The sequence below is a fragment of the Astatotilapia calliptera genome, chromosome 23, assembly GCF_964374335.1.
Source record: "Astatotilapia calliptera chromosome 23, fAstCal68.1, whole genome shotgun sequence".
In the NCBI taxonomy this organism is placed as follows: domain Eukaryota; kingdom Metazoa; phylum Chordata; class Actinopteri; order Cichliformes; family Cichlidae; genus Astatotilapia; species Astatotilapia calliptera.
In genome coordinates, this window is record NC_137443.1 from 28,566,264 (window position 1) to 28,668,448 (window position 102,185).

The 102,185-nt window shown below is 40.9% G+C and overlaps 1 protein-coding gene and 1 long non-coding RNA gene across 3 annotated transcripts; one reads left to right on the top strand and one right to left on the bottom strand.

Moving 5' to 3' along the window:
- Nucleotides 1-16,355: 16,355 nt before the first annotated feature.
- On the bottom strand, nucleotides 16,356-58,362 carry prox1a (prospero homeobox 1a). 2 transcript variants are annotated; one of them, XM_080296998.1, is made up of 8 exons: nucleotides 57,960-58,344; nucleotides 55,980-56,076; nucleotides 54,595-55,016; nucleotides 53,781-54,404; nucleotides 52,197-53,423; nucleotides 47,982-48,089; nucleotides 35,566-35,760; nucleotides 16,356-16,692 (listed from the first exon to the last, which is right to left on the bottom strand). In XM_080296998.1, exons 3-8 carry the CDS (start codon nucleotides 54,943-54,945, stop codon nucleotides 16,507-16,509), a joined length of 2,691 nt encoding a protein of 896 aa, XP_080153124.1. In that variant the 5' UTR covers nucleotides 54,946-55,016; nucleotides 55,980-56,076; nucleotides 57,960-58,344; the 3' UTR covers nucleotides 16,356-16,506. The 2 variants fall into 2 exon arrangements, with proteins under 2 accessions (XP_080153124.1, XP_026014095.1); XM_026158310.2 differs by lacking the exon at nucleotides 55,980-56,076 and having other exon boundaries at nucleotides 57,960-58,362.
- Nucleotides 56,749-58,791, top strand: LOC145424116 (uncharacterized). Its single transcript, XR_013905085.1, has 2 exons — nucleotides 56,749-56,940; nucleotides 57,780-58,791. It is a non-coding gene; the product is annotated as an uncharacterized LOC145424116 (long non-coding RNA).
- The last annotated feature ends 43,394 nt before the right edge of the window (nucleotides 58,792-102,185 follow it).

A 102,185-nucleotide genomic window follows, 5' to 3' on the forward strand; every position in this document is an offset into this window, starting at 1 on the left:
CTTTTGGCAGAGTATCGTGGCCCAGAGAAGGTTTTGCTGACTAGCAGGAGAAACAAGAGCTCCTGGAGAAGTGACTACACTGGCATGAGGAGAATATGCACCTGCTTTGAGGCACTAACCACTGAGCCATGTCAAAAATTCAACTCTGGAGTTTGACATTACCTTTTGAACACATACAGTACTTAAAAGGGTTGACCTAACGTCCCTTCTCTGACCTGTGGCAGCAGGGGTGGGGTGATGTAGATTTAAATGGAACAGCCCCGTGCATGTCCTCCACTTGTCTGGTTAGAGGACAAATATGAAGATAAAGTTAGTCTTTGTGGGTGTGCAGATGAAAAATATTTCATCTGTGTGTCAGTTGGTAGAACCCCTGGTATTCTTGAAAGGCTCTTATTGACAGACTTAATGCCTGTATTGGACATGAGACACGTGGCTGACACACTCCCTCAAGCAAATACTGGAAGTGTGTTTATGTATGAGCATGTATTAATGTGTGTGCGAGCTCCCGTATGCGCTCTGTGGGAGCCTTTATTGATTTCCCCACCAGATGTCTCTTTTCTCTGCTCGGATGAATTTTACCATCACAGGGTGTCCAGTCGCTGCTCTCACACTGACTGATAACAGGCAGTCAAAATAAAAAAATATCTTTCGATCAACTGAAAGTTTAAAAGCTTTGATCTTTTATAGCCAACTTTCATCATGTTATAACCTCTAAAAGCTATTATCTAAAAGCATTACTTCCTCTCATTGAATCTTTGAAGTGGTCTGCAATGACAAAATTGTTTTATAGCCAGTTTTTTTTTTTTGCTTCAGTGTTATTTTTGACAATGTGACATTGTTTTAATGACTTTACACACCTATGGAGCACAGCTTATCAGGTATAGCATTAATTAAAAAGCACTAAAAGTAAAAAAAGACGCAGGTGTCCTCGAAATATCATTTTTAATTAATTAATTAAGTCATTCTTTGAAGAAAAAAACAACTGGGATGCTTTGAATGGTCATCTTTTTTGAGGGGCTCTGACCATTCATTAAATTAGATAGGTACAAAAATCTGAGTGGCTGCATAATGGTAAAAGTTTGCAGCTAGTTTTTACCAGCCAACTATCCATCTATCTAGATATGAATTTCTTTGTAAGCACAATATACTGCATTGCACAAAAGTGTTGAGTCACTCCTCATTTCTCGATATTTTACTAACAAAGGGTCAGACATTTTTGTTTGTTAAGCCACTCAACAGTGAACTATGAATCATTGAAAGTTTTTTCTTTAGCTGAATCTGTGAAAAAATGAATCAGTTTGACAGACATAAAATCATATTTTTGTACCAACTAGGTGATTTCCAAAGAGGTATTAGCTAAAAACTTGGCATATCAGCGTGGTGTGCAGTGTGTCCTTATAAAATTGAGAAAACTGGACAAATGGAGGACTAAAAACAATCTACAGCATATTAATAGTATCTGAAAGTCCTGTCCTGAAGAAATTTCAGCAAAGACTTGGCACAGGACCTGAGAGATGCATCTAATGTTCACTGAAGCCTCATCAGAAATTGTCTCAGTGCAGCGGTGAGCGTTAAGAAGCTTTTTTTAAGAGAGGCAAACTGGGAGAAAAGTCTGAGGAGTGACAATTACACAAGAACTGGACAAAAAATCAGTGACAGCAGACCTGACGAATCCAGATATGGGGTTAAAATCATTGTCAGCATGTATGGAGGAGGTCAGGAGAGACGTACAACAGTGAGTGTCTACAGCCATCTGTAAGACACAGTAGAGGCTCTGTCATGATTTGGGGCTGCACAATTACACACATTAACACAGAATGCAGATGAAGCATCTGACTGGCAACCACTTCATCTCTCAGCATGACAATGATCCCAAACACACTCCCAGTCCAGTAAAATCATACCTGGATAGAAAAACACACAGTGGAACACTATCAGTCATGGATTGGCCTCCCCAGAGCCTGGACCTCAACATTATTGAAGCAGTGTGGGATCATGTTGACAGAGAACAGAACAAAAGGAAGAAACATCCAAAGAAGAGCTTTGAATGTCCTTCAAGAATCCTGGAGAACTATTCCTGAAGACTACTTGACAAGAAAGCTGACTAAGAGAGTCCAGAGTGTGTTAAAGAATAAAGATGGCCGCACCAAATATTGACTTTCAAGCTTGTTAGAATGATCTAACCTTATATATGTCTATGTACTGTATATATTGTGGTATATACGTACAGTACATATACATATATACAGTACAGTACATATACACATTATGAGAGACAAAGCAGCAAAGGTATAGAGGACACAGGAAAATGTCTTCAAAATGTACTTTTTAAATTTAATCCCCCCAAAACGTTCAAAAAGACACAGTTCAAAATTTCATTAGTGGGCCCATAAAACAGGTCAGCTAAATATAACTACTCAAAAAGTAACTTCCAGAAACTTAATTGAACAAAGCAGACACAACTCACAAACTGACCTAAGCACAAAGACACAGTGGTTGAGCCAAATCAGTTACACACAGTAGGGGGAAACAAAAACAAACACCAATACTAAGTAAATACAACATAATATAACTAAACCTAAAACACTCCCGTTTCTGACAAGCATTTGGTTGGTCCTGCTGAGCAGGTATGTCCAATAGATATGTCCCAATTCTTAGGCCGCATCCTTCAGAGGCCACATTTGAAGGCCGATTACGTCACAGCCAGGCGACAAAGGCTGTCCCAATTCAAAGGCTGCCGACAAATGCATCCTTCATTTCCCCAAATTTGAATCAGGTCTATCATTCATAGCCCAACCAATCCCAGAATTCAGTCTCCAATAATGGCGGCAGCTAATTTGTTTTAATATTAGAGAGACTTTAACTGATCAAGCACACACATATGCAATAATACTAAGTGCAATAATCCTTTCTGTCATCGTTGTATTTTTACTCAGTTGTATATAGTATTTGTATTTGTATTCTATTTTTATCTTATTGTATATTTATTTTATTTTATTCTACTGTATATAGTATTTTATTTTATTCTATTCTGTACAGTTGTGTACTGTATTTATTCTTATTGTATTCTAATTTTTGCCTCATAACTTTTGCACTGTCCACTTCCTGCTGTGACAAAACAAATTTCCCACGTGTGGGACTAATAAAGGTTATCTTATTACTCTTTCTGGGTGACAAAATAAACTTTTAAGATATTTTCAGGTGAGAATGTAGCTGTGTAAACTTCAAATATCTGCTTGATTTATCAAGACATCACATATTTGCAAAAGTGCTCCGATGTTTTCGAAGACGTGTGTTACTCACCAGCTCAAAGCTGACCGAGAGGTCTATGCTCACTAGAGCTGGTGAGAACACCGGACTCGTTTTCAGACCTCCCGCAGTCTTTCACTACTCAGGTTAAACATGATATATAAGTCACTTCGATAACTTAAAAATGTTAATGTTCGGCTTTTTTCAGTGTTTTATTTGTTCATGAATCAATCTGTTTGGCTGAGAATTAAAGTTTAGTTTTCATACAGCTGAATAAATGTCAAACAGAAAACTGATTAAACAGAAGTGTGAAATGGTAGAGAATTCACTCCAATGTTGTGTTATTTATTAGCAAGCAAGGAGTGGATGGCTAAGTTTGTTAAACTCCACCGAGACAGCTGGTGAAGCAAATCTCAAGGCTAGACAGTCCTATTTCACAGCCTCGCACTTCTGGCACTTTCGGTCTTCGAAGGACCCAGGCCACATAGACGGCAAAGGCCAGGTCCTCTGAAGGATGCGGCCTATGAATTGGGGCATAGCTATTGTGTTTTCAAAGTCCACAGCCCTTGGCCATGCCTTTTGCCCAGACAGAAAACAGCCACCTCCCTAAACCAAGTAACCCAAAGAAAGAGAAAGATAATGAGTCTGCACATTCTTCAGTATATCGCTGCACCTGTATCCCTATGAGGGGTGGCTCAGTGCTTGTGCACAGTACTACAGATAAGTGATTTTAGTATTATTTCAAAAGCACAGTCCATGTAAGTGTGAGCATGGACTAGGGCTGAACGATATATCGCATTTGCGATAATATCGCGACATGATCAAGTGCAATTTTCTAACCGCAAAGGCTGCGATTATACTGCGATTATATTATACAATTCATGGGCTGCATCCTCCTGAGGCCGCATTTGTAGACCGATTACGTCACAGCGACGCGCCGAAGGCTGTCCAAATTACTACCATATCCCAGAATTCATAGCAGCCAAACTCCAGTTTCCAGCAATGGCGGCCGCTACTAAGTTTTAAAATTACTCATACTAATCTTTCTGGGTCACAAAATAAACTTTTAACATATTTTCAGGCGAGAAAGTAGTTGTGTAAACATCAAATATCTGCTCGGTTTATCAAGATATCCCATATTTGCAAAAGTGCTTCGACGTTTTCAGAGGCGTCTGCTACCCACCAGCTCGACAGCTAGCCGGGAGCTCGAGGGTTACTGATGCGGCCGAGAACGGCACAACTCCCGGCACATCATTTTCAGATCACCGCGGAGTTTCGCTGCTCGGGTTAAACGTAATATATAAGTCACTTAGACAACCTAAAAATGTTATTGTTGGGCTTTTTTCAGTGTTTTGTTTGTTCGTGAGTAAATCGGTTTGGCTGAGATTAAAGTTATTAGATTAGATAAAATAAAACTTTATTAATCCCCCGGGTGGGTTCCTCCTTGGTTTTCACACAGCTGACTAAACGTCAAACAGAAAACTGATTAAACAGAAGTATGAGACAGTCGAGAATTTACACCAGTGTCTGGTTATATTTTAGATAGCAAGAAGCAGACGGCCGAGTTTATTAAACTCCACCGAGACAGCGGTGACGCTAATCAGAAGGCTAGACCGTCCAATTTCACGCCTTTAAACTTTAAAGGCGTGTTTGTGTGTGTGTTTATACAATTGCTATTATGTTTGCACTTTATGTGTAATGTTACTGACTGCAAAGATCAGTAAGATGTGTGTATTTTTTATTTATTAGTTTTATTTATTTAATATTATTTTTTAATTGAATGACTGTCTAGTAGTTCACAGATGTCGAAAAACTGAGTGTGGTAAAGCCACTGATTTTTTTTATGTATATTTCTGCAATCTGCACATTGTACTGACTTTCATTTTAATGTTTACACCAGGGTTCCTTGTCAGCACTTTATGCTCAGATGTTTGTAAGCTAAAAATAAACTATTGTGTATGTTCAAATATACTGTTGTGATTGAAGAAGTTAAATAAAAATGTCAGTCATCAATTCATGCATCACCTCATGTCATCATAACAGAGGTCTGTCTTCCAGGAAAGAACAGTTTAAAATTAATGTAATATAGTATTGGCCATACTATATGATGTATTGCTTGTCTTTGTTTAATAATACAGAAGACAAATACCTTAAAAAATAATCGCATATCGCATCGCAATCGCAATATTGGGGCAAAAAATCGCAATTAGATTATTTTCCATAATCGTTCAGCCCTAGCATGGACAGTCAAATTCAATATGCTCGTAATTATATGAAAAACTTTTATGTGTACAGTTTAATAGTAGAACCTTTGTCTGGTCAAGACTGTGTCTGCAAGTGCAGCGATTCAGTAATACTGAGTGTAAAGAGAACTTCAGTCAAAGGAAGGGTTCAAAGTAAAAGAAGTGAAGTCACTGTAATGGATCATTCAGCTGTTCATCATTCAACTGTTATAGATGTCATAAAATTCTTGGAATAAAAAAAAAATCAAGGTCCAAAAACTTCACAGCAAAATACTTTTACAGATGTGTACAATACAACGAAATACAAAAGAATAAAATAAGTAATATAATACCTGACAAAACCAGCAATAAAAAATTCAAACTTTGCAATAATATAACCAAAAGACTTGCGATAGATTACCTGGGAGAAGTGATTTCAGAGATGTTGGATGAAAAATTAAATTAACTCAGTTAATAGGCAGTGCTCTGAGTTGCATCTTGGATGGCACTAGAGTGAAACATACTTCACTAACATCTTTTTAGTCTCTTTTAACCGACTTTACATCTGAATAGTGCTGAAGCAGTTTTACATACTCTATGTGGACAAAGGTATTACTGCACACCTCTTCATTTTAGGACAGGTGTTATCAGTCCCAGTGCTACATGTGTATAAAATCAAGCACCTACTGTAGCCATGCTGTCCACCTTTACAAACATACTGTAGCCCAATGTTTCCCAATCTTTTGGAGGCACGGCACATATTTGACATTAGAAAAAACACACAAACAAAAAGCATATAGAGAATATGCACCGCGCACCAGATATTGCAGAATTGGTTCGGTTTGTCCCCAGTATACCTATTTTACTTTCTTCCGACCACTACTCATGCTAGGGCCTTCATTTGGGTTGGAATTTTCTCCAGGACCCATGTCAGACTGACTACTTTTTCTTTTCAGATATTTATCTATTGCTATTACTTGCTGCGTCGTCTCACAGCATGACTATTTCTTCTTCGTCTTCTTGTGTTATATTGGCAGTTGGCAACCCATTTCATTAGAGCAGGAAGATGCACTCCCCTCTAGTGGAAGAGAATGTAATTGTTCTGCCTGCTACTCACGCCGATTAGAGTACTAATCAGGTGGAACCAGATAATCTTCCACTGCACACCTGATCATTTCTCAGGGCACACCTATATGCCACGGCACAGTGGTTGGGAAACACTGCTGTAACCATATTTGGATGGATATATGTATTTAGAATGAGTTGAAATGAAAATATAGGGATAGGTTTAATGTGTATGTGGCCCATATTCTGATTCAATGTAGTCCAGTTCCATACAAACAACCTCAGTTGGGTTTAGTTGAAGTGAATGTGGAGGCCAGGTAATCAGATACCAATGTTTCACTAAAACACCACACTACCTCTTTGCTTTACTGTGAGAGATACCGGAAATTCCACATGAAAACATGATTTAGTCTTTTTTTTTCTTTACTTGAGCCATAGCGAGTGTCTCAGGGGAAATTATATCAAGAATTTCTGTTATTTCAATCATACTCTTGGTGATGGTGGACACTTTGGAAATCTGCACCTTCTGTGGCTTCCTCTTGGGCACGATTGTTTCAGTTTCTTCAGTCAGACTTTCTCCTGGTTTCTCGCCTTAGTGGTGCTGACTTCCCTCTTACAACACCTTACAACATCACCACTTTTTGCCCTTTGAATACGTGTTTCCTTCGAGAAATATTTTAGTACACAAAATGTTTATGTACCTATTAATCAGAATGATTGTGATTAGGGGTGGGTTTTGATTATCGATTTATCGATTAAAATCGATTCTAGCTTGGATAATGTGATATTAGTTTAGAACATAGTAAAGATCAGATTTTTTAAAAACTTATATCCTGAAATGTAAAACTTTAGAATTGAAAGATGGTGTACTTCTTTTTCCACTGGGGTTGTGAAAATGTGGGGGTGTTGTTAAAATGATGGCTCATTCAGGGAAGGCTATTAAACGTAGAACATTTTGTCAGAGTAACATCAGCGATTTTCATCACAATGAGAATTTCAGATGATGAGAACTTATTGCAATCGATCTGGAGACCTTTTCAATTTCGTAACTTCATTTCATTTCATGTCTTCAGTTTTGTACAACAATGCAGAAAATATTAAAAATACAGAAAAAAAACCTTTAACGAGTAGGTATGTCCAAACCTTTGATTGGTACGGTTCACTGTAATCATTAACAGCTATGAGGCTGTACATGAACTTTCCTTCTTGGTGGTATGGAAAGGTATTAGCACCTACCTGAACGCCCCACAAAAACCACTGCATCCGTACTTACTAGTAGGAATCTTTTTCTCTTAATCCTTTCTGCCTTTGACTTCTGTTTCTTAGACTTCTATTCACGACTATCTCTTAAGGTTTTCTTTCGTCTGTCCTATTGTTGCCTCCTATTTTTCTCCCCTTAAACCCATTTTTCTCTTCCCTTTATGCAATGAAAAAGTGCAGCCTTGGCGTTTCAGTTTCATTTCAAAAGCTCGTATGCGTAAAGGGAGACAGACAAAGAAGCCAGCGAATGTTACGCTGTGTATAAATGCATGCGAGTGCCAGGAGAACATTGCATTGAAGCACCAGTGAACATCTGGCCTATGTGCCAATGATTGGTTGGGGAAGTTCCTCAGGATATAACACTTGAAAATGTCTTGGCATGTTCACGACAACAGCAGTGCAGTTTGTGCAGCGTGTGTGCGTGTCTGTGTGTGTGTGTGTGTGTGTGTGTGTTCTGGGTGAACATGTATTGTTAATTATATTCAAGATGTGTGTGTTTGTGAGGGATGATTGAATTGTTTGCGCAACAAGACGTGTTTGTGAGTTTAAGCTAATTGCGTTCTTATGCCGGTGCGTGAGTGGTGATTGTACAGTATTTGTGTGTGAAATTGTATTCTTGTGTGTGAGTGCTGGGAGCTTTTACTTCCCACCATTAGCTCTAAACTCTTTTTTTTTGAGCAGGCGGCTGATTCTTCCCTTGATTACTATTTGGACTTGCACTCGTTTACTGAGCACCATCTCTCTTTGGTTTTATCTGTCCTTTATTCCTCTTTCTCTGCAATTTTATTTTCTTTGCTCGTGCTTCATAATCATCTCACTTAGGTTCAATTAGAGGTCAGTAGGACTGATTCTTTGTTCACCTTTTCATTCACCTCCTTTTTATTCTGCTTAATAACTGCTTCTCTCCTCTGCGAGTCTCACACCCTGATCTCTTAATAGGTTACACATGCGTGGTTTCGCACACCACCGATCCTGTCGTTTGCGGTCGCGTGCGCCCGTAAAGGAGGCGGTGGCCCTCGCTGGCGACGTCTGCCTGGTCGAGGTGGCGGGCGGCGGGCTGTGGAAGATGCGGCAGGGTTGTTAAAAGTGTTGTTAAGAGAGCGGCTGGCAGCTGTTCCTGACAGGTTGGGGATGGAAGGACAGATGGTGTTTGATTAGCGAACAGACCACTGATGGAAGGAGGGATGGAGGAAAGAATGAGGGAGGGGGAAATGGATTCCGGTTTGTAAGGAAAGGGGGAAAAAAGGATGGATCGCATGACTCAAGTATGGATGGGTGGATTACGATAAGCGTTAGGCCCGTTGATGTAGAGATGCATGCTTTCAACTTAAAGTTTTTCCTCTAAGTTTATGATAGACTAGGGTTGTTCAGACACAATTCACGTTTGACAAAAAAAATGCTACAGGAAAGGTGTACAAAGGAAAAGAGACTCAATCTGGGGTTAAAGGGAGTCCAACCTAATGGAGAAACACAGGGATGCGGTGCGTGTTGGGAGAAGTCAAAGTGCTTTACAGCAGCTGTTCCAAACAACAATTAGCTCCATTCACCTGGGTGCCATCTTAAAGAACTGATGCAAATAAACCTGCAGAGCTGGCTGATTAAAGTCTGTTCAACAAGCTAACAGTGATTGTTGTATGCTGTGATGGTCCGATTAAGTCAGCCGTTTATTTGAGTGATGCTTTCATGTCAGTTTGTTAAAGTAATAATTAGAGTCTGATTTTGGCTTTCCAACAGGTCAGACTGAGGTCAGACGGTGCCAAGGTTCTACCTGAGTTGCCTGAAAAGACAATGAAACGAGTATCAAACAGCGATGGGAGAGCCACCTCTGTTCTGCAATGGTGCAGCAGAGACAGTTTACACAAAGAAATACACTTGTCAGTTTCCAACTACATCATCTTTATTGGCAGCCGTGATCACAGTTTAAAGGGGCTGAGAGCTGAAGTGTTGTTCTCCATGCTTATGATCTATTTTCAAAGTTCACTAGACTGTGGGGGTCCAACTAATAACCGGATTCATTATTTATGCTACAGAAGTTACATTTTTTGTTATTATATACTGAAAAAATGAACACAATTATGTAATCAAGAAAGTGACTGTATGAACACTTGTAAAAGTCATTATTGGGTAATTTTACTCAGGCTAAAGAGAAAAGAAGAGCTGTATATTGTTTATTTCTAAAGGTAAAAAAGATTCTCTGTCATTAGATTTTCTGATTTTTCAAATCAAGTCACTTTATTTTGAAAGGTAAAGACCCTAAAACGATACAGAGAAAACTCCAACAATCCGACAACATCTTATAAGCAAGCACTTGGCGACAGTAGGAAGGAAAAACTCCTTTTTAACAGGAAGAAACGTGCAGCAGACCAAGGCTCAGGGAGGGGCGGCCATCTGCCAGTTCGAGGTTGAGGGGATTGTGTTGTCTCTGAGATGCTGGTCTTTCGTTACTGCTCGTGTGTCTGTCTTGGTTGGTTGGGGTGATTCAGCGGTGGTGGTGCTTCTTTATCTGATCTGAAAATATAAGGACAAACATTTTAGGTCCCTCACCAGCTGTATAACATGGTAATGAAATGTCTGTGCTTTTTATGTTGTCTCCTAGAGCACTTCTCAAGCAGCTGCTGTTTGTAAATCCCTCCTTGGAAGCCCTCTTCTGCATGTGTGCACTCGATCTGTTCCATCGTGTCAAAACTGCAGCCTCTTTGCTTATGAGATAAATGTGGACAGTAAGGTGGTGATGAGCAAAGACTTTTTAGTTATGTAGAGTTTTAGTTATGGCAAGATTGCAGCCCTCATCGAGGTGGTTTGTGCCACATTTTCTCCCTCAGACACCTCAGAGTCGAACTCCACACTCACAGTCAGAACATGGGGGGACATTCATGGTCCACAACGCTGTGATTTTGGAAACCAAAAGCAATGAGCTTGTTCCTGGTAAATGGACTGGTACTTATACAGCACTTTTCTACTCTAACAGAGCACTCAAAGTGCTTTTTACTACAAGCCTCATTAATCCATTCATACAAGTGCTTTTTTCTATACTTAAGCTCCTTGTCTAGCATGTGTACACACCCCCACACACACATCAGAGACAACTCAGGGCTTGCTCATGGATACTTTGACTAGTTCTATCCTTGTCCTCCAGTTGGTAGATGGCCTCCTCTACTTCCTGAGCCGCAGCTACCAAAGACCTCAAAGCTTGCACTCTTCAGACTCTTCCAGTGAAAACGGCTGTTTGGCCTCTGGGTTCCGGCTGCAGAAACAGCTTTTGTTACCAGTGATGATCCTCGGCATGAAGGTTACGTGAGTTTGACACATACACACACGTGAAAGTGGTCAGCAGAGCACAACCAGGGACCGACATAAACATGAATGAGCAGTGGGAGCATTTTATTGCTGCTCCTTGAAGGTGGAGTCAAAACGTTTTGATCATAATTCAGATACCCACATATAAAATCTGGTATTTGATCATTGTTAAGCTGAATTTGGGTTTTTCGTTTTTTTGGAGTGTAAAAAATCTATCTTCAACTGCAACTTCAATCTAAGTGTTGCACTTTTTATTCCTCTTACATCCCAGACTAGTGCATCCATCTCCCAGTATTGCAGTGGATGTGAATAAACACACACACGCACACACACTGCAGTCCACTTTAATAGCAGTTAACATAGAGAAGATGCAGCTATTAGAATAATGTTGAGGAGAGATTTTCTTCATAATAAACTGTCTCCCTACTCCATAACAGCAGCTATTACCCAAGATGAATCACTGTCATGCCATCTCTGTGGACAGTAAGTGTGTTTGTGTCTGCGTAAGTGTGTTTGTGCTTATGATGGGGTGATTGAGAATGAAACAATCATCAGGCCAATACAAACACAGCTGTTTTATTGTTGCGCTGCTCAGATGTGCTTTCACAGGCAGACGGCATGTGTGCGCGTACATGATCATATAGAAGAAAGAGTGACCCCACCTCCTGTTCAGCTCCTCCTGTTCAAATGAAAAGCTTTGGCAGAGTAAGCTAATGCACAAGATACCCTTCGCCTTCTTGCGCGTGTATCTGTGTTGTGCTCTTTTTAAGCTGAAATCTGCAAGTTTCTGTTTAATGTGTCTTTATTAACCCCATCTGCGGTGCAGATGCTGCAAAAGCTAAAAGAAACTCGTTTGCATGACACCAACCTCTTAGCATTGCTAAGGTTTGAATGTGCTCAAAATATTAGGATGTCAAATGTTTATGTTGTATTTGCTTTGAAGCTCTTTTTGCCCTCAACAGCCAGGATGGAGGGTAGCTGGACAACCTTCCAAGATGTCCTAGCAAGTTGGTTTACCAACATTTTAATAAACCTACTAACAGATTTTTTTTTTGTTGTTGCAAATTTCAGCAATAAAATGAAGAAAAAACATCCCCTGCAAAGTGGAATCAAACTTTTAATCTCATCTCTTTAAACAGCACATGTTGTACTGAGCAAACCAGCCATTGTGCACAGTGATAGTGCAGGGGGATGTGATGGGTATAACTGACATGTTAACATGACATATAAATGACAAATGTGTTTGATTTTTTTTTGTTTAGTATTTAAAAAGATGTCATCCAACCATTCATTCATACATCTATTTTCTGCCATTTATGTGGGTCCGGGTGGCAAGGGTAGCAGTCTAAGGGTGTTTTTATGCTCTCTGAATGTTACACCATCATGTGGCATGCACCACAGTATTTGAGGTGCTTTGGCTGGTCGTGCACCTCTCGATATTTGGAACCTAGCCATCGCACGACACGAGTGTACGATTGTGTCAGTTTTTATTGCCATTTTAAAAATATTGCAGCACAAAAGCTCAGAGACATACAGATATTCAGAGGAGGATGTTGCAAGAGTTCGAAAACTTGAGACTTTGAGGGAAAAGAACACACTCGGTAAAGTCTTTTCTTGGCTTCTTCTCTTCCTTCATCAGCGCTCATGTGGTGGTATTGTCTGCGTGGCGACACCTGTTGTTCAGGAGAATACTGCAGCGGCTTATGATGTATGATGTCATACTGGCACTTTAAGCAGAGACCTCTACCTGGACCCTCCTTCTCATTCTTTCTTTTTGTAGGACTGTAGCTAAACAGATGTGCTTTCACACTCAACTCTCTCTTCACCACAACATACTGGTACATTGTCTGCATCATTGATGATGCCCCACTCATCCTTCTGCCAATCTCATACTCTACTTATGAGCAAAGCCCCTAGATATTTAGGCTTCTACACTTGGAGCAGTAACTCCTCGCTGACCCAGAAATGGCACTCCACCCTTCCATTAGGACCTCAGACTTGGTCTCATTCCCGCCCCTTTGACATTCAGCTGCAACCTGGAGGTCATCACCTGATTAAGCCAAGAGAACCACATCATCTGCAAACAGCAATGAGGTGATCCTGCAACCACCGAAGTAGAAACCCTCTGACACTTCCTGAGGAACCTGGTCAAATGCCCTGCCCAAGTCCACTAAAGAATGTGTAGACTGGTTGGTCCAACTCCCACAAAACCTTGAATATCCTTGAAAGGATTAAAAAAATGATCTGGTAGTTCTAGTTTGTGTTTAATGTGGCTGTCTGATCAGATGTTTCACAACCAAATTGTCAATCAAACGCTGTGCTAAAAAAACAAAGACACGATTGTAGAAATGACGTTCCCTGCGGCTGAAGTCTCTGTTGTCGAGCAAGCGGCCATTTTTTGGCGAAGGACACAGCGTCCCCGTCACAGTGGCGTTTGATGGCCTTGTTTTGTGGCTATTCAGCCTCTTCTTGAAGGTACTTTTGGTTTTGCTGAATGCAAAGCAGTCACATTAAAGCCAGCGACAGCCACCTCCATCTTTGTGGTTTCAGATTTTCGTGCTTGGCAAATGTTCCTGTGAATTTTTGTTTTGTTTAATTTAATCCCCTCTGACTTCTACATAGAGGCAAAAAATGTTAATTGAGACTGGATTATTACAGGAGACATAGCTTTACAGAATTATAAACTGTTTTATTATGCAGGAAGTCTGGCAGTATTTATTTGTTGCGTGTGTGCGTCGGTGAGAGAAAGAAAGGGGGGGAAAAAAAGAAGCACATTGAGTGCTGGCACTTAATCCCATGCTGGTGATGGTGGTTGGCATTGTGTGATGCCAGTTAGTGTTTGGCGCCAACACACAGAGGGCATGGTGTGTGTTTGTGTGTGTTAGGGAGGTAAGTGGCGTTAGAGGAGGGTAGATGAAATAAAATCTGTGCGATAGGAAGCGAAGAGGAGACAGTAGAGGTATAAAAGAGGGGAGGAGGAGAGTAATATCAGCGATGGAGTGATGGAGGGGTGTGAGAGGATGAACGGAGGAGAGAACAAGGGAGTGAGAAGCAGCGTAGGGCAACGAGGGCCTCGTCCCCGTGTTTTTGTGTGCGCAACTGAGAGCCTGTACCTATGTCTTTTTGTGTGTTGTGCGTGTGTGTCCCTGCGTCTTTGTACTGCCTAATCTAGGCGTCAGCAGCTTTTTGAGGCTTTTGTGCTGACAATAATCACACAGCGCTCCTCTTTTCAATTCATCAGCAACAACAACAAGGGATCACATGTCCCCCCCCCCCCCCCCCCCCCCCCCCATACAGGATCCAGAGAGAGAGAGAGGGAGGGAGGGGACGAGGGCATGGACCGAGTTAAAGTGGCCATCGCGTTGCCTAGTTACTGCTTGGGTTGACGGCGAGCTGGTGCGTTCAAGCGGTCAACGCCCTCCGCACCTCAGCCGAGCGCAAACAGAGCAGGGAGAAAGTGGCGACGAGCTTACAAACGACCTCCGACTGATTTTTGTTCAAAGAATAATTTATTTCATGTTGCAGTTTGATGGATAAACATGATTAAACCACTGGTCAAATCTGTAGCAAGCATTAATAATCATCATCATCATCAGAATAACATTAAAAGGAATAATTATTTCAGTTATAAATAATAACAATATCAGAGTGATCAGAGTATTTATTACATCTATACAAGCTACAAATATCAGCATTTGTTGTCTTTTTTTTTTCTTTTTTGCTTTGTTTCTTTTTTTTCTTCTTCAGCTGTTAAAACCTTAAACACTTCACACATGACCCGGCCGGTGCAGCTGCCCCCTCTCAGCTGTCCAGAGCAGAGAGGAAGTACCTGGGGAACTGGTTTGGTGCTTATCAGGACATTTAATGATTACTTAAAAAAAAAATCATGATTGTGTAACACAGATTTCAATTTTTTCCAAAGATTAGTCTGTGGCCAAAGCACCATCTGAGACATACCGTTGTTTTGTTTGCATCTATGAACATCTTCAACACTTTTAATTAAAAAGAAATGTGACACAGTGGTTTAAAGTGAAGGCCTTAAGGGGGGCATCATGGACAAAACCAAGCCTCAAACATATCACAAGAATTTGTTTCATGAATCAGTGCCACGTTTTTTAAGTATTGTAAAGAAAACAGTGACTCATCTTATCGTTTTGACATTGGTGCGTATGTAACAGCAGATTAGGAAACGTGCATTATATCATTTGTCCCCCAGAGGGAACTAAAATGATTATTTGCCTGTTCAGTACAGATCATGTACAGATCAAATAAAGACAATTTAAGGAACGCCTGCGCAAACAGCATATGGAGATACAGGGTTGGTCCAAACAAACAAATAAAACATTTTTAAAAAGCAGCAACATTTCAGTCTGCTGACATTAGGACCTAAATGCAGCTGCTGAATTAATGCATTAGAACAGATTTTTACTTTTTTTTTAGTTACTGTGGATTTTCATCTGAAATGTTTGCAGCTGTCAATTCTAGCATCTGCTAAAAAACCCAGTACTGATGAATCTCTGATGCTCTGGATATGTGAAGAGAAGGGGGCAGCCAGAGAGCGATGGGGCAGGGAGAGAGCCACACAGTCAATATAGACACTCAGTAAGTCTCAGTACAATAAGAGGAGGCTTAAGTAAAAACAGGAGGGGAAATGAATCAGATAAACAACAACTAAGTGGGTTTTTTGCCCAGTTTGTCTGGATTCAGGTGAGGATTTGGGAATGCTACTGTGCTTTCCTATGAGGGGTGTATCTGTGTGCATGTCGTAGAAGAGAGGATGTAAGCTTATACAAAGGAAAGAAAAAAATACACAAACCACTTTTTTGTCTCAAAAATGTCCATGTAACTTAAAAACATCCACAATAAAAAGATCTTTTTTTCATATATTATCTTCTTTAATTTTTAGTCTGCCCCCTGACTCGAAGTCACAGGTCAAATCGTCATCTTCATCGCACCTTTGTACCTCCGGAGAAGGATGGAAAAGTTTAAACAAGGCGGAGGAAAAAGAGAAGACGAGGGTTTTCAAGGACGAGGAGCTTCTCTGCCAGTTCGATGGGATTCTGTTTCTCACCATTTTGCTTTTTCATTTCCCCAACAAAATATGTTAATTTGAGCATAACCGCACTCTGGGTCGCAGCCCGGCACCTCATGTAAGAGGAAAAGCTTTTTTTCTTCATAGAACATCTTGTTTTTAAAAGACGGGCTGACCAAATGATAACCATAAGCGAAGCTCTCTGGCAGCCTCCGAACAGAACTGCCTGTTCATATCTTTATGAACGTCACAAACCTTCAATCGCATTTCATCACAGACCTCCGACTAGTCTAACTCTGAGCATTTGGCGGCATTTTCCTACAGTCTTCTCACTGTCCTCGGAGGTCTGTCTAGCTTGCTTTGCTTCTTCCCTTGGCCTAGTCAGTCATGGAGGAGCTCTTGTAGACAGTTGGGGGATTTGAAGACCTCAGGAACCTCGCTGTCCAGTTTGCAGATCACTTTGTAGATGGCCTTCTTCCAGGATGGGTCCGCATCCTTTCCAGCCACGATGGCGTTGAAGAACTCACGAAGGGTCACCTGGGCCACCTCCAGGAATCGATCAGGAACCTGAAAGGAGAAAAAAATAAATCATGGGTGATATCACCAATTTGATCTTTGAAGGAAAAACTTCCCACTTGTGTTTCTGCATTTCTTTCTGCACAAGCACAGCATATTTCCACCTCAGAAAACCTGGAGTGCAAGAGGGAAAGTAACTGAAAAATGATGTGGACATTAGAACATTGCAGCCAGATGTGACTGTAGTATCCAGTGCCAAAACTATGGATATTAATCTGCCGCTGTAACAGTTCTCACCAGATGTTGGCGCTCTGCTGCAGCAACAGCTACAGGAGAATCAGGGGCGTTAATATTGTAGCTGATCTTAAATTCATATTAAATCCTGTTACATCACAGGACAACTTGAGACGTGTCTTTATGTAAAAAATACAGCAGCACAAAAGGAGGATCGTGAACTTGAACTTGAAATGTGCTCAGAGATTCAGAGTAAACACGTACATGTTGGCGATTATTGCAAATTATTTATTTAATGTTTTTATTCAGTTTAAGTCGTGCGCATACTTTATAGTTAATCAACTAATTTTATTTTTGCTTTATAAATGAGATCATTTTATTTCTGTGGCCATAAAAGTCCATAAAATAAATGAAGAAGAACTCAAAATAAAAAAAGACACATTCTTGCGTAACTGTTTGAACAGGTTGGTTTATGCCATATGACATGATACACATGTGCCGTGACTAATACTAAACAATACGCTGTCAAAAAAGGGAGAACTGAAATAGAGAAAAACAACACACAACTGAGATGTATAAATCTTTAAATAGTGAGCAGGCCGGCTTCCAGAATGCTGATGACGCAAAATGATGAAGAATTAAGCGTGCGGCTGTTTCAGGTGACCAAATATTACTATTCCTGTCAGTAAACTGTTCTTCAGAACTTCCCTTCCCTGTACTTCCCCATTCTTAACAACTCCCAGATGTATGTGTGTGTGTGTGTGTGTGTGTGTGTGTGTGTGTGTGTGTGTGTGTGTGTGTGTGTGTGTGTGTGCGTGCATGCTCCTTGTGGACACGCACACACTCTCACATAATGGCAGATCACAAACACGCAGTCTTTGACGATGACAGGTGAGCAGTGGTGTGTGATCCGTCAGACTGTGTGTGTTTGTGTGTGTGTAGATTTTAATGCTGTGTGTGTGTCATTGTAACTCTGACAACAGAACAATGGCACACAGAGAGGTACACACACACACACACACACATTTTTCAGTCTTTTTTTCCTGCTCTTTCTCCCGGGGGCAAGATCATACAAAGACACTAAACAACCTGACTGGGATACTCCCCCTCCTCCCTCCTCCCTGTCTCCTTTTATTCTTCTTTTTTGGCTCTTTTTCTTGTATGCAGATGCAAACACACACACACCCAAACACACACACACCCAAACACACACACACCCAAACACACACAGCTGACTCTTCAAGGCAAGGTACACCCACCTATACACCCCAACAAGCTCACACACACGTGGAGGACGGCACAGAGCTGTCTGGGTGTAACCCCCGTCACGCGTGGCAGGACATGCCAAGGTTAGCTGCCACCAGAACGGATGAATCACTCCACGCACACACACGCATACACAGTCACACACACTCGCAGTCTAAATGATTCCCTGGACTCTCATATACTCTGTCTACCCTAACCTACCCTCTCTCTTTTTTAGCTGGCCCCCTGAGACCACAGTTATTTCAATGAGGCCCTCTGTCATTGTCTTAGTGTAGACGCTACTGTACACACACACACACACACACACACACACACACACACACACACACACACACACACACGCGCACACACACACACACACACACACGACATACAAGCTTACTCTCACACACATATAAAAGTTAAAACTTTCCAGGATGGTCTCAAAAGTTTGGACACACCTACTCAGTAAAGAGTCTTCAGTAGATTAAAGCTTGGGTAGTCAAAACTCTACTGAGGTCTTTTTCAGGCTTTAGAAAATGTAGCATATAGGTGAGACTTTAGCCAATCACAGGTCACTTAAGACCATATCAAGTAATATAAAGAGCAGAGAGAGAGAGAGTCTGTGTGGGAACTACGGCCTCAGTCACACAGGCCTTGAGACTGTTTGCTATGGAATAATGCTGATATTTGGCTTCACAAATTATTCCAACTATGCTCTTCTGGACGATGGCCATTTTTTTTCAACCTTTTGAATTACTACAACTTAGGCCACAGTAACAGAGGTCAGAGACCACCTGTCAACCAACCATTCCCCAACTGGTTTGCAAGTGGTTGCAAGTTGTTACCTACACAGAGAGTCTGCACTGAAAAATTTGGTCTCCCGTAGTTTGCATAGAAGAAGCTAACTTGTCTGCAGACACTAACCAATTACTGAGTGTGACATTCAACACGAACCATAAATGAGGAAGATTCACCTTTACATTTTCACTTTGAAGGCAGACAGTCTCTGTTTCTGATTTGTGTCTAACTTGACTATTTAGCTTGGAGACCTTCGCAACTTGCTAGCTTTCATCGCATAGAGGTCTGCGGGTATGTTACGATATTTATCTTTCAGACCAGTTTTACTTCCCTGCTGCCATTAATCTCCAGGAGTCAGTCAGGGAATACACATTTTTCCCTAGCGACCAGAGGTTGCCTGGTCTGTTAGGCCTGTGTGATTGGGGCCCAAGTTGTAGTGATGCTATTGGTTGAACAAAAGACTTTGGCACAGTTGGCACAAGCCAAATATCAGCATTACCTGTTTAAGAAGCATCTACCAGTCCTTACAACACAGTGAAGGAGTCTACTTCTAAAATCAGATCTGCTTTTTCTTTTTTGATTCTGGTCTCCTACCACCTCACTGTGGAAGAAATAAAAAGTGGCATAATGCACAGAATTTTCTAGGAAGCAAAGTTTTTAGGCAAAATATGCTTTACATCTTATTCTTCATAGTAGCTGCCTCCATGTTGATAACTCTTGGCATCCACTCAGAGCTTCATGAGGTCATCACCTGGAATGCTTTCCTTACACTCTTAAAGGAACGTCCACATGTGTGGTGCACTTGCGTTGGATGCTTTTCCCCTCACTCTGCAGTGGAGGCCAGATGCAGTGCACAGTCACTCTCTGTGGTTAAACTGTCCTTCAATTCAGTGCTTAATTCATAAGTTAGAAAGCCCTGTAGCTTAGGGAGGGTGAAAACGTCTTGAGACCCATAAAAACACACAGTACACTGGACAGCTGGAGGTGTGTCCTGTTGGAAAAAGAAATGATGGCTCCGCTTAGTGCAAACCTAATGAGACGATGTGTTTTTGCACAGTGCTGTTGTGACCAGTTTGGATGAGAGCCTATTGAATTCTTAATCAGTCCCCAGCAGTGTCACCTGCAAAACAGCCCAAAACATCCCACCTCCTCCCAAATTCATGATGCATCGCATGCAGAGATGGAACAAACTCTCACTCTTGCTTTCCTGACGTGGTTCCATCAGGCTCATCAACAACTGTTTAAAAACTACGCTTGGATAAACTTTGGAAATCCTTGACATTTTCCAGCTTGAATGAAAGTCAGCGCTGTGCGATAGCACAGATTTTGATATCGATCCAATATCAAGCAAATACAAAGCCAGTATTGCCGATACCGGTACCGATACCTTTAACCAGGAAGCTTATGTAGGTGAGAGCAGTGGGTCATGGTTTATGAGCTGAATCATAATCAATCTGCAAATTCTGAAAACATTTTAATAACCACTTAGTGACTGGGTTTTCCACATTAATTAGTCAACACAAGAAAACACTTTCAGCTTTTCTTGAAACAGTTTTTTTCCTAGTTCTGGTTTGACTTTAACTGCATTTTATTGGCTTTGTAGCAATACTTTTATTAGCTGACTCTAATCTAATCTGCACTAAAAAGAAAAGAAAAGTTTCTCCATCTTCAATAAACATGTACAATTTGAACAAAATGCAACTGAAAGATATAAAATCAAAGTTGTTTTTTTTTATTTAATAATGAGTCAAATATGTTATTAATGTGCTTGTATAAACAGAATGGATACCAATCAAGTAAATTTCATTTGACTAGATTCTGTTAAATCTCACATTTCACATTACTTACATTACTATGTATATAAGTATAACAGAAATACATGGAAACTTTAATCTAAATTGTTAAAGCCAGCATTTTGGGAATAATATATTTATTATTTTCTGTTATTTTTAGTGGAAACTGTAACTGGGTAAAAGCAGTTCATTAAAAATATTATTAACACACTCTTAGCAGAACTTTGTGTCTGCATTTCTTAAAAAAGGGCAGTAGATCAAACTTTCTGGACTGTTTAAAACTATTTTTGTTATACTTTAAATTTGCTTTTACAGCTCCTGTACAGGCTTAGCCTCACAGGTCTAAAACCATCACATCATCTTGGATTTCTTAGTCTTTTTAGCCACATTAATACAGACAGAAGCTATAACCATGACATCATTTATAAAGAATACAATATAATTCCCTTTCATAGCAAAAACTAGATTATACCATCAAACCTCGGGAGGTGCTACAACTACATACTTGCTTTTTAGCTCTGCAGGAAATCAGAGAAAACCACTAAGTCAAGATGCTGGTTAATGGTTGCTGTGAAACTGCCCGTGGGACAAATAAAAGTTGAAACCTGAGCTTGATCTTTAAGATGAATGTGCCTTTGAGGCGTCCTCTCCCTCCCAGAGCACATCCCTTCATCCTTTAGTTGTTAAAATCGGCTCTTATCTTAAACCAACACAGATCCCCTCCGTTTCAACATCTCCTTGCATAAATTGCATTTCCGCACTGACATTTATATTCTCTGCATGTATGTTAGTGGTGTAGAGCCTGTCGTAGTCTCCGATGCACCTTTAGCACCTAATGAAATATTTTCCCACGTCTGCTGTTTGTGACTGATGATCTGAAATCGCAAAAACTGTCGAGTTGCACACTTGCACTGCGAGACATTCGCTGACCTTGACCTATAAGTGCCCTGCTGCGGGCGCCTCTTCAGCGTGATGATCACCGTGTGTTTTTCGGGATGACGCGTGTCATCGCGGCAGCGGCGAGAGAACTCAAAGTGCTGAAGCAAGACGACAAAAAGGACACCGCTGACTCAAAGAGAGGCAGGGGGAGAAACGCAGGAAGAAAAGAAGGGAACAAAGAAGGGAGGATATTGTGTGTCCGGTTTGGTGTCGGCTTAACTGGACAGCCCTGCGCGCACGCATGCACGCACGCACGCACGCACGCACACACACATATACAAACACACACACACACAGACACATACTTCGGTCCAGATGCCCAGATTTGTCTGGCCATCGTAAATCAGTCCAATAAAGAGATCTAAATTAGGCCATCATCAATACAGATGGGCATGTTTTCCCTGTGTGTGTGCGTGTGTGTTTGTGATTTACTCCTGGCTAGGATCTTGATTTGGTATCTAGTTGCCAGGAGAGAGAGAGAGACGGCGGAGGATTGGGGGAAAGTGGGAAGGAGAAAGAAAGCTAAAGAGGAAGAAAGACACTTCGTTCCCAGTAAACATAATTCGCATGATTGCTCCGGTTTGGTGGGTAAATATTGGATGAAGGGAGGCTCAATTACTCTCTCTTCACACACACAGACACAGATGTGCACACACACACACACACACACACACACACACACACACACACACACACACACACACACACACACACAGAAGGACAAGAGCCTGTAAATCTCTAAATCGCTGCCCAACAAAGAGGCCTACTGGGACGCCCTCGCTCCTGCTTTTTCTCTTTTTTTTGTCTCCTTCCTTTTTCTCTCATCCACTCGCTCTATCCCTTCATCATCCGCCTCACAGGCTCATCCTTTCCTGATCTCTTCCTGGAAGTTTATTCTTATGAGAAATCAGAGTGTTTATCGTCAGGCAAATTCATCACCCTCGCTTATAGAGACTAGTGAATATCTGAACTGCTGTTTTTCTTTTGTTGACACATTTAATCGCAGTCCATCTATTCTCTTCTTTCATTTGTACATTTCTATACTAGTTTAAAAGTAGGGATTTCCCAAAAAAATTTGAATTTTTTTTCTCCTAAATCTGATGCGTTTTGTGTTTCTAGTAGCGGTAAAAGCAATACTAATTTACATCAGTATCGGACCGATACCGATACGTAATATCGATACGTAATATCGGATCGGTCCGATACTGATGTAAATTACTGGATCAGATATCGGAGAGAAATAAAAAAATGTAATCGATCCATTAAATATCAAAAAAGCACCTCACAAAACTTGCAACATGGCGTAACTCGGCTCATAACCGTAGCATGTCAGAGCAGTGTGCTCACGTGATAGAGCGGCTGTGTGTATTTGTAGCCTCGCTACCAAACCAGCTTAAACTTGATAATCTGTTGTTAGAATTTATTTAATATTACTTTCTACACCAGGATCTTTTTCTACGTAGCTGACGGCTGGTAACTGTGCAGGGGCGGATCTAGCAAAGTTTAGCCAGGGGGGCCGATAGGGCATTAACAGGGAAAAGGGGGCACAAAGACATACTTTTCTTTCTTATTCTCGTTTAAAATGTCTAGCTTTTAATAAATAATTGTCTGAATCTTACACCCAAAGTTTTAATCTTATGTAAAATATATAGAAGTCCATTACTATATATAGTAACTGTTAAGTCTAATATACCCTGGTAAGCTATACTACTTTTTCCTTTGGGAAGGTATGATCTGTGCAGTCTGCAATTCTGTAGAAGAAAGATGTTGAATCTATTTAATTATTCTTGAAAAATAATTTATTTCTGTGCATTTTTTTTTCACACTGCATCAAGTTGCAGTTGAAAAAATTAAAATTGATTACGTCGATTAAGCATCATGAGGTGGAGGGTGGGGGGTGGTTCCCTATTTTTTTTTTTTGCTGGAAGTTTGTAACCCTATTAGTTAGGTTGCTTACTCTTTAAAATACCAGAATAGGAAGGATGGAGTAGGTTTAAGTTCATTAGATTGATCAGTTTTGCTGAACTATGAAATATTTTGGGTGCAGTGTATTTTTTACATACAGGTATAACAGAATAGCTTTAGTGTTGTTGTTTTTTTAAACTTGAGTATGAACTTATACAATATGCAGCAAGATATTAAAAAAAACAGTTTTATTGATTAAAAAACACTATATCGGATTCATATCGGTATCGGCAGATATCTAAATTTATGGTATCGGTATCGGACATAAAAAAGTGGTATTGTGCCATCTCTAGTTCAGATTGGGATAACTGTGCTGTTGGCAAACATAGTGGAGTCTGCTGTGGCTGAAAACACAAAGGAAAGATCACCAGCGAAAGAAAATGTCAGCACCCCGGCCTGAAAACACGAACACGACCGGTAACCACTTAGCAACAGTTACGCCTGTTTACTAATTTAGTCTTTTTTAACAGTGCGGGCCACGAGCACAAAAGGGCAAGGTTGCATTCAAATATTTTTAGAATAAAGGAGAGCCCTTCATAAGTGGGTTACTTTTTTATGTTTATTTTGTCCCATTTTAACACATTCAAAACATGAAAGCTTCAGGGTCACCTGGTCCAGCCCCAACTATATGCTTTATTAAGTCTTAAGCCTAAGCTTAAAAGTAGAGAGGGTGTCTGTCTCCTGAATCTAAACTGGGAGCTGGATCCACAGCGGAGTGGCCTGAAAGCTGAAGGCTATGCCTCCCATTTTACTTTAAATACTCTAGGAACCACAAGTAACCCTAACCCACAGTTTGAGAGTGAAATGCTCTAATGGGGCGATATGGTACTATGAGGTCTTTAAGATAAGGTGAGGCCTGATGTGACCTTGTGCTTTCAACAAGTGGAGAAAATCAATTTAACACAAATTATGAATCAAAACTCCGACATCCAGGCCTCTACAGGCCATTTTTGTGTTAAGATGCTACATTTGCACCTAGTACACCTACTTTAGGGCTCCTAAAAGAAGTTTCGGGGATGCTGTTGAACAGGAAGACCTTTGGTAACAACTGTTCCTGCATTTGCTTGGTGACGGGTGGCCACAGTGACAGCATCAGAACAACGAGAGCGTCACGCCATTGTCGTTCCAAAGAAAGAAGTCTTTGGCGTATTTTACCAGCTCTAGCCCTCTGCTTCCTGTTTTTTTTTTTCTTTTTTCTTTTATGGTCTGCCATCCTTGTCATCTACAATGTGATGCCGATGTTTATCCATATTTGGCAAAATCCACCGACCTCCGCTGACACAAAAGGATGTGATCCTTGTTTCGAGGGTGTGCTTTTAAAAACAGGCAGTACTTAGTCTTTAGCATAAAAACTAAGCAAGATAACATCTAACTGAGGTAACAAATAGGCAGTTGTTCAGAAAATTATGAATTTAGGTCACTGATTTGATATCACTGATGTTGTGACAGTACTGGGACATCAGAGTCACTCAGCAGCACTGATGGCACCGCCTCCCTCCATCCTTTTATGCTTTCCTCTGCATCGCTCATCACCTGCTCACCTTCTTTTCTCTCCTTTTCCCTCCCTCTTCCTCTGAATTTAAGCCACTCCTCTTCCTCTGACTCCCCGTATCCTCCCAGAAGGATTAATGCCTTTTCTCTTCATGTTGTCACCATGAGACCCAGAGTGATGCATATGCTCTGTGTGTGTGTGTGTCTGTGTCTTCATGTCCTCAGCTGCCTCTGCTTTCCATGTCTTCTGCTCGTCTATCTATGTTGTTTTTTCCTTTCCATCCTCACTCGCCGTCTTGCACAGAAAGAGGAAACAGACAGATTGTGCTCTTAAGAAATCACTATACAAACACCATATGTTTGACTATGAAGGTGTGCAAACAGAGACTGTGTGTGTGTGTGTGTGTGTTGTTCCTTCTGTTTTCTGTAAGTCTGTCTGCTTCGCTCCGTCAGTGAAGGAGATGTCTGTATTTGATTCAAGATTCGCTTGAATGCTTTCACTTGCGTGCTTTGCTTGATCATTGATCATTTTTGACCTTGCTTGTCTTTTTCAAACCTCCTCCTTAGTCTCTTTAATTTCACATCAAACACACAAACACACACTCACGGTCTTTTTCTTCTTTGCTATTAATTCGCTCTGTGGCCTTGAGGTCCACTGTGCTGTCGGTCAGTGGAGTATTTCTCTATCATGGAGACAATACTGGAACTCTTTCATGTGCTGCTCCTTCTGTGGACTGAGCAAATGCTGTTATATGAGTGTGTGTGTGTGTGAGGCACTGAGTGGACGTATCTTTTTTTGTGCCAACACACAGGCATCTGCTTCCTTTTTCCTTCTCTCTCACTCTCTCGCTTTCACTGCTATCAGACCTGGCTCTTGTCACACACACCCTGGCAGGAAAATACAAACACACACACACACACACACGTGCAGGCACACACACACAAACACACAGCCAGCAAAGAGAGTCCATTCTCCCTCTACATCTTTTTCCTGTCACCCTTTCTCCTTCGACAGGAACATTCTGTATTTTAGCTCAGTGCAATTTTCTGTTGATTAGAGGTCTAAGAGACATCCAAATGACACAGAGCTGCCCTGTTTTTGTTGTTGTTGTTGTTGTTGTTTTTTTTAAAGCGTTTGAATCTAGTTTAAAAGTAAAAGTTTGGTAGATGTATGCATCACCGCTAGCCATTGTTTCAGCATTTCAGCAGTTGTATGCTGAGGGGAGAAAGAAAAAAGTCCAAACCAAAGCAGGTAAGCTTTAAAGAGGAAGTGGTAAGACGCCTGGGAGCCCAACACATCACAAAGTTATGTTACTTAATGTTAGACAATGTGACTGTCCAGAGCTCTGACCATGTTATGCATGAGTAGAATCTCCTTTTCTTCTACATATAGAAAAAGATCTAACGGCATTTTTAAATTGGAAAAATGGGCACTTGGTAAGTCTGAGTGTCAATCCATTGCAATAGAGAATAAATCTCCTGTTCCTGATGAGCTCCACTGGTGCCCCCTTCTCTATCAGGACCCACTCGTCAACTAATCAACATCTGGAAGGAAACGTGAATGCAGACGGACACATTTGCTGGTGGGTATTCCTGAATCTTACCTGTTAACTCTGGCTCAGTCTTAAAAAAATCTTTTTTATTTCATATTTTCCTGTGGTGGATCTCACAGCGGTCTAGATTTAGCTTGTGGTGCTTAGTGTTACAGCGTTCAGCATAGTTGTAAGACTAACGTTTGGTTAAACGCTGAGTCAGAGATATTGGCTGGAAGATAAACTTTTTGACCGAACTGTGCAGAGAGTGAAACAAAGGGAACCACAACCATAGTAAAGGGTCCCAGCCAGGCTTGAATCTGAGCCTACTGACATATGGGTCACCTGCACTACCTAGTGAGCTATATGTGCCCTAAGATGTTGACTTTTTATCCCATCTGTGTCTGCATTCCTTTGTTTTCCTACATTTAAACTCATCCGTTCATCATTAAGAAAGAAGCCTCCTAAAGCTCACCTGCGTCTGTATCTTGCCCTCTGGTTGCATAATTTTAGCGTGACACACCTTAGAAGCTGTGAGTTTGGGGACCCCGAACATTTAGGAGCTTTTGAAAAAAAGCCACACACCATTCAGCCTCCCAGCCACTTCACATAAATAACATAGAGCTACCTAAGTTGCTCTTTGACACAGTCACTGAAATTCGCAGTGGGCACGTAGCGGCCATTCCCACGTAAATCAGGAAACATGATGCTGATTCACAGCTTCCTCACACACAGGTGAATAAATATCAATTTGACGGCATATCGATGCGTCTCATCTGTTTCTCAACAATGTGAGTTGTGAGTGCCTGAGTGTGAGCTTTTAGTCAGTAAGTGTGACATTAGAAGTCAGAGTGGAGACTGGAGGCTCCTCCAGGACATCGGCAATATGTTTCCTTTCTCAGCTGCTCTTTTGTCAATCAGTCACTGATCTCACTGTCAGCAGGACAGTGACAATAACGTTTCTCTTTGTTCAAACGGCATGTGACTGAGAGGAAGGGTCTGCGTCCTGAGATTGGGCCTGTGTGTGTGTGTGTCTGTTGTCACTATCTCATCAGTGTCTGCGTTTTGTGTGCTATCATTACAAGCGTCTTCGTTTCTCCGCCTGCTCCGGTTTCGCGCGTGCCTGTTCACACACGTGCTGTTCCTCCTCAGATGTGTGTGTGTGTGTGTGTGTGTGTGTGTGTGTGTGTAGTCTTCCTTGTGTGCGTACGTTTATGTGTGTCACCCATAAAGAACAATAGCCTTGGTCATCTGACTGAGAGGCTGCAGACCACTAGCATCACATGATAGAGGCTGAAGGCCACGTCTTTGTTACCAGGCCTATTGTTAAAGCTAAGGAGACAGCTGGGGTAGGAGAAGGGAATCACTGCATGCTCAACACACACACAGAGTTACAGGAAGACCATACACAGTCACACACATGCACAAACACACACATAAACCGCCCCTCGTGACTCCAATCAGGCTCAGTGACAAAGATGATGCCTTCTTCTTCTCAACTGGAATACTAAGACACACACACACACACTGCAGGCAGATAGCTATAATTATAGTGACAGAAACTGGCAGGTGGCATTGTCTGCAGCATACCGCTCTCTGTCAACCAGCAATAGAAAGCAAGAGATGCCGGGGAAGACTCGGAGCTCATTCTTGGAATGACAGCAGCCTCGAGAGTGTGTGTTCATGTGATTTATGGATCTGCGTGTGTCGCACAGAAACCCAGTCCCACATATACAACTTATAATGAGTAATTAAAACAATGCACCTTTCAAAACCTCAAGGCTTTTGTAGAGAAGTGAAGTCACGAGGAAACTCTCGTTAAACTGTGTCTGCTCATAATTAGACACACACTTCAGTGTTTTGACTTCACCTTTTAGCACGACTCAGATCTTTTCCTAAGTGTTTCAATAGCCTGCAGTTCACAATGTGTTACAGGATGCTGGTGTCAGGTGTCACTGTCCCGACCTCTGTAGTGCCCATCCCCCTCCACCCTGACCTACGCAGGCATATACACAGCAAAGCAAATAAGTATGGTATAACAGCTTCATAGAGGACTAACACTTGTACTGTTAATCTGAGCTGGTTCCCTTACGCCCTTTTAAACATTTGTATTTTAATTTGTTCTTTTAATATTTTTACAAGGGCGGGAAACATTAAATACCTGGGGGTGGTGTCAAATTAAAAGCTGGTGTCTCTAGAAGTGCTCAAAACCCAACATCACATGAAGCACAGCGAGCGTACTTTAAATACCAAGTCCAAAGCTCTGAATGCAGAATGAGGCAGAGATCAGAGCTGAGAAGAAAAAAAAAAGAGGGTGGAGAGCGAAAGAAAGCAGGACAGGTGTAGTCTTTGAAATTCACCTCCTCTCAAAAGGGCTGATGAATTACTGTGTGTGTGTGTGTGTGTGTGTGTGTGTGTGTGTGTGTGTGTGTGTGTGTGTGTGTGTGTTTGTCCCTTCTGGGTAGGTTATGACTAGAAGAGGTGAGGACGGCAGACAGACTGATTAAAATTAAGGGAACAATGACAAACTTAAGGTTGACACTGATACAGAGAACGCATATTTAAGAAATGGGGGAAAAAATCTGCACTCAGGGTTTTGTTTTTTTAATTGTTACCAGTGTGAAGAGAAACACGCCTCCCAAAATCGATTCCTGGGAGTTGAGCTCAGACCCCCTTTTCACCGGGCTCACGTGAAGAAGAAGCGGAAAAGACGATTGAATAGATGAATAACGAGAGCGAAAGGGTAACAAAGAATCTAAAACGGCGGAGAAAGACATGAGGAGTTTAGCCTTTCATGAAGTGCACAGCTTATGAAATCGGATAGCCCTGAAATGTGAGTGTGTGACCAGCCTGTGGCCTCCAGGTGTTTGTGAGTGAGTGTGTGTATGTGTCGTTCAAAGTCAAAGGGTAGATTTTAGCAGAAACCACACCCACACTTCAAGGGAGGGCATCTCTGCTCCTTTCAGACAAATACAAATGAGTATCTGTGTGTATTTGTGTGTGTGTGTGTGTGTGTGTGTGTGTGTGTGTGTGTGTGTGTGTGTGTGTGTGTGTGTGTGATGTGCAGCTGTGCTGACAGAGACAGTAAGGATCCTTGAACTGGAAAGATGAGAACGTCCTCTAGAAGGCTTCATAAAAACATCTCATTGTACATCTTATCGCTCATTGAATTCTCACACATGGAAACTTAACAGTCTCGTCCCCATCCACGCACCAGGACTCCATTTTTCCACAGTTAAGTATAATTTCCACTAGCTCCCACTCGGCTGGACTCGACCCAATTTCCAACATTTTCCATTTCAACTGTGTACCACCTAATGTGTGCAGAGATGTTACAGCAATGCGATTAAAGTCCCGTGACATCATTTGTATGAGACACAAACACAGATATCAAGGCGATGCTGTCATTTTTCTTGTTGCTCTCACGACTCATCGAGTGCCACCAATCAGTGGCGAGCAGTCTGCTGACGCCACATTTTCAGACCGACTCAGCTCGCTTGGAACTCTGGCCTCAGCCTCCAAGTAGATACGCCTATGGTATCAAAGTCCTATGTGACTTCCTTATTGAGTTATCGTGTTCAAAAGATTTTCAAAAAACTTGACCTCTGACCTTAAGGTCAAGGTCACTCAGATTCAAGCTCGTCTGAGATTTTTAGTAGATACACCTGTGGCATCAACTTGAAACTCCTATGTCACTTTGTTCTGAACTTATCGCATTCACCAACTTGGGTGTCCAAGTCACCCAGCTGCCCGCCCCGCAGGGTGAGAAGAATACCTCATCAGCCTTTTATGGCTGAGGGGTAAAAATGTTCCTGGTACCAGGCACTACCACCTAATGGAAAACCCTAAAGCCTGAGCCGAGACGAGCCGAGCTGAGCAGGTACTGGTGGAGTCAGTCTGCATGTTTAGGAATGTGCTCCCGTTTGCTCTGGCAGGCCTAACCCACCAAAGCATAAATCCTTAATAAGTTCAAAACACACACTCTCAGGCAAGTCAGGAGCGGCGCGCCTAATGCTGCTGGCAGCCTTAACCAACAACTCGTCAATCTGTTCTCGGTATATTAAAAAAAAGAGGAAACATTTCTCTCCCTCCTGGCAGAAGGTAGGAGCTGACACCTTTCCCTGAGCGTCCTGGCAAAGAAAACCCCTCTGTCTTTTTTTTGTTTGGTTTTTGAAGATGAGACTATTCCCTGTTTCCTCTCTCCCTTACTCCAGTTTCCTTCTTCTTTTCGCCTTCCTCATTAGTTGGTGGGCAGAGCTGCAATTAGCACAAAATTGTTTCAGAGATTGGGGGGGGGGGGGGGGGGGTGAGGAGAGAGTAAGGATGGAGAGACAGTGAGAGAGAGGGAGAGGTAAACAAGACAGAAGAGTTGAAAGAATGTGGCTGGAGGAGAAGGTAATTAATGAAGGTGCTATAATTACTGGGGCCTGTTTACGCCAACACACACACACACACACACACACACACACACACACACACACATCACTTACCTTTCCACTGCAATAACTATTTAAAATGCTGGCCCTGTAACTTTACTAATGACAGGCTTTTTTGTTTCCTCAACCGAAGCATGGGCCATTTTAAAAATTCACCACATAGAGCTTTAGTTAAGATTTGGCTCCATTTTAACCAGGAAAACATAACCTTGGAAGTACAAAGATGTAAAAAGTAACAATAATAAAGATGATGACACAATAGTAAGAGTAGACATAAGATGGGATGGAAGGATTATGGAGGGGAAGAACAAAAATTAGAGCAAAGGTGGAGGGAAAAGTTAAGGGGACAACGGGGAGGAATTGGAGGGCGATAAGAAAGAGGAGGAGAGGAGAGGACAAAGGCAAATGAAAGGAGGATGCGAAGGAGAGGAGGTGACGAAGAGACCATATCAATAGAGGACACATTCAGCAGGAAGAGGGGGAGGAAGGAGAGGGAGCAAGGAAAGAGCAAAAAGTGGAGGAAGGAGAGGAGGGAGGGAGGTGCGATGGGGACAAACCAAGGTGGAACTCTGATGATGCTAAATTTGGCGAAAGGAGAAGACTTCTGTGTGTGTGTGTGTGTGTGTGTGTGTGTGTGTGTGTGTGTGTGTGTGTGTGTACATGTCGGGAGACTTGCTGAATCGGCCGTGGTTCCAGTTTCACGCCTCTGAGTTTGACAGAGGGGGAGAGAGAGAGGGGAAAAGAGAAGGAGACAGAGAGAGCGAGAGGGTCCCTAGCCAGTAATGTTCCCTCAGGGCGGAAAAGAAGGAGGGAGGTGAGGAGAGGAGGAGGAGGAAGAGGCAGGCACGAAAGGGGACAAAGTAGGGGAAGAAAATGTATATGCACAGTTACAAACACTTCATTGTTTGGAGAACACTCGACCTTTTTCTAATGTCCTTACAAGCATTATAGCTTTATAGTATAACTATCAACCTTCATAACTTCTAACACAATCTGTATTTATACTGATTTACTATATTTACTGTTCACCACAAGTTTTCTTAATCAGACATCTGTTAAGACCAACTAGGCTAATAATAAGTTATTGACTTTATATAAAAGCTGGATGTGGCCTCCAGGTCTGAAGAACAATCTATCATCTAATTACCAAACAAGCTGAATCACCAGACCAAGGTGCTGGACCCATCTGGCGTATGTTTTAAGTATCTCGCTCTTCGCACTGTGTAGCTGCATGTGACCAAAACAGCTGGACAACAAATGTAAAATGAAGCTTCGGATACAAAAAAAATCACACCCCTTGCCTTCAACTGCAAAAACCTGTCATAATCGGCATTCTTTCCCATGGCCAGCAGAGGGCAGCTACTCCGATGCAAAAAATTAGGCAGATCACATAGGTACGGTGGCCCTGAGAGGGCAAATGCACTGAAAAGCACAAAAAACATAATGGGAACAGATAAAAAATAAACAAAAGATGAATAAAATACATCGGAAATAGAAAAAAACCCCGCAGCAAATGCTAAGAAAATACAAAAATAAGAAAACAAGTGTTTTTGGGGACACAATAACATGGCAGAAACAACAAGCTAACAGCAAACGGCTAATAGCAAAGAGCAAACAGCTTTATTTCATATGAACCATAAGATTAAAATACTCAATGCATCATTTTCTCCCTAACAACACTGATTTATACTGTGTCAATACCAAGTTCAATCCTTTGCATTCTTTACTTCTTGTCACTTCCGCGGCTTGTCCGTCCCATTATTGTATCCCCAGAAACACTTCTGTTGTGTTTTATTCACATTCTTTAGTATTTTGTGGGCTTTTGCAGCATTTTTCTATTTGCTGGTGTTTTCTTAAGGTGCAGTTCATTTGACCTCTCAAACCCGCTGTATATTGGAGTCAGTTGGCACAGAAAAAAAGGTCGTGAGTTTGAATCTAACGGCCAGCTGGGGTCTTTTTGTGTGGAATTTTGCATTTTCTCCACAGTACAAAGACGTGCATGGGTCGATTTAACTGGCACTTCTAAATTGGCCATTAGTGTGAATGTGTTATTCCTGCAACAGGCTGGGGAACTGTTCAGGGTGAATCTCACCTCACTATAATAGCTAGACTTCAGCCCCACTATGACCCTAAACCGGGTTTTATTTCTCTATTATTTGTCTATCAATTGTGAGTTTAAAGTGAAAAATGAACACAATATGAAACTCATTTTGTAATATTTGTCCCAGTTAAACTAAAATAGATGCAGTAAAATATAGTTTATCAGCTGACTCTTTCCCTCAGCCCTCCCTGTGTCTGGTTGTTCCTGTTAAAAGTGAATTTTTCCTTCCCCCTTTTACCAAATGCTTCCTCACAGGGGGTTACTTGATTTTAGGGGTTTTCTCTTTATTATTATAGGGTCTTTACCTTACAATATAAAGATCCTTGAGGTTGCTGTTGTTGTGCTTTGGCGGTACATAATATATATGTTATTTAATTGGCAATAAACTAGTACATACCACTGAGCACGCTCAACTCAAGACTCCATCTTTTACGTAAGGTTTGTGGTCTCGATAAGGCTCTAGTTTTTGTGTTTGTCTTGTACGCGAAAACCTAGCCACTGAATGATGTTTTTCCAGTACTTTAATGTAGTCCCCTTATTTTAAAGTTTAATCAAATGCAGCTAAGAACAAATAAGATCATTTTTAACAGTGTTTGGTTACAAGTGCACAACATCACATGCTAATTCTTAACAAAACGTGTTTAATGGCTTTAATAGCTCAGTTTCAGGTTTAAAGAGTTTGTGGGCTGATTTTCAAACTGCACTGTGCAGTCAAATGGATGCAACTAATGAATGCATGAACGGTACAAACTCAAATCAAACACTTTCTGTCATCAAAAGCTTAACTGAAAGCTTTTGATGATTTAAAAAAAAAACAGCTAGTAATGATCCTACCACAGGTTCACCTACAGAAACCTTGTTGTGACTTTTACTTCCTCTAGAAAGTCAAATATGATTGTCTTCTTGGCCAAAAAAGTGCAACTGAGCCCTGGTTTAAAGGTCTTCTGGACCCAGTTTGAACTTTAAACCTGATCCTCCTATCTCTATAAATAATCACACATACTCATTATTTGCATGCGTGTGTCCGCTTCCTGTACATGCTCTTTTCATACACACCTGTGAAATGCTACCTGACTCTTGTTATGCAAACTATGCAAAGCATTTGCTATTCATTTCTCCAAATAGCCTACTTCAATATCACAAACCCTTTGCAGCATGAATATGAGGGTGTGTCGTGTCTGCGAGTCTCTTTATCCATTTAAGCTTTGGCATTTGTATCCTTAAGCAAAAAAAGAAAAAGCGAAGTGTGCGTGTGTGTCAGCGATAAGGTGTAAGCTAATGGACATCTAAATGCTGCTGATGTTACATTGGATAGTTTAAGGGCCCTCAGGTCCCCTTAGACCAATACTGGAAGAGGAAAAGTGAGAGAGGGAATGTGACTTCTGCAAATCGCTTTGACAAGGACACCCGTGCCTCGAGCGGCGTCCTCTCTCGCCTCATCGAACACACACACAGCAACATCCACACCTCAGCAGAATTGTGAGGTGACTGTTGCACTCTGAACAGCTGACTTGGTGGAGGACATTTGTGTGAGTGAGTGTGTTTGAGCTACGCTGAATTCAGTTTTAATCCGGTAACGAGAGAAACGGGTAGAAAGTATGGGAAACTTTTCAGTCTTACTAGATCGAGGAGGCTTTTGATTTCTGAAATGTTTGGAGAAAAATGGTACTTTAATTAAACTGAAGGCAACCTGACATTGCATTCCAAAGTTTGGCAAACAGATATTTTTTATTAAAAAACAAACAAACAAACAAAAAAAAGACCTTTTCCAAAAAATGTCTTGTTTTTGGAAGATTTTGTATGGGTTTAAGAGAGAAGTTAAACCACCAAACTTTGCAAGAGAACACCACTAAAGATAAAACATAAGTTTAAGAGGGCTTACCATTAAAGGTGGAGCACAATATTGAAGCAGCAATATATCTTATTGCTTCAACTTTCAATATGTGAGCTACACACTAGTGCAGGTGTACCTAAAGCAATGGTAAACAGTGACAGCCGACCAAAGCAAATCATTGAGCTGATTAAATGAAACAAATATCACACACACACACACACACACACACACACACACACACACACACACACACACACACACACACACACACACACCATGATACAGTGAATAAATACACAAGTTCTGCTTTTTGTCTTTTTAAGGGTATTACTATTTTTTAGTTACTCTGATACTAATGCAGCATCATAGATAAACAACATATCAAGTAGTACAGACGTGCTGTAGAGTGACAGTTTCCCACTGTTGCTTACTTTGAGTTTCCCTCCCTATTTGCCATTTTCTCTCCATATTTTCTGTCGTTGAGTGGAACGTCTACTTCCTGTTATACAAATTAATACACCTGGCGTCCCCTAAAAAGGACAGCCCAGCTTACCTCAAAGTCGTTGGCCTTGTTGTAGTGCATGTTGAGTGCCCTGAAGAGTTCGGCATCTCGCCCCACAGTCAGCTCCTCGGCAGCAGTCACACCCTCGTTGATGGCCTGCCGAGCAAACTTCTCCATCTGGATGTAGTAGAACTCCCTGAAGTTGCTGAACCACTTGATCAGCTGGGAGGTGATGCATCGATTGAACTGTACGAGAAGAGCATCATAAATATAAAAAAAAAGAGCTTTAACATTACATTTCCACCGCATGCACATGTTCCCGTAGAGCTGGGATTTTCCGCATGTGTGCAATAGAACTGTTGGTCTTAATAGCAAAATCACAACATGTCCTCTAATGTTGTGTGTTTTAATTCAACTAAATTGAATTAAAACTAATTAAAACTAATTCAATTTAGTTTTATTTACATAATCACAACGACAGTCACCTCGAGGTGCTTTATATTGTAAATTAAAGACCCTACAATAATACAGAGAAAGCTCCAACAATCACTCAACCCACTATGAGCAAGCATTTGGCGACAGTGGGAAGGATAAACTGCCATTTAACAGGAAGGAACCTCAGGGAGTTTGTTATTTATGTTTGTGTTCTCTTTTTAGCAGCATCAGGTTGTGTTAAAGTATTTTTTGTTGAATCATACCAATTAACATGATCCACTGTGCAGAAATTTTTGATGACTTTTGGTTGTAAGGTAACAAATCTTCGAAAAAGAGGCAGAAGACGGACTGCTTATTGCTGCTTCCTGTTTGTTGATGTAGACGTATCATAGCACAGCTGATGTTTTCTTTGGAACTTATTTGCCTGATGCTCTATCATCAAATTTGCCTTGAACTGGGCCTCCGTATGAATGCTCACATTACATTGTGGCACTACATATTCAGATGAATTTGCTTTTTGTTCTGCAGCCTACATTTTCCATGCAAGTCTATGCAAATATAGCTCTAATTGTATGTCAACACTGTGCCGGGACTAAATAATAAGAAGGAATGTAGACAGTGTTGTTTTTTATTTGAATTTTTTGGTGTGTATACGTACACTGGAAGTTAGAGAAAAACAGGAACTATTGCCCCAATCAACCACCCCCTCTCCACACGTCTGTATTTGTCCTCCTCATTAGCCACTAGTACAACAAACACCTTTAGGCTCCTCGCTGGAGAAAAAACATCTCTTTAAACTGCAGCAATCACACAAGAATATCCCAAATATTAACTTATTGTTATGCCAGTTCGGGCTTTCACACAGAGCCAAACTGACATTAACAAGTCGTTAAACCCTCATCCTCATCAGCCTTACGACCACTGCGGAAAACGTCTGTTCCGATCCAGTTTTTTAGTTTAGCGAAGTTGTTTTTACCAAAATGTTATTAAATAATTGAGCTTTTACTAAATTAACATCAAGCTAGTTGTAGTGATATCAAATACTAATTTGAGTTTGGAAACAAACAGCTACAATTTCACATAATTGGCAAATCATCATTTTCCTGCACCAATAAATGATTCTTTTTTGATAATTTTCCACCTTTAAATAGATAAACTTCTTGTGTATTTGTATCACAGGATATAGAGCAGGAATAAAGGAAGGAAAAGGGAAAGTATCAGTGCGTACAGCAAGCACTGTGTGTGAAAATGCACAACAAACTTGAAGGGCTGAACATATTTTAAGAGATTTCTGTAAGTTTTAAGAGAATCATTTGGAGGTTTTTAAGGCAGTTTTCATCGTTCTCTGGAAAAAGAAATAAAACCCCCCACACATTAATGTTTTTTAAAAAGCACAGCGACAGCTCAGTGAAAGTGTATGTGGTGTGTTTGTGTGTGTGTGCTCAGTGGAGGGGAAAAACGGCTTTGACACAGAGATTAAGCTCAGTATTGTTACAAGACATTGTCTCACAGGAGCGAGGGATGAGCGAGAGAGATAGAGGGAAAGAAAGACAGACGGGGGAGAGCGAGCCGAATGGTGCGAGGCAGCGTGGAGAAAAAAATAGGAATGCACGGAGAGGGAGCGCAGCGGAGGACGGCCGAGGGAAAGAGATATTTTTTCAGGAACGGTTAGAGGGGGTGACATAATGGAGCATAATAGAGCGTGGTGCTGTGTGTGTGTGCAGGAGAAGGAAAGGGAGTTGGTTTTAAAGAGCATAGTGACAGGAGGGAAGAGTGTGTGTGTGAGTGTGTTGGTGACCCACAAAAGAGTAGCATGAAGGGAATCTGATAACTCAGCAATTAACACATACAAGAAGATGTCATTTGTAAAAAAAACAAAACATAACCATCCTGCCACAAACTCAAAGTAGGATAACAAGGACACCCACATTAATAATTAACATATTTTAGTTATTATTTTCACGAATAAATAAAGGTTAATTATGCAACTGTTTGTGTATCTGTACCATACAGGCTTCCAGATATGATCCACCTAAGAAGTTGGAAGATGTATCACAGTTTATCTGAGGATGCTGATGTAAGAATTTTAAATCCAGCAAAATTTTCGAAAACCTAAATTTTGCTTCTTCACTGTCTGATCACTGAAGTAAAAGGTGATAGGCATCAATTAAATAATCATTTAAGTCCCAATTTGAATTCAAATTGCCAGCATTTTACAAAGTCTCAAATATAATTACACGATTCACTCAAAAGTTTGGGGTCACTTAGAAATCGCCTTCTTTTTTTTGTGTAATCAAAGTTTTGGTTTTAATAATATTAACAATAACAAATAATCAGGGCATTGACAGTGGTTAAGACTTTTAATGGGCTTCATATGTCATTTTCATGCAGCCATCACACCGTGCTCCAGTGCCACACTGGGCTACGTAATGTAAGCATAGCGTGTTAAAAGGCTAATTGATTATTATAAAAGCCATTTTCCAGCGATGTTGGAACAGCTTTGATGACTAAAGGAGAACATCAGACTTCAATTACAGTCTCACAAAGGTCAACAAAAGTAGTTTTCTTCTAAGAAATGTGAGAAATGATTAAAATAGTGAATTTTTTATACGACAGTATAATAAAATAAAATGGCACAAACTGTTTCTAATCAGTGTATAACTGAGTACATCAGAGAGTCTAGTATGAGAAACAGCTCTGTTAACTGGTACTCAAAAATCAGCAACTTCAGCATCGACAGCCAACACTTGATTCTGGTGAAATTTCCCCCTTAAACTTTGCGTCATCAAAATTACATTTTGGGTTTTCCAAACCTTATCCTCCACTCTGCTTAATAAAGTGTTTCATCCTTAACAGTCGTGACTTTATCATGTTATGCTGTCTATAATGAATTAATATAAACAAACCCATATTTAAGATGATGCTTAGTATTTTTATACTTAATGACTCCAACTAGAGCAGGGCGATATGGCCAAAAATATTTATCACGATATATATTTGAAAATTTGCGATAACGATATAACCGACGATATAATTGATGCGAGACAAAATACAACTCCACAACATTACTAGCGCAAAAAGACAACCTTCCATTTATTTTCACTTAAACAAGAAGCTGGTTTTTATGTACATTAAAGCTTTATAAAAATGTAACAGTGCAAATGCAAATTCCTTGCTGAAAGTTTAACCAAAAGGCATTTCCAGTAGAAATGGGCTGACATATCCTGAGCATAACCATGTATAATATCCACTGAAGTTAAAAAGAGGTGCTTTGCAACATTAAACTGCAGTGTGCAGTACGTATTTTTCGCACCATAAGGTGCACGGGATTATAAGGTACATTAAGCGAAACAAAGTAGTCAGATAAATCAAACTTTATTAAACTCATTCTTCTTGCTTCCTCCACTTCTGTGCCATTGATTCATTAATGTTGAATTCTCTGGCAGCTGCTCTATTCCCATGTTGTTGCAGTATATTAATGACTAACCTCGTATTGTGGATGGATTATCTCAGTTGTTCTCCTGACTGAAGTTTGGTCCGTTTACAGCATCCTGCCATGCGATTGCATTTGTCTCTAACCATGAAGAACCTTCACGTTAACTTTTATAAGTGGAAAAGTGTTAGTGTTCGTCCTCCAGCTTCACTGTTTATGTTATGCTAACATAGCTGTGTCGCTAGCGATCACGTAGCACATCATTATATACCAGCTAGCCCAACTTCAGTAACCCTACAAACGTCACTGCTGTTTAGTTTCCTGTCTTCATTTATGTTGGAAGTGATAGCAGAGCTGTACGTTTGATTTTTTACAGAAATCTCTCCGTCAGAACATGCTATATCATGCTTAGGTAACTAGCGAAACTAGCGAGCTAACTTCCGCTAGCTTCCTGCTAACTTCTAACTCCGTTAAATGTAATAACTTTTGTTTTCATGGATGCCTGGAAGTTAAACTTTATAGTTACACCTGGTAAAGCAGCAATGCTGATCGTTTTATTAAAGATGAAAGAATTTAGACAGTTTTTAACTCTAAGTGATGCTGCAGTGTTGTTTGACCTGAAGAATACGGAGTTTAGGACCCAGATTACTCCCAGATTTAAGAGCATCTTAGTCCGTCAAATATGACAATAACAACGGCCGCTTGCATGTTCTGCAAAAAAATGTGCTTTGTTGTGTATCTGACGGACAAACACCAAACCAGTTCCACATCACTGAAGTTGCACCATTTTTACAAACCAATTCTGGTTCATCTGTTTCACTCAACAATCGGCCATGTGCGTATGAAAACAAAGGCACTGCGCATGCGCGTTTTACTCCCATTCTATCGCGATATTTCATTTTCCTATCGTTGCCTAAAATTATACCGGTATTACCGTGAACGGTATAATATGGCCCAGCCCTAACTCCAACTAATCATAGATAGCTATAAGAAATTAAAAATGCATCCCAAAGAAGAGGTCTGGTCTCAGGAGGTTAAAGAAGAGGCAGTCGGGGGTATTTTGCATATAAAAAGAGAAGTCGGCACAGTCACCGGATCCCAGCTCTGTTGAGCTGGTGTGGGAACAGTACACCACAAGTTCCCATCGGACTAATCAAATGTGGGAGGTGCTTCAAAAAGCCTGATTACCCAAAGTAATTGAAAATAGATATGATCATTTTCATATTATTTTCACTACAAACCTTTTGTTTGTTTATGTGCATTAGTTTTGCTTCCACAACTGGACTTAAGAATAATGCATCCTTTAGATTTTCATTGGAAAATAAAGCCAATGTAGGATATTCTTTTCTTTCAGAAACATGAAACATAAACAGATTTGTTATTTATGAGTTCATACTGAGGTAACATGATGGTGCTATATAAAAATAATTGATCACAACAAGTCATGGTATATTCATTTATGTCTGACCCGACTCTGCTTGGACCTCTGGTTGGCAAACTATGCAACACTGATAAAACGGTTTATTCTTAATTTTTTACATTTCTGTCTTAATGTATAAAACCACCTCAGGTAGAGTTTATAAATATGCTGGTGGCTACAAAATGTAACTTGGGTAGGTACAGCCTGAAATCAGAAGCGTAGAAGCGACTTCACATGTAGTCAGATGTAGTCATGTCACCACCTGCCCTCTTATCCACCCACTATGTCATAAAGCTCATCACAATCAGCACAAACCACAAAAAACAGAAGGGGGGGAGGAGAAAAAGCGCTGAGGTGGAGGAATGCCGTTTTCTGTTTGCAGTGAAAAAGGGGAAAGAGAGAGTGTCAGAGAAAGTGTCAGGGTGGCCCGACTCTTGTTCCCTTGATGGTCCATGACACCCCACCCCCCGCCCCCGGGCCACATTCGAAGGGCAAACACACACATCCTTTAAGAATCTGCCCCCCCGCCCCCGCTTCAACCAGATTCACCATAGCTCGGCAAGTTCTGCCGAGGACGGCGTGAATGTGCACAATCAACAGAAATCTGCGAGTCGTAGCACTGAAGGTGTCTCGTGATTCCTGGAGGAATAGCTGTTGTAGGAACTTTCTGTTCAATTTATGTTGTAGGTCATTTCTGCTTTACCATACAGCACACAGTGTAGGGACTGCAGCTGCTTAAGGAATAGTGTGCAGAATCCTTGCTTTAGCAACAAGCCGCTTAGAATTTTTAATCACTTGTATCCAGTTTTGATTGGTTAATCTTTGTTGTGGCAAATTTTTTGCTTAAAGACAGATTAGATCATGAAAAGCATAGTTAATCAGCTTCCTGTTACACAGTTTTGAATTAACATCAGCTCAATGTAACTAAACGGTCTTAGGAAAGATTTAAGTAAGCTCATAAAATTGTTCATTTCTGATGTTCAGTTTAAACAGCATCAGTAAAAAAAGCTTTTTCCCTCTTCATATCCTGACAAGGCAAAATTGGCCGTATTGCTCATCGTGAAGCTAATTGACAAGACGGGTGAGAGGCGGGCTGGACGCTAATTGATTCCTGCTGAGATGGCGGCATCCAGATATCATTTCAGCCTCTCAAGGCAAGAGTCTTCAGGGCTCTCGCTGATAAATGTGTGTGTGCACATGCATATTAGCGAGCGAGAGTGTTAAAAACCCTCAGCTGGCAGGCAACTTGCAAGTGAGAGTGCGCGAGTTAGACGGAGCTCCCCGAGCCAGCCAGCGTCTAATTAATCCTCCTCCACTCCTAACGAGGTCTTAATTATTCTTGCTGACTCTCTGAAGACGAGACGGCAGCGACCTCAGCGTCTTGTGCTTATATGTGTGATTGTCTGGTCAGAAGGCAAGAGTTTTGCACAATGCAATTAATGTCCCGGGCGTGCATGTGTATGTGCATGCTTGCTCATCTGTGGCTAAAACAGTTGTCAGCTCAACCCACTTCCCACACCGAGAGAGGAGACAATTGTGTGTAAGAGGCTCATCTTTAAGAACCAGTTTCCCATAGACAAAGTCCATTCAAGTCCAATTAGGGAAAGCCATTCAGGGCCCTAATTCCCTTACAGTGAATCTGCCTGATCCTTCTAACACATGCTACTTATTGTTCCCTGGGAAGGATCGGGGGGCGCTAGGAGTAAAAGAGAGGGTGAGAAAAAAAAAGGAAAAAGAGACACTGACCCGGATTTCAGAGACATGGTAATGATGAGGATAATGAATGCAGTGGGACAATGAAACAGGACACACACACAGACAGACAGCAACAGGGTGTGCTCACTCGCTCAGTCTTCCACGCACACACACACTAGCAAAGGCTTGAAAAGAACAGCTTCACTCATCACAAATAGGATTAACCATGATTCATTTTGATTAAGCAATGTAATGTCTCCCACTCAGAAATATGCTGGATTAAGTGGGATTACGACTCAATTAAAACAAAATTTGACTAAACTATTATTTGCATAAAATATGAAGAATAGGAAACCATAATTTCTTAAAGGCTAACTCTGTAGATGTGTACTTTTTACTGTCATCAAATCCCTTAAATTGATCTCACTAACAAGTGCCGTCTGGGAACGAAAGCAAGTTATATCAAATTCTTTGACAGAGCACACACACACACACACACACACACACACACACACACACACACACACACACACACACACACACACACACACAGGTCCTGAAAAATCTGCACCATTTTACAAGTTTTTGTGTTGCCTTTCTGAAAATAACCGTATTCGTCATGTAAGATTGATGATTTCGCTCTAAACTGGATTTCATACAATGAGAATTTCTTTTGTCATAAAAATATTGCATCCTTTAGACTTTCATTGGAGCCAACCATAATAGGAGCTTTAAGATCGATACTAATACCGATATTTTGTCATTTAAAAACCTGATATATCAGTTGATATTTTTTCTTCTTTTAGAAACACAAAAAACCCAGATTACACTAAAATTTGTTGTCTGCTGTTATTTATAAGTGCCTACTAAGATAATGTGATGGTGCGATTTAATCCTGCTCTTTTGTCACAACAAGTTGCCTGATTGGAAGTCTGTGATACAATAGTGTCTCCTGTTTCTTCTTTGCCTTTTCAATTTTCATTTATTGACCAATATGAAAGCTGACACAATATATATATATATCGGCTGACTAATGATATCAGCCAAAATATTGTTCTGCTGATATATCAGTCTGGCTGTAAAAGCCATCCAATGCATTTTCATTCAGTAACTACCTCTCTAAGCAGCAGATTTGTCTGTTGTTGACTTTGTTCCACATTGCACGAGGGATGTCAGGAAATAAGGTATGGAGTCTTCTCAAAAGTCTAATGTTAAGCTCTTCCAGCAGGGCTCTGTTGTGATGTGACAATGACACACCATACTGTCTGTGTCATGGTCCTGGGTCGGTGACCCAGCGCCTTTAGTTATCATTTTCTGGTTTATTGTGATGATGATGATTATTATTATGGTTTGAGTTCTATGTGTTATATTCGGTCTGCCTTTGAGTCTGTGTCTCTGTCTGTCTATGGTGTCACCCCATCTGTTTGTGAAGCTGTCTGTTTAGATCTGTGTCTTGTTTGGTTCCCCGTGTCTGAGTTTCCTGTTTTATTGTGAAGGTCTCTGTCTGATGTGAGTGTGTTCAGTTTACGTTTCCCCTGTCCCGTCAGCTCTGATTTCTCCCAGCTGTGTTGCCCTCCTGTCTCTCATCCCCTGATTACTGGTGTGTGTATTTAAGCCCTGTGTGTTCTCCTGCCTGTTGCTGGTTTGTCTGTGTTAAGTCGTGTCAGTCTGCGTTACCCTGTGTTCCACAGTGGCCTGGTCCTCGTCTGCGTCTCTCTGCTTCTCATCCCCTTTGTCGTATGCTCCCAGGTCTGTTATTTTTAGTTCTCCCAGTTTAGGTGTCTTCAGTTATTTGTCATGCCCCACTGCTTGTTTGCCACTACACCTTTGTTAATAAACCTCACCAGCGTTTCATCCACTGCCTGCATCTTGGGTCCTTCTTCCAACTCCACACGGCTCGCCTCGGCGGCCGTGACAGTCTGTCCCTTGACAGCCAACAAACTTGTATCTTTACACTGCATTAACTCCCACTGTTTGCGGTTCTGACTGGACTTACAGTTCGAGACTCAAATACTGTATCTGCACGCAAACGTCTCCTAATCTAAATCCATGTTTGTTGAGACTGAAGAGATTAATTGGATATCTTTTTGAAGATAAACCCACAGATTGCAGAGTAGATTAAATTTAAAAGCCAATATCAATCTCAAAAAGACAAACTCGTGAACCAAAGCTATGCATTAACTCATTAGTTCTAATTTATTCATTTTCCAAATTAAACCCCAAAGCCAGATTTTACTGGCCACATAAATATTGAGGATATTACTCAGATAATTGAAAATATGAGTTAAGCTGATTATAGAATAATATCGATGTCAGCACGTAGCTGTTTTAAACTGTCTCTTCTTGTTCGTTTGTGTGTCTCTGGGTGTGGCACTAGCTAACTCACCCAGGCACCTGTACTATGAAGCAAGATGAAAATACCCGTGATATCTCTGCTTCATCTGGCTTCATTAAACCTAAAAACTGCAATCAGGCTAAGCCTTGTTATGAGGATTTTCAGATCTGCAAGTAAAAGCCAAATTTCCCGAATCAATCAGTGTATTTGTTGCCGCTAGATGATTAACTGCAAATATTGTCCGGATTGAGCTGCACTTTTCTGATAAAAAGAACAACAAATCAGAGGAATTTAGAAATACTAAACCAGCTAAAAGCAACATAATTGCTGCAGCCAGAGCTGGAAAAGTACAAAGACGTGTTGAAGCATAAGGTATGAACCATTATTAGTGCAGAAGTAGATTTGACTGTATTTACATCTGTGTATTCTTATGTGTTGTAGGACATTAACTCCACTTTTACCCTGGTGTAGGTAAACGGCACTGTAAAAACATAATTTACATAGGAAGGTCGGCTTACTTGCAAATCTTCTGAGATCATCAAGCACTTAAATAAGCTTGCAAAAAAAGCAGTTTACTTAACTAAGAATCTATACCACCCAAAGCTGTAGATGCACATTGTTTGAGCCTCTCACAATCCACCCACAGTTCTTCTCCAAATAGTGATCCCATTATTAGAAATGCACCATCAGTGCACTGCACTTTCATATGTGTCGATTTGTTAGCTGTCCTCAAGCAGTACAGGTATTCAGCACAAGTAAAGATGGCAGTGTACCACCTTAAAAATGCAAACCCTTCCTATGACACTTTAAACCCCGAGTTAAACCTGAAGGCACCTCGCTGAACGTGATTTATAATACACCCCCTGTCAAGTCACCGGCTCCTATTAGAATGATGCATTTGAATGTAGAGTTTTCACAGGAAGAAGATCCTGTTTAGTACAGCCATGCCAAACTCATTTTTACATCGTGGGACATATACTGAAACTCCTCTTTCTGTCAGTGTAAAGATGTTTAACTACACATTGAATCCCATTTAATTTAAGAAAAAGAAGTATGATTTTTTTCATCAGTTTTTCATCAGTTTTTCTACACGATAAAGAAATGTTGCTGCAGTAAATTAAATAAATCAGAGAACTTGAAAAAACAGGTAAAGTTCTGGTAGCTCTCTGCACAAACATAATTTATATTAATTCAGAGAAACCTTCACAGGAATCTTAAGATGATCCAAAAGCCGTCTAATGGGCCAGATTAGAGCATTTGCTGGGCTGATTCTGGCCCCCGGGCCACATGTTTGACACCCCTAGTTTAGTATATATGATTATAAGATTAGATTGGTCACCATTTATATTACAGGCAGCTAAATTGTATTTATTTGTATGTCTTCCACCATCTCTGTGGTGGAACCTACACTTTTATTGTGAAAGTTCAGAGAGATCTGTTGGCTCTCACAGAAGAGGCAACTGTTTACATTGCCCCGTTATTTATTTCCTGCAATGTACTTGGAAATTAAAAGAATCAAAATCTGCAAAGAAGAAATTGTTGGAAGCTTATGCCAAATCAGCAATATTGTAATGTTTGTAAGTTCTGAGAACATGTTCAGGCTCATCAGTGACAGATTCTCTTGGAGAGATGATAAACCTTTAAAGCACGTTGATAAAATGTTCCTTTCTTTGCTTTTATTTTGACAGTAAAGGTACATCGGCTAATGACAAATCACAGTCTCACACACTGGGAGCAGGTAGACTTAGCAACCTTGTGTTTGCCTAGCAACCTGGTGTCCCGGCGACCCCTGTTGCCATGGCAGCCAATGAGGATGTGGCACTGCCACAAGGAAGTGGTCACCGCAGATATGAGCCAAAGGCCAGCTGGTGTGTGTGTCTGCGTTTATGCTCATTTGAATACAGCGTCCTGAATCTGTCGAGGAGCCGTATGCTCCTTTGCAAAACACGTAGCAGCCTGTAAACACGAAACAATCGGCGTCTTTGTTTTAAAGCTGTTGTTCTCTTATTCTGTCATCCATTTCATTTTGCTCTCCCCTCCCCTCTGTCATTTTCTCAAAGCCGTCCAACACACACACACACACACACACACACACACACACACACACACACACACACACACACACACACACACACACGTTGTCTTCTACTTTTTTCTCTTTTTCTTGACTTTATGTACTTGATCATTTTTACTCTATTACTTCCGTTCATATCCCATCAAATGTCAAAAGAGCGCACACGCAGTGCTTGTTTCCGTGTCCGTGTTTAAAGAAAAGTTCAGCTTCTCATTTTGCGTTACTGAGAGTGAGAGTGAAAGCGTTAGTGTATATGCATGGGTTGTGGGTGGCAGGGAGATAAAATGAGTATTACGGGGGGGGCCCTCTTACAGTTTGTGTGTGTGTCAAGAGAGGGAAAGTGGGCGTTAGCACCCCTCCTTCCTACCCCTGGCCGATTAAGGCCAGAAACTCTAATTATGCTACAAAGACGTGACAGACTGGAGCACCCATCTGCGCTCCAGGGTCTCACCGCACAAACACACACACACAGTTTAATGGTGCAATATAGCTGAATATAATCAGACAGCAAAATGCACACAAGTCAGAAAAATACACCAGTGTGTTTTTGGAGCCCGGACTCTAAGGATGCCGTTACATTCCCAACATTAACGTCCATATTTGACGTGAGAGCGACTGCAGTACTCATAGCTCTTCTTATTTAAAGCCACTCACTTTTTTCTGCCTTTGTCTGTCTCTTCTCCTGACAATTACATGTGTGTGCCTTGAGGATTTCACCTTGAGAATTCAGAAACATATTAAAGCGCATAGCCCAACTTTTATTTTGCATAGTTTGAACAACTTAGACAAAGTCTTATGCACACAGATCAGTTTGATAATACAAACTATAATCTGTCTTTAGTTTGGAGTTTCAGCCCTCACTAAAATAATTATCCTAGATTCCCAAGAGAAGTACATACTGTGGATCCAGTGGGGAAAAAGTGTTGTAATCACTAAAGTTAAATGATACAACAAACTGAGCAGGGGACTTGAATGTGACTGACATAAAAGAGAAAAATATGATTTGTAGAGAGCAGCTGCAGGAGGTTCATTAAAGAAAACAGAAGGAAAAGAAAAGTGAGGAAAGAGGTCTTACCTTGACGTCAGAGAAGTACATTTTGAGCATGTTGGATGAGGGATAGCGGGTGTAGAAGAACATCAGCTTGGCCTTCTTCAGGTGGTTCGGAGACAGGCCCTCTTGAATCTGAGCATTAACAGGGTCAAGGAACCATTAAACAGTTTGTTTTTTGGGGACCAAAGCTTTTGAGGAACACAGTGGAGGGACATTTCCTCTGACACAATCCACATTATGCTTATCTAAGCTTGGCTAAGGAATTGCCACGACAGCAGTGAGACCACACTCGTTACATGTGAATGTAACATCCAACCCACCTGAAGTCTGAAAACCTTTCAGTGTGTATGTATTCCTTTTTCTAACACAAACTCTATAACTGTAGAGCGACCAATGAGAGGGGGATGATTTTCTTTTTTCAAAAGCATTTGTGAGAAAAGCTCACTACCACACTGTGAGGAAGGAGTGACTAGTTTTAAATGCAGAAACTCTGATAAGTCAAAGCCACTTCTGCGACGGGTGTGGAGCAAAAATCAAACACAAGCACCTGCTGGCTTTTGATCAAATCCCAGCATCTCGCAGACTCTGCCCATCCCACTGTCTCAACAACGAAAATAATAATTGTGCAGGCCCCGGTTGTAGGGGCGCCAAGAGTATCCGTGTGTCCGAGTGGGTGTGTATGCACACGTGTGTGTGTTTGCATGCGTGTGTGTGCGTGACAACAGCTGTGCCCCACCACGCTGCCATTTCCCCACCACATTAACAGCCCTATAATCTATCAGAGAAGATGAGGCAATCAATGGAACCCCCTGCAAGGTCAATTAGCACACAGAGAAACACACACACATACACACATAAAGACAACCCCAGGGGCCCTATATGGCTGGAAAGAGGGAGAGACTAGCATCAGCAATCAGGAGTGGAAAGTGTAAAAAAAAAAAAAAAAAAACGTGGAAAAAAAGAAAAGAAAAAGAGCAGCTTTGGGACAAGAGATTTAACTTTGTCAGCTTTTTGCAATTTGTTGTTGTATCTACCCATCAACCTTCAACGGCCAATAAAAAATAAAAAATAAAAGAAAGGCACACCGTCGTCTGTCTCGACCTAAAAAGCTGTCCTGACTTCGTGCTACTAATTAACATGACCCAACAACACGATTAAAAAGGCCTCTCCATATCAGAAGCTAGAGGTGAGCCTCGCTGTCATCCATCATTCATTTAGCAGCAGATACGTCCGGTCAGCAGACAACAACACCATCACTTAGTTAACATTCATGCCAACATGTCACTGTTTGTGTGCATTTAGATCAACTGTTTTTTTTTTGTCTTATTTTTTGTGGACACGCATACACATTTAAACACACCCAACATGACTCAGAGTAAACAGTGTGAAGCAATATAATAATGAATAAATGCCAAGTGATGTGCATGTGTGTTTGTGTGCATGTAATAGTAGCTAAAGTGAGTCACTGAATAAACACATTTTTTCTTTTATTCTTTCACTTCTCTTCCTCCTCCTTTCCTATACGTGCACGTGCGTGTGTACCTGCCACTTCTGCTTAGGGACAGAGATGGTTTACGTGGGGGCTTACCATATCAGGTGTAACTTGACCTTGTTACCAGGTGTATGTGTGTTATGGTGTGTGAATGGGGGGATTGGGAGGAGAAAAGATTGAGGAGGGAATAAATTCATAAATGAATGGAGGACATCTGCTCAGCTGCGCACAAAGGCTTAAAGACACACAGACCTGAGTGTGCATGCGAGTCTTTAAGGTTAGCTATTATCAGTGCAAAGGCAAGTCTTTCTTAAGACCTTACAGCTACCAAGATTGCATTCACCATGTCGTCTCTACTCTGCTTTATACTAGACACAGAAAACAACATGAAAAAAGGCAAATTTGAGAAATGTGACCGTTCACAGCAGGATTTGTGGATTTTTTTTCTAGTTAACCAGGTCATGACTTGCAGACATCGTTGGTTGAGTGCAATTATGTTCAAGAAAAGGTGGACACTTTCTCCAAAACTGGGCAACACCACTCCAAATCAATCAGGATGGATACATGACACGAGTATGCTTTAGATTTATACCCGAGGAAAATCAAAGTGTTAGCCTGGTGGCACATCTGGTGCTCATTCCTGTTTGCTTCAGCAAATTTGCACAGTAAATGTTGTATGTAATTATTTGTTAATTGTATGTAATGACAAATAATTTAAGTAGGCTGGCGGATGGGTGTGTAATTTGCAAGTGTAAGGATAATCAGCTATCAGAATTGGACGCTTACATGCACACATACATTTTTTCACTGAATGCAGCTCAACTGTTTGAGTTTAATCCTCAAATATCCAAAATTCTTCTCATGGCCTGATTTTATTATTTTATATTTGCGTACTGAAATTCATGACAGACTGTTTTATGAGATCTGTTTTATGAACTGTTGTCGTATTATGTGTATGTTTGACAAACAGACATACGTGTCCTCGCGGTCTTATTTCTCTTTCCTGTGTTATTTAAAGCAACAGTTTGTGAGCCTGAGCCCAAGGTGAATGCTCTCTCTGCTTTGTCAAATTCAAAACGATGAATTTCTTATAAAAGTGAATAGTTTAAAGAAAGAAAGGAGAGAGGAGGGTTTGAAGGGTGGTGCTCAGTATGTTTGAAATACTAATGTCCACTTTCAAAGATTTTTCTTTTTTCTCGGCCAAATGAATGGGAGAGCATTTTGGAATGAAACGGCTCAGCAGGATCAAGAGACGTGTCAAATATTTTTCTCTTTTTGTTTTTTTTTCTAATTAAAGCAACATCTAAATTGGCTTTGAAGACGACGCTGTGATCAAATCCCCACCACAGCTGCAAGGAGTTCCCATTTTATCAGGTTCAAAGTCTTATTTTTCTTTTCACTTTGTTGTTCAAACGTGTGTTTTTCACGCACGCCCCCATGTTTGCACGCATGCATGCATGCGTGAGTCACTGTGTGTGTTTGTGTGCACAGCGGCTGGGAGAAGCCCTCTCCATATGAAAGGTTAGCAACAAGAAGATAAACAGCTACCTGCAAACACCTGTCCCCATGCACACGCCATGAAAGATGATGTGTTTGTGCATGTGTGTTTGTATGAAGCAAAACACACAGCTGTCGAGCCACCGAGACCGAAGGCCAACAAATGAAAGTGAGTAGGAGTGTCCCAGAACAACCTGCTAACAATCATAAAAAGGAAACTAAAGTGTACATTTGAGATATTACACTTCTCCTTATGTGTGCCCACAAGGTTGAAGAACACACATTTAGAGTCAGTAAGGCCAAGCATTTGCCTGTTCCCCTCTCCTGCTCTTTGAAATATGATTAGCTTTGAGCTCCTATGTACGAAGTCTTACCTACCCTGCACACACACACACACACACACACACACACACACACACACACACACACACACACACACACACACACACACAGACAAAGTGAAATATGATTTGCTTTGAGCGTTTATGTACAAAGTCTTTGTGATGAAAGCGAACCTAACAGCACAATAGTGTCTCAGACAGTGGTAACAGTGTGTGTGTGTGTGTGTGTGTGTGTGTGTGTGTGTGTGTGTGTGTGTGTGTTGAAGAGGGAGCTCACAAGCCTTTCTCAGCACCTTTAAACACCAAAACCTGCTGCATGGACTTAAAAGGGCTTTGAGAGAGCAGTGTGCGACCTGTTTAATCTTCCCCCTCTTGCAAGACCGGGCGCGTCCGTTTCATCTTCCCCACTCAGCTAGGAAACAAGAGGCTCAGACGAGGAACCAATTAATGCAGATTAATTGATATTAAAGAATTTATGTGACTGTTGCCGCCTCCTCCTGCTGCTGCTTCTAACATGTCTCCGTGTTTGACAGTGTTGACTGAAGATGTGACTCATGTGGGAAAGAGAAATAAGATCAAATGCGAAAAACAAAAAAATAATCTCATTGTTGTTCTCATCCTATCTTTGTTTTTCTACTGACGAAGCCCCTCATTTCCTTTGTGCACTGCAGTGTGGGACTATACCGTCCATCAGCCACACACTCTAAAGCCTAAGTGTTGCTATTAAAAGTTTCAAGTAGGCAGATTGTTGCTAATTTTAATGCACAAAACCAGCCTACAGTTCAAGCCGGTGCAGAATTTGGATGAACACAATGTTTTTGATTCTAGCGCTAAAGCGTTTGCAGATGTAAGGCAACACAGGCACTCACACAGACTCACAAGTGCTAAACCTTTCAGGAAAAAGGATACAGTGCTGCCAGAGTAGGGCGAGATGTCAGACATGTCTTGCAGGTCCCCACACTCAGACTTGATGAGGGATAGCGACAGACCCTCTGGGCCATGTTGGTTTGGGGAGCTCTGCCTGTGGTGATGGTGACCAAGATGGCCTCCCGCCAGGGACGCCATTTTGGTTCTGAGGCTGGTTTCCCGAGTTATGTCCATCGAATCGGGAGAGGACCGGTGGTGGTCCTTGGGCCCCGGAGGGTACCCGGCTCCACCCCCATGTGACCCCAGGGGGCTCTGAAAGGGGTAGCCCATGAGGGGAAGAGGGAACGGGTGGCGGAAGGATGGAGGGCTAAACCCGAGCGAAGCTGTGAGGGGAGTGGGGTGGAGAGAGGGATGGTGAGGAGGAGGGGGAGGGGGAAGAGAGGGTTCGGCGTTCTCTCCTCCTCCTCCTCCACCGCTCTTTCGCACCACCAGAGGCAGTGCTTCTGTTTGGTCGTTGGGCATTGGCACACCACTTAGTCTGCTGCTCAACCCGCCGAATGAATCCAGCGGGCTCGGGACAATCACGTCCCCAAAGCAGTGCAGCCTCTGGTTGGAAGAGTGGTAGTTAGGAGTGGGACTGCCATCGCCGTTCAGACTGAGGGCCAAAGCGCCGCCACCGAATCGAGAGTCAGGGGTGAGGGAGGGCATGGGGCCAAAAGGTGGGGGGCACGAGGAGGACGAGTTGGAGGAAGAGGAAGGCGCGGCCGGCGTGGTGCTGTGGCAGCCATGATGGTGATTAATGGCCTGTTTGGGCGAGGAGAAGCCTTTGACAACGGTGTCGACAACCTGCGACACGGCACAGTTCAGCTCCTGCTTCAGAGTCTCGGCTAACTGCCTCCCCCCTCCTCCTCCTGCCCCCACCGCCCCCCTCCTCTTCATTACCCTCTCCCCGTTCCTCTCCTCTTCCTCCCTGCTGTCCACATCCTCCTCCATTTCTCCATCTATCAAGGCCTGTTCTCGGAGGAGGGCCCGTGCCCGGTCCAGGAACAGACCCGGGTCCAGCTCAGAGAGGTCATCGTGGCCACGTCGGCCCCTCTCTCTGTGCCGCTCCTCCAGGCCGTCAGAGCGGATGCTATCCTCTGACAAGTTGCCGTCCTCCTCTCTTTCTCCGCCTCGGTCAGGCTCACCGTTCTCGCCATTGTCTTCCTCCTCCTCAGTCTCCGAGTCGTAGATCTGGTAGAACTTCTCCTGAAGCTGACGCAGCTGTTTCTGAGCACAGGAAAGAGAATGTAAAGAAGAACCTCTTCAACTCATGACATAAAATATTTTCTTGTTGCTGTTTTGTACCTAATCAGCTAATAAGTAACCCAATGTTTTTCTGCATCACCTATTTTATTTTTCTCGTCGTAAAGAGCAAAGGAGCCGACATTAATATATTAAAAGTTTGATTCTTTGTTATGCTTAAAAGACAATGGCCCTTTATTAGACTGTAAGGTTAAAGCTTCATGTTTCTCGGTGCCTAGACCCTCAAACTCTGGCGAACATCCTAGTTTTAAATCATAAAAACTACAGAGGAAGGGACCGACAATGTATTTGTTATATTTTAGTAACTACTCAACTACCAACCTGCATGTCTTCCAGCTGTAGCTTGAGCTGCCTTCTTTCTTCCTGCCTCTGCTCCTGCCTGGAACACACCAGCTGGGTGAAGCTGTGCTGCTGCTGTGGCAGGCGCTGCTTTCTCTTATTCTCCCTGTAGACCTCGCCGACTCCAACCATGCCACCCCGCGAGCCAGGCGAGCTCAGCAGAGAAGAGGGGCAGTCGCTCCGGCTGTGACTGCTGGTGCTGTGGCCGTTGCCGTCGCCTCTGTTGTCGTTACTGCTGTTGCTGTTGTTGCTGCTGTTCTCATTTTCGCGGTTGCTCTCTTGGTTGTGGTCGCCGGCATTGGGTCGGACCAGCGGAGAGTGGCTCATGCCACGGATGATGTTTTCCACACGGGCGCGCTTGGCACGAAGGTGCTCGTCGGACAGCCGGTCCAATTCGAAGGAGGAAAGGGAGAGGGGCTGAGAGGGAGCGTGGGAGTTGAGGGTTGTAGGAGGGGGTGGCCGCCCGAAGGAGGAGGAGGAAGATGGAGGGGGCAGAGGAGGCCCAGGAGAGAGGCAGTCAGACGGGCTGTCCCGATCACGGGAGGAGTTGCTGCAGGCGTCCTCGGCCTGGATCTCTGAGCCTCCACTGGACAGAGCACCACTCCCCTGTGATGAAGGACAGCAGCACTGACTTAATAACAATGAATAATTTAACAGATCCATGAAGGAGGACTTAAGACTACATTCTTGGTTGATTGGAAGGGTAAAAGAAGAGAAAGATTCAATGAAACAGTGTCTAAATAGTGACATTTATTCATTTTCTAACTACTTCCTGTTTCCGTGTGTTTCTCTGTACCTGAAAACCCGAGTCACTGCCTCCGTTCTTCCCCATGTTGTTTTTCAAGAGCTGAGAGATGATCGTAGCCCCAGGGAAAGGCATTATGGCATCCTCGTATGAGTTCGCTCTCTTCAGCAGCTTTCTCAGAACGTTCGACTTCTCGCCGTCACCGTTGGTTGCCCCGTGGTTGTGACCGACCAGCGAGCAGTCGTCGTCCTGATCGGGGCCGTGGGATTGGTTCATTCTGTCGATCAGGGTGTCTCTGGCGCGGGCGAATATCGCGCTACCCACAGTCCTTTTCACCCCGATGTCAACACGTCGGCGCTTGGTCTGTCTTGTTAGGAGGGTGGTGCTGTCATGATCAGGCATCACGCAGGGCAGCTAAGCAGACATGACCAGGGGTCCTCACAGACACACGCACACAGGATCAGAGGAGTTACCTGATCAACAACAACAAACAGGAGGAAACACCTTTTACTGGCAGTTAATGAAACTTCTCATTTCCACCTCTGATCTGTCTTACGTGGCTCCGGTTTTACAGACAGGAAGGATCTGAAAGAAGTCCACTCGCTGAAATTGGTAATTATATTTAAAGACAAAAAATCAGTGGCCTTCTCTCCAAATAAACTTTCATTTTGAATTAGAAAATTACACTAACAATGTCAATTTAACACATTTTAGAGACACTGGATGACGACAGGTAATAAAAAAGGAATCTGCTGTTAAAAAAACAAGAAAAACCTATCTCTGTCGTCTTTATGAAGCATCAGAGTACACAATAATTAAAGGAATTTAAAGAAAAAGAGGAGAAGCTCTTTCTTTTATTGATCTAACAGTTGGAGAAATACAAAAACAGGACACGGTTCATTTCTTGACCAAAAGCCAAGGGAACCACAGCTAGAAACAACCCACTCTTTAAAATAGTTCAAGGAGATATTCCCGCAGAGAAGGAACACCTGCCTGTAATAACCAAAATAATTTCCCATTTCCTCCTCGTCTCCTGGGGGCTAACCTTGATTTCTGCATCTTGTGAGAAGCTGTGAAGAATTGACAAGCTCTCTCGTATTGACAGAGGGCATTCTACTCCACTGTGAAGGAAAATAAACCCGTTTTTTTCCCCTCACTTTATGATCTTCCTGATTTTTTTCTGCTTCTTTTTGATTTTTATGTTGTATTTTGCAGTGAATTTAGTTGTTTGTGAAATTATTTTATTCCCCCCCCCACAAAAAAAAGTTATTAACACATGCTGTATGAGCTGAATAATTAAAAGTGGGTTTCTCGTACTGCCATGTGTGAGTGGGGCTTATCTGCTATATGGCAAACACAAAGAGGGGCACGCACAGTGACCGTGAAAGGTTAAGTTTCTCTGCTGAAGCATTGGAAACACCCAGAGCTTTCACTACCTGTGCAATAGGTTGCTTTTCATTCCTGCAGAAGTCGCCTCATAGCTGAATCACACAAAATGAGATGCACAAGAGTGCAAACCACAAAGTTTTCAAACTGTGAAGGAAAAAAAAACAATTAAAAAATTTCAGCTTGTCTGTTTTCAAGCAGGCGCAAATTGTTTGCACTTGTACCTCCACTGGTGAACACAGACAGTGTTTCCCATGTTACGTGTTTGCATCTGTTTTGCAAAGGATTTCAGTTTCTAGACTAGGGAAATGATTCACAAATTAAGAGTGTCCAGCTTTACAACAACAGTTCTGCAGTTCGTACATCGGCCAGAAACGGGTACAATTTCAGGCCGATCTGCAAAATACACTCAAACACTGCTGGAGAAAGGATTTAAAAAGACTAAACACACACACACACGCATACGCTCGGAGAAACAAGATGCTTTTGCATCAGTCAACAGCAGCCGATCAAAGCAGACCCCGGCGTGTTCCTGCTGGTGCCATTACCAAATGAGAATGGTTAGTTTGAATATGACTTATGCCAGTTCTGCTGCTGTTAGGTGTTCAGGAAAAACACGTCCCCTCAGCACAGAGCCAGGGACTGACCCAGATACACACACACATATACTGAGCACGCATGCATACACACATTGGTCTGTGTTTGCATTATTGGTTCTTCAGCATTACTCTGTGCAGTGGTCTGTCTCACACACATGCACACACACACACAGGGACACAAACAGTTTACATTAGTGAGGTCCAAAGAGCTCGACAACCTATTTTGAAACTGGCGTCTTAGTTCAAGTTGAGAGTGCCCGGGTCTGACCGCTTTAATAAAACACTAAACAAACAGAAGACAGGGACACCTCAGAAATACACAGCAGCTCCAAAGGTTCATCTACTCACAGATGAATTTTAATAGAAGTTGGATGAACTTTTCTTTCTTTTTTTTTATGAGCTTCTGTTGAAGGTGAGGTGGAGAAAAAGGAGATGTGAGAGTGTGTGTGGCTTTTTTGGATCAAAACTGAAACTTTTGTTTTAATCTGAAATTAAAGGGCAGGAATATGTGGCTCTGTATTTGAGAACTGAAATGGGAAGTTAGTGATTAATACGTGTAAATGTTAGATTTCAATTCACAAAGGAATACAAAGCGCTAGGTGACTTTTTAACTTTAAACTGCCGTTTAAATACATTTGCCTTCATAATTTAAATGTAATAGTTCCAAATCATAAATACTTACAAACAATTAAATATTACACTTGTTTTGTTCCTTCTTTTAGTTCGTTTTGTCTCGATTGAGTTAAAAACGGGGAAAACTTAAAAAGTGAAGGCGATCACAGCTTGTTGCTGCAGCTCGCTGTGTGCGCTCTGAGCGGAAAGCGAAGCCGTGCACAGTCCGAGGGGGAAACAGACTGTGGACGACACTTACACAGAGATCTTAGTCATATTCCAAACAACCATTAGCCCACGATCATGACACGACACGGACTTTTCCACTCACCCCGCCGTTTATTTTCTTAGTTTAAAGTGGATAAACTGGATAAAGAGCAAAGAGAGAAGAGAGAAACCCGCCCGCGTTTGGCTTTAATTGCAAAACTGATAACAAGAAACTGGATTTTTACCCCTTCAAAAATAAAAATTATCCATCAACCTGCCATAAAACGCGAAAGAAGGGAATGTGTGCGCGCACACGCGCTGACAAAACCAAATAAAACCAAGAGTCTGAGTTCAAATTTCAAACAAACTTTCATGTATCATTTTTTTAAGTCCTTCCTCACAGTCGGCCTGTTTTTGTGTTTTGTTTTTCAGCAGAAGCAGATTGTAAAACAGTCCCGAGATTAAACTGAGCCATCTGGATCGAAGCTGTGAGGCAAAAGATGTCCATGAACTGGAGGCAGTGCGAGTGAAGTTGCACTCGGGTTATTCACAGCCACGCGTGTTCCTAACAGGCAGCAGACACAAACACGGAGAATAAGAGTTTGTACTTACTTCTCTCTCTCTCTCGAGCCTTTCTCCAAGTCGCTCCGTCGAGAAGGGGAGAAAAAAAAAGAAACGGGAGGCGAACACGAGAGACAGATCCGCGCTCGCCGTTGAGATCAATGCCGTAATTTACTACGGCAAAGTGGAGACGTATGCAAGAGCGTGCACGCGCGCGGGCGTGAGCGTGTCTGTGTGTGCGGGAGAGAGAGGGAGACAACAGAGAGACGCTCGCGGAGAAGTGTGCGCACGATAGAGAGCGATAGGAGAGATGCGGAGAATGAGAGAGAGAGAGAGCGAGAGGGGGGAGAGAGAGCGCCGCTCTCCTCCCGGGATGGGAAGTGTTTAGTATCGAGCGCACCCGCTCCGTCCTGCACTCCTCGGCTCGTCTCTGACCGACGGCAAGACTCTCAGTGAAGAAACAAGAAGAGACGCGCGTGAAGGATACGTGAAGACGCTGCGTCACCGGCCGACACAGTGAGGTAATGGCTCCACCTGACCAATAAGGAAGGGGAGCCGGGGACGGTGGATTTTATTTATAAGGAGCCCCGCGGTTAACAGCGCGCTCCCAGAGCGAGGAGAGGAGAGAGGAGCACGCGGCGGGTAAACTGAAAGTCAGTTCACCAGTCTTTCTCCAAAAGTTCATTTTTTTAGTTTTTCTAGAATAAATGTATACTTTGAGTTCAATCTAAAAGGCATCACGTGACTTTTATTGATTAAATATGGTTAATAGCAAGATTTAAAAATAATTTGCTTTTCAATAAAAAAGAGTTTGAGTGACAGCTGGTTTGGTGCTGGATGTTCTCAGCTGTGTCATTAACGATTCAATAAACACTGGCTTTAATTCGTTTAATGTTTCTTTGCGTTCATCGTCTGCATTAAAAAAAAACCAAAACATTCATTTACTACTTTTTGTTCATCTTTAATTGCGCGTGCGCAATCGGAGACCTCTGTACCGCTCAGGGTAAAGAAAGTTACCGAGACTCAGACAAACACCCCGCTGCTGCTGTTGATGGGAAAACTCCCTTCTTATCCAGAGATCAGAGGTCAGGGAACACCTGGAGCTGGGAGGGACACGCTGTTGCTCAAGGGCACTTCAGCAGAGCAGAGGCTTAAGAGCTGGAGGTCTCTGTGTTTGTGCCGGTGTCTGTCCTCTAGCAGGCAGAGTTGTAAATAAAACAGAATAACGGGGGCGAACGCATAATATTTCTACGCTTAAATCACGCACGTGGGCCTTTAAAAAGCCACGAGCTGTGTAAATTATTTGCAGAAAGAAAAATCTGTTGGAGATGTGTGTTTGTTACTGCCGTCACGTTCCTACAGTGTGGAGGTTCACGGAACTTCACTGACCGTTTCCACAGATCAGAGGAGTAAATCCGAATCACAAGAGGTTAATGAAAAACACCAGAGATTTTTTAAGAGTCTCAAAATGAGTCTTTTAATTTTATACAGTGCGTATTAAACTGTTTGGAAGTCTACATCATTTCTCAGGGGAGGACTTAAAATAAAAACTGAATTAAACCCAAGAAAAAAAGACACACAATTTAACTTTTTGGTTTAATAGAATAACAATAATAATGAAAAACGTTTTAAGACGAATTCGATTGAAAAAACATTTTAAAAATAACTTCCTTAGATTGAGGCGAGGCTGGAGATTCCTGCGCTCTCTTTTTATTACGCGTTTCGTGTGTGAAAGATTTCCTTCTCTAAAAATTGCATCTCCAAAGTTGCTTTTTTAAGGTGCTTTTTCAAAATCCCGCCTTTTAGTTTCCCCCCAGAATTAAACCTCAGCGTCACTTAATTCAATTAAAGAAGTGGATATTTTATTCGTGGCGCAATTATTCAAAGCGCTCTGTGGCAGCTTCGTGATGCAGAAAACAAACAAATATTAAATTACAAATCAGCGAGAGGGAGAAAAAAGAAATCCCCCCCGAGGAGACAGGAGTGTGTTTCGTGCCATGCGGGTTGTCCTCGCGTGCAGAGGCATTCAGGGCCTCTTATTTCATTTTTTCTTTTTTCTTTTTCTAATGATCGGCTGCCACATTATTAAGCACAAAGAGAAACGGCAGCTGAACTTGACCAGAATACAGCACACAGATCTCCTTTTTTTAACCAACCCCCACTCTCCCTCTCTCTCTCGCTCTCTCTCTCTCTCTCTCTCTCTCACACACACACACACACACACACACTTAACAATAAGCTGTAAAAGCTGTGACCTATTTGAGCCACGGCGCACTGGGTGATGCCATTTAGAAGTTTGCTAACTTCCACATTATTGTTTTGTCTTAAGAAAATGCGCACGCGAATTTGCGCCAATTTGGGAGATCCGGACACAGGAGCAGAAAGTTGAAGAGATAAGAAGAAAAAAAAACCCTTTTGGCCTGTACCAAAAAATAAAATATTAATAAAATAATAAAAATCCTCAGTGTGAGGCCAGAATAGGTGGAGAATAATGATCTTATCTTACAGAAGAGGAGGGGACGGTGCTGCTGCTGAAAACTGTAAACAGCGGGGGAGAAATGTCAAACTGAGAGAAGCTGCTGTTGAATTTCAAATACAATAATTAGAAATACTAATATAGTAATACAAATATATATTTTTTAGATGGCGTATCGTGGCAATTGCGTGCTGTCATTTAAACCCACAGCAGTAACACAGACACGAAACATGTTTCTCACTGCGATGGGTTGAAAATAAACGCTTTAATGTTTAACTCGCTGACTTCCCTTTTATTTACTTGCCTGATGTGGCGATGACCCCCCCAAACTCGTGTCTGTTGTGTGCGCGCCTGGTGCTGGAGCGAGAGCGGGAGCGCGCAAACGGGCGAGAAGACTCAATGAGGGAGAGAGAGAGAGAGAGACTTGAGTGAAACAGAGAGAGAGAGAGAGAGAGAGAGAGAGAGGGGGGATAGGAGGTGGAAGTTGTGTGAACTGTGTGAAAGAGAAAGTGTGTGTCTGTGTGTGCTTCGGTCACGGTCAGTCACCATGATCAGTCTCTATAGTTTACTCAGTACATCCCAGTGTGACCTTACAACTCAAACAGCAACACTGAGGCTTTTAATCAAACTGACCCCACTGCTCGTTTTTTTGTTGTTGTTGTTTCTGGGGTTTTTTTTTTAGGATTTAGCCAAAGAGCCAAACTGACTGTCCAAACACAAGTCGTGGTCAAACAGCCCACAGTGCAAGTCACCTTTAGAGCTCGGATCCACGGCAGGGAAGGGAAATAGTTGAAAACACCACCTGAGGCAGCCTGAAACCAGTAAATCTCAGACACTGTGGAGGAATCAGAGTCTGCAGGCAAACATGTGGAAGAAGCTCCAACATGTTAAAGCTGGCTCTGTGAGTCACAGCACAACTGTAGTTTTAGTTGTCGTCAAAGAGCAGCGAGTACATGTCTTTAATGTGAGAGGTGATGCTAAAGAAGAAGAAAACTGTTGCAATAAATGGAATTTACCACAGGTTCAGAAAAAGTGATACTTTTCTTTTTGGCACTAAAGAGGAACCTGCGTTATCTCGCACGCCTCAGACAGTTTTCTCCCAGTTCCACTTTTCTGTTTCAGCCACAGACTGAAGGAGCGGCGACATCAGATCTGCTGCTCAGTGGACTTATGTTAGATCTTGAGATCCAAATTATGTACAGAATAAAGGTGTGGGTGGAGTGGGGGACGCACACACAAAAGAATCTTTTTCCTCTGCACTTTAAGTAGAGAGGTAGATTTTTTTTCTTGCAGCAGTTATTAAAGGTGCATCTGGAGGATTTGCTGCAGTGGCTTCGGCTAATGTCGCTAAAAACAGCATAGTCCCTTTTTCTTCCAAATAATACTTGAATGTCATCAAAATTTCACTTTGCTAAAAGGCTTGCTATGTCATGTAAGGACTCCTTATGTGCACACACACACTGGCACTGTGTCTTTTTGCAAGAACAAGATATATGTGGATTATCATCACGCTGAAAAAATACACAAAAAGGGAATAATGAAAATAGAAGGGCATAGTGAGGGAATAATGATAGGCCTGCTACTGATGGAGGTCTGGAGGTAAAGACAGATGGATGCAGAGGTTTCTCATTCTGTCCCCCCCCCCCCCCCCCCTCCTCCCGACGCACTCTTTCTCTCTCCCTGTCCTCACCCTTTCCCTCTTTCTCCTCTCCATCAAGATGCCATTATTCAGGACATTAGCGAAGAAGAGCTAAAAGCTCTCACTGTCGAGGAGGGTCCCAGGGTCCTTTCTGAGAGAGCTCTGATGCAAACGCACACACACGCACGCGAGCATGAACGCACACTTTGACTACAGAAGTAGCGTATAGTATAGGTGAAGAGGTAAGAGGTGGTGAAAAGGTCTTATTGCAGACATTACCAGGTATCTCGGCTCCTCTACTCTCCTCTGTGAGCAGAAACACAGACATTAGCTGGCACAAAGGAAACGAACAGTGCTCAATAAAGCAACACACGGTGTCCCCGCGGGTCTATTTATACTTGTGAACTTTCTGATCTTCTCTCTCTTCGCTTTGCTTTCCACGTGTTTTCTTCATCCTGCCACTCGTAATGCATCTAAAAATATTCAAAGTTGCACCAAAGTGAGCAAATTAGGAACAGTGTTGATGCATTTATCTGTATTTGCTTTATTCTACTCATCAGGTAAACTAGAAATGATGCAGACAGCCTTAAATGTGTCATAAACTGTTGGATTCCTTCAGTTATTTCTAATTTGAATGCCTTAATAGTTCAGTTTAAATCAAGGAAAATACAAATTCCAACATGATAATGTGTAACAGGCATGTCAAACTCCAGACCAGTGAAGCTCCCACTTCCACACTGCAAAGAAGAGACATCTTTAATATGAGAAAAAAAATCATAAAACAAAAAACTCAATCATAAATCATAAAACTGAAAATGTCCTGTTTTTTTTCTTTGAATGCATTGTTTAAAAAAAAAAACACACACATTTTTATAGTAGATAGTGGAATAATAGAACCCTTGCTGTCATTTATTTGTTAATCTATGACTTAATTACTTTGGTGTAATACCAACAGCTATGTGAGGAGTCTTTATCAGAAGAAAAAGCTTTAAGACTTATCAAAATACAGTTAAAAGGCCAACATTTATGCCTTCCTTCACATTTCCCAATCAGTCACGTGGGCCGGTTCAGAGTCTTTGTCACCCCTGTTGTATTAGACAGTTATTTGTGAAATGGGGCTCCCCAGAAGCTAACCACAGCTTATTTGTATGGGTCCAAAGATCAAATAATATACTGCAAATACAATGTAGATTTTCATGTTATCCTAAATCACTAAATATCCTAAGATTCGACTAGGAATCATAACGTAAACTAAACTAATACTAATCCAATTCATGTTGACTGTGGCACATGCAAGCAACAGTATAATCCTTATATAGAATTAACCATAGTTCAGTAGCAACTGTTATTTTAGATGTTTAGATATTAACATTTTTAAACTGCTTTGTCCTAAGTTTGTGGTTGTCTACACTAAAACTTACACACTTAGCTTTGCGTTTCTTTTGCTTCAAAAGTTGCTTTTTTTTTTTTCTCATGTTGCATGTGTGAATAGGCTCACAAAGTTGTTTGTCCAGTCTAAATACTATATTATACATTATATTCTGTTAGCCTCAGAAGTTTGTAACCACAGAGAAGAAGATCAAACTTCAGGAATCAGATGGCTGACTAAAACTTGTCCCATGTTCTCAGAAACAAAAGGTGGAAGTAGAGTAACTGTGCAATGTTAAAACCCCACGTATATTTTTATGGTTGTAGATCGAATAGTTACAAGACTTGATGTACTCGACTGCACCACTTAAAATGCTCACGTAGCTTCAGTTACTTCTGCGCTGTGCAGCTGCCGAACTCTGAAGTTCTCAAGATCTTACAAGGGAAGCCGCTTAAAATCATAAGCTGGTAGAGGGTTTAGTGTTTTAGAGCACATGGACTTGTGGACGTGATATCTATTGCAAAATGTGTTCATGTGTGGAAGTACATATAAACAGTACAGGGTGTATCAAAAAGAATAATCTGATTTCAAAAGGTTGTATTTTTTAAGTAATAAACATAAAAGCATGTGGTAAATGTTGAAATACATGGTGGAATATAAAGCTTTACATACAAAATGTGTGTCAAATTGTCCCACAGTTCTGTGAACATGTCTGCAGCCACTGTAGTTGCTATGCTACCAACCGGAAGCATCGTGAAACTCACGTATCCGGTTTTCCTAAAAGTGTTTGGATTGTTCCTGGTGAACGGCGGCAGCATTAAAAGCATAGCAGACGATTCTCTTAGATAAACCCTGTATGTTATACATAGCTTTAACAAACAGATGAGTGATGGATAAAATATAAGGTAGAACTATATAGGAACATAAAGGCTGACAACCTCAAGCAGCGAACAAACACAAAGCTTGTGTTGCTGTAAATACATGCGCAAAAAGGATGAAGTAACAGACCTAATATGTAAAGCATTACTTTTAAAGTATTAACTTTTAAAGTCCATATCAAATCGATATGATTTACACACTGTAAACCTCAATGCTTACGTAAATTAAGTGATGATAAAAAGCAGTCCTACTGACTCAAATAGTTTATCAAACATTTCGTTCTATTTGAGTTACTTCATATTATTATTGATCAATTTCAATTATTTTGCATATTAAGCTACTAAATTAAATTCTAACCTTTTCGGGTTTACAGTGTACCTTACATTAAGTACCACAGGCGGGTGGACAGTGGGCTAAATTAGGAAGCATCCAGAAAGACAGAAACCAAACAGAACCTTGGTGTCTTCAGGAAGCCGGTGCGGAGACAAAAGTTTTCTGCTTATGTATGACATATTCTTATACATACTCTCATGCTTAGTGATGCAGAAGCTAGTGGTTGTGCTGTTAATTATATTAGCTGTGCTGGTTGTAGCAGATGTTTAGAAAGAACTGCAGCACAAATAACACTGCATTATCTGCTATAATGAATTAGAAACCGATTACAACACTTGCAACAGAACTAGTCTGTGTTAAAATGATTACAGTTGTCATAAGTAGCGCAGGGGGACCATCTAGTAAGATTTTTAAAGAATAGCTGCATGTTGCGATTGAAGAGCACAACCATCAGCAGCCAGTGTTGTGTGTCCGTGTGTGTGTGTGCTGCAGTAACCCTGATATAACTTCCACCACAGCTCAGAAAGTTTGTTGTTGCAATTAATTTTCAAACTGGCTCTTTCCTAACTTTTCCTAATTATTCCATTTTGTGAGCTCAGGGGAACTGAGGATTTTCATAATTCATCCTCCTCCTTACCCCTCGTTTTTTTTCTACAATTACTGTAGTACAAAACCATCGAAATTATTCATCTGTTCCTCTTTTCAATTTACCATTCTTTCTTTCAGTCCCAGTAATTCATGTGTGTTCTTTCTTTTTATCAGACCTATGGAGCCTCTACGCTGCTCATGTATTTATTCATGCTTTTCTGCCTCTGATGAGCAACATGGACGAAGCTGAATAGAGGCGTTGTGTATGTGTGCATGTGTGTGTGTGTCTGCGCGGAGCTTCGCTGTAGACCTTCTCCATTGTGCCGATTCTAAGAGAAGGTCTTAATCTAGCCACCGCCATTACCGCTGCTGAGACCTCCAGCCTCCAGCTCCTCCCCTCTTGTCCTGATGTTGTGCCCAGCCACGAAGGCCCTTTAGTGGGTTGACTGGCAAGCCAGATCAGGGTCTTGGGTCTGGGACTTGGCCTGGATCCCCGGTCCTCATCCTCCAGCACCAACGCCCTCTGCAGCCCCACAATGAAGCCTCCATCCTGGCCTGACTTGGCCCCCAAAGCTGCCTTCTTGGCTCGGGGCCTGGATGGATGGAGAGGAGGGGGGAAGAAAGCCTGTAGCTGGATGTGCAGTGGAGTGAGGAGAGGTGGAGAGGCTAACAATGCTATCAGAGAGCTGGCGTCCGTCTCTCAGACACACACCCACACACACACAGACACTGCTGTGTTTGTCTTCATTTATCAGTGCTCTTCACACATAAATGACAACAAAAGAAGAAAGGGGGTAAGCGGAGTAGAGAGGGTCAGGAAGAGGAAAAAAGAGTGAGAGGAAAAAGTGGCAGCGAAAAAGAAACAGAGATGCTTTAAAAAGACGGATAAGCGAAAACAAACGGTAAAGGCAGAGACACAGAGGGGGAGGCTGAAGAGTTAAACCAACAGAAAGAATTCATTTAAAAAAAAGAAGAAAAGAAAATGGAGAGTGGAGAGTGGAGAAGAAGAAACAGCGAATAAAAGAGGGGCGGAAAAAAAGAGACAGCAGTGCTTTTCGCCAGTCTGTTGGCCGAAGCCTCTGTGACATTGTGAGGCCTTCTGGATCCCCATGGAAACAAAAATCAACATGTTTGCCTGAAACGCTTTCATTAACACCTTGTAGCTCAGCCAAAAAAGCACGATGAGGGACGAGGAGGTGCAGAATAGAAAAATCCCAGCACAAATAATGCAAACAAACAAAGGATAAAAAAGACAAAAAAAGAGCAAAAACAAACTTAGTAAAAGCAGTTTTCTCTCTTCCTTTTTTACCCTGTTTCAGATCTGCCTATTGACCCGTGTCATTTTGCAAACAATGTAACAGGCAGGCAGACTTTCAGGATGTTTTGAGTCGCCATCACTTTGGGGATCAAACTACACTCGATGTAATACCATGGCCATATTTGCATGGGGTATTATAATGATAGCCCTTGGCACATTAGAATAAGCTCTGGACAGGGACAGAGGCTTAAACAAACAGTTGGGTTGAGTTTGTTGACTTTTTTTCTTTTTATTTAATAAAAAATCACAACAGATAAAAATGAATTAACCTCTCAGCGTTTCTTTTATCTCGTGCACATCGCTGTTCGGAGCCGTTTTTCAGTCATTTAGCAGATGTGGGTGGGGAGGGGGGCAAGAGAAAACACGAAGCAGACATAACTAATTACATTTTTTTTCTTGCATTTCATGTACAATTATATAATTATAATAAATAAAATGCAGTGGTAATCTGAAATGTCACGCTTGGTTCCCCAGCATAAACAGGAAGCAAGCTGAGTATAATCAAGCAAGGATAAAAGTAGGACATCTGTGTGTGTGTGTGTGTGTGTGTGTGTCTATAGTCAGCATGGCTCTCTCTCTCATACACACTCACACACAGGAAGAGCGAGAGAGCGAGCTTTGGCATGGCGGCAATCAATTAAAGCTTCCTCTTCTTCTTTACTTTAATTGAAATTGAATAACATAGGTTTACCTCCCGCCCCTTTTACCGAGCACGCAAGGAAAGGCCTCGGGCTCATCCGAAGCAGCCCGGCGCTCTCATTTACCCAGAGAAGTTTGGGGTAAAAACACGGCCAATAATGGGGTTCTTAGGTTATTAAACGCAGCAGCATGGGCACTCATGAAACTGTAACACACATAAGCTGAATTAGCACGATAGTTAAATGGTAAAGCTCAGTGTAGCTGAAGTAAACGTGTCTAGAAGGAATTCTTTTAAGATCGTGACTGATGGTCACATCATTACCAACGCAGTGACTCCAGCTTTTTAAATTTATTTTTTTATGTTGGCCTTTTTCATTTACTGCAAATCTCACTGCATATCTATCTATCTATCATAATATAGTAGCTACTTTGACAGTGATTAATGGCAGCGCTGATGACACTGATAGTTGCTTCATTTAGGAAACATTGCGACCAATTTACAGAGTTATGTTTTCCACATTACTTTTAATTCCAGCCTCATTTAGCATGTGGAATTATATTAATCTGATCAGAGGGATTTGTTGCAGGTTCCATGAATTTTTTTTATTTAGTACAAGGATATTTGAATTTATTAATCTCTACATTAATTTCACTTTAATCAGAGAAATTTCATCTGGACAATGAGTTTTGTCTTTCTAAAATTATTAAATAGGAACCTCGTCTACTCATGACTGGAGAACATTCAAGCTACAACAAACATGTATTCAAAATCAAATAATTTATTTTTATTGTTTTTTGTGTTTTCTTTGGTTTTTACTGTTCATGTGTGAAGGTTTCTAGATGGTTTCTTCCCACTGTCAAGACACCTGGTATATTTTCTTTACTTATTGATCCCCTGCTGTTTAAATGTGTACCTGGGCAGCTTTAATTCTCAGTGCTGTGGTTTCTCAGAATAACGGTAAGTGCTGCGCAGATGTCTAGCTTCCTGAGTTGGGGAGTCTTTCTTTGGATTTTGGTGTTTCAGAAAGAGGTCCCAACATAGAGAAGAATATGTTGCATTGAGTTTAAAGCACATTTTCAAGAGCTGCTTTCAGTATTTAATGCTTTACTTAACTTGTTATCAGGTTTAATGCCAATGAATAACTTTTCTAGTAAAGTCTAGGTGACTACATGTGAATATCAAGTCATGCTTACATCCTAATGTAGCATATGAATTTGTGTCATTAACCAAAGGTTTCTTACAGCCAATTTACTTAAATCGAATTTGTTTTTTCTGTATGACATAAGAGTGAGAAATCACAGATGTGAAACAAAATTTTCCCATGTGATGTTTAGACCAGTGTTCCCCAACCACTGTGCAGAGAAATGATCAGGTGTGCCGTGAAAGATTATCTGGTTCCACCTGATTAGTACTTTAAGCAATCGGCGTGAGTAACGGACAGAACAATTACATTCTCTTCCACTAGAAGGCAGTACAACTACCTGCTCTAATGAAATGGGTTGCCAACTGCCAGTAAAACAGAAGAAGATGAAGAAGAAATTACATAATACTCATGCTGCGAGATGACGCAGCGAGTAATAGTAATAGATAAATATTTGAAAAGGAAAAGTAGTCAGTCTGACCTGGGTCCTGGAGAAAATTCTGACCCAGATGAAGGCCCCAGCATGTGTAGTGGTCAGAAGAAAGCAAAAAAGGTATACTGGGGACAACCCGAGCCAATTCTGCTACACCTGGTGGACAGGGAAAAAATATCAATATGCTTTTTGTGACATTTTTGTTTGGTGGTGTGCCGTGTGATTTTTCTAATGTGAAATATGTCCTGTCAGACCATGATATTGGTGCATAATATTTGCCTCACCTACTGGACTGGTACTGTGTGTTACCAGATACTGTGAGTTTAGGTATCAGAATTTGTACAAAGAGAGGCAAAGATGAATTGGTACATCCATAAATGAGACTCTGTGGACACTTTAATGGTTCTAGCAAGAATTGGAAGTACAGATTAGGCAGGAGAAAAGAGTGGAGGGATCGATAGAGGCTACCTTTGGATGAACAAGTTTAAAAGTCTGGTTTCTGAGTAGAGAAAAAATGGTGTAGATCATAGGCAAGATAGGTTGACTCGGATGTGCACAGATCAAGATTAAAATGAGAACAAACAAGCTGATGGAGTTTGACTGGGATGAGGGCAGAAAGAATAGCGATGTCGAGAAGATGAGTTTAAATTAATACACGTAGACAGGGCAAGAAAAATTAAAAGTGGTTAGCAAAGAGACCAGAAAGTAAAAGAAAAACTGAGAGATAGGAACAGAAATAAAGAGCACAAAAAAAATGAAAGACAGAGGTTTGTGCCAAGCTGTGATTTCCCGGTAAGAGTTAGCTCTTCATCTGCTGGCGAACCCAGCCCTTCAGTAGAACAAAGCCACCTCGCACGGCACTCATCTATCGTTCATTTTTCATCTCCCTATTCTTTCCACATGCAAGAGATCTCCCTCCCTCCCTGTTTTACTCTTTCTCTGTGACACAGTGGGATAACCCTCACCCTCACAACCTCGCACCTCCCCTACTGATTCACACGCATTCACGAATAGCGCACACACAGACACACACGCATACTTTCTTTGCCAGATGGACACGCACTTATCTTCACATTCCCTTTTTGTTGAGATTCTGCGACAGTGTGTCGTGGATTGTGGGGTCAGTTTTCCACCATGTTTCCGGTGGGTATTTTCCTTCTTGTCACAGTGATGTTTAGGCTTAAGTTTTGTGAGTCCCACCCTCGACTCACCATCCCTGCTTCCACCTCTGTCCACCTCTCTCCCTCGCTACAGGTCGGGAGGTAGTGTGCTGACTCCGCCACCTGCTGTCTGATAGTACATAAACAAACGAAACACTTATTTCCTCCCGAGCCAAACCCCGCAATCATGGCGCCGTAAAACCTCACACTCCATTTACCTTCAGTGCAGGTGACTGAGCTGGGCACGGTGTGTTTGAGTATGAGTATGTGTGTATAAGGGTATGTGTGTGTGTGTGTGTGTGGGGGGGTATTTGTGTGTTTAATGTGGGGAAGATGGGAAAATATTGGAGTGGTAGACGGAAAACTTTTGATACCATGCAGGGAATGAAAAGAGATATTAAGCCCTTAAAAAATAAGAGTAAAAGTCCAGTTGAATGAGAGGTTAATTAGAGACAGAACAATATATGAGGCCAGTAACATGTGGACATGCCTTATCTGTAGCCATTTTTATGGTTTTGACAAGTTGTTTGATCCCACCTAGTGACTAGAATGAAGTGTTTATTGTCATTGCACATTAAAACTATATAATAATATATAAATAATATAAAAAAAAAAAGAGTATGAAGAGGAGACACACATTTGCATATTTAAGACATGACTGGGCTTTCAGGGGACCGTGTTCACTGCAGAAGAAGTATTGCATTCTTTTATTTGCAGCGTTCGAGATTTCTGATGAGCCAGGGGAAGAAACTTGTGGCTCTTTAGGCACCTGCACCACCTGCCACAGGGTACGAGGTTGAGGAAGTGCTGTCCAGGGTGGAAAGGGGCTTTGGTTATTTTCTTTGCCCTGCTGAGGCACTGAAAGCTGGAGATGTGCTCGAGCGAGGGCAGTTGGCAGCTGATGGTTGATAGCCCTCTGCAGTTTTCCAGCTTACCACACTGTGATGCAGCACATCTGTAGACTCTCAATGATGGAGCAGTAGAAGGCCACTAACACCAGACTTGAGATGCGGTCTCTGATGAGGATTTTTAACTACTGCTGTAAAGTTGGCAGACCCCAAGAGATCATTCACGAGACTTCTGTAGTCTTTGACCATCACCTTGGTTTTACTGGTGAGCACCACACAGACATCTTCTGTATCTCTGTACACTGACTCATGGCAAACAGATGTGACCCCAGCTGCAGTAGAGCTTTTAGCAAATTTAAGAAATGTGTTGGTAAAGTGGTGCAGCTAAGGACTCAGCAACTGTAAATTTGTGAACAGTTGGTAAGAAAGTCTTTAATCCAAGCAGAGACAGTGAGATAGCTTGTCATCCATTAAATGGGATGATTATGATGAAGGAGGGAGTGTAATCAACAAAGAGCATTGTGATGTAGTTCCTTGGGTATTCTAAGTGGAAGGCAATGGAGATATGGACATATGGGTCAAAGTTAGGTAGTTGTTTAGGCTGTTATAATTATACCGGTTGACTTGAGACAAGATAGGATGGTAGCTCAAGTCAGGGAAAGATTGAAAATCATGGTTCAAACCCCTGATAGCCTGTCAGCACAAGCTTTTAATGTCTTGCCAAGTACACCATTAAGTCCTGCAGCTTTTTTCGTATTCACCATCAATCAGCTTTGTGTGCGCAAAGCAACCCTTAGCTGGGAAACTGAACCCTTAGACCAACTCTGACCCATCCTTATAACTGTGGAAGCGGTATGGGCTCTGTAGGCTTTGTATGCCTTACGGTGGAATAGATGTGGTCCAGTGTGTGTTCTTCTTTCTGGTGGGACATTGTGCATGTTATTGAAATTTGGGAAGCACAGTTTTTAGGCAAGCTTGATTAAAATACTCAACAGTGATGTGCACTCCATCTTGGTGAGCTTGCTGTTTTCTGCTTATAGTTTTGTACAAATGGGAAAGAGATGTGTTAATGTTAGCATCAGGTGCGACATATATATACAGCAGTTATGGTTACCACTGTGAGCTCTCTAGACAGCTAGAAGGGTCTACACATGACAGACATTCATTCCAAGTGAGAAGAGCGGTGGTTGAGAATGATCTTACCAGTAGTGCATCACTCATTATGTACAAGGCCCCCTCCTCTGCGCTTGCTGGAGTCTCTGTTCCTGTCGTAACAGTGGGTGGAGCGGTCGGCCAGCTGTACTGTAGCGTCCAGGATGAGTGGCTGTATCCAGGTCTCCTTTATAATTATCTCACAGCAGTCACAAACATAGTAACATTCTAGCAATTTGTAGCTCAAGTTTGCTTATTTTGTGGACAAAATAAACAAAATGGTGTCGGTGAGGAAAATGCTTGCAGGGGTAGCGGGGGTTTGTGTGTGGCTGTTTCCTTGGCTTTGCGAGTAGGCCTGCCTTGCATCCTCACTTCTGCCATCTGCGTTACCTCTGAGGCCTTACAATCCAGTTAGATTCAGGGTGATCCTGCTATGTCCGGTGGTATATTATGAGTCCAATTGAAATCCCTTGTTCTCCCGCTGAAGAAAGGATGTAACTGGTTCTGTTGGTTTGTTTGTGTGTCTGTTAGTTAGCAGTCTGGCATCCACAATTATCATTTTCTAATTTTGTGTGATGGTAAATACCAAAAACAGCTCCAGCTCACTTAACTTTGGTGAAAATTGAGTCAAGGTCACACCAAATGTAAAATTCAGCAAAAACATTATATTATGTCCCCCCAAGGTCATATGCGGGACCTTGGGGGGACATAAGTACATAGGTTGGTGAAGCATGTGACCTTGTTAGCACCCAATTCATAGATAACCTTGAAAAAAAAAGAAACCATATCAAGTAATGTATCACACGAAAGGGCACGGACAGAGCTTTTCAATATGATATCCTAAGATTTTGGCCCTTGCCTTTTGGGGGGAGTTGCACTTTCTGAGTGCTCTTGTAATGTTGACATCACAGGTTACTGCCATGCATCTCACCTAGAATAATTGGGACCATACACCATGCACGAAGCAAACGAACCCATATACCACAGTTCTTAGTTTGAACTGGAGTGCAGACTGAGCCAGGTCTCCTCCCACTAATGCTCTTATCACTCAGTGGGAACAAATCTTGTGTGTAGCATGGCCTTGAGACTGGAGGAAATATACTTTGGTGATTATTCTTGTGGCATGCATGATCATGTTAACTCAAGGAAATGGTGGACAGGATTGTTGCACACTGGAGGAGGTCACCTTTGACTGCCTGGAAGACTGCCTGCCATTTTTGAAAATGTGTGATTTTAGTCAAAGTACAATCTTCCTGTAAAAGAAAGCTTTGGTTCCAAAACCTAACTAGAAAAGAAAAGGCAAAAATAAACAAAAGTCAAAGTGTGAAAGTTGCAAAGTATTTAATTGGCAGGTCATCTTTCTCTGTCGCCTAACAGGCGTTGTGTAGCAGTAGCCTAGATGGCAGAAACCAATAGTAAACGGGCATCAAATGCATAAAAAAGCAACAAGTAGGGGTCCTGACCATCCTGGAGCGAGAATGTGTTGCCAACACATATATTCCCCATCTTCTTTTGTCCTGCCTTCCTCCCCTCACCACTAACCAGTCTCAACAGATGCCCGACCCTCCCTGAGCCTGGTTCTGCCAGAGGTTTCTTTCTATTAAAAGGGAGTTTTTCCTTCCCACTGTCACCAAAGTGTTTGCTCAAAGACCGTCATCTTATTGTTCTGGTTATTTCTGTATTATCATATAGCCTTTAACTTACAATACAAAGGACTTTGAGGCAACTTTTGTTGTGATTTTGCTCTATATAAATATAAGTCTTGGGTGCAACATTTAGGTGTCTGCGTACTTTCATTTGTTCAGATAAAGACAAACCAAAATGAAACTAAAACACATGGATATGAGGGAGATGGTGCTGTATCACAAAAATGGCTTGACCTGCTTCTCACCCCTCCATCTTGTTTGTGTACTGGTTTATTTGTTGGAATCAACAACAACAACAGCAACCAGCCTCTGTAATTATTCCTTAGTGCTGCTTCACTCTCTGTAATTATACACCCGTACGGCGTGTGTGTGTGTGTTTCATGCATGTATGCATGTGTGACGGTAGACGTGCAAGTTGAATACATGTGTTTGTGTGTTAATCTGTGTACACAGTTGTGTTTTGCTTTCCATGCAATAACAATTACACACACATACTGGCCAAAAAGAGAGAGAAAGAGACGCAGAAAGAAAAAAAGGCAGATGAGGGGAGAGAGGGATGAAGGGACAACAAGCTGAGGTCTTTGTTGCTAAATGACAGTGATTCACCATCAGGCCACCCATTTAGTTTGAGTGTGCTGCTCATTTGCCGGTGTGTGTGTGAGGACATGCATAAAGAGGAAGCGAGTGTGTGTGTGCAAAAAAGATGAGAAGATGTGAAATACAGAGGTAGAGACAATGCAGCAATGAGTGTACGTGGTGGTCTTTCTCAGTAACACCAACCTTCTGGCACACCACCAAACCTCGTGGGTTTTAATGTGCACATAAAAATAAAAAATGGTGTATTTGTGTGAAAACATCTGGATTTTTTGGGGGGTTATCTGACATTGGTGTTGTTAAGCAGCTGTGTGTTCATGTGTTTATACATGTCAGGCCCTTTGTTAGCGATAGTGTGCTCGTATCCTCTCATGCACACGTTTTTGAGTTTTCTGATTTTGAACATGTCATACAATGCTCTCACTGGTGATGTTGTAACTCCACCGCTGGCTTCTTTCAGGGAAATGTTTTGCTGCTTGATTATTTTAAGCATCTTTCTGATTAAAAGGATGATTTTTTTTTATTTCACTTTTTTTTTCAATTTACTTGTTCTACAGCTATTTTAAGGGACATTACTTTGTAAAAAGTATTTTTAAAGACACACAGAAATATCTTGAGCCACCACTCATTTCTTTATATTTTACTAGGAAAATAAGAAAAAGGTGCAGTGAACATGCAAATGCACAATGAAAAAATGTGTGATTGTAACAATTTTGAATATCAATATTTTGTCTGACTTCCTTTATTCTTCATCATAGTCTGAACGCAGCTAACTCTCTTTCTCATTTCTTTAAGTAGTCTTCAGGAATAGTTCTTCAGGCTTATTGAAGGACATTCAAAGTTCTTCTTTGGATGTTTCTGCCTTTTGTTCTGTTCTCTGTCAGCATGATCCCACACTGCTTCAATAATGTTGAGGTCCGGGAGGCCGATCCATGACTGTGTGATTTTATTACACTGGAAGTATCTTTTTCGCATCATTCTCATGCTAATAAAATGAAGCTGTTGCCAGTCAGATACTTTCCAGATGTTGGATCAAAGTTTGATGGTACTTTTCTGGGTTCATAATTCCATCAATTTTGAGTAAGCACCACAGGGTAAAATGCATGACTGTGTTTTACTGTGATATTCATTGCTGTTCCTCTCTCCTGACCTTAACCGTAAATAATGATAACAGTTTGAACAAAAACATTTCAAATATCTGAGGTCCTATGTCAGGTCTTTACTCTTTTTTTTCCTATTTCTTCAGGACTTCACTTTTTTAGCTCTACAATTTCTTCTTTTGTCCTCCAGTTGTCCAATTTCCTCAAATCTTTTAAGGACACACTGCACACCACGCTGAGATATGTCTTTCAGTTTTCAGCTTTTAAGTTTTCAGCTAACAGAATCAGAATACTTTGTTAATCCCTAAGTAAATTATGTAATACGTTATTAAAACAAACTAACACTCTAATAATAAGTAAAAGATGGAGAAAATAAGCAAGAAAAAGTGTGGCAAAAAAGCAGGAGGAATTTAAAATTTGGAACTCATCTTGTTGGTGCAAAATATTTTTATATATCTGTCAAATGGCGTCATCGTTGGAATTTTAGATATACTACAGAAAGTATTATTTTTTGACAGGTTGCTAGTAACAAAGTGTCTAAAGATACAATTTAAAAGTTGTCTGTTATGTGTAGACACAACACTGCTTAAATTAGGTGGCTTTTTATACTTGAATGAATCCTAGGTCAGTGTTAGGTGGCGTAAGAAGTAAATTGATTTAACAAACTTATGCACTTAATTCCCATTTGCCTAAATAGTGATTGGTGGTTTAAGACTTTTGCACAGTACTGTAAATAATGAGATTAAATAAAAAAGAATAAAAATGGTTGTCCCCCTATAACAACTGAAATCCGGAAAGTTTGGAATTCATGATCAAATGTTATACATCTACTTCATGTCGTTCGTCTTACCTCAGGTAAATTCTGCTGAGGCGTTTCCTTGCCCCCTCCAGCTGAGTCTTATTCATTATTAATGTCTGAACATGGTCCCTAAGGATCTGCCATCCATTATTAATGCCTGACAATCTCTTATTTTCTCTCCCAGGATCTCCTTCTGTCCCCCCGTCATACTTCTCATTGTCCCGCCTGTCCTAGCTTCCATCTGAACCACCGTATGGAGAAAAGCTAATAACAGGTGTGTCATCCTCCCGCTTCATATCATTTCCACTGCCTCCTCCCCCTCCTCCTCATGTCCTCCCATCTTCAATCTGTTTGTGATTTCTTCTGGGCCACCAGGGTTTTTTAACAAGGTGCTAAATGTGCCAAATGTGTGTGTGAGATTGTGTGTGTATGTGCACCAACTGGGTTAAGGTGTCAACCTGCTAAATAGTGTGTGTGTGTGTGTGTGTGTGTGTGTGTGTGTGCTTGTGTTAGTGCATGAAAATGTCTCACTTCTTGAGAGATGAACACACAAGACACCGATGTTTACTGACACCTGCTCGCTTAGCTTTTTTAGTCAACATCTGTCCAACGTGCACACACAGTATGAGTTAAAACCTGTAAAACTGTTTGGATTAAACTGACTTTAAGGGCTCCATTGATATTTTTAACAAAATAAGATGACTGAATTTAACCCCGCAGACTGGTTGTTTTCTCTACTTTGAAACAAAAAAATATACCACATACCACAGGGCCTCAACTTTTACTGAGGCTATTGGGTTTGAAAATTTTGTGTCAGTAGTACTATTTTGTTTTCCAGTGTAGCAAATCAATAAAACTGATAAGTCTTTTTTTTAAAAAAATCCTGTTTACTTATGTTGATGTAGAAGTACTCTGTGAGGACTCATTTACACGTATAAGCTAAAGTCATTGATCGTTAGTTAGTGAAATGAGTCAGTGTGAAAAAAGAAAGAAAGAAAATTACTTATTGTTATCTTATCAGATTTCTTCAGATCTATCCATATGTACGCCCGTTCCCTGATTGAGCTTCAAAAGGGTTGCCAAATTGTACTCTGTGTTGGCATTAACCGCCTCTTGGCTCCACCCATTTTTTTAACTCAGGGTTTTTCTTTTTTCTTCTTTTTTTAATATTTAATACAATACGCTCACAGTTGTGGATCTCAGGGTAAAGTCTGTTATCCTCTTTGAAACTGTACAGATTTCAGTCAGTTACTATTTTACTCATTAGTCACAAGAGTAGAAGGTTCATGATTGTTAACAGGAAGATTAAAAAAACATGCAGTAAGGCTTCACATTTCCTTAAAGACATCTCCAACTAAACACAGGAGTACACAGAGTACATCTGTGTTACGTTTTAGCCACTGGAACTGATATCACGTCCGCTATACACACTGCCTATAATCTACCAGGCACGCATTTGAGAGACATCCTGGAAACTGCTCTCCAATCTGCATCTTTTAAAATAGCACCTGGTATACTTTTGACAGGTAAAACTGCACGAAGCAGGTTAAGATACGTAGAAAGTCAGACACGGGAATGGCACACAGATTTTCAAATTAAAAGAGACGCCTTTCAGACTAAATGCTCTGCCTCCCTAACCAGCCAGGTGTGAGTTTAAACCACATGAAGGATGGAGCTGCATCAGAGACATAATGTCAAACACAAACACCAGGGGTCAGGCTCCAAGGAGTTACTCATAGATTATTACTTTCTACATCAACAAATCCACTAGGGTCTATTTGAGTCTGCTTGGGTGATGCTAGTGATGCAATTTTCATCAGGGTCCATGTGAATGTCTTTGTTCCTTCCAATCTGTTGTAACCTCACTATAGACACTTTACATTGCAGTGTGCTACGTGCACATTCACCAGGTGGTGGACCTCAGAGAAGTATGACAGGAATGACTACCTGGCCACTGTATATCAAACTTCAGCTCTGTGTCACAAAAGTAGAATTAACACATTAAAAACTGAGCTTGTTGCGCAACCTGTGTTCAATCTTAACTTGTTGTGTAATGTGAAAACACAGCAAATGCATTATGTTCGTGCGAAAAATGTGTCCACAATAATGAGCTGGTCTCAAAGTTTCTAATGGACTTGTAGTCAAGACCGCCTAAACCGAGACCAAGACAAGACCAAGACAAGACCAAGTTGAGACGAGACCAAGACCGAGACCAAGTCGAGACGAGACCAAGACCGAGACCAAGACTGAGACAAAAAAGACTAACTTTTGTGTGCTGTTGAGGGCTGACATGATGGTACTGACTGACCCCAAAGTCATCTGACAAAACAGCAATCACCTCCAACAACTGTCTAAAGAATGGGAAATATGTAACTGGTTTCAGTTATACTCTATATATAGATAAAATTGTAACATCAAACTGAAGATTATAAACTTGAAATTGCATCATGTCCTATTGTAGTAGTACTAGCCAAATTACACTGTATGATATCAACTTCCCTAAAATGGATTAGGCCTGTCAACACAAAGTGATATGCAGATGTTATTTAGTCAAACAACACCATTTTAAGTAAAATTCTGTAATCAAACAATATAAAGACATGTGCACACCTCACATGAATCAGATGCAAATTACAAATATTACATACTAATACAAATTGTGCATTAATAAGAATAAGAACAAGTGCTTAAAAGATTCTGACATCTTGATGTCTTCAGTTGCATGAGATTACAACACACTGCCAATGAAATCAAGCCTGTTGTTCAGTAGGGCAGGAAAAATAGAACACAGACATTATGAACAAATAACAGATATCTTATGAACAAATATATAATGAACAAACAGCATATTTTCAGAGAGGAGGGAGAGAAATGAGTTCACATTTTAAAACAGTGATTGATTGCACTTCAAGAAAACTAAAGATCGCAACATCTTATAGCCTAGCCGTGCGCGGTGGGGTCTCATTAGAATGTCTCCTCTACTAAGGCAGAGGAGGCAAACACTCTTTGTTTTTTGACCAAAAGGTGAGTGCATCACAGTCACATTCATTTATGTTGTCTAGGTACTTGCTTATTTGTGCATCAGTGCTCGAGTCCTGGCTTGTGCTGCATTGCAACCTAAATGCCTTGTAGCGTGAAAGAAGACGTTGTTTTGGGGGTGGCGCTGAGTCACTATCCGATAATTCTGTGTCTACTTTTGTTGGTGCTGCAGGTGCATCTCTGTCTACCTCTGTGATCAAAAGGTCTGGAAAAGGGTGCACACACACACACACACACACACACACACACACACACACACACACACACACACACACACACACACACACACACACACACACACAAACAGGATTAGACAGGATGCTTCTAATGATGCTATAAAACCAAAGACAGTGATAATAAGTGGAACAACAAAAACAACAATAACAATAAATAATTATTATTATACAGTCTCCTATTAATGACTTTTTAAGGTCATCTCTGAACCTCTTCAGTGCTGGTCTGGTTTCACCATTTTGGACATCTAAATCTACCCAGGTCAGTCCAAACTGGGGGTCGAGCATGGTGGCAAGGAAGTAGATCCGATGGCTAAACAGTTCTTCTGGATCCTTTTCGTCCATGTAAATCTGCCTGAAAATTCCAGAGAACCATTTCTCTAAGGATCTTTTCAGTGCCCTGACTATAGTTACGACCTGGGGCATTTGTACTTCCATCTTTATAAGATGATTCTTCAAGTCCAGAACAGTGGGGACCACCATGCTAATAGTCACCTGATGCTCACCTTCTGTAAGGTCTGTTGCCTCAGAAAAAGGCTCAAGCAAAGCACAAAGGTCTTTCAGCTGAGCCCGCTCTCGGGCTGAAAACACTAAATTCTCTGTACCGCTGCACATTTCAGTGATGGCCCTGTGGTCAAGTGTGATCAGAGCCTTTAACTGTCTGTAGGTGCTATTCCAGCGGGTGTTGTTTGCTGCTGGGATGGACTTATTGGAGCCAAAGTGTGCCTCAAACAAGTCTTTGTGGTTACTACTGCTGTGCAGCAGGTTTGTAAACTTGCTGGCTTTGGCAATGGCTCTAGCTATTGCCTTTACCTCTTTCATCCCATCACTGATTACAAGTTGCAGCAAGTGGACGAAGCAAGAAAGATGTTCACCTGTTGACCATGGATCAGAATCTTCTGCATCTTCCCACATTGTTTCATCCTCGAGGTCATCACTGCTGTCACCTTCATGCTGCTCTACATCTGGCATCCTGACTTTAAAGGCCCGCTTCATATTGGATGCATTATCCGTCAGAATGTAGCTTATTTTATGGCCAATGCCATACTCCTCAACTATGCTGTCAAATGCTGAGGCGATTTGTTCGCCGCAGTGCTTCCCTGTGAAATGCCTACAGTCCTTGTTCTTGCAGGCAACATGAGCGGTAACTCCTAGGAAAGTACGAAGCCTCTGGTCAGACAAGAGGTCTGTTGTCATTGCTACATTTGGATGGACTTCCAGGGCTTTGATTATGTCACCCTTCACTTTAGTGACAAGGTGAGGTATCAGCTTCTCTGTCAAAGTGGTCCTAGATACAGGAGTGTATTTGCTATCCAAGACATTCAGGAAGTGTCTAAAATGTGGATTCTCAATGATAGACAGGGGAAGAGAGCATCCAACTATAAGGTCCTGGAGGATGGACTGGGTGATGGCCTGTTGCCTGGGTGAAATTGGGGAAAATAAGTGGATGCTTGGAGCAAACAATGATAGTTGAGGCTGTGGGGGATTGACCGCTATCACTGATGTTGCAGATTCTGCTTTGGACTCCAAGTACCTACAAAACAGGGAAATAGGAATCTGTAAAACATCTGTTTCTATTCAACCACAAAAACTACTGTATCTTACAAGCACAGTTATTTTAAACCTATCAATGAGTGTAGATCTTTGCATACAAAATAACCTAATCCAATCCAGTGTGACACATATATACACTGAACAAAAATATAAACGCAACACTTTTGTTTTTGCTCCCATTCCCCATGGGATGGACGTAGAGACCTAAAATTCATTCCAGATACACAATATAACCATCCCTCCCAAACAGTGGTCACAAATCAGTCCAAATGTGTGGTAGTGGGCACATCTGCCATATTGAGATAATCCATCCCACCTCACAGGTGTGCCACATCAGGATGCTGATCTGACATCATGAGTAGTGCACAGGTGTACCTCAGACTGCCCACAACAAAAGGCCACCCTGGAATGTGCAGTTTTGTCTCACAGCAAAATGCCACAGATGCCACAAGCAATGAGGGAGCGTGCAATTGGCATGCTGACAGCAGGAATGTCAACCAGATCTGTCACCCGTGCATTGAATGTTCATTTCTCAACCATAAGCCGTCTCCACAGGCGTTTCAGAGAATATGGCAGCACATCCAACCGGCCTCACAACCGCAGACCTCGTGTAACCACACCAGCCCAGGACCTCCACATCCAGCAGGTTCACCTCCAAGATCGTCTGAGACCAGCCACCCAGACAGCTGCTGGAACAATTGGTTTGCACAACCAAACAATTTCTGCACAAACTGTCAGAAACCGTCTCAGGGACGCTCAACTGCATGCCCGTCGTCCTCATCGGGGTCTTGACCTGACTCCAGCTCGTCGCCGTAACAGACTTGTGTGGGCAAATGCTCACATTCGATGGCGTCTGGCACGTTGGAGAGGTGTGCGCTTCACGGATGAATCATGGTTCACATTGTTCAGGGCAGATGGCAGCTGAGAATGTCCCAGTTCTTGCATGGCCAGCATACTCACCGGACATGTCACCCATTGAGCATGTTCGGGATGTGCTTGACCGGCGTATACGACAGCGTGTACCAGTTCCCACGAATATCCAACAACCTCGCACAGCCATTGAAGTGGAGTGGACCAACATTCCACAGGCCACAATTGACAATCTGATAGACTCCATGCGACGATGTGTTGCACTGCATGAGGCAAATGGTGGTCACACCAGATACTAACCGGTTCTGGGTCCCCAGACCCCCAATAGCGCAAAAAACTGCACATTCCAGGGTGGCCTTTTGTTGTGGGCAGTCTGAGGTACACCTGTGCACTACTCATGATGTCAGATCAGCATCCTGATGTGGCACACCTGTGAGGTGGGATGGATTATCTCAATATAGCAGATGTGCCCACTACCACACATTTGGACTGATTTGTGACCACTGTTTGGGAGGGATGGTTATATTGTGTATCTGGAATGAATTTTAGGTCTCTACGTCCATCCCATGGGGAATGGGAGCAGTAACAAAGGTGTTGCGTTTATATTTTTGTTGAGTGTAGATCATTGAATTCACCAAAATACCTAAAGTTAGTGAAAACTGTTTAAGTAGCTGATAGCCACTGCTAGCGCTAGCTACCTGTACATAGCATGTAACATAACGTTAGTTACAATCTTCACAAGTTAAGTCTGCAGGGACGGTTGCAAAAAACCTGTCCCTACATAATTTATACCGCTTGAAGAACACCCCCGTGGCTCAGGGGGTTGGGAATCGCATCTCTAACCGGAAGGTTGCCGGTTCGATCCCTGGGCTCTCTGTCCTGGTCGTTGTGTCCTTGGGCAAGACACTTTACCCTACTTGCCTACTGGTGTTGGCCAGAGGGGCCGATGGCGCGATATGGCAGCCTCGCTTCTGTCAGTCTGCCCCAGGGCAGCTGTGGCTACAACCGTAGCTGCCTCCACCAGTGTATGAATGTGAGAGTGAATGAATAGTGGTATTGTAAAGCGCTTTGGGTGCCTTGAAAAGCGCTATATAAATCCAATCCATTATTATTATTATTATTATAAATAACAATATTACATAAACATGACCTGGTCATCTGAGGTTGGAAAGGTAGTTAGAAGAGTTTGAAGATGGATAGATGGCTACTGGCTAGCTTACCTTTGAGGGTGTTTGCGCTCCAGGTGCCTGGTGAAGGTTGAGGTAGTCCCGGCGTTCTCGGTCAAGGAGACTTTGCAAAATCTGCACTTTGCAGAATGCTTCTTTTTTGCATTTACCGAAAACTCTTTGTGTTCTATGAACGCAAACTTTATGATAGACGAAGTCGCTGACATTTCTGTAACTTACTGACCGGGCATACTGCTCAATCTAATGGGTTGCATTTAGTTGTGTTTGAAGGGAGCGAAAGGCAAAATAATAATATGCCACAATGTGGACGTATTTGAGCATAGCTGAGCCACTTGTGTGTCGCTGTGTGAGAGCTGAGCAGAGAAAGGAAATTAAGTGAGGAGCCAGCTCTCGCTCAATGGGAGTCGACTATTCTGATTCACTACAAAGCACTATCTAAGCACGGCTCTTAGAGCTAAAGCTTTTGCGCATGATACATTATCGAAGATTACGTTGTGTGTCATGGATACTGTTGACTCCAAATCTCCCGACCACTATATTGATCTGAGACAGTAAGACCGAGACAGTGAGACCAAGATAAGATCGAGGTCAAACTCCGTCAAGACCAAGACAAGACCAAGACGAAAGTCCGCCGAGACCAAGATGAGACCAAGACCATGTAAAAGTGGTCTCAAGACATCCAACTCTAGTTTCTAAACATCCAATTTAGCAGCAGGAAAAATTTCATGCTTTGATCCAGGAGCTGAAGCTGCATTATGATCGCATTTGTACGTTTTCCAGGATGTCAGTGGGACAGTTTGAACTGCTGTGGACAGAGTTGGGACCACGTCAGAGAAGGCAGAGATATGTTTCAGAGAAACAGTTGAATCAGAGCAGCATTTAGCCGTGTCTGAGGTAAAATAGTATTATTTTACTATTTCCATAACATCGTATATTCAGTACTGTGCACGTTTTGAGCTACAAGCGCACTGCCAAATGTAGTGGTCTGATTGGTCACACAGTCAGTGTGAATTAAGAATAGGTGGGTCAGAAAAATATTTTGAGGACCCAAAATATTTACCCACATTTTACGTGTAAGGTGTGTAAAGGTACGGTGACCCTGAGAGGCCAAACGGACTGCAACTTAAGAGAACAACTTAAGAGAAAAACGAAAACGGAAATAGGAAAAAAGAAAACAGAAATAGGAAAAAGAAATAGGAAAAAACAGATTTCCAAAAGCACAAGGGAAGTGTTTCTGGGGAGACAATAACCTGACGGACCAGATGCAGGAATCAAAACATGCTAGGTAAGTGTGTTTTAATCGCACGATTCATAGAATACAATACGGATTTTTAGGCTAACACACTTATCTCTCATCTTTTCTCACAAAACCGACAGATCCTCCACTTCTTTTAAGTGTCTCCCAGCATTGGAAATCATTTTTTTCCTCTTTTTGTTTCCGTTTTTTTCAATTTCTGTTTTCTTTTTTCCTATTTCCATTTCCATTTTTCCGATTTCCATTGTGTTTTGTGTGCTTTTGCAGCGTTTTTGTTATTGCTGGTGTTTTCCTTAGTTGCAGTCCATTTGGCCTCTCAGGGCCACTGTATAAAGGCCTATAGATGTGGTGTCACTGTGAATCCTGTTAACAGATTCTTCCATCATATGTGTTTATAGCAAATTTGGAGAAGAAACTTAACAGACAATTAGTCTGTGTGTGTGTTCGAGTGTGTGTGTGTGTGTGTGTATGTGTGTGAAAGAGAAAGAGAGAGACTGAGTCTATGTGGCGGCAACAGACGGTGCTGTGGCCTTTTGCTGGCACATGAGCGTACTCAGGTGCTAGGATGTGTGTGTGTGTGTGTTAAGAGTTACTCTATTCTCAGGTGCATTTAGAAGAGGAGTCCTGGGTGTTGTCTTTTGGCAAGCGCTTGTGTTTGTGTTTGTGTGTGTGCACTCCTGGATCATCTTCCAGGGACACGATTGTCTGTAATTACTGTTCTAGAAAGGCTCTTGCCAGCCACAGTAGAATCAGACAAGCATCTTTTAACACACACTCTCTCTCTCTCTCTCTCTCTCTCTCTCACACACACACACACGCACACTCTCTCTCACACACTCACAATATCTTCAAAGTATAAATTTTACTCTTGTATTATAGACCCCCCTAAACCCATCTAACATAACATATCACTCTGTGTGCTCTCTGTGCAGATCAGCTCAGTTTACTTCAGTTAATGTGGTACCAATTCACAGTGATATACAGCAGCGGTCCCCAACCTTTTTTGCGCCATGGACCGGTTTAACGTCAGACAATATTTTCATGGACCAGCCTTTAAGGTGTCGCGGATAAATACATCAAAATAAAATGATACGACCAAGACAAAAACTGTTGTATTTTATAAATACAATAATAAACGCGAATTCACTGTGTAATTGTGTAACTTTATTAGCAGCGTCCTCCTGAAATGCGGCAACAACATTGAGAGTAACATCCTCCTGTCTGCCCTTTAATGATCTCTGGTCGCTATGGTAACGCGCAAATATCTCTTTCAAAATAAGAAGCACAACTACATCACAGGAAAAGACCCAGGGAAACCGAGTTAACGATAAAAACCCCGAAAACCATAAATTTCACGACTCATGGACCGGTACCGGCCCTTGACATTAGAAGTTGAAGAACTGACAATATTATAAAGCGGTGGCTTTCGCTCTGGAGGTAGAGCAGGTCATCTACTAATCAGAAGGTTGGTGGTTCGATCCCTGGCTGCACCACTCTGCATATCAGATATCACTGAGCAAGATACTGACCCCAAAAGGCGCTCTCTGGTATATCTATCAGTGTGAATGTCAGATAGAAAAACGTGCTTGTGGGTGTGAATAAGGCATGTTTGAGTGCTCTCGTAGAATAAGAATGACTCCATTTAGAAACCCCTGACAATCAGACGATCCCCTGTGATCAAACTCTTGGCGATGGTCAACCCAACCCAACTTTGCGGATATATGTTGCCACCCTTAAACTGAAAATGAGCTAATATTTTTCTTACACTGGTTTGATCATTGGATGTTTTCTGTCTTCTGTTGTGAATAAAATGTGGCTACAATATGTCAGAAGGATTTTAAATTCAACTCTGCTACTAAGGTTCCTCTTTGCTATTAAAGGTTCAGGATGTTGTGATGCTTGTTCAACAAAAAAACGGTCCAGCAGTTTCTAGCCTGGGAGCTGACAGCGACTATCTTTTGATGAATGAAAACATAACAAAGAATATTAAATACATTTCAGAGTCTCAGTTGTTCTAGTTGTTGTTTTTAACCTCTCATTTCCATAAAACCAGCACTGAACATCTCCCACTTCTTGACAGAGTCTTGTAATAAAATTGAGATCTTCTATTTCAATTAGTATTCAATCTGCCTTTATATCCCCGTGAACTTCATAAATGCCAAATATTCAACAAATAACAATTGGGTTTAATTAAGATGATTAAAAACTCCCATCTAATCCGTCAACACACCGTGTTTATAGCTTACACTTCGCAAGTGTGTGTGTGTGTGCTTCTCCTCTTCATGCTTCACAAATCAAGAAGATAACTGTATAATGACTGCATAACGAGCATGTCCTTAAGATACACAGACACACACCCACACACATATACATATTCACAAACAAACATGTCCTTAAGACAGACAGAGCTTATCAATAGACGTTAATTAAATTCCTGTGTGTGTTAATGAAAGACTATGTGCTCAAGTGTGTGTGTGTGTGTGTGTGTATACTCTGTTTGTTTTCTTTAATGAACAGATTTCACCTTGTTGTTGTAAGTGTTTGTGTGTTCAAGTACTTGTGCAGCGTGTGTGTCTGTACAGTATCGGTTGTTTCTCAGTGAAAGATACAGGTATGAATATTTGACAAGAGGAAGAAAAATCAGATTTAAGGTGATTGGTGGAGATGATGTCTGTTTTTGGTGATAAGGACCACTTCTCAGATGATAAATCATAGGTATGAACCTTCATATGCTGAGTCTGAAGGTGCCTCATGGTCACCCACGTGTACGAGTTCTCCTTACCTCCAGCTTTGGTGTAATTTGTATGTAGCCTGTCTATAACCAATAAAACACATTTATGCAGATCAGCGATGTCCATCTATAAGTCTATTCAAGATGCGGGGTAAGATGGTGGCTTCCACAAACTGGGGTCAGCGCCTATTTTCATTGGATCAATTTTAAGTTTGTAAGAAGTCAGTTTGTTGGAAGACCTAGTTAGACACTAATCTGTATATATTTATGAGTATAATATTCGTTTTTTTTCCATAAAAAAAAACCCCAAACTGCACATTTAAAATGGAAATGAGTTGGCTTCAGTACTGTGAGCTCAGCAGTCACTACCTAGCATAGTGACAACTCATAAACTCTGCATAGTTCACATAAGTGAAGATAACTTTTGCATTGCTTCTTGTTGTTACTGCCTTCTGTAGAGATCACAGACCTGGACTGATGAAAATTAGCTTGAGAATGGCTCAAAAGTGGCCATGACCCTTGTTATGGCTTTTTTAATTGACACAGATCCCAAGCCTTTTACTGTGGTTGTAAATGCTATTATTACTGGTTTTGGTGATCCTTTTAGTTTTCTATCAATACAGAGTTTAGGTTTTGGCATCTTGGATTTAGCAAAATTTCTCAATTACAATGATGTCTTTCTATGATTATATATTCAGAGCTACGTAAGATTTTGCTTTTGTATTTCCCTCAACCTGACCTTCTGCATGAAAATATATAAATATGATTATCATGGCTTTCTATACTTTGAATACTCAGTCAAAATTGAAATCTCAAGGTAAGTGTAATGTCAAGTCTCTGAAAAGAACTACTGATGAAATAATCTTGCTGTGAATACAGACCATAACCCCTCATGTACATTCCTCACACAGTAATTCATCATTCGTGGAAAATATATGATTTTCAAAGTGACTATTGGTATCCATTTTCATAAAATACCACTGCCAATAGCTATCAGGCTGCAAAAGCCACTGATAACCCATGTAATTTCTCCCTATATTTCTTATTGACCATTGCATGGATTTTAATTACCATCTCCCAGTGAATTAAAACCGAGTTGCTTTCTTTTGAGTGTAGTTTGGTCACCTATCAGGAATATTTAAAGAGTGAAGACGAAGCCAAGAGACATGGAGAGGATACAAATGTGGCGATGCTTTTTCAAAATCCCCTCCTCCTTTCCTCTCCCGCCTCATCCTGCTCTTCCCATCACATCTCTTCTTTCACAGCTCAACGCCATCTGTTCATCTTTAGCTCTTCTTCTGAGCTCATTCTCTGACACTCTGACCTGGCCTTGTGCCCTTGGCTTGATTTTTTTTTTTTTAAGTTTCTTTTTGTCTACGCACTCATGCTTATTGGCCTCAAGGAGCTTTGACATAATTGAGGCAAAATGGCCTTTGAATTAAGTATTATTGGAGTATTATTTACAATTAAATTAGCCCTCAGATTTTTCTTCTGAGTCTTTGCCTTCGACTTGCATTTTTCTAACCGTAGCCTTCCCTTCCTCCCTTTTCAGCTCCCTCACTGTTCCTCCACAGTAAAGCTCTCCCTCCTTCACCCCCGCCCTCTATTATCTTCAGCCTTACCCTCCATTACATCCCCCCCTCACCCTGCTGTATCTCAGGGGCATATGTCAAGAGGAAGCAAGCATCTGCTCCTTGAGAGGGATTTTGTGTCCGGCACTGTGCTGTTCTGTGCCAGAGGTCCGTCAGTCTCACGGCGGCAGTATGGTCATGTACTGCCTGGCGAGAAAGTGGGACATGAACCCAGAGGGAGGCTCGGCTTGATTTCATTTTGGGTGTCTGTATCTAAGTGGGATTCTCTGAGTGTATATCTGTGTAGCACTGTGACATACGAGAGGTGGTAGGAAGAGGAATCAGTGTGAAAGACAAGATGGAAAAAGGACAAAGGTACAAAAAAAATGCTAGTGTGAGTGTTTGTTGGAGGAAGAAATAAATGGTAAGGTTGGAATATGAGGTCAAACCAGACACTGTGCTGAAGAGCGAAGTGTGAAGCACATGGAAAGACTTGACACATTCAGGAAAAACAGGCAAAGTTTTCTCTGTTTGGGTAAGTTTGATTAAAATAAAGGAGTTATGTTTTCATTTACTTCATTATTACAGCTACACATCATTAGCATTAGCAGTAATATCCTTGCATGATGACCCCATAAATAAGCAAAATACTTAATTTCATCATGTGAATTACTTGGGTTTCTGCTTTATGTCAAAACATTCCTTCACATTTTTAAAAGATTAAGCTATACTTGCTACTAAAGACCGTATCAGTCATGGCACCAGTATGAGCTTGAAGGGATTTCCTCAGCTCAATCTCAAGTGCTGTGCAAAAGTCTTAAGTCACCATTCATTTCTTTATATTTTTTTCTAAAATGGTGTTGAACAAGTTTTGCTTTGGACATTGGCTGCTTTTTCGCTCCTTTTCAATCCAGTCCTTGTACCCGAACATTTTCACAGGAATGTTTTTTGTTTATTAGGCCACTCATAAAAACAGCACCTCGATCAAGGTATGGACCAGTGTAGTTGATGTCATGGTCCCTGTGTCTGCCCAGCCGGCCCCGCAAAGCTACATGTGTTTTCCTCTCTGCCTGGGCGGAGCTCACTGGCCCACACACCTGTTCGCGATTAGCTGTCATTACCTGTCCACTATTTGAGGCTGGGAAGCAGATCCTCTCATCGCTGGATGATTGTGCGAAACACGTTAGTGATTCTCTCAGTTCCCGTGAATCTGTGCTTAAGTGTTTTGTGACTTGTGAGTAATTTCCCTCTCCTGTGTGATAGTTTTCCTTCCCGGACCTGTGACCTTCCTGCTGTGTGAACGTGTGTGAGTTTGGGCGTGAAGACGAGAACGAGTGTGAGAGAGCTTCCCCTTGGACCTTTTGATCCCTGGATTTCCCCCCTCACTGTATACATTCTGCACTGGTGTTGTAAATAAACTGTGTTTGGAAACGTCAACCTGCTCTGCGCTTGAGTCCCTGCTATCGACCGTGACAGATGATCCATCTGCTGTTCCCCAGAAACCAGAGCAGAAATGGTCCCAGTGAAAGGGTGGCTGTCAAGAAGCCGTTTTTAAATAAGGGAAACAGGGAGAAAAGGCTGAGGTATGAACATTATACAAGAACTGGACTGAGTAATTGGCAACATTTGGAGAGATGAATCCAAATTTAAAATTTCTGGTTCAAGTCATCATCACTATGGATGGAGGAGGTCAGGAGAGAGATACAGCAGAGAGTGTCTAGAGCCATCTGTAAAACACAGTGGAGGCTCTGTCATGGTTTGAACTACATTGAAGCCAGTGGTGTTAGAGATCTTGATAAAATTGATGCAGAAACGTACGATGAGATTTTGATCCACCATGCAATATTATCTGATTGGCAAGAGTTTCATTCAGTTATTTTTGACTTTCCCTTCTGTATTTCCTTGTATGTTTGCAGGTTTCAATCAATCAATTTCCAGTTTTCCTGGCAAAATATCAAAGGGGTGGCTCGAGATTTTTGTGCTGTAACTTGATCTCAGAAGGATCTCTTCAGGCTTTTAGATGTTTTTAGACCTTTGTCCTCTCTAACACACACACTGTATACACACAAAGCAAACAGGTAAGCCAACTTTAAACCAACATTCTTCAGATCAGATGCCCTTCTTAAAGGTTTGAAGGCTTTGAAAGCATGTAAGTCTCACTATATTAGGGATATTCACACTCAATGACAAATCCATACAAATCCAAGAGTAGTAAAACTCGCACTTACACTGACCTGTGGGTCATTTCACCATTGTGAAAACTTTAACTAGGCAGTGTTCAATATGAGCATTCACCATTGTGTAGGATATTTATGTGAGAGGAAATAAGGACGATCCCCTCTAACCTCTGCTTTATGAGTCTCCTTATGTTAGCTCTGATTAAGACAAACTAAGCTTTGAGAGATTGACCTCGTCACACTAATTGAAGCATAGTATTTTCATATTTAAACTTTGCTGTTTCCCTTATACTGGTCATGCTTTTGAGTGGGAGGAAGGTCTCACTATTTGTATGTAGATATCAGATGTGTCACTGCGAGGTGAGCTCAGATCACTTGTCCTTGGAATTGTTAATTAGCTTCTCTCTTTATGACACATCCTTCAGTATGACTGTCATTGTATTATATTCTGTAACTGCGATGTACTTTCATCATGTCAAGATAGGAAGAGTCAGCATCTACACAGTTGTAGACGGATCGCTTTGGCTTCAGCCCCATTACCCTAAGCACATATAATGATAAAGAAAATGGAAGTGAATGTGAATAAGGTGCCGAACCCACGCGCCGCAATCAATGAAATCTTTTAAATTTAAAAATAACTTTAATAACAGTGTCTTCCTATTTAACGTAAACACTGATAATTTCATAGGTTTCACAAAAATAAAAATAAACAAGAACAATGAAGCCACAGGCTAGTTCAAATAAATAACACTACTCCACACCTACACTAATACACACAGACATGCCGTGCACTTTTAAGACCTCTTCGCTCTTCAATTTAGTGTAAGAATAAACAACAGCGGGGGGAAAGAAAACAGTAAATGTGTCATTAATAAAAAAGAAAGACAAGCTAATTGTGTCGCATGCTCTGGAAAAATCAAAAATCCATTAGAGGGAGGGAAAAGGACGCTGAACACGGCTTTTTGAAAAACAGATGATGTCTCACAAAAGAAGGAGACCAAGAGCGCTTTTACCTTTAATTTGGTCCTATATCCTCGATTTAAGACGTTCTTCTTGTGTAACTCTGCCTGCGTGTGTTTTTGAATGTGTGTGTGTGTGTATGTTATTATCGTACTCTGCTTAATGCATGCCAATGAGTCAGGCAAGAGACAACTTTATCTAATCTCCATTAATGGCCATACAGTTCAGGAAGGTCAACCAAACACACATACACACACAAACACGTCCTCATGGGAGAGAGCATAAGGAGAAAATAATTGAGAGAAATTAGAAGAAATGATGGAAGGTACTGGTCGAAGTAAAGAGGAGTGAGAGAGGGAGAATGGACTCTGGGGTGAAACAATTAGCTGTGTCATTTAGTATTTGCTCTGCTTTTCCAGCTCAGAAAGGTCAGTGTGCACCTTAAAAAGTGAAGTCATTTATCTACGTGGCCTAGTGAGGAGCAACTTATGTTGACCATTTTCCCCCCTCAGAAAACAGAAGGACGGTAAAAGACAAGCGAGTTCGCTCCACGGTTGGATTTTAAATATTTAAAAATAGAAATACGTTTTGTAAATTTTATGATTTCATTTATTTTTTCTATGTAACTGTGGATTAGTGTTTAATAGTTGTACTAATCATTTGTAATTTGGAGAATGTGATTTTTGATCATCACTGTTAACCAGTCTGATGTGATGTAACCCGAGCACGGAAGTGCAAGAGTGCCAACAGGGCTGCAAATAGATTAGTGATTCTGAAATAGGAGCTGCCATCGCTAAACAGCAAGGAAGTAAAAATGTAAGACTAATAAATCTTAAATCATCATAATAAATCTCTCTTAGTGGGGAGACAGTTTTGGATATTTAACAACTTATAAAAATCTAGAAATGAGATTTGTTATTAAGTAAAACGGCTGAACAGACACAAAAGTAAAAGAAAAATTCTATTTGTGTCACTGGTCTTTTTGTGTAATGAATTTAAGTGTTTTTCAAGGTGCAAATTAATGACACTAACTTTTGTTTTCACGCGGCACCGTCTATTCGTTGACTGTGGTAGAACTAAAGCCTAAATTCTAACAAAATTCAAATTGTGGACACACTCAGAGTACACACATTTTTCCCCAGTTGTAGTTAACATGCTGTACATGTTGAATACACACAGACTTTGTGACATGAGATAATTGATTGTCAAAAGAAGTAAGATGGAAAACAATCTCACAAATTGATTGTCTTCCTTGTTTTGCTCCACTGCTGCTCTGTTTCCTTTGCCATTTGCTGGAGTCCATTGGTGTCGCTTCATAGAGAAACACTCTTCTTTGCACCGACTGATGAAGCTGCAGCTGCTCCTTTGCTTCAATGTCCGCCTGGTTTAGTTGCTCCAGTTGAACCTTGGATGGCCGTGCTTTCTCCAGCTCCACCCAGAAGTCCACATTCACCTTTGAGTTTTCGTTCGGATGACATATTATATAACTCTCTGCACCCTGGTCATTGTGAGTCTGCAGGGTGGTGCTTTTATCCACAACGTCATGTCCTTCCTCGTTAAAGTCATTTGTTTAATCAACTAAGCCCTTTTTCAAAGTCATGACCTCTTCTTCAGCGTCCTCAGGTCGGTCTGCACTGGACTGCAGTTTGGCCTTGCACTTCTTCACAAGTCTTGTTGGGTGCTTCAGTTTCTGCTTTTCCATTTCCAGTGTTAAGGTAAGACTTGTTTCTTTGTTTTGAGAGTTGTTCAGGTCATAGTGCGCTTATTTTAGCTCAGTTTCCAGCGCTTTGATCTTCCTCTTGCAGCAATATGTCTACAATGAATCGTGTTGTTTGAACTGAGAGGAAACCAGCTGATCTTCAAGTTGATCTTTTTCTTTCATCAGCTCGCTCAGAGTGTCCTGATGGATAAAAGAGTCAACCTGGCAACTGAGTTCCTTTAGTGTTGCTGTGGCTTAAAGTTCTGTCTCCATCTTTATTTTCTTCTTTGCACTTTGTGCTTGTTTAGGAATGTGCTTGATGTGGCAGCAAAACTACTGACTGATCACAGAGAACAGTGTTTTTGCATATGTCATCAAGCAACACGGACAAGAACTTAAAAAAAATGAGACGATGATCACCTGAATAACTTCAAAACTGAACTTACTTCAATAACAGCTTTTTTTAAAAAATATAAAAATTTAGAACAATAAACTGTAGCTCTTTAATGTAATCAAAGTACTGTGTATAATTTATATTGAAAATCAATCATCTAAGACATTGGTACACTGGTGCTGAATCTCATGCTTGAGTCCTTTCCTTGTCTCCTCTCATCACAGTCCCCCCACCAGAGATGCAAGTAGGAAAGGCGAGGAAAGTTTAATTGTATATTCACATAACTTATGCAACTCCCCAATGAAAAGGAACAATTTTGTGCATCATTGTACAGCCTGCATAAACGTAACCCGAAACAGCTAATGTATCATATTTGACACATGAATTTTTTTTATTTTTTTTCAGACTAATACATCATCTTTGTGACTTTTTTCCCAATGAAAATCCTAAACAAATTGCACAATACATTTTAAGCAATTCATTGCAAAAAAAAGCCAGATATAGCAAATATGATATAAATAAAACCTCAAATATGCATATGAATATTTAATTATTAATTATTATTATTAGCCTTTGATTTGTCAGAAGGTTTAATAACCACATATGAAAATTATTTCATGGTTTAGGATTTAAGGACTTTCGCAGAGAAAACAGAGGAACTTCCTGCCTCCTGTACTTAGTACAGAGATGTCAAAACTCATTCAGTGGATACATACAGCCCACTTTGCCTTTCGCTGGTGTAAAGAAGTTTAGCTGCACATTTACACCCTGTGATATCTTAAAATATGAAAAAGAACTTTACGTTATTTAAAATACATTTATTTATTTAATTTTAAAAAAGTGACTCTTTGCACACAAACTCTAAGAAATAAATGTGTAAAATTACAGAAAAGCTTCTGGTAGCTCATTGCCTGTAATTATAAAGCAAAAACTTTTTGTTAAATCACAAAAAGTGTCCTGTTTTATTAGTTTATTTATTTTACCATGGATACATTGTAAAAAAAAATGTTTTTTTTCCTGTAATTTAATTATTTATTTATTACTGTGGTGTAGTATGAATGGCTGTGGCGGAGGGTCTTTATCAATAGGACAAACTGTAAAATGCTTTTTTTGTCTTTAAACCCAGAAACTAAAGAATAATGACTTATGTCTTCTTCCAGAGCTGACAGTTTGGTAAATCATGTTAGAAAAAGCTTCATGAAGTGCCTTTAAATAAAGTGTGAGCAAACAACAGGACTGGAGCTAAGGCAGCAAAATGCACGAATCATTAATCTGATCATTTACACATGTGGTTTTACTGGGATATCTGTGTAAAGGGACTTTTAATGACGATTCGTTTGTGCCCACAGATTCCCGCTAAGAGAATTTATTAATAAGTGCAAACACTTCTTTGAGCCTTTCAAATGTGTGCTGGCTTTGTGTTTCTAAAGTTACATTAAAGCGTCGAAAACATAAAGTTATCTCATCTATTAAAACCAGTCAAAACTTCCTGGAGGAAATAACCACATGTTAAGTTCGTTACTGGTGAAGTGGTGGAATTCGTTGTCTTGTACACGGCATTAAGTTTAAGGGAGTTTGCAGTGGTGTGTAACCAATGGCGTGTCCAGCGGGGTGGCCTGGGGGGGCACAGGCCACCCCCCCAACCAGACTGGCCACCCCAGGTGCCACCCCAAAGGCAAAACAATAAAATTCAATCAAATATCAAATGTCCGATTATGTTTTCACGGTGACGCTCAGATATCCGAGTGTAAGTGAATGCAGCATCGGCTTCTGCGCTATGTGCATCACGTTAGCAAAGGTAGGAGAGCCAAGCACGAAAGACGTCACTGCAGGAAACAATTTTTCGGTGAAAGAAAATGAGGACAGAATAAATGTCCCGGTAAGTAATATTAAGTTTGTTGAGTTTAGTAAACTTCGGCGAAATTAGAATACCAAGGAAAAAATAACACTTAAAGAATTATTGCAGCCGTGGAATATTTCAGACAGTATGCTACAGAGGGGAGCTAACATAAGAGTTATGAGTTATAAGATGTAATCTAAGTCGTAACATTGCTGTATGGAGCTGCAGATTTGGTTGCAGGTTAACATAGCTGGACTGGCCATCGGGCTTATTTGACTTATTTTTTATTTTTTTTGTAACGGCATGAACAATGAGAGGTGGTGGATTGGCCAGATGCAGGTCGATGTGTAGAAATAACTCCGTTGTTTGGTGGTGGCTATGGCGGGGCTTCCACAGAGGCAACAGGTGGATGAGGACTGGTGTCAAGCCAGCCTCCAATTCGAGACTTGCAGTCAAGCCAGCCTCCAGTTGATTTTACGTTCCCTGTGTTTTCAAAGTATTACGGGAATGGATGTGGAAACCAGATTTCAAAATAAAAGCCAACTTCGAGTGAATTAACAGATATGTTAAGAACATAATAACATATAATTTAGGCTTTTTTTTTTTAGAAACTCTAATGTTACATCTACATGACACAGCCTTGTACCCTAATTGTGCCCTGTCAAGGCCATCTTATTTTGGATTTCAAAGTAAAAGCCCTGTGAATCTTCATTTTTGAACTACTCTTTCAATGAATTCATAATGCTCTTAAAAGCAAAAGTCGTATTTCCAAATACTATTTGAACTTTGTATCAACACTTTCCAACCGCAGTCTTTTTCACAGTAATACCATATCAAATAAATTCTTTCTGATTTTGCTTTTCATAGTAATGGCCCTTTGAAATTGCCGATATTTGACTTAATCTTCTAACGATTCAAAATGCTCTAAAATGGAAAATTCCTGTTTCCACAGGGTAATTCCACCTTAGATCAACAGTATACAACCCCACAGTGATACCATATCAATATCAAGTCATTCTGATTTTGCTTTCAAAAATAAAAGCCCTTTCAAATTGTCCACAATTGACCTAACTTTCTGTGATTTCAAAATGCTCTAAAATGGAAAATTCCTGTTTCCACAGGGTAATTCCACTTTAGATCAACAGTATACAACCTCACAGTGATACCATATCAATATCAAGTCATTCTGATTTTGCTTTCAAAAATAAAAGCCTTTTCAAATTGTCCATAATTGACCTACCTTTCAGTGATTTCAAAATGCTCTAAAATGGAAAATTCCTGTTTCCACAGGGTAATTCCACTTTAGATCAACAGTATACAACCCCACAGTGATACCATATCAATATCAAGTCATTCTGATTTTGCTTTTCATAGTAATGGCCCTTTGAAATTGCCGATATTTGACTTAATCTCCTAACGATTCAAAATGCTCTAAAATGAAAAATTCTTGTTTCCACAGGGTAATTCCACTTTAGATCAACAGTATACAACCCCACAGTGATACCATATCAATATCAAGTCATTCTGATTTTGTTTTCAAAAATAAAAGCCCTTTCAAATTGTCCACAATTGACCTAACTTTCAGTGATTTCAAAATGCTCTAAAATGAAAAATTCTTGTTTCCACAGGGTAATTCCACCTTAGATCAACAGTATACAACCTCACAGTGATACCATATCAATATCAAGTCATTCTGATTTTGCTTTCAAAAATAAAAGCCCTTTCAAATTGTCCACAATTGACCTAACTTTCTGTGATTTCAAAATGCTCTAAAATGAAAAATTCTTGTTTCCACAGGGTAATTCCACTTTAGATCAATAGTATACAACCTCACAGTGATACCATATCAATATCAAGTCATTCTGATTTTGTTTTCAAAAATAAAAGCCCTTTCAAATTGTCCACAATTGACCTAACTTTCTGTGATTTCAAAATGCTCTAAAATGGAAAATTCCTGTTTCCACAGGATAATTTCACTTTAGGTCAACAGTATACAACCTCACGATGTTACCATATCAATTTCAAGTAATTCTGATTATGCCTTCCAAAATAATGGCCTGTTGAAAATGCCCATAATTTACCTAACTTTCAGTGATTTCGGAATGCTCTAAAAAGGAAATTTTCTGTTTCCACAGAATAATTTCACTTTAAATCAACAGTATACAACCTCACGATGTTACCATGTCAATTTCAAGTCAGTCTGATTTTGCTTTTCAAAATAAAAGCTTTTTCAATTTGCCCATATATGACTTACTCTTGGAGCGAATTCAAAATGCTCTAAGATGGAAAATTGCTGTTTCCACAGCATAATTCCACTTTAGATCAATAGTATCCAACCCCACAGTGATCCCATATCAATATCAAATCAGTCTGATGTTGCCTTCCAAAATAAAAGACTTTTCAAATTGCCGATATACGACCTACTCTTTTAAAGAATTCAGAACGCTCTAAAAATGAAACTTGCTCTTTCCACAGGATGAATCCATGTTAGATCAAAAGTGTACATCCACACCATGGTACTACTTCAATTTCAAGTCATTCTGATTTTGCCTTCCAAAATAATGGCCTGTTGAAAATGCCAATAACTTACCTAACTTTCAGTGATTTCGGAATGCTCTAAAAAGGAAATTTTCTGTTTCCACAGAATAATTTCACTTTAAATCAACAGTATACAACCCCACAGAGATACGATGTTAAGATCAAGTCACTCTGATTTTGCCTTCCAAAATAAAAGTATTTTCAAATTGCCCATAGACGACCTACTCGTTTAACGATTTCAAAATGCTCTTAAATTGAAAGATGCTGTTTCCACAGGATAATTCCACTTTAGATCAACAGTATCCAACCCGACAGTAAAACCATGTAAATTTTATGTTGGTCTGATTTCGCCTTTCAAATTAATGGCCCGTCGAATTTGTCCATATGTGATATACTCTTTCAATTATTTCAGAATGTTTTAAAAATGAAAATTGCTGTTTCAACACATATTGGGTTTTCATTTTGAAAAGCAAAATCAGACTCAATTGATTATGACAGAATTGAATCATAAAGATGATGTAAAAGGAAGCTGAAATTGCCACTAGGTTGTAATTGATAGTACGTTTATATTTTAAGTCTGTGGAAAGATGTCATTCTAAATAAAGAAATTACAAAACAGCTTGCAAACCAACCATGACATCTTTCCACAGACTTAAAATATAAACGTACTATCAATTACAACCTAGTGGCAATTTCAGCTTCCTTTTACATCATCTTTATGATTCAATTCTGTCATAATCAATTGAGTCTGATTTTGCTTTTCAAAATGAAAACCCAATATGTGTTGAAACAGCAATTTTCATTTTTAAAACATTCTGAAATAATTGAAAGAGTATATCACATATGGACAAATTCGACGGGCCATTAATTTGAAAGGCGAAATCAGACCAACATAAAATTTACATGGTTTTACTGTCGGGTTGGATACTGTTGATCTAAAGTGGAATTATCCTGTGGAAACAGCATCTTTCAATTTAAGAGCATTTTGAAATCGTTAAACGAGTAGGTCGTCTATGGGCAATTTGAAAATACTTTTATTTTGGAAGGCAAAATCAGAGTGACTTGATCTTAACATCGTATCTCTGTGGGGTTGTATACTGTTGATTTAAAGTGAAATTATTCTGTGGAAACAGAAAATTTCCTTTTTAGAGCATTCCGAAATCACTGAAAGTTAGGTAAGTTATTGGCATTTTCAACAGGCCATTATTTTGGAAGGCAAAATCAGAATGACTTGAAATTGAAGTAGTACCATGGTGTGGATGTACACTTTTGATCTAACATGGATTCATCCTGTGGAAAGAGCAAGTTTCATTTTTAGAGCGTTCTGAATTCTTTAAAAGAGTAGGTCGTATATCGGCAATTTGAAAAGTCTTTTATTTTGGAAGGCAACATCAGACTGATTTGATATTGATATGGGATCACTGTGGGGTTGGATACTATTGATCTAAAGTGGAATTATGCTGTGGAAACAGCAATTTTCCATCTTAGAGCATTTTGAATTCGCTCCAAGAGTAAGTCATATATGGGCAAATTGAAAAAGCTTTTATTTTGAAAAGCAAAATCAGACTGACTTGAAATTGACATGGTAACATCGTGAGGTTGTATACTGTTGATTTAAAGTGAAATTATTCTGTGGAAACAGAAAATTTCCTTTTTAGAGCATTCCGAAATCACTGAAAGTTAGGTAAATTATGGGCATTTTCAACAGGCCATTATTTTGGAAGGCATAATCAGAATTACTTGAAATTGATATGGTAACATCGTGAGGTTGTATACTGTTGACCTAAAGTGAAATTATCCTGTGGAAACAGGAATTTTCCATTTTAGAGCATTTTGAAATCACAGAAAGTTAGGTCAATTGTGGACAATTTGAAAGGGCTTTTATTTTTGAAAACAAAATCAGAATGACTTGATATTGATATGGTATCACTGTGAGGTTGTATACTATTGATCTAAAGTGGAATTACCCTGTGGAAACAAGAATTTTTCATTTTAGAGCATTTTGAAATCACAGAAAGTTAGGTCAATTGTGGACAATTTGAAAGGGCTTTTATTTTTGAAAGCAAAATCAGAATGACTTGATATTGATATGGTATCACTGTGAGGTTGTATACTGTTGATCTAAGGTGGAATTACCCTGTGGAAACAAGAATTTTTCATTTTAGAGCATTTTGAATCGTTAGAAGATTAAGTCAAATATCGGCAATTTCAAAGGGCCATTACTATGAAAAGCAAAATCAGAATGACTTGATATTGATATGGTATCACTGTGAGGTTGTATACTGTTGATCTAAAGTGGAATTACCCTGTGGAAACAGCAAAATTCTATTTAAGAGCATTTTGAAATCACTGAAAGTTAGGTCAATTATGGACAATTTGAAAAGTCTTTTATTTTGGAAGGCATAATCAGAATGACTTGATATTGATATGGTGTCACTGTGGGGTTGTATACTGTTGATCTAAGGTGGAATTATCCTGTGGAAACAGGAATTTTCCATTTTAGAGCATTTTGAAATCACTGAAAGTTAGGTCAATTGTGGACAATTTGAAAGGGCTTTTATTTTTGAAAGCAAAATCAGAATGACTTGATATTGATATGGTATCACCGTGGGGTTGTATACTGTTGATCTGGAGTGGAATTACCCTGTGGAAACAGGAATTTTCCATTTTACAGCATTTTGAAATCACTGAAAGTTAGGTCAATTATGGACAATTTGAAAAGGCTTTTATTTTGGAAGGCATAATCAGAATGACTTGATATTGATATGGTGTCACTGTGGGGTTGTATACTGTTGATCTAAGGTGGAATTACCCTGTGGAAACAAGAATTTTTCATTTTAGAGCATTTTGAAATCACTGAAAGTTAGGTCAATTATGGACAATTTGAAAGGGCTTTTATTTTTGAAAGCAAAATCAGAATGACTTGATATTGATATGGTATCACTGTGAGGTTGTATACTGTTGATCTAAAGTGGAATTACCCTGTGGAAACAGCAAAATTCTATTTAAGAGCATTTTGAAATCACTGAAAGTTAGGTCAATTATGGACAATTTGAAAAGTATTTTATTTTGGAAGGCATAATCAGAATGACTTGATATTGATATGGTGTCACTGTGGGGTTGTATACTGTTGATCTAAGGTGGAATTACCCTGTGGAAACAAGAATTTTTCATTTTAGAGCATTTTGAAATCACTGAAAGTTAGGTCAATTATGGACAATTTGAAAGGGCTTTTATTTTTGAAAGCAAAATCAGAATGACTTGATATTGATATGGTATCACTGTGGGGTTGTATACTGTTGATCTAAGGTGGAATTACCCTGTGGAAACAGGAATTTTCCATTTTAGAGCATTTTGAATCGTTAGAAGATTAAGTCAAATATCGGCAATTTCAAAGGGCCATTACTATGAAAAGCAAAATCAGAAAGAATTTATTTGATATGGTATTACTGTGAAAAAGACTGCGGTTGGAAAGTGTTGATACAAAGTTCAAATAGTATTTGGAAATACGACTTTTGCTTTTAAGAGCATTATGAATTCATTGAAAGAGTAGTTCAAAAATGAAGATTCACAGGGCTTTTACTTTGAAATCCAAAATAAGATGGACTTGACAGGGCACAATTAGGGTACAAGGCTGTGTCATGTAGATGTAACATTAGAGTTTCTAAAAAAAAAAAAAAAAAGCCTAAATTATATGTTATTATGTTCTTAACATATCTGTTAATTCACTCGAAGTTGGCTTTTATTTTGAAATCCGGTTTCCACATCCATTCCCGTAATACTTTGAATACACAGGGAACGTAAAATCAACTGGAGGCTGGCTTGACTGCAAGTCTCGAATTGGAGGCTGGCTTGACACAAGTGGATGAGGGAAGGGGAGGCAGGAGGAGAGCCCCGAGGCAGCCGCCAGTCCGAGTGTCAGGTGAACTGAACTTCAGGTAAGAAGTTATGACCTGCAGTCTATCTGGGTCAGATATGAACCAAGTTTAGGTGGAGTTTATTTTCGTTGTGCTGACTTTTTACTGTCAGTTGCAATAACTCGTACTGCGTTCTAGCCAGCTTGGAGTTTTTATACAGCTGTTCGGTTGCTATGATGTTACTGATAGTGAACTTT

What these genes read in the sequence shown, in the direction of transcription:
- prox1a (XM_026158310.2), bottom strand. Translation starts at nt 54,945, where the DNA reads ATGCCTGATCATGACAGCACCACCCTCCTAACAAGACAGACCAAGCGC. An exon ending in GCAGTGACTCGGGTTTTCAG is followed by an intron (nt 54,405 to 54,594) that starts GTACAGAGAAAC and finishes CCTTCATCACAG; the next exon opens with GGGAGTGGTGCTCTGTCCAG. An exon ending in ACAAGGCCAACGACTTTGAG is followed by an intron (nt 16,693 to 35,565) that starts GTAAGCTGGGCT and finishes TTCTCCTTTCAG; the next exon opens with GTTCCTGATCGATTCCTGGA.